The sequence below is a fragment of the Artibeus jamaicensis genome, unplaced genomic scaffold (genome assembly GCF_021234435.1).
Source record: "Artibeus jamaicensis isolate MK-2021 breed Jamaican fruit bat unplaced genomic scaffold, CSHL_Jam_final contig_233, whole genome shotgun sequence".
Lineage (NCBI taxonomy): Eukaryota > Metazoa > Chordata > Mammalia > Chiroptera > Phyllostomidae > Artibeus > Artibeus jamaicensis.
In genome coordinates, this window is record NW_026521486.1 from 65,722,743 (window position 1) to 65,844,638 (window position 121,896).

The window sequence follows — 121,896 nt, forward strand, 5'->3', positions numbered from 1 at the left end:
TCCACAAAGTTGAGAAAGCTAGGTAAAAAATATTTTGTTGAGTTTTTTACATGTGGGATAAAATAAACTATCATTGTATGAACTTAAATAGGTAAGAACACATTAATTTTGAGATGACTCAGATCATAGATAATTTAAAATAATTAGAAAGATGAGAATGTCAATGGCAGGTGATAAAAGGGGATATAAAAAATGTACTGGAAATGATTCTATTTCACTTTATTTTTATTTTTCCTTTGGTGCTGATTAAACTTTAGCATGGACTAGTTGACTATCAAAAGCCATACATTTCAACTCTTCTGCCTGAAATTTAAAATACTCCAAAATCCTGCCACCTTATTCCATGATAAATTCCACTAGCCCTCTCTGCTTATCTTAGGCTGGTTCTAGATGCTGGCTCATGCTTATTTCTGCTTTGGAGTTGACTGAATTGTACCCTCCCTACATTTATGAGGTTCTTATCCCCAGTTCCTTATTTGGAGATAGGACCTTTAAAAAGGTAATTAAGGTTAAATGAGGTCATATGGGTATGCTGTAACCCAGTATGACAGGTGTTCTCATAAAAAGGGGAAATTTGGAGACACACTGGCACATAGGGAGAACACCATGTGAATATGAAACAGCCATCTACAAGCCAAGGACAGAGGCCCTTGGAAGAAACCAACCCTGTTTTAGACTACTAGCTTCCAGAACTCTGAGGAAAAAAACTTGTTTAAGACATCCAGTCTGTGGTATGTTGTTATGGCAGCCTTAGCTGCCATTGCTCCTCTTCTTCCAGTGTCCCCTCATTTCATCTGGATCTACCCAAACTGTCATTTAATATGGAACTTAAACAGCCACTTAGTGAAGTTACCCCTGACACACTGGTCCTCTCAGTTCCCTTCTCGGATCTTGCATGTATATTCTGCACCATGGATTTTAGCAATTCCTAGCACATAAAGTAAACGTAAGAATTTCATGAGTTAATATAGGTAAAATGCTTAAAATAGTGCCTGACAGGTAGTGAGTCTTTAGTGTTTGCTATATCTGTTGCTGCTATTAATACTTCCTTGTTATATTTTTCTCTAATCAAATTATGTTACTGCTGACTCTTTTTGGTCTAATGCTGGTTGTGTTAAGTGCTAAAAACACTTGCTGATGTACAAAACATTTAGGAGAAAAATGAGACATAGTTCTTGCCCTTAAGAAGCTCATTGTGTAGCAGGAAAAAACCCAATTCTATAGGAAGCTTAAGTGAAAAAAAAAAATGGGTTCAGAAAAACTTCACAAAGATTAGTCCTGAAGGAAGATGTGTTGGTTATCTATCAGTGCATAGCAAATTAACCTAAATCACAGCAGCTTAAATCAAATATTCATTATCGCAGATTCAGGAGGGGGTTAGTTAGGTGGTTCTGGTCAGTCTCTCATGGGGTTAGTTAAGCTGTTGGCTGGGACTGGAGTCTTCTCAAGGGGGCCCAAGGATTTGCTTCTAAATGCACTCTTGTGGTTGTCGGCAAGTTTCAGTTCCTTATTGGCTGTTAGATTTCATTTCTTTGGCAAACAGGCTTCTTTATAGGGTGCATGAATGTTCTCTGACGTGACAGCTGGCTTCCCTCAGTGATTCGAGAGTTTGCAATAAGAAGTCCCAATACCTTTTATAAGCTAGTCTCAGAGTCCCAGTCACTTCCACCTTAATCTATTCATTATAAGAAAGTCATAAAAACCAAACCATTCAGCCAGCACTGGGTGGTTTGGGACCAGGAAAAAGTATATCCACCTCAGAAAAAAAGTGTATTAAGTTCCACCTCTTGACGAATGGAAAAATCACAGAATTTGTGCACAGAAGACTAAAAAGAAATTTGTTAAGACATTTTTGAGGGAACAAGAGGTCACTCAAAGCAGAGGGAAGAAAACTGCAAGGGCACGAAAATATAGAATATTGAGATATAACCACAAGTAGTACCTGAGGCTAAAAATATAGGAGGGTGTTACATCAAGAAGGTCTTTATACCTCATGAGTAGAAGTTTGCACTTTTATTCTGTAGGTGATGAGGCATCATTATCAAGATTTTATGCAGGGGAGTCTCCTAAGATTTGCACTGTAGAAACTGGTAGTAGTTTGAAGACTGGAGAGAGGTAAAACTTAATAAAGAAGACCAGTTAAATAATCTCTTTCAAAAGTTCAGAAATATTATGAGTAAATGATTAAGAGAATGGCTGAAAAACTGGAGAGGAAAGGACGGATCCTAGACATGTTTAGAAGGTAAAGTTATACAAAAATTAGCAGTTAGTTATGGGGTGCAAGGAGAAAAGAATTTCGGGCTGGGCTACTGAGTATGTGGTACTATTTCCCAAAATTATCCCTTATTTTTTTAAAGATAACTTTTTAAATTAGTACTGTAAAAAATTTATTCTATGAAAATTAAAAAAGTATGAAATGAAATAAAAATTGTCATAGTCACTTCTGCAAAGTTGAATTAACACCATGTACATATCCTGTTAGTCCTTTGTAAACTTACAAATTTTTACAAAATTCGAATTGTATTTTAAAATTTTCTTCACACTTAATATATCATGTCCATAAAATTTCCTCCACATCATTTTTAAAGGCCGAACACTGTTCTGTTGTATGGATGTAGCTTAATTAATTTAACCAATATTCCAGTAAACAATGCAGCAATGGACAGTCTTGAAATAAAGTGGTTACACATTATCTTTATGATACATTTCCATTAGAGGCATTGCTTTGTCAAATGATCATGCTCAAGGCTTTTGATACATACTGCTAAGCTGCACTGTAGAAATGCACCAATTTATACTCTCAGTACTGTAAGAAATCCTGTTTCTTTGAATACTTGCCAGCATTATCAAGATATAATTACTTGTTAGAATACCACCTGAAAACTAAATTAATGTGTAACATGTTACGTCACTCATAAGTCTATTAAACTTTTATAATTATTACCATTCAAAGCTTAGATTTGTGTATTTTAGCTGAAGAATCTGAAGTCCAGTAAGTTATGTAATAAATCAGACCACTATTTAGTGGGGATTTCTGCCCTAAATACTATACTATAATGCTCTGATTTGCCACTCTGCCTCAGTTTTTTCTATAAATAACCTTTTATAAATAACGTTTCCCAGGAAAACGGTACATATCTTCATCATCAAGGGCTAGGAGCTTGGCATATTCCATTACTTTGGCACCATTTTCTCTAGCTGCTTCCTAGCTGGTATTTTACATGTTATGTATTGAAGGAAACTTTTGAAGACATTTACTTTAAAAAAAAAAGTCTACCTAATTTTCGATAAGGATCTATTTCATTTATTCAATGGCTCATTTATTCAGTCTTGTACATTCAACAGTACTTATCTGAGTGTGGGAGCTAAAGCAGTGAACAGAACAAATGTAGTCTCTGTTCTCAAGAAACGTAGACTTTTAACAGGGTGAAGGGAAATAACAATAAATTAATTGTAGCTTTAATGACAGAAGTTCACTTTTTCTGTCAAAATCTGAACATAAGGAGTGCAGGGCTGGTATGGTGCTCCACAAATGTCTCAAGGTCCCAGGTTTCTACCAGCTTAAGCTTTTGCCATCCCTAGGATGGGGGAACTTGACATGGCCCAAACTGGCAACTAGAGTTACAGGCTATCATATCTGTACTCCAGAGTGTAGGGTACAAAAGGGATAGCAGCAAAAGACTAAAGCTGTGGAGTAGCTGTGTTTTAAGGATGGTTCTGAAAGGGTGCCACATGGCATACCTGCTGATTGGCCAGAACTACCCATGGCTATAGATAGGCTGGAAATATAGTCTTTATTCTGCAGTCATATGTCTGTGTCTATTACTATGAAAATACTGGAGAAATTTTAGAGGACAATAGTCTCTGCTACAGACTTGGAAAAGCTTGGTACCTAACAGACAGAAAGGAAGGGTAAGAACAAGATGAAGTTGGAGGTAGGCAGAAGCCCGATTATACAGTTTTAAAGGCCATGTTAAGGAGATTGAACTTTATTCTATTCTAAGGGAAGCTATTGGAGGTGTTAAACAAGGGAGTAACATAGCCTCATTAACATTTTAAAACGATCACTCTGGCTGGTATATACAGAATGGTTTGAAGAAGCAAAGGGAAAAGTGGAAGCAAAGATAATGTGGATATGGCTGTGTGAGATGGTAGTATCTTGGACAGGCTGGTGGCATGATTAAGTGGCTGAACTCAGAATACATATAAGGAAGAGCTAATGGCACTGGATGATGAGCTGGATCTAGAGTGTGAAGAATCACAGAAGATTCCTAGTTTATGCCTGAGCAAGTGGGTAACTACTGGTTGTACTGTTCATGGAAGGACAGTTTAGATCCAAACGTTGTTTCGGTACTTGTTAAATTTGGGATATTCATCTATCCTTTTGCAGTATTGTCTACTATACCTTCTAAAAACGTGAGGTCTCCCATTCTTACAACTAGTTATTTACAAACTCATTCTCTTCCCATAATGAGGATTTTTTTCCCCTTACTTTAAACCAGTAATTTTTTCTATAAGATATATAAGAAATTTACCTTACACACACTTCAACACACAAAACACATACAAGGTGTGGACTATTTTGCAGTAAAAGAAAAAATCCATCAAAGTAAATAGTTAAGACAAAAATTACTGACAAAATTTGATTATTAGCAATAATAATGAGCATTTAGATGCAAAAGGACAATTTAAAAAATGTACTGTTCACAGAGTTTACTAGAAAGCCATAAAGGTTAAGTCCTTAACAAGTCTTAGCTCAACTAATATACAGAACCAACACCCATGGTAGGTATTAAACAAGTTTTAAAAATTTATAACAGATTGGACACTAGTACTAGGTTGATTTAAAACTTGTCCAACAACACTTAAAATTTATTCTAAACAAATAATTTTCTCAAGAAAGAAATAGTATCTATGTATGTTTTTCCTAATGTTCCTATCTCATACATTTACCATGAAAATGTTTGTTTTATCTCTTCAGTAAAATACCCAAGGTAACAAAACCCTCAAATTAGACCTGTCCCTTTCTGGAAGTGATTTCTCCAATTTTACCAATGCTTATGCTATTTAAAACTTGTGCTTTTTTGAGTAAATATAAAAATTAATAATAAGGTCCACCGTCTGTTTTTTTTTTTAAATTTCTTTAGATGGGAAGGGAAGGAGAGAGGGAGAGAAATATCAATGTATGGTTGCCTCTCGTGTGTCCCCTGCTGGGAACTGGCCTGCAACCCAGGCATGTGCCCTGACTGGGAATTGAACCACGATACTCTGGTTTACAGGCCCGCGCTCAATCCCACCTTCTGTTCTTTAACAGAGTGCTACATATAAGTCAAACTACCAATAGATTAAGTGGTAATACACGATACAACTACCCACATATACACACATTTCATTTTTATTATTTCATCTTATGATTCCAAACAATTGCTATACTTTCAAGTTATTAATAGTATAAAGTGCTCAAAGACCATCAGAATGTTAACTGCAATTATCTCCCAATGGGGGGGGAGCTCAGTAATATGTGTATGTACACACATGTATTCTTATACCTGTGTTACATTTATTTATAGATTTATGCAATTGTTAACACACCATCTTACATAGCAGAGGATGCTGAAGAGGCAGGCAGGAAGAAGTGTTGGGAAAAAGGAAGAAAATAATACAAAGTGTTATTCCCCTTGAGCTTTCCTAACGTAATTAAAACATTTTCTAGTGGCTACATCAGCACCATTCAGAGTTTAGTTCACGCATTATCCAGTAATATTTCAAAATTCCTTGCATTCGGTAAACATGACAAAGCCACCTTTTATTTTATGTGACTTAGTATGTTTCTTTTTCTCGCTATTTATGAGTAACAAATACACTCTGCCCTTAAATGATAAATTTTAAACTAGATTACAATGAGTTTTTTTGGAAGGAAACAGTGATTTTACAAAAGAAACAAACAAGGGAAGCAGAAATTTTATTTACAGCAAATGGATTGCACTTTCATGAATTCTATTACTCGAATACAAGTAACAATTTTCACTTCATGAAACTACACAAACCGAAAACACGGCGGCTCTTTTTAAGTTAAAAAATGTCTCATAGTAAGAGAAAAGAGTTTACCAATACAAAAAGGGACAGAGATTTGTTATGCCAAAGAAAAATTTAATTTCACTCTGAAAGACAACCACTTTTCTGACAAGCAGAGGCTTTCAGTCATCTGAAGTTTCTACCGAAGCCACCAGAACTTCAAAAGGTCTTGCTGACAACAGCTCGCTTGGTCCTTCAGCCTCACGTGGGGACTGGGGAGCGGAGGCCAGAGACCAGGCCGCACAGCGCAGCCCGCGCGAGATCACCCACTAACGTGCTTTAAAAGCCTGCTCCCCGACCTGCTCCCTCTCACCGAGTCCAGAGAGTGAGTGTGGCGACTACAACGTACCAGTGGTTTCGGCAGAGGGGAACTCACCTCTCGGGCCGATGGTTTGGCGACTTGCTCTGGGTCCGTGGAAGCGCCTGCACCAGCACCAGAGGGTGCGGGGACCGAGACTGGAAAACGAGACGGCGATCCCTGGGCTGCAGGTGCCGGGTGGTGGGGCGGGGTGTCCAACGCAGACACAAACACAAACAGAAACACGCTCAGCGTCCCGGGGGAGGGCGGACCCATGCCACCTCACCACTCCCCGCCCCTGGACCCCGCGGCCCACCTCGCACCGGGGCCCGCGCCCTCTGGGAAGCAGCTCGCCTCAGAGGAACTGTAGCGGCCGCACAGGCCCAGCTCGCTGTAACGGCCACGGGAAAGCTACGAGCCTCCGGGTGAGCTGGTGGGAGACACGGTGGAGGGCGACGGAGGGACGAGGTGGAGTGGAACGCCTCTCCCCACTCACTCCCAAAGACTAGGAAAGAAGTCTACGCACACCCCCAACCTTCCCGGGTCCGCGATCTCGGCTCCCACCTTCCGCCGCTGCCTTGAGAAAAGCCGGAACGAAGGGGGTCACGGTGGGGGTCAGAGGGTAAAGGTCTTGCTCCCAGCAGCCTCCGCGGTGGATACGTCGCCATCTTGGATCCGCGGGACAAGAAAATTCATGCGGTGAGTTTTTGGCAAATTTTCGGAAGTCTGGCAGCGGGGCGCGCGGCTGGGGCAGCGGATTCGGGACCCCCGCAAGGCAGGGGAATGCCTCGGGGCCGGTCCGGTCGCACCTGGGGTCCGCGGGCAGCGTCCCGGCCCGCCGCTTCCCGTTGCTTTTGTCTCGGCTCCAATCGAGAGAGGGAGAGCGGAGCGGGCGGGGAGGGGGGGGTGGCGGCGGTGGAGGGAGGGGGTGTGTATGAGAGGGTGGTGGATAGGACGTAAGGCGTCGCGGCACTTGGGTAGCTGCAGCTGCAGCTCTGGATTCTAGGCCCGGTCCCTTCCGAGGGCGCTGGGGTTTTCCTCAGGCTGCGCTCCCACAGGCTCCCGCCTGCTCGTAGGAGCCTGCGCCGCACTGCTTCCTGAGGAAGAAGAGAAGGCAGCAGCGGCGGTGGCCAAGGAGCCCCGGCCCGCTTTCGACGGCGCTGCCGCGGTTCTAGACTGTTCACATTCTCTCAGTACACGCACATCACCTGCAACTTGTGTGTGTGTGTGTGTGTGTGTGTGTGTAAAAGATGAGGGACATCGGACTGGCTAACGGGTCTTAGGAGCCTCCAGGCGCTGGCATACCGAAGGCTTTGGGTCAGGAAGGAGTGCAACTGTGGTGCTGCTGCCACGGGCGAAGCTTCCGTGGTGCGGTAGACGCTGAGGCCGGATAGTCCTGGGGTGGCGGAGGAACCCGAGACGCTTCTGTCTGTGAAGTTGCTGGCCCAGGGTTTCTACTTCCGCCGGAGCCTCCCCACCTTTTGCTGGCTTGAGTCTAACTTAAAAGTTTTACGGAAGAAATGAGTGGGGTTAAAAGAGGCCCTCCTAGTTCTTAGGTGAGGCTCCAGGAAAGACCTTGTGACTCTTGGTGACTGAGATCGTTTTGGAATGCGTTTTGGAGTTGTAGTCTTTTGTAAAAACATTTTCAAGGTTTTAGAATTTGCAGTTATTCCAGGCCCAATGAGTACGGTAATTACCAGCATAAAAGTCGTACATACGGGTACCATACTCTCGGAAGGAACCTAAACATCAACTTCCTTTGAATCCTTGGAGGAGCCTTCACTTTTCAACATCCAAAAGACCGACTGAACACCTTTTGTTTCATTTTCGTAAAACTCTCGGTCAAAAGATCCTATCCATTCTTAATCCTCAGGCCGGTTTCTAGTAAGAAAATTAAGTATACACTGGTATCAACCCTTCAATTCTTGGCGAAATGTTCATGAGAGAGGCCATACTTGAATTTAGTTGAAAGTTGAACACATTTCCTGTCATGCTTAATATTAGGAATTTGTAGACCTCTGGAATAAGTGCAACTTTTGATTTGCTCTTTGAAACAACAGATTATTGGGCATGGGGTGGGGTAGAATTTTGAACGTATTTATGCATTTACATAATCACGTTTATGTTAAGTTGTTAGGGAATATGTGCTCTTTTTAGACATTTGTTTCCCAAATACCGATGAACACAGATCTTTTGCAATTATGGAGTATGACTTTATTCTAGATTTAAAGGGTGGATTGAAATGGTTGAATATCTACTACGTTCAGATGGTTAGATGTCTACATTCGTATTTCTATTTATTGAAATACTTACAAATAGACCAATATCTTTAGGAAGCTTTTTATGGTGAACTACTCTCTAGTTCGTTGTTCTTTTGTAATATTAAATCAGTAGGAAAAATACAAGATTTCACTGTGAAAAGGCAAAATTCTTGCTTCATTTTTGTTGACTTTTATATCCTCATTTAATTTAAAAAATTTCCTTTTCTATCATTTTTCCCTTGAGGGCTTGAATTACTGTGATTTCTGTGAATACTTTGTACATTTGAAAGGAACCAAAAAACTTTCACATTTTTTGCATCCTGAGTAATGCAGCAATAAAAATGAATTAATGTAGGTATCATTTGTCGGTAGAAACCTTTTATTCTAAGTATACTGTATGGAGATATCTGCAACCTAATCTGATACTCTTGGGGAATGAGAATTGCCTTTATGTTCAACCAAGCAACAAATACAACCTTTAAAAAATTTTCAGTTTCTATTACACTTTCGTTTTAAAGTAAACTTACATGGTGGAAAAATAAGGGCAAGATGTATGAGGATGAGTGACTTATGTGGCCTTTATTTGCAAAGTACTTGATCTTGAAGATAAAAATAAACTATTCCTCCTTAAGAGAACTAATTACCTATGTTTTTACTTAATTTTGGGTATTTAATTTACTTTTTGATTCTTGAGAGATACTTAACAGTTAGTTAAAACCTGGATATTTGTTTCTTCAAAAGTAAATAACTACTTCAGATTTATGAGTAGATTTTTTAGAAATGCTTCTAACACAGCTTTGTTTTTTATTTCTCCAATAAATATTAATATTAAAAGTACTTGTGTTTTGAAAGACCCTTACAGAATTTTTCACACTCTGTAGGGAGTTAACATTTTGTTTGCCCTTTTAGTGACAAATTTGCTTCCTAAGATTTTTTGTGTATGAAATAATGAGTATACATTAATAGACTGGTAAGTAAGTGAACAATTTTTTTTTTTGCTCTTTGCCTTAAAAATTTTAACTGTAGAAAGTTTATTCTGTTATGATTACATAAAAGCAAACCTTCCGTGTGCTTGCTTAAAATAGGCATTTGAGGACAACTTATGCAAACAGTGATAGTCCTAGAGGATAATACTAAGTAAGATTTTATTTGGTACATAGAGATCTAGTAGGTTTTGTAATACAAAGAAGCAAAAGAAACCAAGGTACTAGGCAGGGCAGTTTACTGGCAGAGTTAACCTGAGTACACTGTAATGTTTGAATAGAATTACATACAGTATTGATATCAAGGGATCTCGTGTTGTGATAGGAGCCATTCTGGTTGATTATACAGGTGACTGTTCTTACTGAGGATGATTTCTACTGGTGATACTCCAGTGAACTGAATTCCATTGTGACTTTCCCCAGTTATTTAAAGAAGAGCTGTATACTAAAATTACTGTCTGTTGTAGAAGTCTGCTTTTGAAAAGAAATAGAATAAGCATTAGGATTTTAAGTTTTTAAAGTTATTTTATCATTTTTACCTTGGTTTTGTTCATTGAACCTTTCCTTTCTCAATTTATATAGTAGATATATATATTTTTTGTTACTTTGGTTTTTCCATTTGGCTTCCTTTCTTAAAGTCTTAAAACATGCTGGTATGGTTTGTTCATTTATTTATTTAGTACTATTAAGATGACCTGAAAATAATTCCTAATATGTTTTCTAACAGCTTGCTCTCTGAAATACAGATGCAAATCTCCAGGTATATTATTTGGGAGTATACTGCGTTTTGAACTGATAAAATGGTTTACAATGTTATTGTTTGGTAAGACTCTTAGCTTATATAATATGGAAATGCAAAATGAATTATCCAGGGGGGAAAACCCAGAAAATTTCCACTTTCTAAATACACTTTAATATGTTGTATATGTTTAGACTCAGGATCCAGGTGTGTGTGTGTGTGTATTATACCTATTAGACATATTTGCCACCTATCCTGAAAGTTTTCCTTTCTTTTTTTTGCTTTGTGTGTATGTGAGGTGCGTATACTTTTACTATAATTTCTGTGTTTGATTAACTTACCATTCTTCAAAATTCTACTCTGTTCCATCACTTTTCTCATGAAAACTTATCCGGCTCTCAAAATCCTTTTGTCATACTGCTTTTATGTGTCCCACTGTACAGTAATTTATTGTCCAACTCCATTATCCACCATACCGTCACTGAACTGTAAGCACGTAAGAGGTAGGACTTTATCCTATTTATCTTGACATTACTAGTATTTTTTATAGTGTATAGTTTTTAGTAGGTTATCAATAAATATGCAGTAAATGGAACTGTTGCCAGATTGTCATTTGACACTCTGTTTCCCAATCCACAGATCAGAAATGGCAGATTGGAAAGGGAATGAGAAGAGCATCCTGCATTCCTTTACTTTGAGTCCTTACAGTTTTGCTTCTGAATTACCTAGAAAAAAACAGATAAATCAGCTTTTTAGAGAAAAGTGTGTAGAATGAATGTAGAACTAAGGGAAGGATGTTAGTAATAAAATGCTTCTGGCAAAGTGTTTAGATCTGTTATCTTACTGTATTTTGTGTGGCTAAGGTCACTAAGGTCATTGGCTGAAGGAGATATTTTGTATTTATAGTACATGGTGATGAATATTTACCATTGCTTAACCATGTTAGTTTATATATGATATATACACTATTTTAACTTTCTAAGATCTGAAAAATTCCAATTCTTACAAACATTTGGCCTTTTAGGGATTAAGAGATTTCGCACCTATTTTACCCCACCCCTTATTTTTTAAGATATAGAAACGAAAACTGGGCAAATGACTCCCAGTTGTATTTAATGGAGATACTAACATTTAACTTAGATTTTAGAAATCTTTTATGTTTTATTTGTCTATATACTTCCAGAGGCTTTTTAATGACTAAAAACTACTAATATAGAGAGGGTATATTTTTTAAAGAGAATTTAATCCGATACTCAGGACACCAATCCTTTCTCTGTTTTTACTGAATTGATGTCTTTCCTTATGTGAAAGTAGATAAAAATGCACACTTAGTAAATTTTTACTTTGCTGAGGAATGATAAATTAAGCAAGAGAAAAAATATGTGTTTTGTTAATTTAGGTAACAGTGAGTAGACTTGACTTGCTTTTTTTTTTCAAATATATTGATGTACTGTTTTTCCATTTATATATATGGATATTGAAACATAATTGCATTTTGGACCAGCATCTGGAGAAAATGTAATGACTGATTATGTAATACAATGTGTTTGGGAGAGGAACGCTTGGTTTTGTGTCATCTGGCAGAAGTATGTATTAGTGTTACTTTTTACATTATGAATTATAATGCTTGTCCTACATACAGTTTTGTATTTAATTTTCAGTTTGTAAAGGTCTCCTATAGACTGGTTAAATAATAATATTCTGTAAGCTTACCATACCATTCAAAGTACTTGATTCCTTTTGGCTTAATTTTATTAGTATTTTAAATTTTTTTCACAGCTTCAATTACTCATGGTTACCATTTTGGTGTTAACTTTTAAATACAGTTAGTTAAAAAAATTTTCTTGAGAGGTGGGGAGAAAGAGAGGGAAACATCAATGTGTGGTTGCCTTTCATGCGCCCCCTACTGGGAACCTGGCCCACCTGCAACCCAGGCATGTGCCCTGACTGGGAATCAACTGGTGACCCTTCGGTTGGCAGGCCAGTGCTCAATCCACTGAGCCACACCCACCAGAGCTAAATAAGGTTAAATTTTTAACATTAACATAAAGATAAAACAATCAAGATCTCTTGATTACTATGAAAATTCATAATTGAGGATTATAAAGACCATTTAAGCCTTAGACTGAATTCAGCATCTAAAACCTTCCTCACTTAATGCTACTCTATAGGAAAGATCCAGATTTATTATATTAAGTAGGTGTAAGTACAGGGTTTATTTTTGTTTTTAATTGGTCATCTTGCAGATTCAGGATAATGAAGGTAATAACAGGAGTTTGAAAGAGGAGTAGTAGGAAATTGTTGTTTAAAGCTTGATTTTTCTGGCAAAATACATCAATGGCTCATATTTTAAAAAATTATAAACATTTACCAAGAAATACCAAAACTTTAAGTCATAATACTGTTACAGTGAGAAAAGGTAATATATCACACTGATGCCACATTTTGCAAATTTACTTATTGCACAGTTATTTTGCAAGATTCATGCTAAGCAGATGCCTTGAGGTTTGCCTTGATTTAGTGCACAGAATACTGCTTTAGGATTGTAATTTTTATAATTTAATGTGTGTGACCATGTCTATTCTTCGATTAGAAAAAAATATCTAGAGCTGTTACCTTTCTAATTTGTCCATGTTTATGTGAAATTATAAATATATTCATAAACATCAGGCAAGATTTTATTTGAGGTTGATAGCAAAACCGTTTAACCTGGCATCAGAGATAGTAGTATTCAGAGCATTTAAATATGATATACAGTCATGGGCTGCTTAATGGTGTTTCTCTCAGTGACAGACTGCATGTGTAATGATGGTCCCACAAGATAATAATGGAACTGAAAATTTTCTATCAGTTAGTGACAAAGCACGAAAATCCTAAATTTGTAGCACAATGCATTTTATCACATGGTAATGCTGGTAGTCATATGAAAGTATGACTTTTATATGATGCTGGTGATGCCGGTAGTCATATAAAAGTATAGCATATACAGTTATAGGGGAGAGCAGAAGTTGGTTTATAGTTCATATGGAAAATAATAATTAAGCGATAATACAAGAATAAACTGTTTTGCTAACTCACAACTGTACACCTGTTTTTGCCAACCCCTGTATGCACAGTACATACTTGATGATGATAATAAATGTCTTACTGCTTTGTGTATGTACCGTATTACACGTTTTATCATTATTTCAGTGTACTCTTTTTCCTTACAAAAACGTTTGCTCTAAAACAGTGTGTTATGTTATGCCAGTAGTAGTTTCGTGTGCCTCATGTTTATTGCATCTCTTGATTGCATCATTTTCTCTTGTGCTTCATTTAATCTTGCTCTGTTTTGTACGGTAACATGCTATATAGGTTTTAGTCTAGGAGCAATAGTTGCATACCATATAGGCTAGGTTTATAGTAGCTATACCATCCAGGTTTGTATAATTATACTCTACAATCCCACAAAGAAAATAGACTAATGATGCACTTCTTATAATATATCCTCATTGTTAAGTGATGCATGACTGTATAATGCACTTTTGTTTTCTCTATGTATCTGAATCACACATTCTAAAATAAGTATGTATGTATAAAACAGTTCTAGTCAAGTGTTCGGGGAATTTGACCTGTCACTACTTTTAGGGTCTTCTAGAGCATATAGTTTGAAAATCACTGGGCTTAATCTCTTAAAGTCACTTCCAACCTAAAAATCTGTGTTTTTAAAAAGTTAAGAGTTGCCTTGGCAAAGTAGCTCAGTTGATTAGGGTGTTGTCCATATACACCAAGGTTGAGGATTTAATCTCCAGTTGGGGCTCAAAAAGAATCAAACAATGAATGTGTAAATAAGTGGATCAACAAAAATCTATGTCTCCCTCTTTCCCTTTCTCTCCCTCTAAAATCAAGTAAATAAAATGATAAAAAGTCAAGAGTTTTTCTCTCCATAGATACAAAATTCATAGAATTTACTTGTTTTTTAGTAGCATTGGGATAAAAACTGCATACGTTTAAATTCAGGTTCTCATGGTTGGATGTTAGCATTCTAGACATTTTCAACTAAATCCTTTGAGAATAATTTGTTTATTCTCTTTTAGACATTGTGGTACTACTGGGTATATATGATGGAGAATAAGACAAGTCTACCTTCATGGAGCTAACATCTTGGGGGGGCATAAAATAAACAAGTAAACAACTAAATAAACATAATTTCAGATAGCAGTAATTGTGATGGAGAAAGTAAAGGGGATAAGAGCACAACAATTAATTATGGTTGAAAGATGAGACTATTTTAAGTAGGATAATGAGGGAAGACCTTTCTGGAGGTAGCATTTGAGCAGATATCTAAAAAAGAGAAAGTTGTGCAGAAATCTGGGTGATTGTTTTCCAGGCAGAAAAACTAGAAGGCTCCAAGATGGGGTCAAGTTTTGTGTGTTGTTTTATAAAATTACTTAATGCTTTCTACCTAAATAGTAAATTCTGAAGTGAAGAAAAGGAGATGAATTAGACATAATACTTGTCTTTCACCTGCTGACAATGTTTTGGTGGTCCAAATAATTTGTAATAAATTTTATAAGAGGTATAGGGAGGAAGGAATTTTTTTAAAGATTTTATTTATTTATCTTTAGAGGGGAAGGGAAGGAGAGAGGGAGAGAAATATCAATGTATGGTTGCCTCTCATGTGTCCCCTGCCGGGAGCTGACCCTCAACCCAGGCATGTGGCCCTGACTGGGAATCGAGCCATGATACTCTGCTTCGCAGGCCCGTGCTCAACCCACTGAAGTACAACAGCCAGGGCTGAGGAGGGAATATTTTTTATTAAGAGGGTGTACAAATGTTTTCAGGATCAGGTAGAATTGGGGTCTGTACGAGTATAAAATTAGGAAGGAGAACAAACTTAAAACTTTGTGTTTGCGTAGACTCATCAAACTTTTAAGAGTTTTTAGTTTGGCAAGGTTTTAGATTGTAGTTTTTTCTTAGAAATTAATTATTAGTGATTTTCATGTTCCATCAGATTTCCTTGAACAGGTCAATAATTGTTACTGTGTGCCGTGCACTATGATAGGTGTGCTGAATAATTCTTCAAGTTTAGTTTTTAAGGTGCACGCTGTGGATATATATGGTAGAGTAGGACAGTCTTGTTTGAGGGAGTTAATGTGTTGATTTCAGGGTTTGAAAGGACCATTTGGAGTTCATTAGGTGGGTGAGTGTATGGAAATAACATTACAAGTACACAACTCCTTGGAGTATATACTGGACTTGGAGAATAGCAGAGTAATTTGCTGTCATGCTTAATGGAGTTCTGAGACCTCCTGAGAAGTTGGTTGAAGGCATGAATTTGTTATCGTGTGAGAGACTTTTTAATGTGATGAGAAATAAGCAAATTTTTATTTTAACAATGCAAGTGATAATCAGGTTGGTGCTTCTTGGGCAGATTTTAGATTCCACAGTTGACTTATAATTAAAATTACATGATTGATGATGTAGTACACAATGTGAAATCTTTGAAAAATTATTTTCTCTTCATTAGATTTTTTAAAATTTGTATTGGCAGAATTTCTTATTTAAGAACCGTGTTTGTTTTTTTTTTTCCTCCTGGACAAGATGGAGGCATAGGTATATACACTTTGTCTCTTTGTACAGCCAAAAGAAGGACAAAAACAAATTTAAAAGTAGAAAACAGCCAGAACTGCCCAAAATGGAACTGTATAGAAGTCCAACAACCAAGGAGTTAAAGAAGAAACACTCATCTAGACTGGTAGGAGGGGTGGAGACGTGCAGCTGGGGTAGAGAGGATTCACGGCAAGGTGCCAGATGGAGGACTAAGTGGGCCAGGCAGCAACTGGCAGACTAGGCAGTTCAACATTGCATGCGGATAAACCAGGAGGAACAACCGGGGAGTGAGATAGACTGCAGAACCCAGAGTTCCAGTGAGGGGAGATAAAGCCTCAAAACTTTTGACTATAAATATCTGTGGGGGTTGTGGAAGTGGGAGAAACTCCCAGCCTCACAGGAGAGTTTGTTGGAGAGATCCACAGGGTCTTAGAACGTACACAAACTCACCCACCTGGGAATCAGCATCAGAAAGGCCAAATTTGCTTGTAAGAAGTGGGGGAGGTGACTGAAGCCGGCTGAGAGCTGAACAAGCAGCCTCATTCCTTCTCTGACCTTCCCTCACATGCAGCACCATAATGCAATGATGTGGGTTGCCCTGTCATGGTGAATACCTAAGGCTCTACCCCTTAAAACGTAACAGGGGCTCTGAGACAAAAAGAAAAAAATGTGGCACAAACAAAAGAACAGATCAAAGCTCCAAAAATAGAACTTGAGTGTTGAAGAGATAGCCAACCTATCAGGCGCAAAGTTCAAAACACTAGTAATCAGGATGCTCACAGAATCAGTTGAGTATAGTTGCAAAATAGAGGAAAAAATGAAGGCTAAGAAAAGTGAAATAAAGGAAAATGTGTAGGGATCCAACAGTGAAGGGAAGGAAACCGGGACTCTAATCAACAATTTGGAGAAGGAAGAAATCAACATTCATCCCGAACAAAATGAAGAAACAAGAATTCAAAAAAATGAGGAGAGGCTTAGGAACCTCCAGGACAACTTTAAACATTCAAACATCTGAATCATCTGCCAGAAGGAGAGAAGAGGAAGAGCAAGTTGAAAACTTACTCAAAAAAATAATGATGGAGAACTTCCCCAACTGGTGAAGGATCCAGACTTCCAGGAAGTCCAGGAAGCTCAGAGAGTCCCAAAGAAGGTGGATCCAAAAAAACACACATCAAGGCACCCCATAACTACATTACCCAAGATTAAAGATGAGAGAATCTTAGAAGTAGCAAGAGAAATGGAAGCAAATTACCTACAGAGGAGTTCTCATGAGACTGTCACCAATTTCTCAAAAGAAACCTTGCAGGCAGGAAGGGGCTAGACAGAAGTATTCAAAGTCAGGAAAGGCAAGGACCAACATCCAAGATTACTCTATCCAGCAAAGCTATCATGGAAAGGCAGATAAAGTGCTTCCGAGATAAGGACAAGTTAAAGGAGTTCATCATCAGCAAGCCCTTAGTATATGAAATGTTAGAGGGATTTATCTAAGAAAAAGAAAATGATTTAAAAAATATGAACATTAAAATGATAACAAACTCACAACTATCAACAACTGAACCCAAAAACAAAAACTAAGCAAATAACTAGAGGAGTAACAGAAATTGAGATCACATGGAGGGTTATCAGCAGAAGAGGGGGGGAATGGGGGAAAAGGTACAGGGAATAAGAAGCATCAGTGGTATATACAAAATAGACAGGGAGGTTAAGAATACTATAGGAAATGGAGAAACCAAAGAACTTAATATATATACGACCCATGGATATAAACTAAGGTTGACAATGCTGGTTGGAGGTGGGGTTCTGGGTGGAGGGGAATAAAAGGAAGAATTGATGGGACAGCTATAATATACACTTAGTCAAATATTAAAATAAAGAACTATGTGACTTTTGAAACTCTAAATTCTGTTTTTCAGAGAAATATATATATATATATATATATATATATATATATATATATATAAACTGGTGCCCTTAGTTCAAAGTTTTACATTAATGGGTGAAATTTATTACCCATTAGGGCAGGGTGAGTTATAGGGCAGGCAAAGTTTAAATGTTATTTGGCATTATTTGCAGGCTTGAGATTTAACATTATTTGCATAAATTAAACTGATACCAAGAAAACCTAAATTAACATAATTCATAAGAGCCGATAAGTATATATCACTAAAAGTGTCTATTTTACAAGTGTGTACTAGTGTTAGGTAGTATTTAACACTAGTAATCCTTTTATTGTAGGTTGCTAGCATTATGTGTTAATTCTGACTTGCAAAAAAAAAGAAAAGCCCAAGTGTACATTTTTAAGTGAAAGGAATTGATTCTTTCTGGATGCAGTTTGAGCAGATTACTACTTTGATAGTATGCATTACATACCACTTTTTAATAGCAAAAGTTAATGATTTTACAATGATGATTTGGAGTTTCCCAGGTTGTCTGATTGTCCTTTAGTTCCATTTTGACTGAACAAAATGAGGCTGAATATATCTATTTCCCATTAAAGAGAGTTATATTGTGCTGAATTTTTTCATGAGGTTGTTGAAGTCTGTGTTACTAGTTATGGAATTGGTAATACCATTGTACTGCTTTTAATTAGCTGTGTGACTTATCCTTTCTAAACTTAACTTTTCTCATTCTAAAATATATGGATAAGTAAAAATACCTTATAGAGTTGACTTAAGGAATAAAAGGCTCTTGTGGATTGTTATGGGATTTTATGTTTTGTTTTTTTATTTGAATGGGATTTGCTACTTAAAGATAAGGCTTTGAGACAAATGAGAATTAGCCACAATTTATTTTATGAGTGTAAGGTGCTCTTTTTATTTTTTGTATCAAATTTGTAAATGTAAACAGGAAAGATGCAGTTTGTTCTTAAGAATCTAGACGTTTTCCTATCAGGAATTTTGCTTACATGACATTGTGTTTTGTGTCTAGTATTTTTTAAAAACCAGTTTTATTTTTCAATTACAGTTGACATACATTATTATATTAGTTTTAGGTATGCACTGCAGTGGTTAGACATTACATAACTTACTAAGTAGTCATCCTTGTATATCATGCTCCTATCTGACACCATATATAGTTTTTAGAATATTATTGACTATATTCTCTATGCTGTACTTTATATCCCCATGACTATTCTGTCATTACCGACTGTGCTTCTTAATCTCTCCAACTTTTCACTCATCCATCAGGATGACCTGCTCCCATCAGGTCATTATCAAAATGTTCTCTGTATCTACGAGTCTGTTTCTCTCTGCTTGTTTGTTTACTGAGTCTTACTGTTCTGTGTATTTGTTTATTCTGTGTATTTGTTTATTCAAATTCAGTTGTTGAGAGATGTGTATTTACGCCATTTTATTGCTCGTATTTTTTTCTTAAAGAAGACCCTTTAACATTTCATATAATACTAGTTTAGTAGTGATGAACTCCTTCAGTTTTTTCTTGTCTGGGAAGCTCTTTATATGTCCTTTGATTCTAAATGAGAGCTTTGCTGGATAGTGTAATCTTGTTCATCGGTCCTTGCTTTTTTCATCACTTTAGATATTTCTTGCCAATTCCTTCTAGCCTGAAAAGTTTCTGTTGAAATATTTGCTGAAAGTCCTAAGGGAGCTCCCTTGTAGGTAACTACTGCTTTTCTCTTGCTGCTTTTGAGTCTCTCTTTGTCTTTAACCTTTTGTATTTTAATTACAGTATGTCTTGGTATGGGCTTCTTTGGGTTCATCTTGTTTGGGACTCTGCTTCTGGACTTGAAAATCTACTTACTTCCCCAAGTTAGGGAAATTTTATGTCTTTATTTTTTCAAGTAGCTTTTCAATTTCTTGCTCTTTTACCTTCTGGCACTCCCATGATGCAAATGTAAGTGTACTTGAAGTGGTTCTGGAGGCTCTTTACGCTATCCTCAGTTCTTGTGTGTGTGTGTGTGTGTTTGTGTGTGTGTGTGTGTGTGTGTGTGTTTCTGTTCTGATTGGGTGTTTTTGCTTCCTTATATTCCAAATCACTGATTTGATTCTCAGCTTTATCTATTGTACTGTTGATTCCCTGCAAATTATTCATTTCAGTTAGGGTATGCTCTTTAGGTTTTTATTAAGTTCATTGAGCATCCTTATGACCAGTGTTTTGAACTCTACAATTAATAGAATGCTTGTCTCCATTTTATTTAGTTCTTTTTTTTTTTTTTTTCTTTTTAGACTTTATTTTTAGAGAGGAAGGGAAGGAGAGAAATATCAATGTATGGTTGCCTCTCGTGAGTCCCTTGCTGGGAACTGGCCTGCAACCCAGGCATGTGCCCTGACTGGGAATTGAACCACGGTTGTTTGGTTCACAGGCCCACACTCAATCCACCGAGCTACACCAGCCAGGGCGTATTTAGTTCTTTTTCAGGAGTTTTGTTCTGTTCTTTCATTTGTGATATATTTCTGTGTCTTCTTATTTTGGCAGCCTCTCTGTGTTTGTTTTTGTGTATTAGGTCAAGCCGCTATGTCTTCCAGGCTTGGTAGAGTGGACCTAATATGGTAGCTGTTCTGAGGGTCCATTTGCACTGCCTCCGCAATCAACCAACCTGGCACTAGAGTTGCAAACTCCTCCCTCCCCATTTCCCTCCATGGGCTGAGTATACATTCCTCTTGTAGTTGAGACTTGACATCTGTTGGCAATGCCCGTGGGAGATGTTTACCTCCAGGACAATCAGCTGCAAGGACTGGCATGAGACTGTTGACCTCCGTGGAGGATTGGCTGTGCAGTGGTACACCCCAAAGTAGCAAGCGTTACTTCAGCAGAGCTCTGATGCCCATTGAGTCTGCCCATTGAGTATGTTGCTGGAAGTGGTGTTTTCAACATTGTCTGAAGCAGTCCACTCAGTATGCTGGCTCTGGGCCCTCCCGGGAGGTGCAGACCGAGGTCATCTGCCGCCTGTGTTCTGCATGGGGCCACCAGGCATGAGCTACATTGTTATCTGCCAATGGTTGCTGCTACTGCTAGGCCTGTGGCCACTTAGCGAGAGATACAGGGAACATCGAGGCCAGATACTGCTTGTTTGAGGGATTTTAGGAAAATCTGAAGCGTAAGCCAAGACAGGTCATTAATATGAAAAATCCCCTGGAAACGGCTTGCATGGGCCTGAAAGTTGGGTGAAGTGGGGTTTCAGGGAATCACTGAGGCAGGGCAAACAGTGTGAGCCAGGTTGATAAGAGTCTCAGATGTGATGCACTGTCTGCTGGCTCTGTGGCAGAAGGGTTCAGAAAAGAAAAAATGGCCTTTGCCATCCCTTCTGTCTGATAGTATGCTGTACCTTCCAGTTCTTGCCCTGATGCCAAACAATTCACTTTTTCCATATATGTTATTGGTGCCTTTTGAGTTAATGCCCCAGCACTGGAGCTCAGAGGGAGTGAGTCTGAACAAGTCCACATGTGGGCCCTTTAAGAGGAACTTCCTGGGACTCCAGAGGACATCTGTTTCCCTCCTCTTTAATTCTTGTTTTTATAGTCAAAAGTTATGGGGATGTCTCTTCCTGTCACTGGAACCCTGGGCTGGGGAGCCTAGTGTGGGACTGGGACTCCTCGCTTCTCAGATGTGACCATCCCTCCCAATTTTTATCTGCCACACGTGAGTGTGAAAGCAGCCTGTTCCTTGTCTCTGCCCCTGCTAGCAGCCTTGATGTCACTTCCTCTTTTGTTTCCTAGTTGTATGACTTCCATTCACCCAAATTTCATGTGGTTCTGAATGATGGTTGTTTTGTAGTTTAGTTTTAATTTTGATGTAGTTTTGGGAGGAGGCGAGTATTGTGTGTTTATGCTGCCATCTTGCTCTTGATCTAGTTGGTGACCTTTCACTTCGCAGAACTGAGTTACACTGGATCAGGGCTGTGTGTAGTATATTTTCAGTACATAAATACATCTTAGCATTATTTTGTCTGAAGTACTTGGCATGGTGCATGACACATAAGAGGCATTTACGAATCCCTTCGTTAAATGGGATTAATCTAATGGGAAGAGCATTGGCTTAAGACTCAGATGTGTCAGCCAGTTACAACCTGAGTTGTGTTGCACTATCTACAGCAAGTTTTTCACTTTGTTTTCTTTTTCCTCCCTCCCTTCCTCCTCCTTTCTCTTTTCCTCCTCCAACCCCTCTCTCTCTCCTTCAAAATTTTACTTATTTTCAGAGATAGAGGAGAAGAGGGAGAGGAACATCAATCTGTTGCCTCTTGCATGCCCTCAACTAGGGGCCTGACCCACAACCCAGGGATGTGCCCTGCCCAGGAATCAAACCATTGACCTTTCGGTTTGCAGGATGATGCCCGCTACACAAGTCAGGGCTGGGGGGGGGAGGGGGTGGGTGTGTGTGTGTGTGTGTGTGTGTGTGTGTGTGTGTGTGTGTTTGTTTTTGTGCCTTTTTCTCCAGTTCCTTAAAACTGGGTGTCAACCTCATTTTCACCAGGGGCCGCATCAGCCTCACAGTTGCCTTCAAAGGGCCAAATGTAATTTTAGGACTCTGTAAATGTAACTACTCCTTAACTAGGAGCAAAGAGCTCTATATTCAGCCCTTCAAAGGCAACCATGAGGCAGATGTGGCCACTGGTGAAAATGAGTTTGACACTTCTGCCTTAAAATGAATAAAATATCTTCTCTTAGGTTTTTTAGAGAATTAAATATAATCATGTAAAACACCTGACAGTAGGTTCTTGCCTAGCAGTCTTGGTTCCCACTTCTTTTCCTTTATGCAGAGTAACTATTCCAGAATTGGGAGGTAGTTCAGAGGAAATACTTAACATAGCATCTATCATTTAAGTTTCGGAAATTGAGAAAGTCAGGTTTTATTTACCTGTGAGTATATGCTTATCATTAATGGAGAATATTATATTATTTTGGAAAAATTACCACACTTGGATTCCTAAGATGGGTTTTAGTTTGTCCCCCATGAATATATTACCTATGTCCCTAGGCAAATCAACTAGTGTTGAAGAGCCTCAGCTTTTTAGTCATTTATACCTTATAATGTTCCTGATGACAGTTGAGAAAATGAAAGTAAAAGTGTTTGGTTAAATGTAAAGTATGCGAGGGTGTTATGGTAATGAATCCTTATTATTAGTGGTTGTATCATGTGACTCATTTATTCATTTATTTTACCTTGTGGTACTGCTGCATTCATGTGGTTTATCCTTTATTAAGTTAGATATCTGGCTTATTTGACTTTGGAGAGGAGGAAGTGTGGAGAGGGAGAGAAAGATTTTGTTATGTTCATCATAATAGGCCAACTAATATTGAGTATTTTTGCTTGCTGAAGTCCTGATACTTTCTGTGTGTAAATATGTAGGTGTAGCAGGAAGTTGGCCTGATCATTCTATCATTAAGAATGAAAGATCGTGCCCTGGCTGGCATAGCTCAGTGGATCCAGTGCGGGCTGCGAACCAAAGTGTTGCTGGTTCGATTCCCAGTCAGGGCACATGCCTGGGTTGCAGGCCAAGTCTCCACTTGGGGGCACATAAGAGGCAACCACACATTGATGTTTCTCTCCTTTCCCTTCCTCTCTCTTTAAATATAAATTTTAAAAAAAAAGAACGAAAGATTGTGAATATTCCTTGGGTTCTTCCAATATGTGTAACTGAATTTTTATGTGCTCTCTCTTTATCATTGTTAGTCATACATTTTTGTAAATATCATGCCTATTTTTCCTTACAAATGAAATGCACTTATAATTTATTAGAGTGTTGAGAATGTCAGTGCAGTAGTATAAAACATTGTATGTTCTTTGTGTATGTTATGTGAATAACTTTTATTTATTTTTCTCACTTAAATCTGTAAGATCTCTTGGGTACTGAGCCTTTTGAAACATTAAAGTAAATACCATATAAGGAAAGCAGTCTGATACTAAGTAGCTGCAGTAGCAAAGGAAGGAAGGTAAATCACAGAGTAATGAATTTGAAAAGTGATCATTGTACCATGAAGTACAATGCAACTTGTAAAAGCTAGTTACTGATATTATGTGCTTGTGAGATCTAATTATTAATCTTATTGTTAAAATTGCTTTTGCATAAAATACTTCTTTTTAAAAACATAATAAAACTTTAGAAACTGGAATCATGCCACCTTAAATACTTAAGTTCCTCCATTTTTTCATGTTTTTAAAAATTATATTTAGTTATTTTTCAAGTACATTTTTTTTGGTCGATTTCTTCCATCCCAGCCCCCCCCCCCCCGCCCTGTACTCCCCACCTCCCTCCCATTTGCTCCCCTCCTAGTCCTCATCTCTGTGTCTTTCATACTTGTTCTTCAAAATCCCTCCCCTTTTTCCCCCTTAAATTTTCTTCCCTCTCCTCTCTGGTCACTGCTCACTTGTTCTCTATTTCAGTGTCTTTGTTTTTATTCTGCTTGCTTGTTTGTTTCATTTTTTCATATTAAGGCAAATGATTTATGTAACAAAGACAACTCACTCATATCTAGAACTTGTTTATAAAGCCTACATTTATAATATGAAACTTGTAAACTTCTTGGAGATCTGCAGATCCTGGTCAAGATATACCCCTTTATAATTTTTGATGTTTTTAATAATGATTGTTAGGCATCAGATAGTGATTTATGTTCATTATGCTTACTATTTCAAGGAAAAAGGTAATTTATTCACACATTTGGAAAAGTTCCAATACCAAAAGCTTTTTGCTGAATTTGCTGGAATTAACTAGGAGTAACTGGAGAACATTCTTCAGAATAGTCTACATCCTAAATTGTGTAGTTACATGGGTTTTATTTTTAATTATATATGCCAGCCTTGGGCAAATAATATACATGCTAAAACCTTAAGACATGGCAAGATATATGATTTTGCTCTTACAGATTGTCAGTTTCAACAGTTTCAGGTATAGTTTATTTGTATTTCTTTTTTTAATTATATTTTTTATTGACTATGCTATTATAGTTATCCCAGTTTTACTCCCTCTACCCAGCATCTCCCATCCCTCAGGCAATCCCCACATTATTGTTCATGTCCACGGGTCATAAGGCTTTGGCTACTCCATTTCCTATACTCTACATCCCCATGGCTTGTTTGTAACTTTTGTATTTCTTAATCCCCTCACCCCTTTACCTATTACTCCATATACCCTTCGATCCTGCAACCGTTAAAAGGGTCTGCCTATCCATGATTCTTTGTTCTTTTTGTTTGCTTAGTTTACTTTTCAGATTCAGTTGTTGATAGATATGTATTTTTTGCCATTTATTCATAGTTTGATCTTTTTCTTAACTAAATCCCTTTAACTATTCATATAATAATGGTATGGTGATGATGAAAGTTTTCTTGTCTGGGAAACTGTTTATCTGCCCTTCATTTCTAAATGATAGCTTTGCTGGGTAGAGCAGTTTTGGCTGTAGGGCCCTCCATTTCATGACTTTGAATATTTCTTGCCAGTCATTTATAGCCTGTAAAGTTCCTTTTGAGAAATCGGCTGACAGTCTTATGGAAACTCCCCCATAGATAACAAACTGCTTTTTTGTTGCTGCTTTTAAGCTTCTCTCTTTATCTTTAACCTTTGGCATTTTAATTATGATGTGTCTTGGAGTATGCCTCTTTGCATCCGTTTGTTGGGGACTTTCTGTGCTTCATGGACTTGCACATCTATTTTCTTCACCAAGTTAACGGAAGGTCTCTCCCCCATTATATTTTCAAGTAGATTTCCGATTTCTTGCTCTTTTTCTTCTTTTGGCACCCCTGTGATGCGAATGTTGGACCACTTGAAGTAGTTTTAGAGGCTACTTGCACTGTTCTCATTTGTTTTTTTGGTTTTTTTATTCTTTTTTCTTCTTGTTCTCTTTGGTTTTTTGCTTCCTTATGTTTCAAATCATTGATTTGATTTTTGGTTTCATCCACTTAACTGTTGTTTGCTTATAAATTGTTCTTATTTTATTTAGTGTATCTTTTATTTCCAACTGGGTAACTTTTATGCTATCGAGATCTTCACTTGGTTCCTTGAATATCCCTATAACCAGTGTTTTGAACTCTGCATCTGTTAGATTGCTTATCTCCATTTCATGTCATTCTTTTTCTGGAGTTTTGATTTGTTCTTTCATTTGGGCCATGTTTCTTTGTCTTCTCCTTTTGGGAACCTCCCTGTGTTTGTTTCTCTGTTTTTGATGGAGCTGCTATGATTCTTTGTCTTTGTAGCATAGCCTGATGTAGTAGGTGTCTGGTAGTGTCCACTGGCACAGCCTCTCCTATCAGCCAAGCTGGATACTCAAGGTGTACCTGTCTTGTGGGCTGAATACACTCTTGTAATGAAATCTTGATTATGTTGGCAGGTCATAGTGAAACATTTACCCAGGCCAGTCAAGCTGCAAGGACTAGCTTTGACCACTGACCACCAACCTCTCCCCTCTGTGGAGGATCATCTGTGCACTGGCAGGGTAGTTGCGCTTCAACGCCATCTGTAGTTTTCCACTGGTGCACGGGCTCTGGTGTTTCCTGAGTGATGCAGGCCAAGGGCAGCCCCGAGCTATGTTTTGCCTGGGGCCACCCTGCCTGAGGTACAAAGCAGTTTGAGATAGCTGCTACTTGTGCTGGGCTTGGAGATTCCCAGGCAAAGCAAGCTGTGAATCTAGGCTGGCTGCTGCTAGTGCTGATTCTGGGTCCCCTTAGCAAGAGGTAACCGGGGCTGGGGGCTCACTGAGCCTGGCTTTTGATGGGATTTAGGATGTTGTGAAGTTTGAGCCAAGACCAGCCATTCATACAGAAAAGCAGCCTGGGTGGGCCTGAAGGTTGGGTGGGTGGGAGGGAGTCTCTGGGAATCTCCAGGGCAGGGCAAATAGTTTAGCCAGGTTGATGGAGTCTCCGTTGTGGCACCAGCCTGCTAGTCTGTGGCTCTCTGTGGGGAGGTTTCATGAAAGGTACAATGGCTTGCCTTTCTGGTTGGTAAGAGGCTGTCTCCTAACTCTCTGACCTTGATGGCAGACACTTCACTTTCTCCCTGTGTGCCCCTGGTGCCTTTCAAGCTGCTATTCTGGTGCTGGAGCTCAGAGGGAGTGAGTCTGAGTTAGTTCGTGTGGGGGTTAAGAGGAAGTGCTTGGGATTCCAGAAGTGTCTTTTACTGACTCAATCCCCACTAGTTTTTGCAGCTAGAAGCATGGGAACTTTTTCTCTTGGCACTGGAACCCTGGGCTGGTGTGGAGCTGGGACTCCTCACTCCTGAGATACCCCTCCTCAATTTTTATGCACTACACATAATCATAATGTGAGACCAGCTCATTCCTTGTCTCTGCCCCTCCTACCAGTCTGTATGCATAGTTGTCAGACTTTCATTCAACTAGATATCTGATGGTTTTGAGTGATAGTTGTTCTATATTTAGTTGTAAATTTGATGTGTTTGTGCGAGGAGGTAAGCTGTATTTACCTATGCCTCCATCCTCACCGGGACTCTATTATATCTTTATTACTGATATGTCAGTTGGAACAGAAAAAGAAGTTCCTTTGATTTCTAACATTTTTTTATTCCTCATTCCATCACTAGATCATAAGTAGAGATTAAGTCAGTCTTGTTCACTAATGTGTGTTTAAAACCTCATATAAGATCTGACAAATTATTTGTTGAATGAAAGGTTATTGTCCAAAGCTTTTAATACTTACCTGCTTATTTTTTATGACAAGGCTGGCCAGTTGACCTCACCAGTTAATGTGTGAATTGTCTTTTTTACTTGTCAATTAATGACCCCAAATATGGTTATGTAAAAAAGCAGTCCTGTATTTTAAAGTGGTAAACTTACAACTTAAAAAATTTGTATTTCCTTGTTTTTTTGAAGAGTGGATATTTTTTCATTGTTTTTGAGTTCTGTGTTTTCTGTTTACATCCTTTGTTAAAAGTAATATTAATAAGAGTAGGATAATTTTTATCCTCTTTCTGGTCCCCTTCCAAAGATTCCATTTCCTGGGGAAAAAGGTAAGTATTTAGTATCACATAAATGCAAAGTGAGGTTAACATATAGAAGTACTATAAAACTCGACTACAAAGCAGTTCAAACTGCATAAACTAACAATGTAAAAGTTTAAAAGGATTTTTGCCTAATTATACTGTATCAAAACTAAAAATGTAGCTAAGATATTATGTTAAATGCTAAAATTGGATTTATTTTTACTGTTTTTTTAATCTTATGCCATCTAGAGGGCTTCAGTTTGATATTCATGGATGAATTTGAAAAGAATTAAGTTGTTATTTAGGGGGTAGGCAAAATAATGTTTAAGTACTGTATTTGGTACTTTCTGTATTATTTATTCATTGATTTGGGAAAAATTTAACTTGTTTTGTGTGCCAGGCACTGTTGTAAGAGAATGTAGAGTGTACAAAGTAAGAAATAAAACATGGTATGGCAGGTGGTAGTGAGGATATAGAGAAAGAGACCAAGGGAGTATGAAGAATATACAGGGTCTGGCAGAAATAATGCCCCATTTTTGTTATGAACTCTTTTATTACAAAATCATAAGCATGTAATCTTGTAACAGCAGTATCACTCTTCAGCACACCATCTGACATTTTAGGTGAAATGGTCAACTTAAAGGTATAAACTATTCACCCATATTATTACCCTACCAACCACACTCAAGCAGTCCTTACTTCTGCCTGCCCCTGTATATAGGATGCAGATTTAAATTGGCTCGTCATGGAATTCCTCCCTCGAAGGTGATTGTGTGCAACTGTGGTGAGGCAGCAATCCTGTGCATATCCAGAAGAAAGGGTTCCAGGAAGGGAAAACAACCAAGAGCAAATATCATATGGTTTGATATCCTGCGACTGGAAAATTTCGAGGAAGTCTATGTGGCTGGAGTATAGTCTGGGAAAGGAAGAGGATGACAGATGGGTACAGAAAAGGTTGGGTGCCAAAGGCAAGTCAGGAAAGGATTTTTGTAAGCCATCATATGGACTTGGGCTTTTGGTCTGAGTAGAATGGTATATATTCTATACACAACACTCTTCACAACTGTTACAACACTCTTCACAACTGTTACACAGTCAAATTCTTTCAGTTTTACAGTTGAATAAAAATGTTCTATGGAATAACTTGTGCAGTTAACTTCTCCAAAGTCATACAGCTAATGAGTAGCAGAACTAAGAGTTTTTTAGGTTTTGGCATTCATGTTTTTTTCCTCATTGTGCTATCATTCTTGCTGTGGCATAATTGTGGAGACTTTCACTTTTTTTTTTTCTTTTTAAATAGAATCCATAATGTGGAGCCAGGGTGAGTGTTCATGTACTTGTGGACTACTGAAGAAAAAAAAAAAAACTCAGAAAATAGTGCCCTTACTGCAAGATGCATTGAGATATTTTATATTATGTATCACATTTTCAAACATGCAAGTTTTGACCCACTGAGTTGATTTCATGCCCTGCTGTTGGAGACCACTGTTTGTTTGAACCACCTGTGTGTGTTTGTTTTTTAAAATCCCCTGTTCATTTTAGTGCCTGGTATTTAAATACAATGAAAATGTGTATTCATTGAATACATTTTTATTTGGCTTTGGAGCAAAAGAAAGTTAATGTGGTTTTTAGCAGATTAAATCAATAATGTGTGCTTGTGACCAGAAGATAGTTTTTAACTTACCTAAATAACTAAACGTCATTAAAGTATATTAGGATCATAAACATTGATATGGTTTAAGTTACTCCTAATTATGCTCCTGTCAAATTAGACTTACCTTTGGAAAAAAAATGCTGGGGGAACAATAGAAGGCTTTGTTGCTTATAAATGGCATATAGACATTTTAGAATAAAATACTAAATATTGGAGGGATTTTTTTTCCACTACAAAGTTTTACTGTTTGCCAATATGTCACTTTTTTTCTTAAATTTTACAGGTGTGCTAATTGATCTATTGTCTTACTGATAACTGGTTAAACCAAACATGTTGTAATTGCATATTCAGTTAAAAAAAGGTATTAGGTAAAAACAGGAAAAAGGATGGCTCAGTCTGAAAATGTAATGTAGAAGAAAAGAGTTAGTGGAAGAAGTACAAATGGGAAATTAAGTGGGGTTATAGGTGATAATGAAAGTGAATCAAATAATAGCCCAGTAAATTGTGCTTTTGAAAATACAAAAAATAACATTAAAAACCAATATTCAGCTTTAAGACATTTAGGTGAATGCCTACTAGAAATCCTTTCATTTAGGCTTGTGGTTCTCAATATTTGAGTCCCTTAGACCCCAGAAGGGAATGACCGTTCTTCAATAAAAGATAGGGATGCATCTATTATTTAAATACTTGAAAAAATTAAACCTAATGAAAATTGTAGACTTTAAGTGAGACTGAACAGGCTAATTAAGATTAGTATTCTTGACTTTTCATTAAAAAATCAATTTATTGTAATAGTGGACATCTGTAGATTAGATTCACTTGTTGGTAAGTTACATGTGTTCAGTAAAGATAGAGCCCATATAACCATCTTATCTTTCTAATGATATGTCCATTGTAATCTCAAAAAATTACTTCTGATTAGTTTTATCTAGTGTATCTCTTGCCATTCCTCACTGAAATATCATACCTTGTCTGGCCTAGCATTTTTTGCCATCAAAAATTATCCTGTTAATTATTTGTTAACTAGATGAAATTTTGTGAGAGCAGATACTTTGCCTTATTTTTATTTCCTATCTTGTATCTCTAGTGCTTAGAAGAGCATCTTACATTCCCACCAGCAGTGTAAGAGGGATACAGTTTTCCTATTTCCTCTTTAACACTTGTTACTGTTTTTGTGAATATAGCCATTCTAGTGAGTTTGATCTCACTATGGTTTTAATTTGGGTGTTTCTCATTATAAATACCATTGGGATTTTGATTTGCATTGTATTAATTGGTACACAGATTAGTTAGGGTCTCCCTAATTGACATCTTAATTGTAATTGAGTTTTCCAACCCTTGGACATGGTCTGTTCCATTTATGTAGTTGACTTGACTTATCTGTTTTGTTTTCAACATACAGATTCTGCATATTCTGTTAGATTTATAAATATGTATCTCATTTATACTTAAATACCTCATTTTAGAGAACTATGTTTGGAGCTATACTAGCTATCACTAGCATATAGAAGTAGGATTTCTTTTCAAATGTTGATCTTGCTTGTGACTGCGAAAGTCACAGTTCTGGGAGCTTTTTTTGTAGACTGTTTTGCATATTTTACTTAGACAATCCATGTCATTTTATATATAGGGAAGATTTGTTATTTCTTTCTTACCAATCTGCCCTGTCAGTCTGTCCTACCTTCTTTCCTCCCTTCCTCCTTTCTTTCTTCCCTCCCTTCCTCTCTTTTATTTTTGCATTATTGCACTGCCTGGGACATTTTTGCCTTAATTTGCCATCTTAAAGTGTGAAATAATTCACTCTTTACCATTAAGTGTAACGATAGATGTAAGTTTGCCAAATTAAGGAAATTTTGTTTTATTCCTAATTCACAGAAAGTTTTCATAATGAATAGATGTTGAATTTTACTAAATGATTTTTCTGTCAGTAGGCATGATCACTTTTGTTCTTTAGTCTGTTAATATAGTTGAGTACACCAATTGACACTTCCATATAACAGCTTGAGTTGTATAATTCACATATCATGCATTAACTAACTCATTTAAGGTGTGCAAGTCAGTGGTTTTTGGTATAGTCACAGAGCTTTGCAACCATCACCACAATCAGTTTTAGAGCCTGTTTTATCACCCTCCCCAAAGCAGTATTAAGCAGGACTTCTCCATTTCCTTCAACCTCCACCCCCACTTAACCTTAGGCAGCTGCAGATCTACTTTCTGTTTCTGTACATATACCTATGCTGTATACTTAATGTAACTGAAATATGTGGTCTGAAGTGACTACTGTGTCACTTAGCGTGATATTTTCAAAGACAGACATTGTTGCATTTATTAGTATCTTATTCCTTTTATTGGTGAAGAATATTGTGTGGCTATACCCAATTTTATTTATGCATTTAGCACTTAGTAACGGCCATGTGGGTTTCTAATAGTTGGCAATTATGAATAATGATGCTGTGAACATTTGTGACTGATACTTTGTGGGCATGATGTTTTCATTTCTCCTGGTTGCTTACGTAGTGGACTTGTTTGGTCATTTGGTAACACTATTTAAATTTAATGCTGACTTGGTTCCAGATACTGCGGAAGACATGCCTCACTGTGGGCTTTGGTGATAATTAACACTTAAAAAAAAATCCCCTGTTCAATTTAGTGCTTGGTACTTTACTTCTTGAATCACTAGACCGCTGTCCAAAGCAGCCATGTACCATTTTACATTTCACCAGCAGTAGATGTGAGTTTCAGTTTCTCCAAATTCTGGCCAATCTTGTTATTTTGTCTTTTTATTATAGCCATCTGTGTATGATGTGTTATCTCATTGTGGTTTTGATATATATTACCCTGGTGATTAATGACAGTAACACTTACATATGATTTTGTTTATTTATTTATTTACTTACCAATCCTAAACTGAGAATATGTTTTTATTAATTTAAGACAGAGGGACTGGGGAGAGAGAGAGAGAGAATCATCGATGTGAGAGAGAAACATCTATTGGTTGTTTCCTGTGTGCTCCCTGACCAGGGCTGGTACCTGCAGCCTTTTGGTGTACAGCGTGTTGCTCCAACCAACTGACCCACCCAGCCAGCATTCATTTTATTTTAAAGAAGATCAAGTATGTTCCCAGAATAAGCCTTATTTGTTCATCATTTATTAATCTTTGGGTATTTTGTTGAATTTGATTTTCTGATTTTTTGTTGAATTTGATTTTTTGATATTTTGGTGAGGACTTTTGCATGTTTGTTTATGAGGAATAGTGATCTTTGAGAGTTTTTTTCCTTGTATTGTCTTGATTTTGGTATCATTGTAATGCTAGTCCCATAAAGATGATTTAGGAAGTAATCCCTCCTGTCTGTTTTCTGGAAGTATTGTGTTGAATTAGTGTTACTTTGTCTTTCAGTGTTTGGGATAATTCACTGGTGAAACTATCTGGGCCTAATTGAGTTCTCCTTTTTTAAAAGGCTCTCCTTAAATAAAAGGCTACTCCTGTTATTTCTAGGTTCTGGAGCTTGCAAATTAGAAATTAAGGTATCAGTGGGGCTCTACTCCCTTCTAAAGGCTTTGGGGAAGAATCCTTCCTTCCTTCTTCTAGCTTCTGTGGTTATTAGCAATTTTTCTTGTTCCCTAGCTTACAGCTGCATCACTTCAATTTCTGCATGTCTTCACTTGGCTGTCTTTTGTGTGTTTGTCTCTATGTCTCCCACTCCTTTTTCTTATAAAGATACCAGTCATCAGATTTGGGCCCTCCCAAATCTGGTATGATCTCCTCTTAAACTTGATTACCTCTTCAAAGACTTTATTTACAAATATGGTTACATCAGAGATACCAGTGCTTAGGTCTTGCATATATCGTTATCAGGTACATAACTCAAACCACTACACTTACAATTTAGATTTACCACTTCAAGTGGAATGTGGAGGTCTTGTCATCATGTAGTTCCATTTTTCTCACTGTCCTGTATGTTGTGGTTGTGTGCATGGCTTGAATATCCACTCAGAAAATGCTTTAAATTTTGTTTTTAAATTATTACACGTATTTTAAAGAATTTAAGTAGAAAAGAATAAATAGTCACAGGGATTCACAAACTGACTGTAGGCCAGATTTGGCCTGCTGCCTTCTTTGGTAAAGTTTTATTGGAAATGCAGTTACACCTCACTTGTTAGTTTACATACTGTCTATGGATTCTCTTGCACTACAGTGCAGAATTGATTAGTTACAACAAACTATTTAGCTTGCAAAGTCCCAGAATATTTACTATTTGGCTGGCCACAGAAAAATGTGATCTATCATATGTATCCATATATTTGCCATTTTTTTATTTTCTGTTTTTGAAATTCTGAGTTTTCTACTGGCATTATTTCCCTTTGTCCAAAGCAATTTCCTTTAGAACAAGTCTGCTCATGATGAATTATCTGAGTTTTCTTTCATCTGAAAATGTGTTTATTTCACCTTCATTTTTGAAGAATACTTTTTGTTCCATTTAGAATTCTGAGTTGACAATTCTTTTCTTGGTAGCATCTAGCTAGCAATAAGTAGTAGCAACTCCCTTCGTTAGGTGGTTCACAGTCTCCAGTTTTTCACAGTTTCTGCTTTCTGTTTCCTTGACATTGATACCAGCTGTCATTTGATATCAACAACTTAATATTGTACTTGTGCTTTTGTACTTCTCATGTTAGATCAGGAGGGAAGTAAAATTTTCACTTTACCTATGTCTCTATAAAGTGGTAAAACAGACGAAGAAGTGCATATTTTAGGAAAAATGGGAGAGAGAATTTACTTTAATAACATTGGCAATATTCAGATGTTTAGTATGTTTCTAAGGGTTCAGCATGCAAAGAAGGTCTCACCTATTTTCTGGCTAGTCTTTTTCATGTCATGAATTGGCATGTCATGCTATAGAATTCATTTTTCAAAATGCTTCAACACCTTAACCCATCATTTTCTTTTTCAAACCAGTTCTTCCTGTATTTTTTTCTTCCTAATAAACTTTTGGCATCTATTTTCCACAGTTGTCTGCCCTGTCTTGCTTTCTTACAGCCTAATCACCTCAAAGTTGATTTAGATTTGGATTATGAGCCAGAAAACCTGGAATCTTTTTTTTTTTCTGGTTCTGTCACTAATTAGCTGTGTGAGTGACTTTGAACAAGGCACTTGCTTTCACCAGACCACAATTTTTTAATCTCTAAAATGAGGAGTTTGAACTAAATGCGATCTGAGGCTTTTTCCAGTTCTTAAAGTACTATGTTTTCTGTAACCCTCTACAGACAATCTGACCCATGCTCTGATATTCTGATCCAGGTGTTCTTATCCCTTTTTGGACCATGAACCTCTGTGGTTCTCCGGTGATGCATGTGGACCCCTTCTCAAAATAATATTCTAATTGTGCAAAGTTAAATACTAAATATGCCAATTACATTATAATATAGTCTTTAAAATACCAAGTAATTAATTCAGTATTGTGCATACCAACAGAGTCAGGTGGTATATAGTAATTTTTAAACTAGTAATGAGCATAAGTGAAAATTTGAAATTTAGCCACTAAAGCGATAGGAAAATATCTGTGGATTCTAATGGTAACAAAATCACAAATGCAGGTTCATATCACTATTACATCTTATGTACATTTTAGTTAAAGAAATACTGAGTTTCAGTTACAAGTTAGTAAAATAAAGATGTACTTTATTCCCCATCCAGGTTCATGCACTCTCTGCATTATCAGTAGACAGGATTTCTAGAATCCAGTTAAAGAACTGCTCTTACCAGTCTAATAACACATTCAATTTAGTGTTTTCTGTGTGTTAGGTAAACATAAATTACGCTTAATCAATGTTAAATACATTTTTAGTGAGTTAATAATACTATTAAAGATGTGAATAGCATTGCCATTTGTAACTTTGTGTTATTTAGGGCTTTATTACTATGGATATTAATTAGGATTTACAGGTAGTGAGTAACGTCAGTTTACTCTTATACCTTCCCCTAACCAAGTTAGCTATATGCCCAAGAATCAGTTGTTTTTACGCTGGTGTTAATGAAATTTTTAGTTTATATATGACCTAAACTAATGAAATATGAGTGTAGAAAAGAACTGTTTTAACAAAAAGCTTTGGAATAGTCTTAAATAAAGTGTTTAAAAATTACTCAGGATTGATTTTGGATAAGCCTAAGGTTTAGGAAACTTGGTCAACTGACTAAACAGTAAAGGAAATTTATTTATTTATTTTTCCACATATTTGGAGGAATGACAGTTTTTGTGTTTGTTAAAGCAGCAACTAAGTGATTATTAACACTCAGCCAAATTCTTTCCATCATTCTGTTCTGCTGTTGTTAGAGTGTTAGATTCTTTATAAACTGGCTTTCATCCCCTTTAGAAGATGGCTATGCGGGGAGAATAGAGGGACTCCTCCTGCCCCCTGCTAAAATCCTATCACCAGCTTTTTTTTCCCTTATGTCTCACTAACCAGAGTGGCTCAGATGCTCTTCCACAAACCAGTTACTGATAAGAGTGTGTATTTGTGTTAGCATTATCTTTTTGGCTTAGACTGATCAGTATTTTGCCTTAAGTCATGTAGGAAAGGTTGAACATCTCAACAACTGTGGTGGTCACAAGGGAGGACTGTTAGGGAGTCAACCAGGCGTCTTCTACTATAGTGAGATAATTCTTAAAAACTAGAAGCCCTGGCCTGGTGCTCAGTTGAAGCTTCATCAAAAGGTTGTACACCAAAAGGTTGTGAACTCTCTTCCTGGTCAGGGTACATAATCCCTAGGTTGCCAGTTCCATCCTTGATTGAAGAGACATACAGGAAACAAGTAGTTGATGTGTCTGTGTGTCTCTGTCTCTCTTCCTTTTCCTCCCTCTCTACTCCCCCTCCCTTCCCTGGCTCCCTCCCTCTCTTCCTTTCTCTTTAAAATCAAACATATTCTCAGGTGAGGATTTTTAAAAACCCTAGAAAACATTTGTAAAAATTCAGAAAAATTCTGTTGTTTAAACCCCTTTTAAGGTCTTGTTCAACTTAAACTAAATTAGAACTAGAACTCTTAAAAGTTGCATCATAGATGTGATTTATACAAAAAAAATCATGTAAAAACCCAGTTTGTAATCCTAAACTCAAAGGGGAGGGGGCTGGTCCTGCATCAAAATATCAAGGGAGGAGGGTAAACGTACATTTTATTTTAAAAGTACGTATTTTGGGGGGAATATTTGCTGAAGCCATCTTTTAATAAAATAAACCTGATTACTGGTCTTAGTCTTAGTAGACAAGATGCTTCTGGTGCAGTCCCTTTCAGGAAAATGTATTTTCATGAAATTAAAGTTAGTAAAAGATTTAGTATATTTTATGTGGTTCATTTATTCAGTAAATTGTGTCTATTGTGTGACACTATTTTAGATACTGGAGTTAATAGTGGTGAGCAGAATAGACACGGTTCCTCCTTTTTTTAGGAGCTTACACTCTAAGGGTGAGCGGGAGACAGACAAATGAGGACAAAATAGTGAAGTTCCAAATAGTGAAGTTTCAGGGAAGAAACTTCACTATTTTCTTCCCTGACACTTCAAAAAGTGTCAGGGGAAGACCTCTCTGAAGACAGATAGTTAAGCAGAGATTCTAATGTCAAGAAACTGCCTGGCATTTGATATGTGAGGGAAAGTCATTGAAAACGAGCAGGATCTGTAAAGACTGTACGTTGAGAACTGACTTGTGTTTGAGAATCACAAAGAAAGCCAGTGTGGCAGGCAGATGCTAAGATATGCCCACACTACTTCTCTTACCCATCAACTAAATCATTACTTTACCTATACCGTTCATATTGTTGCCTGTCTCATATTTCATTTTTGCACCATCAGCTTTGGTTAGTTAAGTTCATTTCCACCTAACACTTCCTGCTTCCCTAAAGTTGCATGTGGCTGGGGAAGAGCACAATGATGAACATTAGTCTCAAGTGAGCCCTAGTTCTCCCTTGTCAACTTTATTTCCTGTAATCTCTTCTCTTTCCCACTTTCTTAGACCATTTCACACCTTTCCTCCCTCCTCAAAACTTAACAGCTTTTTGTATTTTTTTACTCTCAGCTAATGACCTCATTTCTTATTTTACTAAGAAAATGGAAAATAGAAACAACCAGATGAGAACTTCCATACTAGTGAAGTTCTAGATATAGCCACTTAGCTAAATCTACATGCATTTACTATCTTTTCTCCATTTCTGTTGGTGTGTTTTTTTGTATATCTAAGGCCATTCTCTCATAAATTTCATCTCCATCTACACAAACTCATCATTCCAGTAATTATCCATCTTGTGTCATCAGCTTTCTCCTTTATGCCATACATTTTCTGGTCTTAAAAGGCTTCTCACTTCCACATTTTTCTTCAGCTGTTCCCCATTTTCCTCTTCAGTTTTGTGGCAAAATGCCTTGAAAAAGATGTCTATATTTTGTCTCCAGTTTTTCTCTTCCTTTTCTTTTGTCAAGCCAGTAGAATGAGTCCTTTTATTTTCTACATTCCACCAAAATTGCTGTTATTAAGATTAACCAGTGACTTCAATGCTGTTAAATCCAAAGATTAATTTTCATTTTAATCAACAGCATTTGAAACAAGTGATTACAGTCTTCCTTGAACCACTCTGTCTAGTTAGCTTTCAAGATGTTTACCACATTCTGTTCGGTTTTTGTCTCCCCCACTGCCTGTTCCTCTATTTACTTTTGCCTGTAATCTGACTCCTGGATGTCAAAATGCCTTGGTGCTTAGACCAAGTAGTCTGTTACATGGATCTTGTAGGAAAGAATAGTGGAAGGGAGACCAATTAGGCAAGAAATAATTGTGGCTTGGTGAGAGTGGTGGTAATAGAGATATTAGATTTGATCTAATAGAGAGTTGATTTCTGAAGGAATTTTGAAGCCACCTTCTTAAAGAGTTGCATAAAGATAATTAAAATACATTGAATTTATTTATTTTTGTGACTGAAATAGATACTAAAACCTCGATTGACAGTGTAATCTGCTAGCTTTAAACTAAACAAAACAACTTACCTATTGCCATGTGGCACAATGCCTGTTTTTTCTCTGTTTAGTTTCTAAAGTTGTGTCTTCAAAGAATACCGTGGTCAGTGTACTTTCTGATTGGGGTCTTCCAAACTTTGAATCTCCAGCTGATTAATATGTGTTAACTATCTCACTATTTTTTTTTCATAGCAGAATAATGAGACATTTAAATAGAAGTATTATTTAACAACTGGAATTTCTTGAAGGGATTTAATTTTTCAGGACAAAAAATTAGTTCAGAAAATTAATTCATAACATTTTTATAATTGCAGTTTACCTATTAACAAAAGAAAAATTGCTTGACATAGTTCTGGAATTTGGGGAACCCCACAATTTCAAACATCATAGCTAAGTACATTTACTTAGCTTTTATTAAGGACCATTGAAATTGGTCACTGGTCGTCTGTTCTAATTAATAGCCAACCTAGACTATATTGTCCTCTTTGTCGAGAAATAAAACCTGTTCAATTGGTTCAGCTGTCTTAACCTGACTAAATTCACATTGTAGCTTAAAGTTGAGTGTGGTAGTGACTACCAGATTATAGATATTTTAGATAACATTCCTGAACTCCAGATATTTGGGCAGTGTTAGAAATAATAGAGTAATAAAGTAGATGAAAAAATAAAACATGGGAGAGGGGTCAGCTGTAATTATTGTTCACTTTTCCTAAGTGGATCGTCTTGACACAATATTTAAATATGAAATTATAATATTCTTCATAAAATACAAAATGCAAATTGCTTACATTTAAAAATTTAATCTAAATAAGTCCTATTAATTTATACATTAGCAAACTGAGGCCAGACAGGAGAAACTGATCAAGCCAATACTAGAATTCAAATTATCTGGTTCTTGTTCCATTCAAGGCATACATTTTTGTATGATGATGTGGCACTCAAAATTTAATATGATTTGGAGAATAAAGTTAATAATTATTTCCATTCTCCAATGAAGCATTTTCTAGAGACTTTACTCATAATCAGCTGATTTCTTATTTTAAGAAATCTTTTTGAATGGAGAAAAATTAGAATTCGGTTATCATTTTTTAGTCCGGATAATATGTGCTTAATTTTTATTAGACTCTGACATAGGGAAACACCCCAGATAAATAAGGTTGCTTATTTTTTTCTTACACTAAAATTTGGTTGTTTTCCCTCTTACTGGCTTCTGGTTGGATTTTAAGCTGATAACATAACTAAATATATCTTAAGGGTTTTTTCCCTAACATAGTAAAGGTGGTGTAAAATGTTTATTCTTTACCATTTATACTGATGCATTAGAAATTTATTCTCAAAGTGTCTTGAATCTGAGGGAAATTATTGTGTATGTGTTACATGAATTACATTTTTGAAATTTTGTTGCTATTAGTTTGTTAATCTTAGAGACAAGACAAACTTATTTTTGATTGCAAATATTAAAGAAATAGATATTTTTTAAAATTAGCTTTGTTTGCAATGTAAAAATTTTTTAAATACCCTTGTATCAAGCTTATCTTTTAAAATAAAAATAATACCTTTTATATCTTTATATCTTTAAAATATAAAATTATCTTTTATATATTTTAAAATATCTTTTAATATATACTTTACATAAAATATAAAATATCTTTTATATCTTTAAAATGTAAAATAACTTTTAAATGTATAAAATATAAATCTAATTTTATATTTTATTAAATTATTTTATTAAATAATTTTATATTTTAAATAACATCGTTATATCTTTAATGTATAAAATCTTTTATATCTTTTAAGATATATTTTAAAATACATTTCATATAAAATAAAATATCTTTTATATCTTTTATATTTTTAAAATAAAAAAGAATTTTATATTAAAATTATCTTTTAAAATATAATTTCAACATACCTTAGTCACTTAGCATTTTATCAACTTTTAATTTATTTTCAACTGACATACAACACATCAGTGAAATTATTCTATAATAGTCTGAATGATATATAGTCTGTATTTAAAGTGATTTGTAGGTGAGAACAGTTAATCAGTAGAGATGTCTCTAAGTCTAATCCAGTGGTACATACAATCATGCTCCATGATTGAAGCATAACCATGTTTCAGTCAAGGACAGGCCACATATATGTATGTTGGTCCTATAAGATTATAATGGAGCTGAAAAATTCCTATCACTTAGTGACATTGTAGTTGTTCTAATGTCGTAGCACAATGGATTACTGATGTTTTTGTGGTGATGCTGGAGTAAACAAATGTACTGTACTACCAGTACTTCAAAAGTATAGGACAATCATGTAGAGTACATACTACTTAATAAAAAATGACTATGTTACTGGTTTATGTGTTTACTGTAGTATACTTGTTATATTGTTATAGAGTATACTCTTTCTACTTAATGAAAAATGTTTGCTGTAAAGCAGTATGTTCTGTTATGCCAGCAGCAGCCTCATATATCTCCTGTTTACTGTGTCTTTTGACTGTATCATTTTCTCTTGATTTAATCTCATATTGGTTAAGCTGTAGAGGCATGTAGCCTAGGAGGATTAGGCTATACCCATATAGCCTAGGGATGTAGGCTATACCCTTTAGGGTTGTGGAGGTGCAATCTGTGGTGTTCTTGTAAAGATAATCACTTGACAATTCATTTCTCAGAATGTATCCTGTCACTCAGTGGTGCATGACTAGTGCATTCTAGGCTTCCTCCTAGTTTATCATAACTTCTGTCTAGGACAGTGAGAAACCTGATTTGTACCAAGTACCATCTAGTTTAGTTATTGTTTATCTTCAGTACACATGCATTGTAGTTTAATTATTAACCCATAGTCTTGTGAGGAATTACTTCACCAACTAGAATACAGTGTTTATGTAGAGTTCTTTTTTTCCTCTCCATAGTCAAAACACCATTTTCCAAAGTTGCTTAGGTCAGCAATATTTCCCCTACCCTCCTTCAGTACAGCTATGTCATATATTTGTAATACATTGTCTTTTTTTCAGGTGTGCATTTCCAGCTTCCTGGTTGATTTAAAAAATTTGCATACATTTAAGTTCATTCTCTGTGTTGTGAAGCTCTATGGATTTTACAGATCACAGCATCATGTCCACCACTCCAGTACCACATGGAATTGTTCTGTCTCTTTAAAAGTTTTTTGTGTTTCCTCTTCACTTGCTCCCTGTATCCCTCTTCATTCTCCTGGCATCAGTGATCTACAGGGTCCCACACAAATAACACTCCTTTTTTATTACAAAATCTTTTATTACTAAATCAAGCATGTAATTCTGTAACATAATTATCACACTCAAGCACACCATATGACATTTTAGGTGAAGTGTTCAAATTAAAACTATGAAATATTACACCCATATTATTACCCTACCAGCCACACTCAAGCAGGCTTTCTGGTGGACCCTGTATTTTCTGTTCTGTAGTTTTTGTCTTTCCAGAATATTACATGAATGGAAACATTTAAGATTGGGTAATCCAAAAAGTCCATATGGTCTTTTCTGTAATGTAAAAAACACATTTTTCATTTTTAAAACTTCATTGATTTGGATATTTTGAGTATGCCAGCTATCTCCCGCGTGGTAGAACATCGATTGTTCTCAATGTCTCAATTTGATCGCTGTCAACTTCAAATGGTCTACTGGACCATGGAGCATTGTCCAGCAAGAAATATTCAGCACGAAACTTCACAAACCACTTTTGACATATTCGATCAGTCCCAGCACCTTCTCAGTAAATTGCACAAATCTTTTTTGTGTTTCAGTTGCACTTTTACCCTTCTTGAAATAATAAAATATAATATGCCAGAAATATTTTATATTGTCTTCCATCTTCAGTATTGAAATAGCTACACAAAAATTCAATTTTGATACTTTTTTAAAAATGTATGCTGATATGACAGCTGTCATAACACAGTTTAACAGAATTGTTTTGAATGAAGTTAAAGACAACTAAGTGCAACTAGAGCTATCTTATGGGAGAAATTAAATGAACTTTTTGGCCAGCCCAACGCATAGCCTTTTTATTTTAGTGTGGACTTTTTTATTTAGCAAAATGCATTTAAGTTTCATTCATGTTGCATGAATTAACAGCTTGTTCTTTTTTTATTGTTGAATAGAATTTTATTATATATATGTACTATTTTATCCATCTCTTGAAGGACATGTTCATTGGTATTACGAACATTTAGGTATAGATTTTGGTATGAATATAAGTTTTCAGTTCACTTTGTTAAATACCCCATGGCACAATTGCTGGGTTGTATGGTAAGTGTATGTTTAACTTACCCAGTTCCTTCAATAAAAACTGCCCAACTCTTCCAAAGTAGATGTATACCTTAATTTTTCGAAGATATTTCAGCTGGATTTAGAATTCTTGTTTAGTAGTTGATTTTCTTCCCTTGTAGTTTAAAAATGTTTGTCTACTCTCCTGATGTGCATGGTTTCTGATGAGAATTCGTCATTTCTGTTTCTTTGTGTAGCCTCTTACCCCCCCAGCCCCAGTTGTCTCAAGATTTCTCTATCGTAGTTTTTCAGCATTTGGACTCTAAAATTGTGAGAGGTTTTATTGTTCTGCCTTGAATGTTACTGAAGTTCTTGAATCTATGAGTTTATAATTCTCAAATTTGGGAAAAATTTGTCAGTTGTTTTCTATCCTTACTGCTCTACCACTCTTTGTGGGAACACTAGTTAACGTTGGACTGCTTGATATTGCCCAACAGTTAGTTCAGTGTCCCACTTGATATTGTCTCAGTTCCTTTATTTTCTAGTCCCTTCTCATTGTGTTTAATTTTGGATTTAATTTTTCTGTTGGTTTGTCCTCAAGTTCATTAAACTTTTCTTTTGAAGCATCTAATCTCCTGTCCTACCCAATGTATGTTCAGTCACAGATACTGAATTTTTATCTCAATCAATTTAAAAAATCTTTTAACTCAAATAATCATAAAATCATGAGGTACAAAAATAGTACAGAGAAATTCCATTGCGTATCACCTATCTTCCTCTATTGATGTCATCTTGTTTTATATAGTAATATGTAAGTCATTAACTATAATACATTATTAAAGCTAGAAATCAGCACAGTATAACTAACAAAAGTACAAATCTAACGTTATTTAATGCTGGAGTATTGTATTTTAAATATTGTTGAGCTTTGTTTTGGGGTCAGTTGTATTTAAAATAAGCTTGATCCTTTTGATGTTTGGTTTTAAGCTTTGATAGTGCTGGTCCAGAACACCCTTTAGTATAAAACTTACTTGGTTTCATTGCTAAGGCATTAATTACCTTCTGAACTCTATTCAATAGCCTATGTGTTAATAGGTCCTACTCTGATTGATGGAAGTATGAACTCTGGGGATTGTTCTAACTACTACTTTTCAGAAACTTTTCCTCCAGACTCAGTAGTCTTTTCATATGCAGGCACAGATCATTACTCAGCCAAAATCTTGAGGAGAATCTCTCTCTTGAGCTGGAGCTCTTTGTTTCTGCAGCTTCCTTTTCTTCCTTTGCTCTGCAAATTCTAGCTGCCCTGGTGTCTCCCCAACTCTGAACTGTTTCTTAATTCAGTGAGACCATTGGGCTCTGATTGGGTTCCACCTCTCCTTTGCCTGTTTCATTCAGCCTCATAACTTGACAGACAATAGCTCTTACTTCATTTATTATTTTCCTTTGAGAATCTTTGTCCTGAGAAGATGATGTCTGGTGTCTGAAAGTTACTGTTTATATGGTTTGTTTAGTTTTCTGGTTGTGTAAGGTAAGAGAGTAAATAGTACTTTGTTTTTTCCATCTTGGAAAGCATACCTGCCTTATAGAAAATGTCATTTTGGTTTTCTAAATATTCGTTTTTTTCTGGCTTTTTGAATATTTACAGGTCTTGTGGGAAAACCAGTGTATAAACTTTAATAAATTTAGGCAGATAGAGTGCATGTTCTCTCTTACACGTGCTCCTTTTCACATACTCTGCCTCACAGACATAATGAAACCCTCTTTCATCTATTGTGCATCCTTTCATTCATAGTAGAACGAGTATCAATATTTTGTTACTGAACATTTTTTTTACTTAATGCAAGATAGTAGGGACAAATGTTAGTGTTCATGTTTACCTGGAAGAAAATAGAGTGCTTTTATTTCTTTTTCTGTTTGTTTACTAAAAGAAGATAATGATTTTTAGTTGTTTTTCAATATAGAATATTGATTTCTGTATTGTTTAAAGCATATAGTTGATACTGATTGAAACCCTAAACCACAAAATATTTGAAGTTACCTGAGAGGGAAACAGACAAACAAAAACAAGATTTCCCTTTGTACTAAAATTCATAGTATTCCAAAGTTAATATTTTCCTTTTACCTTATAAACTTAAAGAATAAATATTAACTTTTATTTTTAACTAATGTAATTAGCATATAAAAGTCTTAATTGTCATTTTTATGTAGTTAGGTTTTACTGTTGAAAATTTTCTTGCCTGATTTTAGATTTGTAATATGTGTTATGATGAAAGTAGTATAATTTGAAGAAAATGCATAGACTTTAGAAATTTTAACTTATTTAAGAAGGAACACATTGTATTCTATAAGAAAAAACCTGAAATTTTAGCCTATTATACATTGAATTCAGAGTTTCCATGAATATATTAAAACAGGGTTAATGTTTCAGGGATGTATAATAAAATAGTTTTTTTCCTTTTGTGACAATTATGAAAATTTCAGTTGGGCCTGAATGTGTGTCACTTAACTATTCTTGGACATCCAATTTACTTGATATAATTTTTCTTTATGCATAACCTAATTCCTTCCTTGATGGTAAGGATTACATTTATATCAGTAAATATACTTATGGCTTAAAATCCTTTGTCCCTTGTTATTTTTGAGACAGACATACTTATTCCAGTGGTACATAAAATTTGGTAAGGAGCAGTTACATTTTGCCATTGAGTGAGGCATCTTTAAATATTTCACCAAACATGTACAATGTAAGATGGTCAAAATTAAGTGAAAGTATAGCACTCACTAACTCTAATCAAACATAAAACAAAACAAAGCACAGGTTTTCATTATGTGGATTCTTCTTAAAACGTTAATGATAAAGTTTAATGATGTTAATTCCTAGTGATTTGTTTTCTTTAAAAACATTTCTGCCCTTATTAGATTGGTTTTTAATCAGTATATATGTGTACATGCATTTGTTGGTTTTAATAAAATTCATTCATACCTTTTATGAATTTAAAAGAAAATGTTTTCATTATTTTCTGCCAAAGTATATTTCTTATGGTGCTAAATAATAGCCACAAATTTGAGTGTATTTTTAGTGTTTAGCAACCATTATTAGATCAATAGATAGATACACTTACTACTTCCCTGCAGTAAATGCTTTACTAAAGCTTTGGTGAGAGACATTTATCTTTAAAATGTGTACCTGTAAATTCTTTGTATATACTGTTTTTGAATTTTTGATCTCTCCTTTTCAGTTTACATTTTTTTTAGTAAGCATTTCTATCATCTCTGCTTCACTGAATTTTATGTATATGATATGCAAAGGGCCTAGTCATTTTGGACTTTAACTCTGTTCAGACTAAAATATGAACCCCGTTATTTTTCTGCCCTAGTGTACTAAAGCCAATTCTACTATGGTATGCATGAAATCAGAGGATTGAAAGACACAGGCTTCAGAAAGTTGACATTTGTTGCTGCTATTCACTGAAGTAAATTTTAATAGAGTATTAGGTTTCATTTATTAATCATCATAAGAGCATATATTTCATCTTACAGCATAGGAGTAAACATCATAAACTGAATGAATGCTATGTAAGGAAGCATTTGGAGGAAAGGGATATTAAACGACTGAAATCTGAATTAATTGGATATTTCTGAGACTAACAAGAATATTTATTTAAAAGAAAAAATGTCAGCTGAGGGCTGACACATTTTTGTCAATTCCATTTTTATTTATTTTAAGTTTCTTCCTTGTACATGAGGTCTGGCAGATAGCTTTAACTATGGAGAGTAAAAGTGGGAGGGAAGAGTTTCCATATTTAATAATTTCTATCTCAAATGGAGTATGTCTCCCAGTCTAGCCCTTCCCATGTAGTTAAGGGGAAGGTCAATTAGAATGTAAAAGAAGTACTTTTTGTTTTGTTATCTATGTATTATGTTGGATATTGTTGCTACTGTTCATATATTTACATGTTAGTAATTTTGATGGCTTTTGGATAATTCCACTCTAGAGGGAGAACTGGTGGGCGGTCCTTCCTGTGACACGACCCTTGAGTGACAGTTCTGTTTGATTGCCTCCAGTACTGTGAGGAAAGGACACGACTCTATGGTGAGGACTGATGGACATACATTATCTGAGAAAAGAAACTACCAGGTAAGATTTGTTTGTTTTTCTTTGTTGGTTATACAGCTACCCTGAACTGTTTAATATTTTGTATTTAACTGGAATCAGCAGGTTGAATATACCTCAATTTTAAAATTTGGGCAGTAATTTTTAATACATGTATATTGGGTTTGACAATTGAAATAGTCGGGAATACTTTTCAAAATAAAGCATACTTGTAATAAATGTATATTCTTTTAATGTAAAAACATAAGTTTTCTGGTGTATATATTATCAAAACTTAGATTATCTGATACATAGTGTATAACTTCATGGCTGGATTCAGAGCTAGTATTCCAGCAAACCAAGTGTTGAATGCCTTTATACATACTATTCCTGGAAAACTAAACCACTTTCAAGGTAATGGAGAAACACAGAAAAGTAGACAAAATTGGTTAAAATATAGAAGTAGAAATGAAAATTCTGGATGCTCAGATTCTCTAATTCTGTTGAATTTGTCATTCACTTGCTATCCTTACAATGCTAGAGTTTTGTTTCTCATTTATCGAGTTAATATCCATCCTCATATAGTGTGTAAGGATGCTGAAAGGATGATTGAAGGATAATATTGAAGGATACAGCTCTTTACAAGCTTTTAAAAGATGGTGAATTTTAAAGATAGTGCTATTAAATGGTGATTAAAAGAAAACATTTGATTTTAATTTTTCAAAGAAAATCTTTATTCATTGGTGATAATTCATTATCAAGTTATGTAATGATTCAGAATAAGAATAGTTCAAAGTTGAAGTAGGAATAAGCTTAAGGCTCACTACACAGATACATTTCCAACCTATCTCTCGCCCTTTCATTCACCAGTTTCATTTCCCATACCCTGTGACAGCAACTGCCGTGATTGTTAACAGCATTGGTTAATCTGCTAATCCTTCTTTTTTTAGCCTAGTTAATCTTTTCTTTCCTCAAGTTGGTAAAATGAACAGTGGAGGAAATTTGTATGTGGTTATTCATGCAGTTATCAGAGAGTCTTTGATTATAAGACTTACTTGTTTGGGTGCTGTCCCGAATTTTTTTTTAAAGGGGGGTTTCATATTTATCTAGAGTTTCACCTAACTTGATGTCTAAGGTTTCTTGCGAGGTCTTTATGATTTTAATAAACCAGAATAAGTGGTGGCTGTCAATTCTTCTTGTAACCTTTTTTGTTCTGAGTTGTTTTTATGTATTTGACCAACATGGCCTTTGGTAATTACTAATATTGGGTTGGCCCAAAAGTTCATATCATTTTTTTTCATAAAGTAAAAGATAACATTTTTTCATTTTCACCAATAACTTTTGTTGATTTGGCTATTTTGAGTATGCTGGCTATCTCCCATGTGATACAATGTTGATTGTTCTCAGTGTCTCGATTTGATTGCTGTCAACTTAAATGAGTCACAGCACCTTCTCCATATACCTGCACAAATCTTTTTTGTGTGTTTTGGTTGAGTTTTTACCTTTCTTGAAATATTAAAACCTAATAATATACCAAAAATATTGCATATTTTCCTCCACCTTCAGTATTAAAATGGTTGCACAAAAATTCACCAATTTCGATACATTTGTTTGTTTATTTGTTTATTTACTTATTTATTTTTAGAGGAGAAGGGAAGGAGAAAGAGTGAGAGAGAAACATCAATGTGTGGTTGCCTCTTACATGGCCAGCACTGGGGACCTGGTCTGCAACCCAGGCATGTGCCCTAACTAGGGATTGAACTGGTGACCCTTTGGTTCACAACCTGTGCTCAATCCACTGAGCTACACCAGCCAGGGCTGATACGTATTTTTTTAAATACATGCTGCTATGACAGCTGTCATAATACAATCTAACAAAATTAAATAACAGGTGGCAAACAAAAGGCCTGTGGGCCACATCTGATCCTCCACCTTGTTCTGTCTAGCCTGCACCTTGTTTCTACCTGGTAGCAGCACTGAGCTCCATGCCCCTAATTAAAGAGTACATTTATGCAGTCCTAAAATTACATTCAGCCCTTTGAAGACAACCACAAGGTGTGGCCTCCAGTGAAAATGAGTTTGGCACCCCTGTTTTAAATGAAGTTAAAGACAACAAAGCACTCCTAGAGCCATCTCATGGAAAAAAGCAAACGAACTTTTTGGCCAACCCAGTGTTTGCTGTACAGTTACTCCAGCCAAACAACCATTTTCAGCTACCTCGACTCATAAGATTTTGATTGTTCACGCCACTTGGGCTGTTGAATCTTTCTGTAGGTTCTTAAATTTGCACTTAAGAGGGGAATAAAATGATATATTTTACACATGAAGAGATTTCCTAATTCCTGCTCAGTCTAGTGTAAAAATAGTTTATTGTTCTGGTCACATGATTTAGAAGTAATCCAGATTTTGAGAAATTACTTGAAAAGTGTGTTCTTGGTTAGGGTTTTTGTGGCTGAAAAATTTTTTTTTCTCTTTTATTGTTACTTAGTGACACATACTGCATGCTGAAATATATCCTTGGAAAAAGTGGTTTCAATCTACATTGTAAAATTATTTTATTTTTGAAGCCTCTTCTGAAAAGCACATGTAAAGAAATAGAATATCCTGACTGATGTTATGATGGTTATGATGACTATAAAAGCATATGGGACATTCAAAGGAATATTGAATAAATCACTTATATTTGTATTGGTGTTACTAAGAGTTTGTATATGCTGAGGTGAATTGATTTAGATTTTTAAAAATTCCATTGTGGACCAACTTTATTTGCTGTTTGTCACAGAAAAAGGATTTCTTTGTTTCCGTGTTGATACTCAGTTTACCTTTAAGGACTTTCATTTTTGGAAAGCACTTGATTTCTTACAGTGATATTTAAGCATCCTGATAATAACAGGCTAATATTCCCAAGTTAAATAAGAATAATATTTCTTTAATTCTCATTGCATTATAGATCTGATTAAAGCCATGGGAATTCAGTTTAGGAAGGTGTATTTCCTCAGTTTTGTGCTAAGAGCTAGTGACTTTCAGATAGGTATTGTGTGAAGTACTGATTTGAGTACTGGTATCTACTTTGTGTATTTAATTTCTTACTATAAATTTAAGCCCAGTTATGTTTTTGGAGTATTAATAGAGTTGTTGAATTTTATTTGCATAGATAGACTGGCATAAGTTGAGGTCAGATAATTTAATCATTTAAATGATTTGTAGTTCATTCTTTTTGGAAAGGAATTGTCAAGCTTTTTTCAAGGAAATGGAACTCCAGTTTTTTCCCCAAATTTACTTATTTTCCTCTCATTTACACTAATTTACTTCAGCTATGAGCATGCATGAATCTAACTACGTTAATTACCAGTTTAACTCGTTGGTAGCTTTCTCTTACATAATAAAGTCAAGCTTCTAAACATTACATATTTCCACATTCTGACCCCGACATGTCTTTACACTTTCAGTGTCTCCTCTGACTCCCTATAGTGAGCTTATCCATTTAGTAATACAAAACTACTTTTAATTTCCCTACAGTGTACTTTGATATTTAAGCTTTTCTTTATTTTGTTTCTTTTTTATATAATGCCTCACCTTCACATAATTTAAAAATTAGGTGTCTATACTTACTAAAGCCATTCTTTAATGGGCTCATTGCTAGTTTATGTTGCTTTTATCGCCTTTGTGCATACTTCCAGTTTAGGGTTTTCTGTAATGAAGGACTCATATTGTAGTTACCTGTTTATTTGTACTTTTCTTCCTGTAGACCTGTGCTGCCCAATACTGCTGCAGACACTGGCAATAAGTGGCTATTTAAATTTAACTTTTTAAAATAAAATAAAGTAAAAATTAATTTTCTTGGCACAGTAGCCATATTTTAAATGCTCACTAGCTACCTGCTGTTAATGGCTGCCATATGAAACAGTGCAGATGTAGCATTTTTCACCTTTGTAGAAAATTATATTGTACAGTGCTTATTGTATAAGTTCCTTGAAAAACAGGAGCAGTGTCTATTTATTTTAGTACTACTAGTACCTAGCATGGTTTCAGATATATAATAGTTTTTCAGTGAACTTTTAACAAAATTAAATAATGAAAGCATTGAAAGGAAGAAATTGCAAAGTGTATTGGGTAACATACTACTGATATTTACAAGATTTTTAGATGTTACTGTAAATAGAACTTTTTAATATGAGCTCATTGATCCAGGTATATTGGCTATTTCAGTATGTTTTCTGTAACGTGGATCTAATGCATCCCACCCAGTTCTTAACGTTCCTAAAGAATAATACCTCATAATCTAAAATACTGCATTGACTTTGTAAAATACAGTAGAAGAGAATTACAGCGATGATTGTATTGCCATTTTCTCCTTGCTTTGCCTGCCATTAAATGTTTTATTTTCTCATTAGCTTTTTTAAACCACAGAAGTAATAGATGCTAATAATAAAAACTTTGAAGAAAAATGTGGCAATACATAGTAGAACTAGGAAGTTTACCTTCACAATATTAGCCTTATTTGGTGTATATCTTTTCAGATCTTTTTGAGTGACTAAGTAGGTACAGAGGTACAAACATGATTTTACATTTTTGACAAATGTGTTTTTCTGCAGCTTGCATGTTGCAGTAATCACTAGTTTGAATTTTGTGTTTTAGTCTTTTCCTTGTTTGTTTTGTTTGTTTTTTTATTATATGTGTGTTTCAGTACATACAGGTAACATCATTCTTTATGTACTGTGTGGAATTTTTTAGAAAGTAGTATTTTGTTTTCAGTTTTTTTGAATGGGAAAAATAGTGAATTTCTAGCCCCCCAAAATTGTAAACAATTTCCCAGATATTGCTGAAATATTCAACTGTTGACAGTTCACCAAAGATTTCTTTCTGCATAATATAAAGCATTTAGAACATGTGCTTTATATGTTTACCTAATTATTTAAGACATACAGATGCATCAGTATGTTTCCATTCAGTTTGTGTTACACAGTACTGTATACAAATTACGTTTGTTTCTTTTATACTGCAATAAAAATGTAATATAAATAAGCAGTGATGTACTTTGTTTCTTTTATTCTTAGTTATGTGATACTGAAAACTTTTATCTTCTGTCAGAAAGCACCTAACAACTGATGGTATCTTGCAATTCAGAGTTGTAACTTAGTAGCTTACCACCTTCTGATACCTCCTAGTATGAATAAAACAGCACCAGGATTAAAGCTGACTCTTAGAATCTGTGACACCTTAAAGTATGTTAAAGATACATAATGAGCCTTGGCTGGTGTAGCTCAGTGAATTGAGTGCAGGCCTGGGAACCAGAGGATCACGGTTTAATTCCCTGTCAGGGCACATGCCTGGGTTGCAGGCCAGTTCCCAGCGGGGGACACATGAGAGGCAACCATATACTGATATATCTCTCCCTCTCTCCTTCCCTTCCCCTCTAAAGATAAATAAATAAAATCTTTAAAAAAACAATGAATATAAAGAATACTTCAAATGAACATGAATTTTTAAAAAAATGAATACTTAACAATTCAAGAGTTGTCAGAATAGATGTTGCCTACAGCAGAAATGTGGGTTTAGTCATTGTTATTGTTTGGTGTTGCGTTAAGGTGAGCAAGAGTGAGCCGAGGAAGGAATTCAAAAATAAATTCTTGAAACTGACAAACTGCTTCACAGTTTCACTCTGCTCTTGAAACTCTTGGAAACAAATGGCCATGACCTGTTGTCTGTAGCCAGAGAGGAAGATAGAGATAGAAAAACTCAAGATGAATAAGTTGTCTTCACTTGCAGTTACAGAGCCCTTGTTAAAATGAGGTTGCTCTTATAATTGCACCTTTGATGTGATTGTCCTGCACATTATCAGCAATAGAAAGTCATTTTTGACTCCATGACCTGCATTTTTTAAAAGAGTAATTTTGACATTTTTATCATTCATTGCTCCTCTTATTCTTTTTCCTCTGGCCAACCAAGAATATCAAGTTAAATTAATCCCAAAGTTCCTCATTGTTTGGCTCATCATTACGTGATGTTAACAGTGTTACTCTTTCTTTGACATGTTCTGATGACATCCCCCCCCATCCTTTGAATTTATCAAATGGAGTTATATTTGCTTCCCAAAAAGCAACTTTCACCAAGATAACATGGTTTGTGGCACCCTCAGTGTTTTACTAATTTTTTTCACCTTACCTCTATGCCAAAAGAAATACTAACAGCTCTGTTAAATGATTAGATCCAAGTTATTTACAGCAGCAACTCACATGCTATGTTTTCCAAAGAAGATTTAAAGTATCAGACTGCACCCCTGTGTGTTCACTGTAGTGTTCTTTTGGGAACTGAGGCTCTAGGCTCTTACACATTAAATGTGTAGAAAGCTGTGTTCTCTTTCAGAAAAATATTTTACATTTAGGAAGTTTGCTTCAGTCATGACTCTGGAATGTATTCATCATTAAATAGAAAATTAAAACATTAGTGCAAATATTTCTCTGAATCAGGGAAAACAGAAGTAGGCAAAATTATCTTTTAAAATATAATTGAGGACCTTGCTTAGATTCTGGGATGATCAAGCCTGTCTGTGATGGCTGCTTAGGTTGTTTTTATTTTTGTTTTTAATCTTTCTGAATTTCTACATAAAAGTAGAACAACTAGATGGCAAAACCTTTGTAACAGAACTTGGTGATGAGGTATCCCCATGAACTTCAAATATAAGCAGGTGAGAACTAACAAAAAGATGTGCATTTATCACATTTGCATTGAAAAGTATAGGGATGCTTTAGGGGTTCTGGACCTGCAACTAGAAGCACCTCAAAGTTGTGCAGAGCCAGTTTGAAATTTGGGAAGGAGTTTTGCCCACTTTATTAATTAAAGCAGTATAAGGACCCATGGCGAGGCATGAAGTGACTTGAGCAACTTAGCTTTCTGAATTCCCACGACTGATCAGTTGATGTTCCCTTCCAGGACCCTGCTAGGAAGTTTCTGAGTGTGGAATCAAATGAGCAGAGGAAAACAGAGACAGAGGAAAGAGAAGGTTGAGATAAAAATGGGAGAGGGGAACAATTAGAAAGTCTCAGAAAACAAGCCATTGTATTTATAAATAGTACATGAAGACAACAGAGAAGGAAATTTTATGAAGTTGGAGAAGTTCTGAACCAAATCATATTTTCAAAATTTAGGACAATTAAGTTTACAAAAGGTCTTCCAGAAATATGGTTAAGAGTATATGTATTAATTTGGAATCCCATTAAAAGTTTTCATATTGATCTAACATTTTACAATGTCAATTTTTAATTTTTAAAAAATTTATTGAGCCCTGGCTGGTGTAGCTCAGTGGATTAATAAGCACAGGCCTGCAAACCAGAGTATCGCGGTTCGATTCCCAGTCAGGGCACATGCCTGGGTTGCAGGCCAGTTCCCAGCAGGGGGCGCATGAGAAGCAGCCATACATTGATATTTCTCTCCCTCTCTCCTTCCCTTCCCCTCTAAAGATAAATAAATAAAACATTTTTAAAAAATTTATTGAGCTTGTGTTCGGGACATATTTTCCTATGAAAATTAAGTAAATAAAGATTTTTTTCTGTGTCTTTTAAAATTTTTTTATTTTGTTTTTTGTATTTAATTTAATTCATTTGAAATTAATTTTTGTATTGTTATGAGTTAGGCATCCGATTTTCTTTCTTTGGTATTTAGATACTCAGTTATGTTAGCATCGTGTATTGATTTGTTCTGCCTTCCTCAATTAATCAGGAGTGCTGGTTCTGTTGTAAATCAGGGTTCTTTATATATGTGGGCCTGTTTCTTGCATCTCTTTTCTGTTACATTGATGTGTTTGTCTCTGTCTGTTTAGTATCACATTTTCTTAACCACTGTAGCTTTGCATTACATTTTCATGTCTGTCTCTCCATGTTAGTCTTCATGAGTGTCCTGACTTGCTTGGCCATTTACTCAATGACAAATTTTATTTTTTAAAACAATGGACACACAAATCTTTAGTCAGGTTTATGCATAAGCACTTTTCTGCTTTTTCTGTTGTTTTTGGGAGGACTAAATGGTATTTTTTTATATTCTATAGATGTTACAGTTATAGTGACATACGATTTGACTTTTTGGATTTATATTGTGTCATTGATGTTGCCAAACTTTGAAAATGTATCTGTAGGGTTTTTTTTGAAATTACAGTTTCATACTTCCTTTATAATTTTTTAAATAAAGTTTTTTTTAAACCCTCATCCAAGGATATGTTTTACTGATGAGAGAGAGAGGGGGGGAGAGAGAGAGGGAGAGATGTGATAGAGAAACATCAATCACTTGCCTCCTGTCTGTGCTCTGACTAGGGGGATCGAACCCACAACCTAGATATATACCCTGACAACAAACCTGCAATCTTTTGGTGCACTGGATGATGTTCTACCAACTGAACTGCCTGTCAGGGCCCTTTGTAATAACTTTAACATTTTTTTTCTGAACTCACTAGTAATTTTGATATAATGTTAAATAGAAATAATAGGTATCTTTATCTTTTTTAAAAATTGTTGTTCAAGTACAGTGTTCTGCCTCCCCCCCAGCCCTCCCCACCTCCTTTCTCCCTCCTGTTCCCCCCCCCCCGCCCCCCTGTTAATGTCCATGTGTCCTTTATATTTGTTCCTGCAAACCCTTCACCCTTTTCCCCTGAAATTCCCTCACCTCTCCCCTCTGATCACTGTCAGCCTCTTCTCAATTTCAGTGTCTTTGGTTATATTTTGCTTGCTTATTTGTTTTGTTGTTTAGGTTCCTGTTAAAGGTGAGATGATATGGTATTCATCTTTCACTGCCTGGCTTATTTTGCTTAGTATAACGCTTTCCGGTTCCATGCTTACTGTTGCAAAGGGTAGGAGCTCCTTCTGGTATCTTTATCTTGTTACTTGTCTTACAAGCTTTAAGTTATCAAACTAGCAAATATGATATTTGATACTGTAGAATTTTTTTGGTAGATATACTTTATAGGGATAAAGAAATTCTTTACAGTGCTGCTGTTTTACATATTTTTTTCACTGCAGCACCCTTTTCATTGTGTGCCTTTTTCTGTTATTTGTTGGTTTTGCTAAAGATTTGTCAGTTTTTTTAGCAGCCAACTTTTAACTTCTTTTAGTTATCTTTTTTCTTTACTTCTTAGATTTTTGTAACTATTCTTTACTCTCAAGTGTTTTTAATGTTCCAAATTTAGGAGGTTTGTCTAGTTATTTTTCTTTTGCTATTTTCTCATATAATTCCACTGTAGCTAGAGAATGTGGTTACTAAACAATTGTTTATGTACTTGAACAAAATGCATGTCTTCTGTACCCATATATTTATCATTATTATCCAGATATTAGCATTCATTCGTTTATATCTGGAATCTAGTATATCCTCTTCTCTTTCTTTGATAGTTTTATAAATTCTTGTGTTGAATGTGTAATTGAACATAAGTCCAGCAATTGGAAGTTGGCACTGATCATCATTCTTCCCCTTATTCTCTTCCTCCCCCTCTTCCTTCCTCTTCTTTCTCCTCCTCCTCCCTCCTTTCCCTCCTCCTTCCTCTTTTTTTGTGGGAGGGCTGGTTCTTCACTTATGGTACCTTGTTTCCTTGTGTTTGTGTTATCATTACATGTTTCGTAGAAATTTGTGGGAAAGTTTTGAGGACCAGATGGAAGGACATTTTTCTCAGGGAAGTTTGTGTTTGCTTTCACCCAGCACCTAAGACACTACTAATCCAGGACCAATTAAAAAAATAATGTTGGGTTATGATACAAGTTCATACATATATGTGAGTTAGGGCTGCTTGTGACTGTAGATTATCAGAAGAGTTGTAGATTGCCTTCATCTCCTTGTGTCTGGAATCAATATCAAGACCATTCAGAATTTTGGTGACTCTTCCACTAAGGGGTTATTACAATTATGAATATGCTTTTGAGGTACCTGCTTTATGTGAAGATCTTTTAGTAGCTCTTACCGTGGGCAGATTTTCTTTCTGGAGATACAAGCTTGTGACTTCTCTCAATTTCAGCTTTTACTTTGTGGGTTTTTTGTTGTGTTTTTTTTTTTAATTTTGAAGTTCTCTCCTTCCCTTCCTTCTTCTACTTTCCAAATGCACAAGTTTATTTAAAAATAAAAAGATGATCTATGTGTTACTTATTACTGATATTTTGTTCACACTGTATCCCATCTTGGAATAAGCCTGGTATATGCTCAGTAAATATTTATTGATTGGCTGAATCAGTGGAGCATTTTTAGTTGATTTTGAGTAGAGCATTTTGTTTTTGTAATAGTGTTCCATACTACCAGAAACATGTATCTTACTCATAGACCTCTGTTATATATTTCTAATTTTTCATTGTACTTGGTGGGGGGGAATATTATTTTTTCTTTCTTTTGTCATCCAAAATTAAAAATGTTTTGTGGTTCTTTCTCTTTCTTTCATTTTTCTGTCCATCCCTCCCCCTCCCCTTTTTTTCTTTCATTCCCCCTTACCTGCTTCCTTCCTTCCTTTACCCCCTCTTTGTTTCTTTCCTTCCCTTCTTCCCTATGGTAAAATATCATTTGCCATCTCCTTAAAGGACTTAAAATTTTTTGTGTGTGTGCAACATAGACGAAATTTTTTAAAGTCAATTTTTATTTGAGGAATTTAACATGTGATTCTCTCCTATTGCTTATCACCTTAGTTTCTCCAAAGTTTGAATCATAATATTTGAGATAGGCCTTTTATTTTATTTTATTTTATTTTATTTTAATATATTTTATTAATTATGCCATTACAGTTGTTCTATGCCCCCTTCATTCCCCTCCACCCTGCACACCCCTCCCCCACCATTCCCCCCTTTAGTTTATGACCACGTGTCTCAAGTTCTTTAGATTCTATATTTCCCATGCTATTCTTGCCCTCCCCCCTATCTATTTTCTATCTACCATATATGCTACTTATTTTCTGTACTTTCTCCCCCCTTCTCCTCCCACTCCCCTCTTGCTAACCTTCCATGTGATCTTCCTTTCTATGGTTCTGCTCCTGATCTAGCTGTCCTCTTAGTTTGCTTTTGTTTTAGGTGTAGTTGTTAATAACTGTGAATTTGCTGTCCTTTCACTGTTCATCTTTTTTATCTTCTTTTTCTAAGGTAAGTCCCTTTAACATTTCATATAATAAGGGCTTGGTGATGATGAACTCCTTGAATTTGATCTTATCTGAGAAGCACTTTATCTGTCCTTCCATTCTAAATGAAAACTTTGCTGGATAGAGCAATCTTGGGTATAGGTCTTTGTATTTCATGACTTGGAATACTTCTTTCCAGCCCCTTCTTGCCTCTAAGGTCTCTCTTGAGAAATCAGCTGACAGTCTGATGGGAACTCCTTTGTAGGTGACTATCCCCTTATCTCTTGCTGCTTCTAGGATTCTCTCCTTCATTTTAATCTTGGCTAATGTAATGATGATGTGCCTTGGTGTGTTCCTTCTTGGGTCCAACTTCTTTGGGACTCTCTGAGCTTCCTGGATTTCCTGGAAGTCTATTTCCTTTGCCAGAATGGGGAAATTCTCCTTTATTATTTGTTCAAATAAGTTTTCCACTGGTGGCTGTGCCTTTCCCCCTTCTGGTACCCCTATAATTCGGATGTTGGAGCGTTTAAAGATTTCCTGGAGGTTCCTAAAACTCTCCTCATTTCTTTGAATTCTTGCTTCTTGACTCTTTTCTGTTTGGCCATTATTTGATTTCTTCTGGTCCACTCCATTGATTTGAGTCCCAGTTTCCTTTTCATTGCTATTGGTTTCCTGTGCAATTCCATTCATTTCAATTAGTTTCGCTTTCATATATTTGTCTAATTTGTGGCTATAATCAACCAGTTCTGTGAGGATCCTGATGACCAGTGTTTTAAACTGTGCGTCTGAGAGTTTTGCTATTTCTTCATTGCTTAGAGTTATTCTCTCTGGGGCTCTGAGTTGTTTTTGAGCCATGTTTTGATCTGTTCATGCCTGTTAGGTATGAGGAGCGGAGCCTTAGTTGTTCACCAGGGTAGGGCCACCCAGGTCGCTGGTTTGTGGTGCTGTATGTGGGGCCGGGGTCAGAGAGGGACAATGGTGGTCCCCTCTGCTGCTTCCTGCCACTGGGGCCTGTGCGGTCTGTCTCACTGCTAGCTCCTTCACCAGTTTTTCTGCGTGCGAATGTGTGACTGCAGTCAGCTCTCAGTGGGTCCGCTTTCTTCTCCACACCTGGGATCTACCCATGGCTGCTGGCACACCTGGGTTGCGTGCCTCGTTTGGTCTGGTGGATCTTTCCTGCCAACCCCGCTCTGCTGCTGGCTCTGCCCTCTTACCGGTTTGGCTGAAGGGTTCGTTGTTGTCAGACTTCTGTGTAGTTCAATTTTCTGTGGTTTGGCTGCGTTTTTGTTGCTAAAACTTTGTTGTTTTTAAACTTAGTTGTGCGAGAAGGTTCAGTGCTTCCACCTACGCCTCCATCTTGGCGGAAGTCTCCTGAGATAGCCCTTTTAAAAAGAATTTTTGGTTAACTCACAATTGTCATGTCAGTCCACAGTTGTTATAGTTGAACTTTCTTGATCTGGGCTTGAATATGGGCAACTGATGACACACTTTAAAAATGTTTCACCTGTAATCTTTGGGATCCAATTTCTATATGCAGATTATTTTTAGGGCCACTTTTAGGCTTAGAGTAGATGGATCTGCATGGTTCTCAGTTTCAGACAACCTCCGAACATGAATAAACATTCATCTATAAATAAGCACCCTAGAATAGTACAGGTCTTTGGAATATAGCAATACCCAACATTAAAAATTTTGTCTATTAGATCTTTCCTACTTTTAGCATGTCTGTCTTATAGTTATTTCCCACAGATCTAACAGATAGTTCTGAGTAAAGCAAACCACGTACTTAACTCTGAATGGCATTTGCAATGATGTGGGTTTACAGAAAAAGCCCCATTATAGTGGGTCTAAACTAAAAAAAAAAAAGTTTTTTATGGTGATAAATTCTTTGAGGATTGTATGTCTGAAATCTTTCATTTTTGACTTAGACCTGTCTTCTGGCTTTGATTATTTCTGACAAAAATCTGCTGTCATTCTTATCTTTAGTTCTCTTTACATAATATACTTTTTCTTTCTGGCTACTATTAAGGTTTTTTTTGTCATTGTTACATATTTTGGTTTGATGTATCTTGGTATAATTTTCTTCATGACTCTCGCACTTGAGATTTCTTGAGCCTCTTAAATATGTGTTTATAGATTTTATCAAACTGGAAATTTTTAATGAGTTATTTCCTTAAATATTTATTTCGTCCTTATTCTACTTTGGAAACTCCAGTTACACATAGGTTAGGTCACCTGAACTTGTCCTACAGCTTACTGATACTCTGTTCATTTTTTTTTTAATTTCTTTTTTTTCCTCTATGTTTTATTTAGGATAGTTTTTAAGTTCACTCACTTCATCATGCTAATTTTTCAATCTTTTCCAATCAAGATGTAGTTATATTAACTGTTTTTAAGCCATTGTCTATTAATACTATTGTGTGCAATTTCTAGGTCTGTTTCTGTTGCTTGTTGGTTTTTTACCCTCTGTATTGGGTTCTGTTTTACTTCTTTGCATGCCTGGTAACTTTTACTTGGATGCCATTCCTTGAAAATTTTAACTGTTCATTGGTATGTATTTTTTGTATTTCTGTTAATATTCTGGACTATTCTTGGGGATACAGTTATATTACTTAGAAACTGACACTTTTCTTTTTTTATTTTTTAATTATATTTTATTGATTATGCTATGATAGTTGTCCAGATTTTCCCGTCTGTTGTCCCCTTCCACAGAATACCTCCATTCCCTCAGGCAATCCCCACACCATTGTTCATGTCCATGGGTCATTCATATAAGTTCTTTGGCTACTCCATTTCCTATACTGTACTTTACATCCTTGTGGCTCTTCTGTAACTACCTATTTATACTTCTTAATCTCTTCACTTCTTCATCCACACTCCCCTACATGGCCCTCCCATCTGACAACCATCAAAACGCTCTCTTCCACAATTCTGTCTGTGCTCATCCTGTTTGCTTAGTTTATTTTTTTAGATTGAATTGTTGATATGTATTTTTTTTCTCTTTTATTGTTCATAGTTTTGATCTTTTTCTTGAATAAGTTTCCTTTACAATTCAGATAATAATAGTTTCGTAATGATGAAGTCCTTCAGTTTTTTCTTGCTTGGGAAGCTCTTTATCTGCCCTTCAAATCTAAAATAATATCTTTTGCTGGGTAGAGCAATCTTGGCTGCTTTTCAGACTGAATGTTTCTTGCCAGTCCCTTGTATCCTGCAAAGTTTCTTTTGAGAAATCAGCTGGCAGTCTTATGGAAAACTTCCCTGTAGGTAACTAACTGCTTTTACTGCTTTTAAGATTCCTCTTTATTTTTAAACTTTGGCATTTTAATTATGATGTGTCTTGGAATGGGCCTCTTTGCATCCATCTTGTTTGGGACTCTGTGCTTCCTGGACTTGCACAACTATTTCCTTCACCAAATTAGGGAAGGTTTTTGAAAATTACTTATTTGATAAATTTTCAATTTCTTGTTCATTCTTCTCTTCTGGCACTCCTATGATACAAGTATTGAAACACTTAAAGTTGTTCCAGGGTTGGCTTACACTATCCTGATTTTTTTAGATTCATTTTTCTTCGTGTTGCCCTGATTGTTTTGCTTTTTGCTTTTTTTTGTGGGGTGTTTTTTGTTGTTGTTGGTTTTTTTGTTTTGTTTTGTTTTTTTGCTTCCTTATGTTCCAAATCATTGATTTGATTCTTGGCTTCATCCACGCTACTATTGTTTCCATGTAAATTGTTATTTATTTTAATTAGTGTATCCTTCGTTTCTGACTGGATATTTTATATACTGCTGAGGTCCTCACTAAATTCCTTGAGCATCCTTATAACCAGTGTTTTGAACTCTTCATCTGATAGATCACTTATCTCCATTTCATGTAGCTCTTTTCCTGGAATTTTGATCTGTTCTTTCATTTGGGCAAGTTTCTTTGTCTCCTTGTTTCAGCAGCCTCTGTGTGTTGGTTTCTTTGTATTAGGGAGAGCTGCTTTGACTGTGTTGTCTTGGTAGTGTGGCCTAATGTAGTAAGGGCCTGTAGGGTCCAGTGGCACAGCCCCCCTTATCGCCCAAGCTGGGTACTCAAGGTGCATCCTTACTGTGGGCTGAGTACACCCTCCTCTTTAGCTGTGCCTTGGTTGCTTGCTGTTGGCAGGTACCATATTTTACTACATATAACATGTGCCTGTGTATAGTGTGCACCCATGTTTTTGTGCACATTACACATGGGATTATTATGGCCATTATTACACCCATGTTATGTAATCCTTATTCCCATGTATAATGCACATCCTTATTTTTCCTCAAAAATTTGAGCAAGGAAGTTCTCATTGTACATGGCAAAATACAGTATTGGGAGAGATTTGCCTAGGCCAGTCAGCTGCAAGGATTGGCAGCGACCATGGACCACCAACCTCCACCATTCATGGAGGATCAGCTGTGCAGGGGAAGGATGGTTGTACTTTGATGTGGTCTATAGCCTTCCACTGGTGCACTGGTCTTGGAGTTTCCCAGGTAGGCATGCCAAGGTCAGCCCTCACCTGTGTTTTGCCTGGGGCTGCCCTCTCTGAGCTATAAAGTAATCTGAGATGGCTGCTATTTGTGCTGGGCTTGGAGGTTCCCAGGCAAAGCCAAGCAGTGAATCTAGGATGGTTACTGTCAAAGGGGTGCCTGGGCCTCACTGAGGGCAGCTATTGTTCATTTGATAGGATTTAGGAATTTGTGAAGCAGGAGCCAAGACCAGCCATTCATATGGAAAAGCAGCTTGGGTGGGCCCATAAGTTGGGTGAGGCAGAGTCCCAGGAGATCTTCAAGGCCAATCAAACAGTGTTAGCCACGTTGATGGAATCTCAGATATGGCACCAGTTTGCAGGCTGTGTGGCTTTTGAGGGGAAAGGGTTTAGAAAAGGGACAAGGGCCTCTGTTCACCTTGATGCCAGACACTTTAGTTTCTCCCTGTATGCCACTTCAAGTTGCTACTCTGGTGCAGGAGCTCAGAGGGAGTGTTTATGAGGTGAGTCCATGTACGGTTTTTTTTAAGAGGAACTGCTTGGTGGTTCAGAAGTTTCTTCCACCAACTCAATTCCCATGGCTTTTGCAGCTTGATGTTTTGGGGACTTACCTTCCTGGCACTGGAAACCTGGGCTGGGGGGATCTGGTGTGAAGCTGGGATTCCTTGTTCTCTAGATATCCCTCCTGGATTTTTACCTACCACACATAGGTGAGGGACCAGCCCATTCTGCAACTGCACCCTTTTTAACAATCTGGACAGATGTGGTTTCTTTAATTCCGTAGTTGTCAGACTTCCATTCACCTTAATTTCTGATGGTTCTGAGTGGTGTTTTTTTTATATTTTAGTTGTAATCATTAGCCTTTAGTCTAGTATTAATTTTTCTAAACTACTGGGGCTGTACTTTCCTAAGTACTGCTACCTGATGCCCTGTCAATTACATTGTTTTTCTATTCTGGTATTTGGAAATAGCCCTGTGTTGAGTTGTGGAGATTGTTTCTACTCCCCACCCCCACCCCCCCACCTCTCAGACTCTGGTAGTTTTTTCACATGCCTGTGCTAATCAGTATTTAGCAGAAGACTAGAGGGATCCTTTCCCAATCTTTAGAACTCTTATCTCTTTGCAACTCTTCCTGTCTGTTATTCTAACCTCACTCCAGCTGCCTTGGCCTATCTAAACTCTCAGCTACATTTCCTCAAATCACAGAGATTCTGGGCTCCACTAAAACTCCCTTCCCTGCATTACAACCTGGAAATTCATTCGTCTGTTAGTAAGGGCAGTTGTAGGGCTCACATCAGTTCTTCATATTCTCTCAGGGATTCTACTGCCTTATGTCCTGTGCCTGAAAAGCATCATTTAATATATTTTGTTCATTTTTAAGTTTTTTTAGGTAAGGTGAAAGGGGAGTGAATCCCTACTGTTCCATCTTGGTTGGAAACAAAATTCCAAAAATTTCATTTTTTCCAAATTAATATGTAAATGTTGAAGCTAATTAGTTTTCAAAGATGTAAAACGAGGTGATGTTTATTTTATAAAAATTTGCAAAATTTAATGAGTATATTGAGTTAACCTTTTCATTAAAAGGGCCTCACTTTTGTAGTATGTGACATTCGTTTCTTAGGAGCAATTAGTTTATCCACAGAAAACATACAGTTGACCCTTGAGTAGTGCTGGGATTAGGGATATTGAGCCCTTTGCAGTCAGAAATCCATATAAAACTTTTGAGTTGCCCCAAACATGACTACTAATAGCCTATTGTTAACTGGAAGCCTTATTGGTAACATAAACAGACAATTAACATGCTTTGTATGTTATGTGTATTACATATAGTATTCTTACAATAAAGTAAGCTAGAGAAAAAAATGTTAAGGAAATCATAAGGAAGGCAAAATACATTTTTAGTATTTATTGGGAAAAAAAAACAGCAGTCAAGTATAAGTAGACCAGTAAGTTCAAACCCATTTTGTTCAAGGGTCAACAGTAGTTTTAAGGTGGAGTACAATGGTAGTTCTTAATCTGATTGGTACCATTCTGTGAACAGGTTAAGGAAAAGAAAGTTGAGGGTCCCACAGTTCCGAATGGAGGCCTTTACTCAATTCCTCAGTTTTCACCCCTAACACTTTGGCTAATTTTCAAAATTTGGAGTCTGTTGACGGGTTTTGTCTGGAGAATAAACCCTTGGTATCTACTGGAACTGCAGGGGCTGAGTTTTCTGCATGTTAGATAACTGTTAAATTTGAGTAGAACCTGCAGACTCTACCCATCTGTGCCTGAGTCTGAGGGCAAAAGTAACCAACTTATAGAGGTTTTGTTAATGATCGAGATTTTATATATATATATATATATAAAACGCTTTGAGCAGTACTTCCATTTGGCAAACAGTCAGTATTTATTACTGCTTACATGCAGCCCTCTCTGTTAGACTGTTCAGTCTGTGTGCTGTTCAGCTAACTTGAAGTACATATTTCCATGGACTACAGTGCAACCCAGTGGCTCTAAGTAGTATAATTCTTGTAGTGGGATTTCATGATAGAAAAGAGATATGTATTATCTCATCATATTAAATTATAAGTTTGAAATACTCTCAAACCACTTTTTATAAAAAATGAAAATGTAATCTACCTTGAGAAAAAAATGCAAATGGGAAAAAAGACTGTTTTACTCTCCATATCCTCATCTGGTACTTCTCATAGTTAGAATGAAGGTTTCTGGTAGTCTATTAGGTATTTTGGAAGTGGTTATCAATTTCAGTGGGAAAAGGCCTAAAACAATTTTTATTGATAATGTTTCAGAACTACAAAATGTAAATCAACTTTTGACATAATTCTAATGTTTTTATTTTTTAATTTTATTTATTTTATCCTCACCTGAGGACGTTTTTTCATTGCTTTTGGAGAGAGAGAAAGGGCGAGAAACATTGATGCAAAGGAAAAGCATCGATTGATTGCCTCCCATATGCTCCTGGATGGCAAGGGTGGGGGGAGGGGGGAATCACAGGTGCCCAGACCAGGGATTGAGCCCGCAATCTAGGTATGTGTCCTGAACCAGGAATCAAACCTCCAACCCTTTGGTTACGGGACAATGTTCCAAACAACTGGGACACATTGGCCAGGGCTCTAATATTTTTAAAAATAATTCTTATGTTCATAAAGTTTTTTATATGCTGTATTGGTCAGTTAGTGTCAAGTAACTTCATTCAGGTGTGTGTGCCCTTTTCTTTCTAATTTTAAGCCCATTTCTTTTTTAATGTTTTTCTGTAATGAAATAAAAATATGATTATGTATAACGGTTGTGTTAGCATGATTGGTAGCTCAGAATCCTAATACTAAAAAATACTACCAAAACAAATTCCTTAGGTTATAAATATTTCTAGGATATAGTATTTAATATTTGAAATAGAAATATACTAGTTTCAAGGATTGTGGGCAGTCTCTCAGTGAGATGACCTATCATCCTTTCCCTCTAACGGGCAATAGATTATTTTTTGATATGGCTTCTCATGATATGTCTCAAATGCTGATTGACTACATATTGATAAAAGCAGATAAATATTAATGGCAGTTGGCTGTGATTTTTATTAATTGGTTTCTGTCAGTTTTGCAGACAACAGAATGTGTGTGTGTGAAGTGTTTGCTGATAGTTAATGTGGAATTGGTAGAGAAAAATAAGCAGAAAGTCAAATTCTATATTCAACAAACAGAATAAAGTCTCCATTAGAAAAGAATAAAAAAGGAAGGAACCCGGTAGCCTTTCTCCCTTCCCACACTATATGTTTCCACTTTGTCCTTGTAACACCAGGAAAGTACAGACTGCTGTTGGAAGTGAGTGAATAATTTGTCTATCCAAAAGTCTTGATCTTTTAAAGTTGTGAACTAGTGGATTTTATTATGCTTCACATGTATCAACATTGCTTACGGTAAAACTCCTGGCTACATTATAGACTACATAAGAAAAAGTTACCATTAGGGAGTTGTTCTTTAACCCAGTTTTTAGATGTAGCCTACATATTTAATGCTACAGTATCTATTTCAGTAATGGAATTTTTAGTTTTGTTATAATCATCCTAATTCCTTGAAGGATTAAAAAAATAAAAATATTAGTTCATGAGGAATATGGAAACAGTAATTACTTTTTAATGTTCTAATAGTGTTCTTTTAAGCACAATTAAAAAAACTGTAACTGTTTCTAAAATACAGTCAGTCTGATAGAGACTAGCTTTTGTTTCACGTACTTTTAACCAGTCCATTCTCATTCTTCTGCTGTAAAGATCATTTCATCATACACAGCTATTTAATTGTGCCATCCTCTACTTAACCAATGTTCACCACAAAATAAGCCCCGCCCTCTTTTTGACCCTTACTGCTTCTCCCATCTTGAAGCTTACAGTTTGGGCAGAATGCAAACGTTAAACTATTAGTTGCATATGTGGGAGTCAGTGCACTGTAGTGGCTAAAGAGGGGGAACTGCTGCAGATTGTCTGGGTTCACATCCCATCTCTTACTTACCAGGTGTGGAACCTTGGGCACATTAGATTTGTGACCTTGGACAATTTATCCAACTTACTTGGTTCTCAGTTTTCTCATCTAAAAACGAGGACTACATAAGAAGTCAATGAAGATTACATAAGTAGATTATGTAGTCATATTAGTCCCTCCTTATCAACAGTTTTGTTTTCTGTGGTTTCAGTTATCTGTAGTCAACCGTGGTCAAGAAATATTAAATTCCAAAAATAAACAGTTTGTAAATTTAGTACAGTTGTCTACATTTCCCCACCACCACCACAACCCCCACCCCAACTGTCTCTACCTTCCACCCTCGATTTTACTCCCTTTGGGCTTTGTTCATGTGTCCTTTATACTTGTTCCTTGATGACCCATCCCCCTCATTGTCCCCTCCCACCTCCCATCTGGTTACTGTCAGTTTGATTTTTATTTCAGCATCTCTGGTTATATTTTGCTTGCTTACTTGTTTTATTGATTAATTTCCACTTACAGGTAAGATCATATGGTATTTGTCTTTCACCGCCTGGCTTATTTCACTTAGCGTAATACTCTCCAGATCTATCTGTGCTGTTGTGAAGGGTAGGAGTTCCTTCTTTCTGCTGTGTAATATTCCATTGTGTAAATGTACCATAGTTTTTTGATACACTCATTTACTGATGGACACTTAGATTGCTTCTAGCCCTTGGCTTTTATAAATTGTGCTGCTATGAACATTGGGGTGAATAGGTTCTTTTGAATTGGTATTTCAGGATTCTTAGGGTATAATCCCAGCAGTGGAATTGGCAGGTTAGAGTTAGGGTTTGCTCACCCTAACATTACTTCTTTTGTAATAAAATCTTTCAATTTGTTTCTCTCAGAGAAAGTTAGATATTAGATATTCCCTTGTTCCTGTTCCCAAAGTACTTACATAGATTTTCATTTTGTAATTATTTATAGGTCTGTCCCCTAGCTAGACTAAACTGTTCAAGATGTGGGGCTGTTACCGGTTCAGTTTTGCTCTTCGGATATAATTCAGTTAGTTTCTGGCATAATTCATATACTAAATCCTCAGCATGTTTGTTGACACTCGAAGGGAGACCAGTCAGGAGGCTAAAAACATATAGTCCAGAGTTTTTAAGACAATGATAGAATGGCAAAAATGGATGTGAAAGCCACTTGGAAGAAAGGATAGAACTTGATGGGTATGCAGGAGAAAGTAACTCAGGAAATCAATTTTAAGTATTACTGATTTAGGTTATTAAATTATACTTCTGAGATAGAAATGCCTAGCAGCACTTTAAAATATGCTTCCAGAACCTTGACAGAGATAGATTTTGAAATCAGACTGCATTGTTTGCTATCAGGAAAATTACCACTCCACCATGAGATATGTTTGTGTCCCCTGGAAATAGAATTCCAGCTTTTACCAGTATTACAAACAACAAATGGATTTCAGATAAGGTCCTCTCCAGAGGCCTTGCTGAAAGAAATTTGTATAGGATTAAATATTATTCTGCCTTGTATATGATCTGAGTCTTTTTAAACCTTTCATATTTATCTCTATACACATAGACACATACATATGTATTTTCAAATTTTATTTATGAAGTGTCCTAGTGTGTTTCCCTGGGCATTTAAAAAGCTCCAGACCTTGCCTCCTATTTCTTCTCTCTGTAATTGCCATTCATCCCGCCTGGATCAGGGGCCATTTTACTGGTCTGAAATTGTTGGTTAAGATTATCACAAGTTTGGGGGTTTCTAAATTCTTGTTCTGTGATTCTGATTTACTGCATTTGGCTTTAAGAGTTTCTAGCTAGTCCAAGTTAAATAATGAAGTACACATACATACTTTCTGGTTAGCTCCTCTGGAGTCAGAGGAAAGATAAAATGTCTTGATTAAATGTTTTGGATCTGTGTTCCAAAAATTTTTAACAAACATTTTGGTATATACATATTCCTGTTCTTTCTTGTTAAAAAACCTTAATTTTTATTTCTCCATTGTTACAACATTTGGTGTGAGAGTTGTGAGAGAAGGTGGTAAGTTCACAAAATAGATATAAACCCTTAATATGTTTGCTTGAAAAAAGCTGACAGATTATACATAACAAAGATTGTAACATTTTATATGTAATAAAAAGTGAAGTATGATTTATTTTTAAATCAGTTTTTCAAATTTCTACTTTCTTAGTTGACTTTGAATAGCATAACCAGTAATTTCAATATATTTTAAAATAGTGTTGACATATCTCTTTGAAATCAGTGAAAATTGATATCTAGGTTCCTTTGATTTTTGCCTACCCTTCTAGGATATAATGCTACCATTTTGTATTATCATATATCCATCCATCTATTTATTAGTGTCAGCTCTCCTTCAAAATAATATCCATTTCTTATTACTTCTACCACTGCCACCACAGTCTGAGCTACCATCTTCTCTTACCATCCTGTTTCCCTGCTTCCATTCTTGTCCCCTCTCTTATTCAGTCTTTACAGAGTAACTCTAATCCTTTAAAAGCCTATGTGTCAAATTGCATCAGTCTTTTTTTCATGTGATTCCATTTGTTTTTTAATATATTTTATTGATTATGCTATTACAGTTGTCCCATTTCGCCCCCTTCATTCCCCTCCACCTTGCACACCCTCTCCCACCTACATTCTCCCCCTTTATTTCATGTCCATGTGTCATAAGTTCTTTGGCTTCTACATTTCCCTTACTATTCTTGCCCTCCCCCTGTCTATTTTCTACCTACCATCTATGCTACTTTTATTCTCTGTACCTTCTCCCCCTTCTCCTCCTCCCACTCCCCTGTTGCTAACCCTCCATGTGATCTCCATTTCTGTGTTTCTGTTCCTGTTCTAGTTTCCTTTGTTTTGTTTTAGGTGTGGTTGTTAATAACTGTGAGTTTGCTGACATTTTACTGTTTATGTTTTTTATCTTTTTCTTAGATAAGTCCCTTTAACATTTTATATAATAATTATATCAATCTTAAACTGCCCCACAACTCTCTTGACCCCTCCCCACCTCACATAGAATAAAATTCAATGCAAGGCACAACGTGATCTGGCCCTTAGCAGTATCTCTGACTTCATTTCCTATCACTTTTCACTCAGTTCACGCTGCTTGAGCCACATCACTCAGGATCTTGCCGTTTCCTCTATATTGAATGCTCTTCCTATAGATCTTTGCCTAGTTGGTTCCCTTACATCTCTGCTTATCTTCCTAGTTTCACCCTTGATGGCTATTCTAAAAAAGTTTTTGTCTCATTTTATTTTTCTATGTGGAATAATGGACAGGCCATTTAAAATTAAACTAGCTTTTATGGAAAATTTACTATATTGTCTTTTTTTCCTTTCTTTCTGATTTAACAATGGATCAGAAAAATTTGGGGTTCATCCCAAAATTTGGGGGTGAACTGGACTGGGGCCTGCATTTGGAGAGCAGGGTATTAACACTTTACCTTTCTCATATTACACTTACTTTCTCTCTCTCTTCTTAAGTCACTTAACAATAATTAGTGTTTTCGCTGATGTGTGAGTTCTGTGCTGAAGCATGTAAAACGAAAAGGAATTTTTGTGTATTTTTTTATTTTTGGTGTGTGTGCACACATACACAGTGAGTCTGAAAACATCTGGCATTGATAGAAAAGGAACATTTTTGTTTTCCTTTGGAGCACTTCATATATTCAGTTTTGTTTTCAAAATACTAAAATTCTTTGCACAGTAATAGCATGAAGTTTTATTCTGAACGATTAACTTTAGTTTTGGAATTCTAGGAGTCTATAATTGGTTAAGAGTTTGCTTTGTGTCCATTTGGACACAAAATTTATGGGTGTTAGATTTAATGAGAGCTACTCTGGTACTCTCTTGGAATTTTACTGACTTGTAGAGTTTCATGTCATTTTCTCACATATGCTTTCTTAGAAGAACTCAATAGTTATGGTCCTTTAAAGAGAATTAAATGTATCATTAACTTTTAGAAAAACAAACATTTAAAATCTTATATGTAAAAATTCTTATTTTGTAGATTATAAAGTGCTTTATTCCCTGTTACTTTTTCTGAAATTAAACTCATGAAGAAAATACTCTTTTCCTGTTAATGACTACCTAGGGGGTTGATGGATAGGCATGTGGGATCCTAGGCCCTGAAATTATATTCAGAATTACAGAAGAGCTTTTATGAGGTTCACTAAGGCACTCCACTGCCCAAAGAAGGTTAACTATATTCTAACAAATCGATAGACCCTTTAAAAATATCTTTCTGTATTTCACATCTAAAGAAATTAATAACCCAAAACATTAGCAAAGTGGTGATTAAGCTGTTCTTTGTTATTTATATTTAATTGAATAGCTTTTTTCCAGACATCAGCTGGAAGAATACTTAAATATTTGAGTTTTCTACAATTTTAACAGGGAATTTAGGATATAAAGCAGTTATTAAATAGCATGGGTGCTTTCAATAACTTGCACATCCAACTTGCCTTTAAAATCTTTGACATATCAGTTCACCATATCTACCAATAAATAATAGGAATAACTATAGTGTTTCATTTTAAAATGAAAAGGAAAGGAATTGTTCATTACTTTTTTGCAGTAGAAGAAAATATTCTTAATATTCTTATTCATAATCAGTGTACAAGACACATGTCAAATTTGATGTTTATCCTCAAAATTTTTCTGGAAAGATACAGTCACTGTGTATTCAGGTTTATATAAATCTCTCCTATTATGACATTTCACTTTGCACATTCACCTTAAATAACCTCAGTCGATAGTTTTGGAAACTTTATAAAGGTCACCTTAAAAAATAAGTAAAAATTAGCACAAATTTTGTAAACTTTTTCGCGTGGGCTCAAAATTACTAGTGTTGGATGTGATAAAGGCTTAAAAGCAAAAAAGTATGCAGATTATATAATGGAAATGATAAATTTACACCAGGATGGTGAATGAAGAATTATATTACTGTTATGTCAGTGGGTACTGTGGCTTGAGATAAAATTCCCAGTGTGCCATTATATTAATAAATTCAGATTGTAAGTAAAGATCATATGCTCTGGAAAACAGATAATAAGTAGATATATTGTTGACAAATACTCCGCTACTGAAATTGCATGTGAAGATTTTGAATAATTAAACCCAAACTTGATTTCAAAAAAATTTTTGTATGAGAAAATTATACTTGCGGTTGCTGTGTTTTCAAGAATAAGTGATATTTACTTCTTTTAAGTGCAATTGTATAAGACGGGCTTTACATTTTTTCCTCTTTTAGATCCTGGAAGTGAGCATTTAATGCTCTATTGTTATAGTCAGATTTTTGACTTTCTAATATGTCCCAATAACCCTTAGGTTATCTGTTTCTTTATCTTAGCAATGCTGCCTTCATTTTCTAGTTTCACATACAAGTAAAGTAAAGCTCGAAATTTTACAAAATATTTTTTGTGATAAAAGCAATATTTTTGTTTAGGTGACAAACAGCATGTTTGGTGCTTCAAGAAAGAAGTTTGTAGAGGGGGTCGACAGTGACTACCATGATGAAAATATGTACTACAGCCAGTCTTCTATGTTTCCACATCGATCAGAAAAAGATGTAAGTTAATCAGTTATATTGTGTGTACTCAGTGGTGTATGACAATCTCTTTCTGGTTCCTGAAAAGCAGTATGTAAACTTCACTGTACTGTTTTTGGTGAATGACTATGTTTTAGGCACACTTATAGGCCCTCAAGTACAAAGATGATGAGCTACATTGTAATGGGAGACAAAATGTTGTATGATTCACAAATTGGGATATGGTAATACTGTGGTAAGAAGTACTCAGAAGACATGGAGTAAACATGGTATTGCTTCTAGATCATCAGTTTTTTTAAATTTGTGAAGTAACTTATGTTAAAATACATATAGAAAGAAGATTTGCACAGATTTAAAGATACAATGGCAGGCTTCAGTGAAATGTAACCTTTGCTTTGCAATCTTCTGGCTACAATCCTAGGTTTCAAACAATATTTCTTCGAAGTTCAGTTGTAAGGATGCTCTAATAGAAAATTGTTCTGAAGACCTGTATTCAAAACATGGAAGGTGATATGTAGGTATGAATTGAGTGCTTTAGAAGGCTAGTTCAGCATTTTCATGTAAAATGAAAGGATTTAGAAAATAGCCAAGTGATAATTAGCCAATTGGTAAAATATTTTAAATGAATTCAATTGTTATTTTCAAATTCTGGTAAGCTGCTTTAGGTTATGCACTGTACAGTAAATATTCACTTGTCATTGATAGGTTCTTGGAAACTTCAACTTTAAGCAAAATGACATGTAACAAAACCAATTTTACCATAGGATAATTGATATAAACAGAGTTAAGCTCCTCCTCAAGTATATTTGGTCACAAAAATATCACTAGACTTCCAAATAAAGACCCAAAACATTTCTAATATTAAATACTGAAATAAATGTGAGCTATATATACATTTCAGAAATATTAATAAAACAAGAGAATTATTTTTCAACTTGTTTATTCTAGGTCAGGGTCACAAGTAGCCAGAACCTATCCCAGCAGCTCAGGGTACAAGGTGGGGCCCACCCCTGGGCAAGAGGATGCTACTGCATTCATTGTAGGGTGCGCACACACACTTGCACTCACTCAGATTGGAACAGCTTAGACACGCCGGGGAACCTAATGTTAACATCTTTGGGTCATGGGAGAAAGCTGGAGTACCTCAGGAAAAAGTTACACAATGGGCAAACTCCATATGGTCAGTGGCCCTCCACCCCAATCAGTGTTCAATGAAACAAACAACCTTTGAAGAGGACATGTTCTATACTTAGTCAAACCAGTTGCATTCTTGTACTTTGCGTTTTTTCCCTTTATAACCTTGTTTTTCCTAATTTTCCTGTCTATATAATAATCTCTAGTTCTTAACCTAATCAGATTTTTAGTGGTATTTAAAGATCTGTAAAATTCTGAGATACGTAACAGATGCTCTCCTTTTCATTAAAAGTTTATCATTAGTAAAGCACTTCCTGTGTCTTTGAGAATTTCACCAATTGGCTTAACCTAGATTTAGGTTCGGATTTCTGTAGGCCTTTAAATATCCACCCCCCACCCTCACCACCACTGTTTTGGTGTTACTCCTCTTTATTTGTATTTAAAAATAATGTCATTTGGCAGCAAACTATCAGTTGCATTATCAGGGCTCTTTTTAAATTATGTATTTGGTAGTTAATTAGTGTGCAGTTTAATAGCTCGTAGAATAATGAATGGCACCTAGTTAGTTTTCTGTTATATTACCATCCTACCTATTTGCTGTAAACTAGAATTGAATTACTTTTTTACCTAAGTTGCTATATTTAAGTATTGATCTTACAATTAAAGAATTTGAGATATCTTTCTGGTAGCATCACTGCAGAAAGAAACTATACAAGTAATCCATGGGTGTGTTACTGTGATTGTAGTACAAGTTAAGCATGAAAGAATGGCAGTACTTACTGATGAAAACCGTTTATTCCACTTAGGAAGTTGTGAAACTTGCAAACTGAATCTGAAATAAAGTCGCTGAAGAGAATAATGATAAGATGTCTGTTTTTAGAGAGCAGAAATACCAAACATTAGAATTTTTTAGTCAGAATTATTTATATCCACTCACATACTGGTTAGAATTCCAACCTAGTTGTTTGTCATAGAACTAATACAGAATGATTGAATTCACAAAACTTTTTGATTGATTAATTAAATAAAAAGATAATAAAACACAGGGATTAACATTTTGGGCTCTAAAGTAGTACAGATATATGTTTGGATGTTAGCAAGAATTTTTCCAAGCCTCTATTTTTTAATTTGTAAAATGGGACTAATTGTGTGTGTGTATGTGTGTGTGTATGAGAGAGAGAAATATTTGCTGTTGCTGATACTTTTTTTATTGCAGTATAGTAGAACAGTATTACACAAATTTTAGAAAATATGCATGAGGGCAAGAAAAGTTCCCTATAATGTTGACAGGAATACTTTATTGATAAAATTTTAATTTTATACTTTAAATTTTTATTTTAAAAATATTATTTCAATCTCTGTGACACATTGACATATTTTTCATTAGAAGGCTTGTAGCAATGTCAAGAATACCAGCTATTACTGTAAGTCTTTGTCAATAGAGGAAAGAAGCTTACTGTGTTTTTGTTTTCTCAATTCTCACCTGAGGACATGCTCACTGATTTTAGAGAGAGGGGAAGGGAGGAAGAGAGAGAGAGGGAGAGAAACACGGATGTGAGAGAGAAACATCAATCGCTTGCCTCTCACATGTGCCCCTACTGGGGACCAAACCCACAACCTAGGTATGTGCCCTAACTGGAAATCAAACCTGTGACCTTCAGTTTACAGGATGACACGCCAACCAACTGAGCCACACTGGCCAGGGCAGAAGCATACTGTTCTAATGTACGGTGAAGTGTTGCTAAGTTTATATACATGCACACATACAGAATGGCATGTCTTTTCCATATAGTTATTAGCCATTTGTATTTCTTGCTTTGTGGATTACTAATTTTTTTTTCCATTTTTTATTTCTGTATTGAGGCGATATCTTTTTTGGTAGGTGTTTTCCATATATTAAAATGAATACCGTTGTCATTTGTTACAAATATTTTCTCATTATTTTGCTTTCAGTTTAGTTTATGCTTTTTTAAATTAAAAATATTTATCTTTTTTGTTAAATTTGACTCATCAATCTTTTTTTATTGTTTCTGTTATTTTGAGGTCATACTTAGACCACTTCTAGCATTTTTGTGCTTCATCACATATAACTTACATTCATTAGAAATGTATTATGGATTAAGGTGTGAGTTTTATAGTGCCAAATTCCCCCTTGCTCTGAATATCCAGTTGTTTGTTCCTGTACCATGTACAGTTAGATCACCAGTCAGAAAATGTTTCTATAAATCACCAGATAGTAAATATTTCAGATTTTTGCATGCCAAGAGACTAAAAAAAAATAATAAGTACTTATTTATATAACTATTTAAAATGTTAAAAAAATTTTTGGTTCATGTACCCTGCACTTATAAGTGGTATGCTGGATTTGGCCTGTGTGTAGTAATCCCCCGCTGGATTAAGACCATTCATTTATGGCTAATTGAAATTTCTTCTTTATTCTAATGTATTGTTATGCCTGTTACTAACTCTCTTGTTTTATTTATCATACTGATTCTGTGGCAGAACTACAACGTAGTTGTAGTTTATAGACAATTTTCACATCTTAGTGTCAGGTAAGGTCTTTCCCATCCTTTATAAAAATGTTTTTGACTATTGCACATTTATACTGATTTTTATCTTCTTTCTGAAGAATGTTTTTTTATTCCCGTTCCTTATGCCTTTTAATAAGCAGGGTTTTATGGTTGACATTTTCATTATATTTTTCTATTGGTTTTTACTGATATATAGAATACTTTATACAATAGTTTTTTTAATATATTTATAACTACCATTCAAAACTCTTTTATTAGTTTTTATTGATTGGGAATATGGGCAAATTGGGATTATGGGCTCTGCAAATCCTACTACATGAGTTTATATCTTAGCCACATGATTAACTAGCTGTGTGTTCTTGGACAGGTTACTTAGTCTTTGCATGTCTCTGTATTTTCATCTATAAAATAGAAATAATAGTTTATGACTCATAGGTGGTTATAAGGATTGAATGAATAACTGTATGTAAAACTTTTAGAAGACTAGATTGTATTAAATAAATTTTTCCACTGATATACACATAATAATAGCATTATTATTCTAATTCTTTTGGGTATTTAGGTAATTATGTATATCATCTGCAAATAAAGATTATTTGTCCTTTAGAAAACTTCTGAAGAGGACAGATTTAAAAATACTAGATAAGCGACAGGTAATTTTGTCATTTTTTTCTCTCTGGGAACAGTGAAAAATAATTTTAAATTGTAACTTATGATAAGGAAAACTGAGTAATGGTTGAGGTAAACTGTAAACCAATTACCAAAAAAACAAAACAAAAAAACCTCCAACCAGTCACTGATTTACCCTATTCATAGAGCAGAAAATGCGACTGTTTCTTTGTCAAATGCATGATTATAGAATAATATAGGAAACTTCTTTATGACATTGCGTGCTAATTAATTGCCATGTAGTTCTTTAGGCTTGCTTCTTATTTTCGAAGACCTTTTATTTCAAGATATGCCTGTACAGTATTTGTTTTTCTATAGAATATTGAATTTGCTGTTTTGAAATATAAAAATCGTTTTGTAAATATTACAGATTTGTTACTTAAATGTTTCAAAGATTAAATCATAGTCAGATATGAACTTGATTTCTTTTTTATTATACTTATTTTCTTAATGGACACCTTATTGAAAATGGTAAGCACTCACATAAGTTGTAATAGACAACTCTGAGTGTAATAAAGCATAGGCAACTTAGAATTTTTTAAAAATACGTTTGTGTTTTAATTACTAACATCCTTCCTAGTCTACTGAGTCTGTGCACTAAGATGATTCTTAAGCATAATCATTTTAGAAGACAGACTTGTAAGAACCTCTTTTTCCTTTTTTAATATATGCTGTAAATACATGAACTGTTTTAACACCTATTCATTACTTGTAAAAACTTTTTTTTTTCTTTTTTAAATATTTTCTTTATTTGTTTTTCGAGAGAGGGGACGGGAAGGAGAAAGAGTGGGAGAGAAACATCAATGTGTGGTCGCCTCTCATGCATCCCCTGCCGGGAACTGGCCTGCAACCCAGGCATGTGCCCTGACTGGGAATTGAACCGCGATACTCTGGTTCGCAGGCCCGCGCTCGATCCACTGAGCTACGCCAGCCAGGGCTTTGTAAAAACTCTTAAAGGTGATAAAAGTAGGCTACTTCCTTATTTTGACAAAGAACAACCATTTTGAACTCATACTAGATTTCGTACTTGTGTTAGCCTGTAGTAATTATGGCAAGCAGGGTTTCTCTCAGGCCAATTAATAATTAGCAGTTCATTAAATGTAGTATAAATTAAGGATGCCTTCTATGACCATTATTGTTTTCATATTCATGATTAGTATTTAATTACATACTGAAGTGATGTTGTCTGTTCCATTTGGATTCTTTCTATCTCAGGATCTTAGCACTTTGATTTTTCAAATCTTCACATACCTTTCTCTCCTTCCGTCTCCATATAACCAGTTCTTTCTTTTTTTAAAAAAGATTTTATTCATTTATCTTTAGAGGGGAAGGGAAGGAGAGAAATATCAAAGTATGGTTGTCTCTCGTGCGAACTGGCCTGCAACCCAGGCATGTGCCCTGACTGGTAATCGAATTTCAATCCTTTGGTTCACAAGCCCACGCTCAATCCACTGAGTTACACCAGCCAGGGCACCAGTTATTTCTAAGGAACTGGAAATAACAGTATGATCCAAGGAACCTCTCTAATCACTCTTCCTATGTAGCCTTGTGTATACTATCATTACAACTTCTATAGCCTTCTAAATTGTTTCCTGCATTTTAATAAATCATAGCACCTATCTCTTCCTGAAAGTACTTATTTATTAATTATTGTCCAGTTTACTCCACTAGATTTTAAGGGTAAAGGCAAGAGCAAGGACTTTGCCTTACTAGTTTACTGTTATGTTCTTATAACATAAAAATGCATAGACTGTAGTAGGCTCTCAGTGAGTCTTTGTTAAAGAAAGGGAAGGAAAGTCGATACTGAAAAATAACAATTAACTTTATTTGCAGGTGATAGTATTATGTAAAAAAAACTGAAAAATCACTTTTAAACCTTTTAATAGGAAATATGAATGCATATAAATGTGTCATTTTTATATAAAAGGAATAACCTTATAGGGTTAAATGTAAATAAATTGGACTATATGCTAAAGAAGTTGGAAATGTCAAATTATTTGAAGGGAATGTTCTCAAATCTCTTATATTCATTGACATACACATAATTTTCAAACTAAATGTTTAAAGATAAAAACTTATTAATCAAAGGGAGTTAAATGGTATAAGATATGTTAAAATTTGATATTTCTATAAAAATGATTACAAATTATTTTATCTCAAAAGCATATTACTACTACCAATAATTTATATTCAGAAAATACCATTTTATTCCTACCATACTAGTTTGTTTCTCTTTTAGTGAATGAATAACCAGTATTTATGAGGGAGCATTGAAGTAACTGCTGTGGAAATACAACTAATACAGTCTTTGTAGAAAACATTTTATCAGTGCATATTAAGAGCCTTTAAAAATGTGAAGGCTCTACCTGGCTGGTGTAGCTCAGTGGATTGAGCACAGGCCTGCGAACCAGAGGATCGAGGTTTGATTCCCAGTCAGGGCATATTCTTGGGGCAGACCAGTTCCCTGCAGGCCAGTTCCAGCAGGGGATGCACGAAAGGCAACCATACCATTGATGTTTCTCTCCCTCTCTCCTTCCCCTCTAAAGATAAATAAATAAATGAAATCTTTAAAAAAAAATGTGAAGGTTCCTTGAATTCATTGTATGCCTTTCTGTAAATTTGTACTATGGTGGTTCTAACCTAACATTTAGACAGTGTAAAGATGTTTATTTCCATACTTAGTAAAAAATTTGAATGTTAAATGTTTAATAGGAATTAATATTGATGATTAATTATTATTGACTCAGTAGTCTTTTAATAAGTGTTCTTTTTGAAAATAAAATGTTTTAATCAAAATTACTAGAAATACCTAGTAAACTCATCATTAGTTTTGAGTTATTTGATTCATAAGATACCAGGTCCTATGACTTACTCTTCTCCCTGCTACTTTCTTTCCTTGTTCTTGTCTTTTGGTTTTTTCTAATGTTATCTGTTTGCCACATTTCATTCTGATTTCAGAGGTTTTGTTTTTTCTTTAACAATACTATTTTTAATTTTAAAATGTTCTTAAGATTCTATTTATATTCAGAACTTCCTTTTCCTTTGTTTCTTTTTCTGTTATATGCTATAGTGAAAGTCATATTTCTTTACTGTTTTTCTCCTGGGATAATAACAATCTAGGTATTATCACCATGCCTTTAAGGATATTGTACTAAGGATTTTTAAAAGTTTATTTGTTAATTGCTTTTATGTTCAAGAAAGTTTTATTTAACAAAACTTCATTGTATTTTGAAGTCATTACTTATGTAGACAACAGTTTCTTGACCAAACTGATTTTAATGTTCCTTGAAATAGGTTTTATAATTGAAAGTACATTTATTGGAGGGATAATTATGAGAGATGGTCACTATTGGGAAACACAAGTGGGATAGAACAATTAGTACTTTGTTGTTATAGATTGCTGCAGGAGCCACATTTACCTACTAAGTTTTCAAATATATATTTTTTAAATAAGCCTTTTTAGATTTCTTTTTTGGTCATAGATTTCAGAGGTTTATCCAGTAACGAAATAATTTTTAAAATAATTCCTAATCTGTTGATTTCTTTGACATTCTGTATATTAAAGGATCAAGGGGCTTTTGTTGGGTCAAGGAAATACCTTCAATCACATTACTAGTTCTGGCCACTTTCTTGTTTTTCTTGTTGGTTTGACTATAGTGTATATTATAGACTGAGAAATGATGAATATAATTGTTAAGACAGTTATAGACTGGGAACACAGTAACCTTGTTGGTTTCAGCTTTCTACTGATTTTATGACATTTGATCTTTTCTACCATTTCCCACTCTAAGAATACAAGTTCTCCTTATTTTACTTGGATTCTGTAATGATAAACTTCTTCTTTTAGATTGTTAGGCAAAATTAATGTAAATTTAGGGTACTATTCAAAAAATTCTCCAAAGGTCAGGTGCCCTCTGACTGCTATTTAATGACATTTCTGCCTTGGGAGGAAGACTAGATTACTAGCAGCTGCTGCTACTATTTCGTGAACTTTCTATATTATGTGCCATATCTTATCTTCTTTCATCTTCACTTCAACTTTATGAGGTAGGTAGTGTTATTTTCATCCTACAGGAAGGGAACAGAGACTTGACTCTCCTGTGGGTAAGTGGCAGAACCAGGATGCAATCCCAGGTTTTTTTTTCAGATTCCAAAGCTGGTCTCTTTCTACTTAATGCTGCACTCCTTACTGTTGTGTCTTTTGATCTAAAGTTCTTTATTTTTCTCAAAAGTTTATATTATATTAACTTCTAGCAATTTAAAATATGTAAATTTTCTAGGGGTTTTTTGTTGTTGTTAATTGTAGTTATTGCTGTCCTAGAGTATATTGATAATGTATTTTCTTTGCCCACAGAAATACCATTTCTATCCCATTTACATTCCTTCATGTGTTAAATCTATTTTTAGCACAGATATATTTCAAGAAGCATTCGTTGAGGGTTTAAAAACGCATATTTGGGATTGATTTTTATAAGAAATTATATATTTACACTTTTGACACATTTTGAGGCAGTCATTTTACCAATGATTTATATGTATAGTTGACCAATGCTTTACGTGGATATTTTGAAAAATTAACAAACTGTTTTTATATTCCTTTAAAGCAGTTTTCTAACCTTCTTCATGTACTCACACATAGAGAAAATGATAATATTTAATATGTCTGCTAATTGGCTTTAAGTTCTTGGCCCAAGAAGCCATGCTGCCTCTACCTTTATGCTGTGCCTCGCAATGGTGAGAGGGCCGATAGCACTGCATGTCTAACTCACTTGTGGCTATATATAATCTTTGTGAGAGTGTAGACTAAATTGTCTGTTCTTAGGATTTACGTGTTCATTAAACATAAATTTCTGGGAAAAGTAAAATTTTAAGTGGTCCATTCTAAAATGTTTACATTGGCAGATCATTCTAAGTCATGCATTCATGTTGGCCAGCAGCTTATATTTGAAACCAGTTGTGCTTTTTTACTTTCATTTATAGCTTGTAACGATAACAGAAAATCATAACTCTTAAGTATTTCATATAAATCTTTTGCCGTCTGTCACCAACTAAAATTTCACTATATATTATTCATTTTTTATCTTGTTGTTATCACTTGGAAATTAACCTTTAGTGTGCTTAAATTTTTTCCACTTTTGTGGTAACGTCATGACCATCGTACCTAACAAAAGACTTGATCAGACGTAAAATGCTTGTTTTTTTTTTTTTTTTTTGCCAGTTTGTTTAGTTTGCATACCCTCTGGATTTAAGAAGGAATATTTGTAAGATTTGATGCCTTTTTTAAAGAAAATTTGTTACTAAATTTAAATACTTCTGTTTTAGAGTAGTATGTAACTTAGCTCTACATCAGAAGAGTCTTATGTGTATTATTAATTTGAAACTAAAGTTGTACAAAAACTATTGAATTTTAGAATAATTAAAATAACTAAAAATTTTGACATAAAAATAACATAAAATATGTACTGTTAAAACCTCTGTTGTGTAACTCTCCTCCCGTTTTTCCTAATGTGCTCAGTGTCACCCCAGTTCTTCACTGGAAACCAGAGTGACCTCTGATAGTTCTCCGTCCGGTGATTCTTCACCAACCTCCTTTACCCTATACCTCAACCATTTCAGTAGAACATCGAGTACTGTTGCTTCTTCAACCAGAATGCCTCTGTTTTGTAGTCCTACTTCTGCTTCTGCAGTGTAGTGTTTCCTTTTCCATCAATTTTTGCTGTTGGGATTATCTTTCTAAAGCACAGTTCGATTATTTCATGTCTTTGCTTAATATTTTTTCTTTTTATTGCCATATTTGGTAGCCATTTTTTGTATGCCATTCAAGAAGATCCTTTACAGAAGGCCCAACATACTCTTTTATTCCCCACCCTTTTGTGCCTCATGAGGGTGACCCAATCTTCTTTCCTTAATTACTGTATTATCCAGTCATTAATATCTCGTTTTGTTTGTATTCTAATCATGTCACTAACTTTTATCACACTTACCCCCACTGTGTATTCTCAGCCTGGAAGACCACACATCTGTATTCACATAAGATGTTCTCATTCTACAAAGTATTTCTGTTACCTCACCCTTGTTTAGTATTATTTTCCTCTGGTAATACTTTTTACTTCTTTTAGAGCATTTGCCACAGTGTGCCTTATAATATAATTAATTGTATGATTCATTTTCTTCCTTCATGATACTCTCCATTTGATGATATAGCCCGTATCTCATTTACTTAAGATATTTTGATGGTTGCTTGATATAAGACACATAAACATGCACTTACCTGTACACATTTTTATTTATTTAGTTTAAGTATCTACTTTGTGTATAGCCCTGGCACATACAATGGTATTCTATGAGGAAATAAAAATTAAACATAGCATGTTTGATGAGTGTAATATGCCTTAACAGAATTTATATTGTACTAGGGAAAAAAGATGATGATGTAATAGACTGAGACTCATTATATTGTATATAAATGTCAAGAAATTCATGTCACTCACTAATGGACAGTATACATTTATATACTATACATATAGTGTGTGTGTGTGTGTGTGTGTATAAATGTTTTGACTTATTGGTATTGTGTCATTTCTACTTATATGGTTGTATGTATGCTAGATTTTTTTTTTTTTAGTTAATTTGATACACATCAGTTTGTATATACAAGTCATGAATTATTCTTACAAAATACAAAACTCTTCAATTTAGGTAATACCAATTTAAACTTTAATAAACTCAATTTAGAATTTAGCTTAATATATTATCTAAGACAAGGAATTTTGCTTATGAAGGTAGAGGCTGACTTTTAGATACTGTCATGTTTTTGCTAGCCTAGTTTGTTTTAAAGTGAAATAGCGATTCTGCTATAGTTTCACTTAGAATAACTTAGAAAAAAACTTTTGTAGTAATAAAATTTCATTGTATTTGCATAGAGTTCATCCAATTATAACTTTATTATGTAGAATTTATGTTTTTCTGAAGAATAAGAAATGTGGGTTCAACTTGCATATTATGATGTATTGCACAGATTTGTAATGTGTAAATGCAATGTTCTGTGTACTTTCTTTATGCTCTAATATAATTAATTTGTTTCTAGATGCTGGCATCACCGTCTACATCAGGTCAGCTGTCTCAGTTTGGGGCAAGTTTATACGGGCAACAAAGTAAGAATTTTGTATTTATTCTGGAATACTTAATTTTAAGAGAAAAAATAACTGAGAGCAACCAGTGCTGCCCTTGTGGATTTGTTCTAGGGTTTAAAAGGAAAGATTTAATTTTTAGTTTTTCTTATTTCACTTATATAGCAAAATCTCATTTCACACCTTTCTAATTCAAAATTTGTTATTATTTGGATACAGGATAGATTAAAATTTATTTCTGCATTTTTGTAGCTGTGTGTTTCTCTGCAGTAATTTTGAAGAAGAATTTGCTAAACAAATTAAAAATAGACATCTCTGTTTTCAAGTAGAGGAAGTTAAAGGGTTTTTTTAATTTGTTGGTTAGTTGACTAGGTTGTTTCTGGATTTTGGCGTTTTTAATAATGTGAGCCCATGTACTTAGCAGTTTGTCACAGGTCCTCTTTGTTTAGCAAATATTTCTTCTTTTACTTTAGTTCTGACTAGGTATTGAATCCATGTGTGTGACTTGCAGTTTAATACTTTTTCTGTATACAAGATTTTATTTTTTAAGTACTGTAATACTTTTACAGCGCTTAGCACAGTGCCTGGCGCATAGTAAGCGCTCAATAAATGCTACTAGCTCTATCACATAAAAGTTTTATAAATCTCAACTATAAAATCTTCCTATTTTTTAAAATTAATTTTCCACACTGTTATATATTAATAATACTTTATCTCTATTAGTATCAGACATTGCTCATCTCTTACTTGTTAATGGGTGTGTTAAAATGACTATAAGTTTCAGCATAGATTACAGAATAATAGAGAAGACAATCGTATGACTGAATTATCCTAACTAGCTTCAAATAAAAATTATTTCTTTAATTTGAAACTCTTTCCTAGTATAATAAAAAGCAAAGTTTTGTTAGGTATCGGAATAGTTATCAGAAAACTTTTGAAGTTTAGTGGGGGGAAGAAAGTGTTTCTGTTAGAAATAGTGGCTTTTCTCTTTTGCTTATGAAACACAGTTGTTAATAGGTAATTAGTAAATGTAATTATTAATTGCTTATAGATATTAGCAGTGTTCCTCTAAGTGGAGAACATATTTTTGAAAAGCTTTTTTCGTATATTAGAAAAGGTGTTGCTTATTCACAAATGTTCATCCTAGTTGTTGGAGGAATATTAGTAGGTAGTAATTTGTTTCTTTTAGCCTGTATTTTAGTATGAAACGTACCACTTTCACCTTTCTAGTAACCCTTTCACTGGCAATACCTAGTTATTTTTAAAGCTACCCTTTGTGTCTGTAGAGTAATTTAGAAAAACTTACTTTTGTTCATTTTTTTGAAGTCCACAGTTTTTCACAGCAGTAAGTAGATATAGATTGAGGGCAATTATATTTGAGAAGCTAAGTTCATTTTATGAAGAATGGCAGTTATTTTATAATATAATCAGTTATATGGACTTTAAAAATCTGATCTAATTTTTTAACCTGTAAATGTAAAATTGTAATTAGGATAAGATATAGAATGGGTTAGGTTTTAAATGTAGTTATTTATAGGTAATGATAGACATTTATTGAATTCTTAATTTGTGTAAATGATTATGCTGATTGTTAAGGATATACAAAGATTGATAAATGAGCAAAGTTATTTTCATCAGAAAATATATTTTAAGGCAGTGGTCCCTAACCTTTTCAACACCAGGGACCAGTTTTGTGGAAGACAATTTTTCCTTGGACTAGGGTGGGGGGGTGGTCTCTGGATGATTCAGGTGCATTATATTTAAGCTCTCCTCCTGCTGAGCCTGGTTCCTAACAGTCTCAGACCAGTATTGGTCCGCATCTCGGAGGTTAGGGTTCCCTTTTTTAAGGTACTTAATTAGTTCAAAAAGAAGTTGTACATAACAAGTATTTCTCATTGGAGATTAGTGTATTAAATGGCTGTATTACCATAGTATTGCCAAAGCAGCATTTTTTTAGTGCATGGCTCACTCTTTTGACACTGTGGGTATTAGCCTGCAGAAAAATTGAACCTTAGATTAACAATACTAAAGTATTTTAAGTCAGGGTATAATTATTCCTTGCCAGCATATAGATTTAGAAGTTACAAGTAGTGAAAGAGGACAGAGCCTGGATTCACAGTCTCTGTCAGTTAAGATACACCCAAAAGGGCAAAATAAATGATTTATTAGCTAGTAAGTAGTCTGAACGTGTACCTCGTTAGCAAGTGGTGCAGAGGCTACTGTATGGGGCTTGAAGACTAAGGTTTTAATAGTATAAGTCAGGATAATAAAACTTGAGGGGCTGACCTAAAAAAAAGGATAGGGAGATAAAATAAGTAGGTGGGAGGAGTATATTAGTGATGCTAGTCTCTTGTCAATTAATTGTAATTTGCATTGGTCTTGATAGAACTAAGAATTCTCTTGCCTCCCAAGTGTATTGAGTACCACCATTAACTCTGTATTCAGACTGGCAAAATTCAGTAGGAATTTGTGCCCTTAAATGGAGGTCTACTATCTGTTATTGTGTTCTCAATGATTAGAGAGAGGTTATAGGTAAAGAAAGAATGCTCACTCTAAAGTGAGCTTCACTGAGATTAAACAAAGGAAGGAATTCTTCTTGGAGTGGATACAGAACTGCTTAAACTTACAATTTGGCAGATTTGTGTGGAAGTGATTACATAGTACAAAGGGTACCCAGAAGATTCTGGATCACAGGTTCTTGGATGATCACAATATGAGTGTATCCAAGCATGTAAGTCACTTTTTATCCTGGAATTCATGTGAATATTGTACAACAAATGATAACTATAGAAGCCAGTAAACGGAATCTTGTATTCAAGTTGCATGATGCTCTGTATGTTCTTTGAGTGTATGTGTGAGATTCTAGGTACACCTTAACAGGTTTGGGGATGCCTGGTGTCCCTGAAGCTGTCTACTAGATTGGAATTAATTTCTTCTGGATATTCAGCACATTGAAATTAGTGTTAGTATAGCTGAAGTGACTTTTCCTTACTTAGCAACATGAGAACTTTGGAGGATTGGAGAAAAAGGAAACTACTGTTTACTGAGTGTTTCCTATATGCCTGTTACCATAGACACATAGGTAAACTAGCTATCTGGATGAATCCATTATTACATATTAGTATCTGAATTAGGACCTAGGCCTCTTGCTGGAAAAGGAAATAAACTGGTCTTTCCAGGATGTGAGAGCAGTGGCAGTCTCATGCTTTCAACAACATCCTTTTGGTCCTCTGCTTTGAGCACATCTATGTGGAAGCTACTTTGTAGAGAACCAGAACATAGTTGGGGTGGTCCAGATGATGTTATTGATAATGTAATTAGACAACTGGTACATTTTGGTAGCTTCAGGAAATTAGAAGACTGTCTAATAAGTACTTGAATTAACACTGAATGCTGTGAGAGTTCATGCTCTCAAGAAGCACACATTACAGTTGGGGAAGTCTAGACATTTGTATATAAAATATTAAATAACAGCCTATAATGCTAATACATAGGTTAAAAGATATGTTGAATCATAAACGTTTTTTTTTATTTTTTATAAACCCCCCCCCCCCACAATACCCCTTTTTTTTTTTTTTTTTTTAATTATTTATGGACAGACTTAGAATCTTGTATTCAAGAGCTTGGAGAGAAAATCACAGTAAGCTGCAATGATACAGGAAAGCTTCAAATAGGATGTAGCAATGATCAGAGGAGATCGGGCGCGTTCGGGGTGGTATGGCCGTAGACAGGATGTAGGAATGAGTTTAATAAGGTACCTACTGTGTGCCTATCATATATATTATACCATACTAGGTACTGTAGATGCATGGTAGAAGAGATCATTCTCTTTTATGCCATCTCCATGTAGTATACATACTGTTGTGGTGTTACTGCATTTATTTATTGTATGTCTTCATTGCTTTTGTATTCTTAGTTCTCAACATGGCAGACACTCAGTAAATGTTTGATGAATTGTGAGGAAGATACAGTTCCTACATATAATATAGTAGGATAAGTACACGTTACATTAAAACAAAATAGAGGAAGAGGTACAAAATTCAGTGGATATTCCAAAGTCAGGAGTAATATCATATCTTGGAGAATGATCAGGAAAGGATTTACAGTTGGGGTCATTTTTGACATTGGCTCTCTGTGAAACAGTGGGTAAGGTTATTTTAGTAGTGTGAACAACATCCATGGAATGAGATATATATGTCCGCACAAATAATGCCCCTTTTTTATTACAAAATCAGAAGCACGTAATTCCATAACGTAACAATATCACCCTCAAGCACACCATATGACATTTTAGGTGAAATGTTCAAATTAAAGCTATAAATTACTACACCCATATTATTACCCTCCCAATGACACTCAAGCAGACATTACTTCTGCCGGACCCTGTATTTGGGAGTATTCTAGTTTATTAAGGAAACCTATCTCACATTGGTCTCAGTTAAGAAGTACAGTCTTCATACTTCAAGACCTTTGCTACTTTCCAGGTTCAAAAACACAGCTCTAGCCTATACTTTTCTCTCAGAAAACAACTATTTTCTGATGAAGACTGTCACTTTATTAGACTTTATTTTATCTTTACCTTTAGGGACAACCTCTTGACTTCCTAGCCATATACCTGTTTCATTTTCCTGCCCCCATCCTCAAGCTAATAGTTACGAGTATTTACTGAGTGTCAGGTACTATTTTAAGTATGTTAAAAGAATTAACTCATTTAATCTTCACAACAGAGCACCGAGAGAATAAGGTACTTGCTCAAGGTTATATAGATAGTAAACAGTAGACCCTGCAATATACTAGGTTGTAAGTGTAACTGTGTGAACATGAATTGAGGACAGCAGTTTACTTAAGTTTATTTGAAATGTGTATGCTACATAGTACTTACTGAATGTCATGATTCTAGAAGGCCATTTGTATGTAGTAGAAACTATATGTGTTAAATCCACAGATTCCAAGAAGCTGCTGACTAAGGCATTGCAATAGGATTTACTGTGCTATTTATTGAATGCCTACTGCGAGTGAAGTATTATTCTGAGATTTAAAAAAGGTGTGGCAGATAACAAAGTTCCCGCTGGCATGGATTTTTTTTTTTTAAACAATTTTTTTAAAGATTTTATTTATCTTTAGAGGGGAAGGGAAGGAGAGAGGGAGAGAAACATCAATGTATGGTTGCCTTTTGTGTGTCCCCTGCTGGGAACTGGCCTGCAGGGAACCAGCCTGCAACCCAGGCATGTGCCCTGACTGGGACTCGAACCGCGATCGTGTGGTTCGCAGGCCCGCGCTCAATCCACTGAGCTACACCAGCCAGGGCTGGCATGGATTTTATAGTTAAATGGAGAAAGACAGAATAAGCATATAGACAACTAATATGATTCTGGTAGTAAGTACTAATAAAAATTAAGTCAGGTTAATGTACGAGTGGGTGGGATTAGTATTTTATATAGAGCAGGCAAAGAGACAGTCTCTGCGGAGGTAATATTTGAGTGGAAACCTGCATGCTGAAAAGGGGAAGTCCTGGGAAAGATCTAAGAGGGAGCTTTTTAGGTGCAGACAATGGTAAATGCAAAAGTTCTTACTCATGAGAATGTAAAAATGAACTTAATGTGTTAAAGGAAGTGTGAGAGGCCCAGTATAATGAACAAAGTCAGTAGAAGGTTAATGTAGTAGCAGGCGACAGATAATAGGCTCTTGTAAAGATTTGGTAAAGAATTTGAAAATAGTCTAAGTGTGATAGGAAAGATTTTAGGATCAGTTTCAGTTTTAAAAGATGACTTGGCTATGGACTGAGAAAATGGACTGAGTAGAGGAGAAGGAACAAGTGACGAGAGGAGACAAGGCTATTGCTGTAGTAGTTCAAGCAATAAAAATAGAACGGTGTGGATGAGTGGTGGAGGTGTTGAGAAGTGGTTGGATTTGGAGTATTTTGGTGATAGATCTAATATGATGTTGTGGTGTGGAATGTGAAAGAAAGGTATCAAAGAAGATGATTTCTAAGGTTTGAGACCTGTATTACTTTGTGAATGGGTGACATCAATCCATGTGGACACTTAGTTTGAGGAGGGTTACAAAGTATGTATACAAAGGAGTTTCACACATCTGTTCCACAGGTAGAGTGATGGCTGCTGTAAAGATCAGCTGAATGCTAAGACTTGGCTAGTGCTAACATAGCAACTTCTTATAGTTGGTTATAAGTTATAGAGGATGTTGAAGCCATTTAGTTCCATCCTTGGTTCTTGTCTCATACATCTTGAGACACAGAAGTCATGTTACTTATCCTCATTTTCATATATCCTGCTGTTCTCTGAGACTGACCTGTTGCAGCCTGTTTTTCCATCTGACACCTCATCACCACCACGAAATACCTGGCTAGGTCTCCTGCATTATTTAACTTATGTATTATCTCCTCCAGGAAACATTTTCTTTTTTTTAAATTCTCACTTGATATGTTTGTTGATTCCGGAGGAAGGAAAGAAGGGGGAGTGGGAGAGAGAGAAACATTGATCAGTTTCCTCTCCTATGCCTTCTGACCAGGAATCCAACCTGCAACCTTTCGATATTCAGGACAGTGCTACAACCAAATGAGCCAACATTTTCTGATCTACATATCCATTTTACTTTCCTTGAATTAGTCTGAGTTCATGATCCTTCGTGTATAAATCTAAGCATATCATATATATATACTGCATGTAAACACCTCGATTATAGCAGTTTTAATTTTTTAAATATTCTTTTGCGTCTCTGTAGTATAAGAGAAGGGAAAATATTCTAGGTGGGGAGAAGGATGTGATAAAAGTTTCAGGAGCAGAGCTGGGGAAGGGATTGAGAAGGAAGGAGATTGTGTCATGTGGTATGTAAAGAATGTATATATTGGGATGAGTGTATTAACTAAGATTCGAAGACTTAGGTTATATGACTTAGGTCAGTTATATCTCATTAAAGCTGGGGCGGGGGAATGAAATAAAGATTAGAAGAATCTTTTTGAACTTGACAGAATTTCCAAGACTAAACCGTGATGGTATTTAATACTATAGAAGAGGTGTTCTCATCCCTGGCTGCACCTTCAGAAACTCCTGGAGAGTTTTTAAAATCCCACTGTCTGAATTTCTCAGACCCAGACTCAGTCACAGTTTCTGCGCATGGGACCCAGACATTGAAGTTACCCAGTTTGTGCAAAAGTTAGCAACTGCTATATTTAAGAAGTAGAAAGTGATTGGTTGAAAAAAGATTGAAATAGGAGTCAAGAAATTGTATCATTATTTTTATTCTTCATTATTTTTGGTCTTGGGCATGTCACTTAGTGCTTGGTGTTAGTTTTTTATCTATAACTTTTTTGGATGATCTCCAGCTATAACTTAGTTGAATGATGATAACTGGAATTTCTTCTGTCTCTAAACTCTTTTTATTTTAATGAAGAAAATTGCATAATGAAATAATATTAGAGGGAAGCTTAATTGGCTAAGTGAAAGACAGGTTGGAGGTAAGAAGAAGATTGTTATCATCCTTTGTTAGTGTGGGTAGGACAAGTGAGTTCCTACGGGAAGTAGTTGTCTTTGAGAATGGGAAGGAGGACCCTGAGGCCCTCTTGCATCAATTAGGGATTTTCCTGCCTCCTTTAAGACAGATTTCAGGAGACTTAAAGTATGAATATTCAAGGATTTGGTTGCAGTAATTGAATTTTTTCTTATAATTTGTATTCTATTATATCGTTTATCTTTAGCAAAATCTTGAATAAAAGCATGGCCTATCTTGCCATAAGTATTTAAGAGGTGTTTTTAATCAGTTTGTGCAGTAGAAATAATTCATGGAAATATTTCTGAGATCATATACTTTTGGAGTTCTGAAAAGTGATTAATAAAGAATTCATTTAGTGCTCACTTTGGCAGCACGTATACTAAAATCGGAATGATACAGAGAAGATTAGCACGGCCCCTTTGCAAAGATGACACGCAGATTTATGAAGCATTCTCTGTTTTTAAAACCTAGCGGGGGAGGGTGGAGGCAAGGGAGAGAGGTGGATTTGGAAGGGGTGAGGGGGAGGGGTGGGAAGAAAATTCGGACAACTGTAATTGAACAACAATAAAATAGTTTAAATTAAATAAATAAGTAAATAAATAAAAGTATTTAAAAATTTATTTAGTTCATTCTTTGATTTTTCTAGCAGTCTGCCAAATAAGTAGCATTGTATTTAGAATATGTTCATATATGCTTCCTAATACTGTATTACTGTTTATTATCAATTTGTCAAAATGAAAGAAAAATTTGATTCAAAACAGTTTTAGGACTTTTCAAACTGCTTTTTAACAGTTTTGTTGTTGTTATTTTTCATGCTTTTATCCCTGTCCTGTGAAAAGTGGTTAACTACTTTATAGGATTGTTACAAGGAAGAAAGGAGTTGAAGTAGCATAGTGCTTGACACATGGGTATTAGGTGCTTGGTAAAGTTTAATTCTACTGCCCCCCAGTATTATAGAAGCTCATGTATACATATTTATATTTATCCTCTGTAGTTACATTATACAAAAAAATTATGAGCCATTTTTTTCAGCTTACATGTCTTCTTGACATAATTATTTTAGAGATGATTTTTTTTTGGATTTTTCTAACTAAAATAGTAAAAGTGAATTTTCCCTCCCCTGACCATCCATATCCAATTATAATTTGACTCAAGTGTATTAAATGACTTGGTATATTTTGTCTTCTGGAAGTAAATCTTTGTATATTCCTGTTCAGTGACATTAACTGTTTATGTTTTAAAGGAATTTGACTTTTAAGTTGAAATTAACATTACTCAAGTATTCAAGGGTTGATGATCCACTTTGAAATCAATACACTCCTTTCTGCTCTTGATTTTTTGTACCTATCGAGTTTGAAGTGCAAGTCAGACATTGTTATTAGCTGTTTTTATTAAATTAACTATGTCGAAGGAAAAATAAAAGTAAATGCTAATCTTTCAGTTTATTTCATAGTCTTTCTCCACTCTCAGCACTGTAAATTAACTCATTTGCTAATCCCTAATTGACTGCATAACCTTACTCATTATTTCCTTCTCTAAAGTTTTTTTGCTAATGTTCACATAATCTCCAATCTAAAATGTTTCTGAAGTTACAAATTTTCATAATGCAACATAGAATAATTTGTGAAGCCTAAGGGTACTAGATATTTGGAAAGTGCATATTTATAGTGAAGAAGGTGTAAAGAGTGAAAAGGAAAGGTAAAGTAAAACTAGAGGAAAGAAAATTTAACAGGTATAGAGAAGAGAAAGAAAATGGAGGGAAGTAAACAGGAGGTGAAGGTTTTGAAAAAGTTTGAAGAAAACTAAACGCTCAAAAAATGAAAGCAAGAGGAAAAAAATAATAGTAAGAGGTGTTAAAATTACTAGGCACTCAAAAGGGTGCTAATTTAACGTTATATTGGGCTTCTCAAAGGGCTGTAAGTTTTAGTCTTGGTTCTTTTTGTTACCTCAGAGAAGTTTACTTCTCTGAGGCTTATATTCCTCATCTATAAGATGTAAACTTTGGGCTAAGTGATCTTACAGGTCCCTTCTGGCTCTAAAATTGTATATTTCTTGGTGGTTGGTCACTGTGAGGAAAAAATTCCTGTGTGAAATTTGCAGCTGTGACTGACTTCAGGACAACACAAGCTCCCCAAAGATAGAAGGTTTTTTTTCTATCTTGTTCACTGCTATATCCCCAGTAGCTAGCTAGCATTCTGCTTAACACATAACAGGCACTCAGTAAATGTTTTTTTGAGTGAGTGATGTGGTTCATTACCCAGAACATCTAGTGGTTATAGGGAAAAACTCTGCGCTTGAAAGAATGGAAAGACTGATTTCTTCTGAAGATATATAAATCAATTTTTAATCTCTTGTTCTTTCTTATTTTGTCCCAGATTCAGAGAAAGTGGCTACAGCCAGTGATGTAATCATGATCACAAAACTTGTAGTGAGCAGACATACATACATAGTGACTAAACCAACATATGATCTAGGCCACTTCTCTTCATGTGACTTACAGAAATGCAGAACCAAAGTTGGGTCTTCATGGAACAAGAGTGAAAAGAGTACATACACACAAACTATGGTAGCTATATTGAGTACATTGGCTTTACTCAGTTGAGAAGCAAAGTTAGGCTGCTAGCTGAGTACTGAGGCCAGCAGGTTCCACTGAAATCTTTGTAATCCACTGGTATTGTTACATTAGAAAGTGGTACATAGTTATGTATGAAGGTAAAATTTGCAAAGATACCTGACGGAAACATTCAGAACATTATATATACATTATATAAATATATGCACGCATATATGTATATTCCCATTTTTTTTTTGAAGGTCACAGTTTCCAAATATGCAGGTTGTTGTGATTTTTTGATGTGAAATTAGACCAAAAGCAGGGAAGGGGAAAGTCACTTGAAATTCCTAGCACTAAAGTTATCTGCGCACTCATTGGCTCTAACTCCATCTTAACACTTTGATTTAACTTGCAGTTTAGAATAAGCATGGTTGACTGATGTGCCATTCATAGTAAACAGAAAACATCAAAAAGTGTGGGACAGGAGGATGGAGGCAAGGAGGCATTCATTCATAGAAAGATACAATGACAACATAAGTTACATCCGAACAGTCCTACTTTAAGGTATAAAAGAGGGGAAATAGACGTCTGGCTCATAAGATATCCATGGTAATTAATCTGAATCATTAAGACAATAATTATTTATATTTTATATTAATAAAAGGTAGGAAATATGTCATACATTTTAAAAATAAGTTTATCCCAATTGGTTAATTTTTTTAAATGTTTTTATAACTGAATAGTAAACCCTCAGTAGTAGTCTTTAAAAATACACCTATCTAAACACATTTATCCTTTCATCTGGCCCAAGGAATAATAGAAGGTGATTATACTTTGAATTTTTTTTAATATTTAAAATTTTTATCTCATAGCTATATCAGGTTGAGTTTTTAGTTACATTGTATGTTGTGCTTGTAAAAACTGTAATGTTGAGATGTATCAATATGTATGTATAAATAGTGGTAAAGAGATTTTTTCTTAAATGCATTTTAACAGGATCATATAAAAAGTTAAACTTCAGCAAAGTGGGGTTAAATGCCTATACTTCAGTTAAGATTTAAAACAAAAACACATGATTGCAAATTTCTTAGGCATATTTGTATAAATTGTTTTATTGAACATAAGTCACCTAATTTGTTAGTCATTGACATAGTTTATTGTAAAATAGGAATATGAAAAGATAGCAGTATGAAAGCAATCTCCATTTATAATACTAAATTTCAGATTAGAACATTATTTTTGTTCAAATCAGAATCCATTTGGAATGAATCGAATATACCCATTTAAAATTAGCATATAACATGTTAGGTAATTTTTAAATGTTTTACATTACCAACTCCAGAAGATGGGTAACAATTTCATTCCTGATGGCAGTGAATTTCCTTCTTCTGAATTTTTTTAATAGGTGCACTAGGCCTTCCAATGAGGGGGATGAGCAACAATACCCCTCAGTTAAATCGCAGCTTATCACAAGGCACTCAGTTACCGAGCCACGTCACGCCAACAACAGGGGTACCAACAATGTCACTTCACACGCCTCCTTCTCCAAGCAGGTATTTATTGATGGACCAGAATATTTCTTAAAATGTATCTTTGTAGAGTAAGCAGGCTTTTTAGCTTTTTCATAAGGTAACTGAATGGTTCAGAGCCTTTCACTGAGGAAAAGTTGATACCCTGTGCTCATTTTATTTCATTGCAAATTTTTAAGTCTAGTGTAAGATGTTTTATTCTACACCTAGCATACTGGTTGTCAATTGGTTGGTATCGAAGGTTAACCTGCAGGAAGGTGGGGTGGGGGCAGTTGGGGCTTATTCACAAGCCATCTCTCTTCTTCAAAGGAGGATGTGGAATTTAGAATCAATCCTCAGATAATTCTGATCATTGCTCCCTTGCCACACATCCATTGCTCTAGTGAGAATAAAATAAAAGTAGATTACCAAAATGACTCATTAGTATGAAGAATGTAGAATGACATACATTTGGAATGAAATTATTTTAGTATATGTGTGAAATACATCTGTATTGTTTTATGTCATAGCCACAGTAGTACTTCTTTCATCTTAGATATCGCCATATATTAGTTCCATTATAATTTGCTCTTTCTTGTTGGTTTTACTTTGGCTTTTATTTTTAAGAGCTAGAATGACTGGACAAAAGAATTAAATTAATAAAAATCACCAATGCAATTTGAAGCTGTACTTGAAGTTCTAGGATTAGGTCAATTGATTTTTTTACAGACTTTTAATGGTAATTGTAGAGAGCTTATTTAGCATAATGGACTTCTTTTTCAGGGGTATTTTGCCTATGAATCCTAGGAATATGATGAACCACTCCCAGGTTGGTCAGGGCATTGGAATTCCTAGCAGGACAAATAGCATGAGCAGTTCAGGGTTAGGTAGCCCCAACAGAAGCTCGCCAAGCATAATATGTATGCCAAAGCAGCAGCCTTCTCGACAGCCTTTTACTGTGAACAGGTAAGATGTTTATTGATACTGTGTATAATTGTCTTTCTCCGTATTTTCAAATTTGCCTTTTCATATTTAACGTTCTGTTCTTGAGTTGTGGCTTCTGTCTCATAAGTGTGTTTCATCATATATTTATGACCAGAGATTCTCTTTCTCTAAACACTTCACAACTTTGATCTCCCCAAACTAAAGACCCATTCTTTTGAAAACCAGTTTGATTTTAGAAAGCACATTAAGCCTTTTGTTGTTGCTATGAGAAGATTGTTCTTAGGTTGCCACCAGGCAAATTTTTGTTGGTATGTTTTTTCTCTTATTAAATGAGGCTGGTCACCTGTGCACTAAGAATTCCAGACTTATGAATAGGACATGTTTGACTATTACTGCCTTATTTCATTTATGCTTTGGTTAAGTACCTTTTTAACAAAATTCAGTTTTGTACTTACTTTGGAGACTTAGTGACCAAAGGCTTTTTAAGACTAATTCTAAGTATTTAAAAATTGTTGTGTCCTGAGATTTAAAACAAAAAGGTGAGCTTGTACCTATTCATATCTTCTTTGCACTATCCATTGCATGTACTATTACACGATAATAATAACAATGTGAAGACCATTTATCCATTATATTGATATTTTTTAGCTGTTTAGATAATTTATATGAGAGTTATATCTGTAATATAAAGCTTTTTTTCTTGCAAAAGTAGCATTTAAGTTTGCTACTTTTCAAAAATGGGGAATTTCAGGGGAAAAGAGGGCCTAGTTGTAGTTGTTATCATTATATCCAGTTACGTTACTTTTATCTGGTACTTGTAAAATCTGAATTTAACTATGTTATTAGCGCATTTTCTGTTTAATCTTCATCTCATAAGCTTAAATTCTTTTATTCTTACTTAAGAGCATTTCTTTTATAATTTTACTGCTCTTCTAATTTTTAAAAGTTATTATTTGTAAAGGACTATCAAAATTCTCATATATAGCTTGATGGCCTCCTTGATAGCTTCCTAATCATATAATACTTCCTGGGCTCTGTCACATCACATCTTTCTACATTCTTGTAGTATTGTTCATGGAATGTGTATTTAAATTCTTGCCATATTTTTTCACATTTAAATTTTTTAAATACTTTGTAAATTGTCATCGAAACTTGGTTCTGTAAAACCCTGCTTATTGCTACTGATAAATTGTGTTTATTATAGCATGTTTTCATCTCTTAGTGCTTACTTAGTATTTGAGGATTCCTATATCATCAGCAGTTTCAACATGCTATTAAACAAAAATGTCTATTGGCTTTTCTATTCATCTCTAAAGTGTCATTGCACAGTTGTATGTTTTCTGAAAATATTGTTTGGTCACAATTTTATAGATACAGGAAGAAGAAAACCCAAATCTTCAAATATTTTAATCCTGCTCAGAATGCTGATACACTTTTATCAGACTATTTGATGACAAAAATTTATACTTTCATTGTAAAATTGACATTAATTCTTTTGAAATTCTTAATTACTTCTGGCCTTGCTTTAAGTTCAGTCTTATTTTTTTCCCTCATGTTTATTAGGCATATGCAAAAATAGGAGGCATTTGTAACTGTTCACCAAGAAACCAATTGTACATTGAGGACACAACAAAGTTTTTTTTTTTTTTTTAAGTAACTGAAAGGTAAACACATTTAGATAAGAAGGATATGTTTTAGAACACTGGATTCAGTTAAAGAAAAAGCACCATTTAACTCAGGTCAACTAAACATTTATTGAGTGCCTATTATATCCTCCTGAACACTAAGGGCAGAGGATACATAGTTGAAAATGACATGGACTCAGTTCATGAGAAGTATCTGTTCTAAGTGGAAAACAGACTATATGATAAAAAAGATCTTTTATGGACAGTAACAATAGTGTACTTTACCAGTCATGAAAGAAACACAAGTATTCAGGAACAGTGGTCTTACACTAAACTGCATAGTTTTGAAGTTAGTTTTGCCAGTATATCCAGTAAGTTGGCTTTCTAAGAAGACTAAATAGTACCCTTAACCTCTGTTTTCCTCAAGGCTTAGATGTAAATTCTTTGTTTTTTGTATTTTAATTTACCTGTATAAAATGTTTGGTTCTCTGTTCATGGAAGGACTTAGTGAAATTTTTAAATAAAATAAAGACATAAACTCAGAAAAACAAAATTAATACTTGTTTTAAAACATATTGTTGTTTTATATGAGGAGATCAAAAGTATACACTTTTGTTTATCTTCATCTGAAAGTTAGTGTTCTTACTGTATATCTAAAATTATTTTCTATGTGCCCAGTATGTCTGGATTTGGAATGAACAGGAATCAGGCATTTGGAATGAATAACTCCTTATCAAGTAACATTTTTAATGGAACAGGTAAGCTTATTCTGGAGCTAGTACCCTATAAAAATATGGTAGATCTTTGAAATATAAAGCAATTCAACATACTGGTCTTAAGATATTACAGGATTTTTTTTATGTGTTAGTTTGGTGGAATTTAGTGAGAATTTGACAGGAATAGGATTTAATTCAATGAATAGTTAAGAGATATTTACATATATTTTTCACTTGGCATGGTAATAGCATAATGTTATAACATCAATATTATTTCCTTAATACCTGGAGGAGCCTAAACATTAACTTGGTCTTTGTTTATGCCCCAGAATCTTTCTGCTTCACGAGCTTGTCTTATCCTCAGTGCTGTCGCCACAGCCTAAACTAGATGGGGTGGTTTGGTATTCTGGCTAGAGAGATCCAGATTGTAGAAATCTTTAAAATTACATGGAGCACTTACAGTTTTTTCTTAATAGTTAATACTAATTTTGGCACTTAACTTTTATGAATTTTAATCCAGTTTTATATGTAAAATTTAAAAAATTAATTACATGGAAAACCAATTCTGATTTTGACAGCAAAGAATTCCTGTAGTCTGTTGGTTTATTTCTCTTTATTAACTGCTTTAGCCCAGACAGGAGGCTTTGTTGCTCTTCTGCTTCAGGTTTGCCCTCTTCCACCCTTGCCTCCTATGAAAGGAAATAAAGGATGTTGTTACAGTCACAGGAGCACAAGTGAATACAATTGTTGAGAGAGAAATGTATGTAAAGGAAGTAAAAGGTGAAAGAATGATCAGTGAAATGGAGCCTATGTGGAAGCATGAGAGATGATTTAGCAATGAAATGTCATTTGTGACTCGGGGCTTTTAATTTTTTAAAGTTATTGTCTGTTTAGCAACATGGATTGATCAAATGAGATGTTAAAATTGCAAGTTTTAGCATTTGAAAGTTAGAGTTTTGTGTTCAAGGTGTAAAAATAATATAAAGTACCATATCCCATTGTTTCTAAAATGTACATTTTTTCATATTTTGATATCTCTGGAATCAGGCTGCATTTCATAGTTTAAGGTGACTTTTTTAATGGCCAATAAAGTAACTGACAATACCAACTTATATTCTGAATTATGGTTTTACACACTTACATAAATTTTAGAATAATTTTTAAATTTCAGTTTTAACTAAGTTTATGTCACAATAGAAAAATTGTTTCTAAGTTTTTCCCTAAAAATACAAATTTGGGGGTTTATTAACTGTCTTTTTCTTAGTAAAAACTATCCTCAAATAACACATAGCAATTTAAATTTCATCTCTGAGAACCTGAAGATGTGTTTTAAAAGTTAATACATACGGATTTTGTAGATTACTGTGTAGATTGAAACTGTAACTTGTTAGTTTTTATTATCTTACTAAAATTTAAAATTCATAAACTAATTTTTAAAAAACCGATGGGCATGAATGACTTTATCTTTCATAACTTTAAATTCTATCTTGGAATGTTAATAGAGTGTATTGTTTTTCTATCAACAAAGCAGTCTTGAGATAAATAGGATTTTCCCTGAGAATCTTCTAATTATGAACCTTGGAGAAAAAATTGTTTTTCTATCAACAAAGTAATCTGGAGATAATAGGGGTTATTTTTTTCCTGAGAGTCCTAATTATGAAAAAAAGAGAAAAATTGAAATTAACTGGAAAAAAGACAAAATAAAGTGAAAATGATCATGAAAATTATATGAAAGGCTTTAAAAAGCTGTAGTGCAGGCTAAAAACTAAGGTAGAAAATAAAATTCTTTAAAAATTAGGAATACAGGATTATAAGAATTATAGAATAATAAAAGTTAAGAAATTAAAAGGATGATTAAAATAGGCAAAGAGTAAATGTTGGGTTAAATTTTAATTTGTAAAAGGAAGCAGTGATTTTTTTTTAATTTAAAATGAACAAAAGTAAATTTTATTCTATTAATATATATTTATTGAGCGCCTACTGTGTAATAGGTAATGTAAACTCTTGGTCTTTATATCATATTCCCGTGTTTCTTAGGCATTCAGCAGATAGACATGGGAACCCTACTTACACCCTACTTACGCTACCCTGCTTATACCCCAACTGTAAAATGTCCATGCACACACATGTGCATACACAGTTGTGTATGGGACCAATAGACCACAGGAGAGAAGTCCTTAGGGCTTCTGATTCCACTGCCTGTGCCTCAGATACAGTTCTGATCATTTGCAGGAGGCACTGTCATTTTCACACCTATGAGGCTCCAAGCATTTCAGGTGTAAGCTCTGCTTTTGAATGTAATGAAAAGAGGAATTATATCACAACACTCTTTCTCTTGCTAGCTAACAAGCTCTAAGTTTAGAGTACCATCTTTCACAGGGAAAATAATGTACCACCATACTCCTTCTCTCTACCTTCAGTCTCTAAGATTGGAATTTTTACTGTGTCAGTTATATTTGGCTTTGCTAAATTGTTCATGAAATTCTTTTATGTGAAATCAGTACACAAGTATTTATTGTGCACCTGCATATACCTAGTACCATGCTGTGCATTATTTAGGAAGAAGCCACTGTCATCTCAAATTATATTATGATTAGTCTTTAATAATCTCTTTAACATATTTGTTGAATCAGTAACTAGTTTTCCCTCTTATTATTTAGATGGGAGCGAAAATGTGACAGGATTGGACCTTTCAGATTTTCCAGCATTAGCAGACCGAAACAGAAGGGAAGGAAGTGGTAACCCAACTCCATTAATAAACCCTTTGGCTGGAAGAGCTCCTTATGGTAACTAAGCTTTTTAATGATGGCCAATGGAAACTTTCCATTGCATACACATTACACATATACATGTGCATGTACATTTCCTAGTCAGAGTATTGTAATTTGTCAAGAGTTGATATATCCAAAGTGCTTTTTCTCCCAGAACACCATAATAGCAAAGTTAAATAGGAAAACTTAGTTTGTACAGAAACCCCAAAAGGAAGTCCTCATCAGTATTCAGAAGTTATTTTCTTCTGGTAGTTCTGCCTTAATATACCTTAATAATTATTTTATGATCTGCTTCTCATTAATTCATCACATGTTTTTTAAAGGAAAACATTCCTAGTGATTAATCACTGACCATACAGTAAAGATTTTTCCTGAGTTTCTTAACCTCTACACTATTGACATTTGGGTCAGATAATTCTTTGTAAATGAGGGGCTGTCCTATGCATTATAGAATAGTTAGCAACATCCCTGCCCTCTGCCTACTTCATGCCAGTAGCAACCTCTACCTCTTATCTTTCCCCATTGTGACAACCACAGATGTCTCCATAATTGATACGTTTGTGGGAGAAAAAATTGCCTCATGTTGAGAACTACTGCTCATGGGTCATGTGTAGTGTATGTAGACTCTCAGTCACCAGTAAAGTACCCCGTTTTACTGTATCTAGTAAGAACTTTGACTAATAGAGGTTAAATGACAAGAAGAGAGGGCTTGAAATGTGTACAGTAACAATTTAGACATGAAAATTGTGTGATTGCAGTGTAGCCATAGTCTTTTTATCTTTTACACCTTGTTTTCCTTTTGGGAGAACCTGATAGAGACCAGCAGCAGATAACAGTGAACTTGAATCAATGAACAGTTGAATCAGTTCATCACTGTTATGACTTTTTTTCATTTTCAACCTAGAATGATTTCCATGCCTTCTAGAATGAGTACAAATAACAATATATGAAGAGAAAATTTTATTGTTCATATTCTAAAGTTTCCGAATCACTCTTCCAAAAATAACAAAAAATGATCTGCCCTGAAAGTTAAGTACCTAGCTACTTGATTCTCAGTTCAGACTCTAATGTGTTTAACCTTTCCTCATAGGTCCATTTTTTCATCCCTTTAATCATTCCCGTTGCTCTCCTTGGACCATCTCTAGTTTCTCCATATTGTCCTTGAATTGTGGAGTCCCAAACTGGATATTGTTCTCCAATAAGGGCCTGACTAATGCCAAGTATAGTGGGAGGATTACTTCCCAGTTCTTGCATGTTTTGCATCTATTACATGGAGTCCAAGAAAATCTGAACTAATACGGAGTTGTTTAATAATTGATTGCAATTTGCTCACTCTGTAAGTCACTTTCAGGTAGAATACTGACATGTTCTTTTAAATGTTATTTTGTTCATTTGTATTTAGCAGTTAACTGGTATTTATAATAGCTAGTCAAGTATTTAAATAAAGCAAGTTTTTTTAACGAAAAATGTTAATAATTATTACTAATATCAAATTATGTTTTAAGCATCTGTATAAGACATTAGATTACAATTACAGGATTGCCACTTATTTCCCTTTATTTTATATATTGAGTTATTAGTCAGTATATAAAAATTTAGTTTCTGAATACTAATGTTTTGAAGTATGCTTTCAGGGGAAAATAAAAATTCTTTTAGTATATCATGATGAGGCAAGTTAACTTTTTATAATTTTTAGCAAAATATAAATATCAATTGCAATTCTCTGGATTATTTTCATTACATAGTTGGAATGGTAACAAAACCAGCAAATGAGCAATCCCAGGACTTCTCAATACACAATGAAGATTTTCCAGCCTTACCTGGTTCCAGCTATAAAGATCCAACATCAAGTAATGATGACAGTAAATCTGTAAGTAAACTGAGTATTATGAATGTGAGTGATGTAGTTTCCCTTTCAGATTTCTCTTATATTATAGAATGTGTTAAGGATTTAGTAAATAATATTACAAAATTGTTTTTCTTGAATATTTGTAATCTACGTAACTTCTGAAGAATGTGGAAACCTTTATAACTTAGAAGATAGCCTATTTTTTTCCTATTTCATATAGGTTTGCAAATTTCTGTTGAACTTCTCAGAGTTAATTTAGACTTTTATTGTAGTCCCTGTCAGCTGGATCCCATGAAGTTTGATATTATAGCCTCCTAAGGAGCTGTGTTTTTCTTGAGTAAGTTTTCTCCTTGAAGAATCTTTATACACATTTTTATTCCTGTGTTGATTCAGCCAACTCAGCTTCTTCTTTCTGACTTAACAAATACATTTATTTCTTCCACATTTCACTGAAAATAGCTTTTTTTGTGATGGGAGTTTTTATATTGTTAAAATAATTGATGAAGAATATTGGGTAAGAATTTAAATAAATACCAGTTTTAAAAGTGTGTATGTTCTAACTTATCTTGGAAATTTTCATGGTTATATTTTAGGTATTTAGTTTCACTTCTAAATGAAAGTATTGAAGAGTTACAATTTCAAGTGTATCTGAAAACATAAAGTTCTGAGATAGTTAATATATATTATCTGTGACTGAAAATCTGAGATACAAATGAATATTTTCCCATACATTCCTTGTCCTTTAAATGTTCCAATATATAACCTAGGATTTATTTGTATAGCATGGGGCAGTTGTAGAAATAAAAAAATTTCGTGTAGAACTTGAAAAACAGGTAATAATTTACTACCAATTTTATTATAACAAAGAATAGGTACTGATAATGTGATTTGAAATTTTTACACTTAACAAATTTTAATGTCATGTTTGTTTTTTGTTGTTGTTTTTATGTTAGAATTTGAATACATCTGGCAAGACAACTTCAAGTACAGATGGACCCAAATTTCCTGGAGATAAAAGTTCAACAACACAAAATAATAACCAGCAGAAAAAAGGGATCCAGGTGTTACCTGATGGTGGGACTCCATAAAATATGTCAGTGATATTATAGAATTCATTTTCTTCACTTTTTCATCAAAAATAAAAATGCCTGTTTTCTTCTTATCCAGGTCGGGTTACTAACATTCCTCAAGGGATGGTAACGGACCAATTTGGAATGATTGGCCTGTTAACATTTATCAGGGCAGCAGAGACAGACCCAGGGATGGTACATCTTGCATTAGGAAGTGACTTAACAACATTAGGCCTCAATCTGAACTCTCCTGAGTAAGTGTTTTTTTAATTTCTTTTACATTTATATGTAAAAACTCCTTACAGACTTTCAGTTTTTAATTCCACGTCATCAAATTGTATCATCAGTTGCCACTGATTATTGATTGCTGTTATCTATTGATTCTTGGGTTGTTCCTTCATATTAGTTCCTGTATCACTGTCACTTTATAATATTATTCCACTTATAACTTGGGAGTTTCAATACATATATGATCCTTCCAAATCCTGAAATCTCGGCTCTTTGAATTTTTCTACACCAGAAATCTTACCCTCTATTATACCTCATCTACTCCTCTTTCAGTCATCCTTTTGACTTTGCCATTACTGGTGACTAGTTCCTCTATAATTTTAAGTCTGTGCTCCAATGCCGCTTTCTGTTTTCTATCTCTCTTCCCTTAGTGCTGGCTCCTTTAATCATTTGACTTTATTGGGACTTGGAATCCATTCTTTTACCTCGTCATTGTTCCTCAATATCCCTGTTTCTCTTTCCCTGCAATGAACTAACTTCTTATCCAGTTACATTCTACGGTCAGTCATACTGCTCATCTACATAAACCCTTGGCAGCTTTGGCCCTCTCCTGCTTTGTCGTACTTGTATGGCAAAACCTACAACCCTGATTATATCTCTGCCTATTCTATTTTTTGACTTGTGCTACTGAGCCTGACTAAAGAAAAACACAATTTCATTGCCTGGTTACACTTTAAATTTATGGCCAGAAACCGCAAAAGTAGGACCTTAATTCTGCCAACCATTATCAGAACTGGTATGCCTAGTCCTTTCATTCTTTTTTCTCTCCTGTTCTACACTCACCTATTCAAATTCTGATACTTTGTCCCCTGTTGTTACTCTCTAATGATGACCTTGGTTTTTTTTTGTTTTTTAATTTCTGCTTTCTTAAGAAAGGTGGAAGTAATCAGAAGAGAATGTCAGCGTGGTCCTTTCACCAGCTCTTAACTGTTTACTACCATCCGTATCCCCTTTACTCTTATTTTCCACACATTGTAATGGATCAATTCCCTCAGAATTTTTTTGAGGGATTATTTCTGTCAGAATACAGATATGCTGTTACTTCTCTCATGTTACTTTTGATATTTTTTCTTGATCTGACTAATGCTCCCCCCCCATTTTTATATTTCCCTTTGAAGCAAAATTCTTCAGAAGAGCCATCTCTGTAAATCCCATTTGTCTTTTTCTATTCTCTGTTAAAACCTTTCCAATTAGGATTTTGTTACCAGTACACTAAAACTACTCTTGTTAAGGTCATCAAATGACCATTATGTTATTAAATTCAGTAGTCAATTCTAGGAACTTACCCTTTTTGTCCTGTCAGCAACATATGACATTGTGGAATCATTGCTGCATTGCTTCTCACTATTTAACTGCTACCACCTGGTTTGAATCACTGCCTTTTCTTGCTTGGAATACTCACTCTACTAACCAGTCATTATGTATCTCATTCTCCCTGTGTCCCTTTCTTCTTCCTATAGCAGCTAGGACAATTTCTTTTTGATTAAGGTAACCTTCTGCTCAATACCCAATGAGAGTTTAGTTTCATTATGATTAAAAACCCCAAATCTTTACAGGCCTGATTTGTGTCTGTCTCCAACAGCTTCTTCTTTGTTTACTCTATCCCAGCTTCACCCACCTTCTTGCCATACCTCAGACACGTCAGTCATATCACTGCTTTGGTGACTGCAGCAGTTTGCTTAGATTAGTCTTTGCTAGATAAATAACATGGTTAATTATGTTATGTTCTTTAAATTTTTGTCAAATCTGACCTTGTGAGACCTAATCTCACTACCCTATTTAATTATGCAACTAGTCTCCCCTCCATACCCCTCCTCTAGAGTGGAATATTTATTATGCAAATTGTTTTTGTCTGCCTCCACCAATCCACCATCCTGAACCAGAAAATAAGTTTCATTTTGTCAGTGATCTTTGCTTTGGTCACTGATGTATCCCAAGTACCTATAATGGTTCCAGGCATATAATATGCACTCAGCAAATACTTGATGAATTTGAACTTTTGCATTTAATAAGTACTAATTTTTTTCTGTCCATATAAATGGGAAAGTAATTTTACTTGGGGACAAGGTATTAATGAAATTGATGCAGAGATGTAGAGATTTATAGGTACCCATAGAAACAGGGGTGGACAAAAGTAGGTTTACAGTTCTTCCTATGGGAAAAAACAATAAGGGTATTGTTATTACATTAGCTTTATTAATTTAAAAGAATGTCACAATACAACTGTAAACCTACTTTTGCCCTTCCTTGTATATATTGTGTAAAGCTCGGGTTTAGTTTGTTGTGTATATAAGTCATAGTAAACCCAAGAAAGGAAATTAGAAGTAAAAAGTTACTGGTTTTGAAGTTACTGTTTTTCCTGATTTCCTGAACTAAAATTAGAAATCTTTTTTTCTGCCCTGGATTTCAGAGTGTTTTTTTTCCCCCCCTTTATTCAGAAATCTCTACCCCAAATTTGCATCACCCTGGGCATCTTCACCTTGTCGACCTCAAGACATAGGTAGGAGACTATATTTGTGTTCAGACCTTTTGAAAATATATTTGTAACTGAGATTCAGTTAATAAGGCTTTTTTTATTTTATTATCTAGACTTCCATGTTCCATCTGAGTACTTAACGAACATTCACATTAGGGATAAGGTGAGTGTAGTTTATTATTCTACTCAGTCAGCATGAATTTATTTTTCAGGCTCTGTTTTTCAGTTTAGACAGTATAATATTTTGAAATAATTAGCAGTGGTCTCAGGGGTATGCTTTTGTAAGTTTATTCAGTTATACATAACAATTTTATTTCTATATTTGTTAGTACTCTTCAATGTTTTAATGAGATTCTAGTTTATATTTTCTAAATATTTTAAAAAGAAAACAATGTTAGGACTGATAAAATATTTCTTGCAGTTATTAATAACAGGGTGCAACTATAACCATAGTTGATGGGAATAAAGTAACTTGGAAAACTTAAGTGAAGTATTTTTTTTACAAATATTACAGATACAGTGTTTTTAATGGAACCATGTGTTATAATATTTAAAAACTGTTTATGACTTTTGGCTTTCTTCTGTACATTTTTCTGTTTTTGAATATCTAAAATTTTAGTTATAAAGTAACTATTAACAGCTCGTAGCTTTAATCTTCATTTTTTTCTAATTAAAGGAATAAAGTAGTAAATGCTTATTACTTCAGGGAGTATAAGTAAGACCATGTTTTTGTTAGAAATGCTATCTAGATTTTGGCCTTGTGAAAGGATTTAATGTATTAAAATCAAATATTTGTGTTATTCACATGTGCATAAATGTCTGACTGACAATGTTCTGCATCTCTACCATGTAGTAGTGTAGTCAAATTGATGTTGATGTGTAGATCAGCAATTAAAGATCTATTTCTCAACATGTCTTAATTTGAATAGGTGAAAGATAAATATGAGATAGAGCCCACTTTTTATTTTTGGGTTGTGTGATTTCCTGTCATTTCCACTATAGGGCAAGTGTTCCAGAACCATTTCTGATGTTTGGAGAGAAAAAATAGATTCAGAGAATGTGTAACAGTTAAATAAACATTTAGATACAGGATTAAGTAAAGAGATAAAAGTATTTACATTTTGGTGAGAATTTAATGTATTAATGTGAGAATTTGAGACTATTGAACTCACTTGTGCTTTATAATTCGATAAGTAATTATCATGCTTGTACTTTGTGGAGGGACATGTAAAGCAGCCATTTTTAGTAATCCATTTAAACAAAATAAAGAGCAGTCTCTTTATGAAATTTGTACTTACTAACATGAATGATTTGCCAAAAATATATAACCAGCTGATTTGTGAATCACTGTCAGATATAGAGTCAGTAACATTTCCTGTAAGTCTTCTGTGTATCAGACATTACAAGGTGTGTTCACTTACAGTCACTAATTTGATTTCATTTTCATTCTCAGTAACCTTATAAATGAAGTTTAGAGGCATAAATAACTTAGACATGGTATATTAGTAAGTAATGGAACTGGGCCTTGAATATAAGTCCTGCATCTTGGAGCACAATGTTTCACTATCACTCTCATATTGGGTAATAAATATCTCAAGTAAGATGTTCTGCATTTGAACTTGCTTGAAAGTTTTTATTTAGTTTTTTTCCCCTATTACCACATAAAATAGATATACCAGAAAAAAATGGTTAAATAATTTCAGTCATTTCAGTGATGAAATTACCTTAAATGATGAAATTCCCTTTTAGAATTATAATTACTTGTTTAATCATGTAATAACAGTTACCTGCTATAAAGTTTCTGTTTCTCTTTCTATTTTTACTTTAGTGGTAGCAATTATATGTTAGTATTTTCATACTTGTTTTACATTTCAGAATAATTTATTTTTCTTTTCCAGCTGGCTGCAATAAAACTTGGCCGATATGGAGAAGACCTTCTCTTCTATCTCTATTACATGAATGGAGGAGATGTATTACAACTTTTAGCTGCAGTAGAGCTGTATGTTCAAAGTATTTTTAGACACTTTTATGTTATAGTGGATCTTGTTTATTCTGAAAGCTACTTTCTTTAAAAAAAAACCGCTGATGGCTATAATTTTCATCTTTTATTTTTAAATTGGAAATATTTATCAAGAAATTTAAGATATTTTTACATTTAGTAAAATAAAATTAATTTAGATTGAAACCTTAAATAACCATGGCTTCATAATCACTGTATACATAAAAGAAGAATTTTAAACTTAACCCTAAATTTGTAAGAAGACAGAATCAACTTGAATCATGGATTTGATGAATCTAATTTTTATAAATATGTCAAGTATAAGACATGATTCATAACTATGGCTTATCTTGCTCCTTGTGGAAAGTATGCTAATGACAGTGAATTTCAAAATTTAATAAACATCTGTTAATTATTATATGGGCAGTTCACTGTATATCTGTATACGTTCTCAGGACCCTGCTGGCCAATTTAAATTAGTGTTTAGAAGCTAATTTAAACACTTCTAATTTAAACACATCCATTGCATGCGTTTTTTTCCTGATGTCCTAAGAATAAAAATATTGTGTCATTTCTCATATGTCCAATTGGTAACATACCTTATTACCAATAGACTATTCTACTAATTGTGTTTACTTGTAGAGTGAGTTGCTAAAAATTTCTGGTGTTAGGATTAGGAGACCTTTCTACATATTTAAATATTTTTATAGTATTCCTTATACTATTTCTATAACTGGCCTTGGATCAGATATTCAAATATTTAAATTCTCTGTGTTCATAATAAGTTGTTTTTTATTTTTCAGTTGAAAATTTGTTTTTTCTCATGTTCTTTTTACAATTTTGTAAGGTAGTAACTGCTACCTATTTTTAATTTACTTATAATAAATTTATTCATCTATCCATCACTGGCAGTTTGGTCTCATACCTTATTTATACAATCTAAAAATTGCCTCATGGTATCGGTATGAAGGTATATGTTTACATGGAGGTTTTGTGTGATTTAAATAGTTAATTCAAGTAGATACTGTATTTAATTCAATACAAAGTAATGTGACTAGTTGGGGCTTTGTTTGTTTTAATAGATATCTCATTTTCTATTGATTATGAAGGACAACAAGAAAGAAGTAAAGTTTTTGGAACACAGTGTACCTTTATTTGGTCTCCCTACATTTTTACCACATCATTGCTCATAGGGATAGGGCTTTTAAGATCTTGTTCTGTTTACATAAAAAATTTCTTAAGTAAAGGTGTGTGTATTAATTAAAGTGGGTTTTAGACAAGTTAAGAAATTATTTTCCTATATTTATTTCACTAGGGTTGTATTTAATAACAATAAAAGTCAGGATGAAGAAGCATTTATATCCATGTGTTTTATGTGTAATTATTATCTGAGAAAAGTTTTATAAAATGTGAGGGTACAGGAAAAAATTAATTTTTCTTTTTCTCTTAAAAATTGAAGTTTTAACCGTGATTGGAGATACCACAAAGAAGAACGAGTATGGATTACCAGGGCACCAGGCATGGAGCCAACAATGAAAACCAATACATACGAGAGGGGAACTTACTACTTCTTTGACTGTCTTAACTGGAGGAAAGTAGCTAAGGTATATTTTTTTCCATGTGCAAATGTGTAAATCTGGATTTTAAAAAGAAGTGACCTCTTTTATCTCTTTATGTACCAATGCATTCATTCAGATAATGTGCCATATATTTGCTCAGTCTTTTGTCTCTGCCTCCTTAGCTTGATTTAACTCTAGGAGAGTATGCAGAAACAGTTCATGTTATCCTCAGAAAAATGATTGACTTGGAAAGAAATTTTCTAATTTTTCAAAAGCTTTGGTAACATTTTAAATATTTTTGTTTCTACTCAGTTGTAAAATAAAGATACCCATGTATAATCCCAGACATGTCTTACATTATTATTACTTTCAATTAAGCAAGTATGAGATGTTCCTAAAATCAGTATATAAGCAGATATAGGCTATTTTTAAGTTTTATTTATTTTTTTTTGTTTTACATTTTGTAAATGAATATATTACTTTATAATTGAATTTATTGGGGTGATATTAATAAAATTGTATAGGTTTTAGGGATATAATTCTATAATACATCATATATATTGTGTGTTTGCAGATAATAGGCTTTTTAAAACAGTTGCACTCATTGAAGAAAAGATGCCTGAGTTTTGAAATAGAAGAAAAATATTTCTTGACAGTTCAGTGGATGATTTTATAGTTGTTGATTTGGGGCTTTTTTTTCCCTCTTAAGTCAGCTTTAGTAAACTGATTAAAAAAAAAGGTAAAACATTGTAAAAGGACAGTGTAAAATGCTTATCACAGATATTTATCACAAAAAAGTTTCTAATATTTCATATAAAATTGAAAAATAGAAGAGATTACAATTTTTTAATTATTATTTTTGGGCATTTCTCAGTGGTAGATGTCATTACATTTCACATCAAGTCCATATACTACTGTACACTGTATTTGAGTTATTTCAGCAAATCTATTATGCGTATCTTGATTTCAAAAGGTAGGTCCATGCCCTCACCATTTAGTTAAGTAGAAATAATTCTGTTCATTACAAATAGTACATGAGACATCGTGTATGTTACCTGTTCTTTAAGAAATATAGTGTAATAGAAAGCCATAGTCTTTTTGTGTCATGGGTTTGAATTTAACTCCTGTTTCTATTATTTATATTTTCACCTTGTGCAAGTTTCCTTATCTTTTAAATCGAAATACTTGCTTCTGTATTGTCATGAAATTTAAATGAGATTAAAGTCATTCACATTTGTACTAGTTACAGTGCTTGGCAAATATTAGGTACTTGATATATGAGAGTAATTGTAGTTTGTTGCTGCTGTTTCAAATCATTATTGTTGTTACAGCTTATTACTCTTTTTCTAAAGATGGAAAAATTGTAATTGATTGTTGTTAAGTCAGTGGTTCTGAAATTTTACCTTACATCAGAATTACCTGGAAACCTTTATACAAATTACTTGGCCATACCTCTGTTGTTTCTGATTAAATAAGTCTGTAATGGGACCTGAGAATTTGCATTTCTAACAAGTTTCCAGGTAATGCCAGTGATGATAACTGGTCCTAGTTGGGAGCCATACTTCAAGAAACTTGAAGTTTAATTGATTCTACAAGAGAGAAAAAGTATCCTTAGAGGAAGAAAAACGCTATTGGGAAGTAACTGAAGTTTTTTTCATTCATTTGATATATTTTGTTCAATATCATTGCAAATTATTCCAAATTTAGTATATGCAAAAAGGGATGGATGTTTGTAAAGGAGACATAGTTTTAGATAAATTTTAGTTTAATGTATGTAAAGATACCAACTTACACAAAAATCAGCTTTTTTAAAATTAGAACTAAGTTCTCCCCATAAAGTCAAATATTCAGAAACCAACCTACACATTTATAGGGCCCTTCCTTTATTCTCTCTCAAAAGCAATTCCCTAGTCAGGTAAATGTCATTTTAAAGAGAGAGAGAGAGAGTGTGTGTGTGTGCGCGCGTGTGCAACACACACAAAAATAATTTTACCTAATTTTATTTCATCTCTCCAGTATAGCTGAGGTTTTATTTTAACCTGTACCTTTACAGTTGTTAGCAATGAAGTAAGAAAATGAAATTTGGGAAATATCATTAAACTATTTCCTAAGTAATCTCTGGAGGTAATTGCTGGACACTTGCACTCATATTCTTAAAATTATTTTTATAATGATGAAAGCAAGCAGAATAATTGGTTTCCATCAAATAGTAATACAGATTCATAAACTTAAAGCTTTTACGTTGTATTCACAGAATAAACTTTTTATACTGACACTTTTATTACGGCTGTTTTCAATGTTTTTCTAGAAACTGGATTAGGAACTAAGAAATTTTATTTTATTTATAGTATTATTAATATATTTCATTATACTACAGAAAATCCATTAAAATGCCATGTCCCAAACTAATTTCAAAGTCCTCATCTGTAAAGTAGGTTTGGCTTACAGGTAAAGAACAGGCATTAAATGGCTGCAACTAACTTGTTTTAAGAAGCCTGCCGTATGAATTACTATTATAAATAAAGCTTGATGTTACCATGGTATCATGAGAAGTAGTTGTTGGACCATAATCAGGTCCCTGTTCAGAATATCTTGTATTTGAGGTTCTTCTTTTCTCTTTTGCAAATCACTGAGTATTTTTAGAGAGATGAAGAGTTGTAAAATTAAGTGAGGGATTAGATGACTTACATCAGAAGTATTTCTTATCCCCTAAAAATTCCGACTCTGAATTCTAGGATGCGACCCATTATTTATTTAAAGAATTTGCTATATGTCTAGAGTATATGTACAGAAAAATTTTGTCACTGTGCCTGCTTATTCTCCCCTTTTTCATATTTTTTGACTTGTCAGTAGGGAATGTGGTCTGTCCTTGTGAATTGGCTGGAATTAGTATCCCACTAATTTAAAATTTGTAGTAATTTAGATGGTATATGTAATCTTTTTCAAATTTTTAATTTTTAATTGACTTTAGAGAGAGAGAAACATTGATTTGTTGTTCCACTTATTTATGCATTCATTGATTGCTTCTTTTATGTGCCCTGATCTGGGATCGAACCTGCAGCTGTGGCATATTGGGACAGTGCTCCAACCAGCTGAGCTACCTGGCCAGGGCTGATAATGTATATAATCTTAATGAGTAAAAATTTTTAAATAATTTCATCCATGGAGAATTTTTAGGTGGTGGAGGCTTCCCAATTATCAATAGCTTCCTCAAACTAAAGACTTACAAGTTTAAGTATTCTTTCTGCCTGACTTCACCTTTTAGGTTCAACACTGAATAGGATTTTCAATGCCTAGGATTTTTTATCATTTCATACCCTGATATAAATGTGGGTTTTTCCCCCCATTAACTGTACTGGTCTGGTACACTTTAGTGCTTTTTTTTCCAAAATAAAAAATTTCTAATAACTGGATTTAAGATAGTGCTACTTTCTAAAGTTTAATGAAGATTGATCATAATTAAGAAAAGGCTGGTGTTTTTGAGGATTTTAGAAAACATTCCTGTAATTTATGTTTTCCTGTGAAATTTGATCAGTGATAACTTGATCACCTGAGTCAAGGGCATATATTCCAATTCTGCTTCATAGTAACCTTTTGAGAATATGTAACTTAATTATATTAATAGAAAAACTAAGACTTATTTTTTAACAAGTACGTAGAATTCTTTCTGCCCTTTTAAATCATTATATTGTAATCCAAAAATCTTTTCCCCACTCTGATAAGTGTGGTTCACTCTGTTGAAGCTTTGTCCCATAAGCCAAAAGATTTGTTTTGGGGGTTCCATTACCAGTCAGTGCATATACCTAGGTTGCAGGTTCAGTTCCTGTTTAGGGTGCATATGGAAGACAACCACGTGATGCTTCTCTCTCATATTGATGTTTCTTTCCGTCTCTCCCTTCCTCTGTCTATAAAATTAGTAAGCATTTAAAAAATCTTTTTTTTCATTGAAGCATATATATACATAGATCTTCTAATACTTATCTTGTAATACTTCAAAAATTAAATGTTCTGTTCCTAAGAGCATTGAAGAAATCTGGTGTTTATTAATTCATCAGCCATTAATGACACACCTGCTAGGGGTTTGGTACCTATTCTAGACAGTAGGTAATGGTACACAAAATAAGATACCCTTCTTGCCCCTACAGATTATAATTATAAAAGGTATTACATATGTGTTGTGTGTATAACATAAACATGTAAAAGAGATGTAAACAACCATCAAAGTTAGGGAACAAAGAGATACCAATGTATTTTAAGCTTTATGTATTTTAAGAATAAAAGTACATAGAAAAAAAAGGATTTTAAAAATGGAAGACAAAATTTGACCTATTTAATTCCTAAATCTGATATATAAGCTCTTTGAGACTTTCTTAATTATCATACAAAAATATTTATGTTTCTTAGGTTTAAACTGATCTCTTTATTTTAACACATAGGGAAATATATGTTCATTGATGAAGTTATTGTAGCTTAAATTCTAGTAATTGTAGTTCACCAATATACAATGACAAGGACAGAATAATTGAACAGAATTTTAATTTTTATACCTTAGGTAGTAGATTGAATGTTATGATTGGTCACAGTTACAAATAGACTTTTTATCCTATAACTACACTTAATGTAAAGCTAAAATGTTAATTTTCATTTCTAAAGAATGATAGATACAACAAGATACTTTCTTCCTTAACTTGGCACTACATTTCTTTAAAGCCTGGACAGGTAGGAAGAGAGTGGTGTTTCCATAGTGCATTGGGGGGAGCTGTGGTGATTATGATGGTTTGTGATTCTGGCATTTGCTAGTTTTTACTGATAAGCAAATAATCACTGCTTTAGTTACTCAACCAACCCTGTAAAATAACACCTTTTTAGATAAGTCATCACAGGCACTTTCTTTTTTTTAATATATATTTTATTGATTATTCCATTACAGTTGTTCTATTTCCCCCCTTCATTCCCCACCGCCCTGCATGCCCCTCCCCCACCCCCCCTTTACTTTATGACCACGTGTCTCAAGTTCTTTAGATTCTATATTTCCCACACTATTCTTGCCCTCCCCCCTATCTATTTTCTGCCAACTGTCTATGCTACTTATTTTCTGTACCTTCTCCCCCCTTCTCCTTCTCCCACTCCCCTGATGCTACCCCTCCATGTGATCTTCATTTCTATGGTTCTGCTCCTGATCTAGCTGTCCTCTTAGTTTGCTTTTGTTTTAGGTGTGGTTGTTAGTAACTGTGAGTTTGCTGTCCTTTCACTGTTCATATTTTTTATCTCCTTTTTCTTAGATAAGTCCCTTTAACATTTCATATGATAAGGGCTTGGTGATGATGAACTCCTTGAATTTGATCTTATCTGAGAAGCACTTTATCTGCCCTTCCATTCTAAATGAAAGCTTTGCTGGATAGAGCAATCTTGGTTGTAGGTCTTTGGATTTCATGACTTGGAATACTGCTTTCCAGCCCCTTCTTGCCTGTAAGGTCTCTTTTGAGAAATCCACTGACAGTCTGATGGGAACTCCTTTGTAGGTGACTGTCCCCTTATCTCTTGCTGTTTCTAGGATTCTCTCCTTCATTTTAATCTTGGCTAATGTAATTATGATGTGCCTTGGTGTGTTCCTTCTTGGGTCCAACTTCTTTGGGACTCTCTGAGCTTCCTGCATTTCCTAGAAGTCTATTTCCTTTGCCCAGTTAGGGAAGTTCTCTTTTATTATTTGTTCAAATAAGATTTCCACTTGCTCTTTCTCTTCCCCTTCTGGTACCTCTATAATTTCTGTTGGAGTGTTTAAAGATGTCTTGGAGGTTCCTTAGCCTCTCCTCATTTTTTTTGAAATCTTGTTTTCTCATATTTTTCTGTTTGGTCATTTTTTTCTTCCTTCTGGTCCACTCCCTTGATTTGAGTTCCAGTTTTTTTCCCATCACTATTGCTTTCCTGTGCATTTCCCTTCGTTTCAATTAGTTTAGCCTTCATATGTTCTTCTAATTTGTGGCTAAAATCAATCAGTTCTGTGAGCGTCCTGATCACCAGTGTTTTGAACTGTGCCTCTCATAGGTTGGCATTTTATTGTTCGCTTAGATTTATGGGCTCTGGGACTCTGAGTTCTTCTTGATCTGTTGTTTTGATCTGTTCTCTGATGTTTTGATCTGTTCGCACCTGTTACGTATGAGGAGCGAAGCCTTAAGTGTTCACTGGGGCGGGGCCACCCAGGTCACTGGGTTGTGACGTTCTATGTGGGGGCGGGGTCAATAGCGGTCTCCTCTGCTGCTTTCCACTGGGGCCTGCGTGGTCTGTCTCACTGCTAGCTCCTTTGCCTGGTTTATCTGCACGCGAATGTGTGACCGAGATCAGCCTGCCGCCCTGTGCCCTCAGTGGGTCCACCCACTGCTACTCCACACCTGGGATGCATCCTCGGCTGCCTGCATGCCTGGGTCAGTCCGGTGGATGTTTCCTACCGGACCCAGCTCTGCTGCTGCCTCTGCCCCTCTTACCGGTCTTGCTGAAGGGTTTGTTGTTTTTGGACTTAAGTATAGTTCAATTTCCTGTGGTTTGGCTGCATTTTTGTTGCTAAAACTGTTTTTAAACTTGGTTGTGCGAGAAGGCAGAGTGTTTCCACCTATGCCTCCATCTTGGCGGAAGTCCCCAGGCACCTTCTTTATAAATATCAGTGAACTGAATTTTTTCCACATTTTTTCAGAATAAGGGGATGTAATAAAGTGATTATAGTTTGGCTATTGGGCTACAAATATTAAAAATAATGTGTTGTACTTGAAAAGTTACAGACTTTGGTGTTACATGGGTCTGAATTCTAATCCTAGACCTGATACTCACTGAATGACTTGGGTTAGTAACTTGTGAGCTTCATTTTCCTCAGGTGCACAATGAAGGGTAATGACACCAACAGTGTTGTCATGAGTTAGAGTAAAATCAGCTGTGTCTTTAGTTTTGACAAATAATAGGCTTTCAGTAAGTTACACCTGCTATTTTTGTAATTGTTCATGTAACTCCTTGAATTTTAAATACTTGGTTTGGTATCTCAAAATTTAATCATATCCTAGGTTTTCATTTTAAATTATTTGTGAAATTTCCCCTTAATAATGGAAACATTCATTATGGAATCAGTTCAGAACAAAATAGATGAGGAAAAATATGGTGACCCGTAGCACTAACGTTACTTAATTGGCTTTCTTTGATACATATTAAGGTTCGTAATTTTTTAAATGGGATTGGTTGAGTTTGTGCTCATTGAATTCAGGTTGTAGAAGTAGTGATTTTTATCTAGAACCTCTTGCTCTTTGGCTTTGCAAAGGTATGTCTTTTAATATACAAAATTATATTCTGTATCTCTTTTGATCTTGAGGAAGTATGAAAAATGGCTTCAAAATTCTTAAATGATAAAATTCATGAGGTTAATGTAGTATTTTGAAAACTTTATTGAAATGGACTATGCAATTCGCTGTCAGATGTGCTGCCTACATCCACCATTGTCTAGTTTTGGATAGCAGTTGCATCTTTTCAGGGTTTTGGGTTCGTGAAATGGGAAATCTAAAGACATGTGAGTTTTAATATCATTGTTTTCCTGAAATTTTAAGGAGGTTAGAAGAACTTTGTATTTTTTAATAAGACAAATTGGAAAATTACTTTTCAGCTTTTCATGAAAAAATTAATCTTTAGGTTTTTATAGTTTGTTGAAGGAAGCTTTACTTTGAAATATTCTATAATTTGCCCTGGCTGGTGTAGCTCAGTGGATTGAGCACGGGCCTGCAAACCAAAGGATTGCAGTTAGATTCCCAGTCAGGGCACATGCCTGGGTTGCAGGCCAGTTCCCAGCAGGGGACGCATGACAGGCAACTATACATTAGTATTTCCCTCTCTCCTTCCTTTCCCCTTTAAAAGATAAATGAGTAAAATCTTTAAAAAATTCTGTAATTTTCAGTGGTTTCCATTAGGTATATAGTGATTGTCCTGTTAAGTTTCTATTCTACAAAAAATGCATAGAATTTGTTCCATAAAATATTCATTAGATGTCTCGGACTGTTATCCAGAAAGTCTCTTATTTTGTATTTATCAAGTAGAAACTACAGCACATTATTTTTATTTAAGCTTTTACTTAAGGGAAAATGTTGATATATCTGTATCTGTGATCACTCTCATAGATGCAGTTATTTTGTTTATATAGTAATACATGTTTTGACAAAACTTTGAGAACAAAGGGAAGAGAAGTCATCTAAATTTTTAAATTTGGTTTTATAGGAGTTCCATCTGGAATATGACAAGTTAGAAGAACGGCCTCACCTGCCATCCACCTTCAACTACAACCCTGCTCAGCAAGCCTTCTAAAAAAAAAAAAAAAGACTTCCCTTTTCTTGGGGTATGGCTGTCTCAGCACAATACTCAACATAACTGCAGAACTGATGTGGCTCAGGCACCCTGGTTTTAATTCCTTGAGGATCTGGCAATTGGCTTATGCAAACGGTCACCATTTGAGATCCTGCCTTACTAATTATGTGCTGCCCAACAACTAAATTTGTAATTTTTTTTTCTCTAGTTTGAGCAGGGTCTGGATTTTTTTTCATTTATTTTCTTTTTTGCCAGCAGACAGACTTGGGTCTATAAAGACAAGCAAATACACTGACAGAGGTTTACCATTCAGTTTCTAAAATGTAAAAAAGAAAACCCACAAAAGACTCAACAGAATTAGACCACAAAATTTACATTGTTCATTGTAGCACTATTGGTAATAAAATAACAAATGTTTGTGCATTTTTATGTGAAGATCCTTCTCGTATTTCATTTGGAAAGATGAGCAAGGTCTGCTTTCCTTGTTTTACTTCCCCTCCTGTTTTTGAAAGGCAGTTTCGCCAACCTTAATGCAAGAATATCTGACTGTCCTAGGAGAAAGATATTGCCACAATCTCTGGATGGTTTCCAGGGTTGTGTTATTACTGAGCTTCATCTTTCCAGAATGAGCAAAACACTGTCCAGTCTTTGTTACGATTTTGTAATAAATGTGTACATTTTTTTTAAATTTTTGGACATCACATGAATAAAGGTATGTATGTACGAATGTGTATATATTATATATATGACATCTATTTTGGAAAATGTTTGCCCTGCTGTACCTCATTTTTAGGAGGTGTGCATGGATGCAATATATGAAAATGGGACATTCTGGAACTGCTGGTCAGGGGACTTTGTCGCCCTGTGCACTAAAGGGCCAGATTTTCAGCAGCCAAGGACATCCATACCCAAGTGAATGTGATGGGACTTAAAGAAGTGAACTGAGACAATTCACTCTGGCTGTTTGAACAGCAGCGTTTCATAGGAAGAGAAAAAAAGATCAATCTTGTATTTTCTGACCACATAAAGGCTTCTTCTCTTTGTAATAAAGTAGAAAAGCTCTCCTCACGGCAGTGTTGGCTTTGATTTCAAACTGTGAAATTATTTCTTCAACATGTGAAAGATGGAGGGGGGAAATACCTGGAGTTTTACAAATATCAAAATGAATGGTGTGACTAAACAATTTAAAATGTGGTTTTCTTTCAGCTTTCAACAAGTAGTTTAATGAAACCATATATCATTTCACTTATAGGTTAAAATGTAGACATTCTTAGTATTAACCAAGTTCAAAACAGAAAACTATTAAGTAGAGTATAACACTATCAGAAATAAAACTTTCTGATTACTCTTGGGACCCAGTCAGAATACTTCTGTGTGGAATTTGTGAGAAGTTTCTTGATAGACCTTTGATATTTATGAAGTAATACTCAAATTCAGGTGAGCCAAAAGCCGTGGCAGGGCAGACTTTATCTTCAGTTTGCTGACCCGGGTATTTCACATTTACAAGATGATGGATTCTTTTCCATCTAAAGACAAGCACTGTATTTAAAAATGTCTGAAGACTGAAGCTATGAAAGCAGAACTAAAAAATAGTAAAAAGGGGGAAGCATGTGAGTTTGATTTTTTTAATTTTTATTTTTTAAACTTTTTCTATAAAGAGTGAAAGTTTGTTGACATTGACCAAATAATGTTTGAAAATGAAACATTTATGACATTGCTAAGTTTGTGTATCAGGAATATAAAACAAGATTTACCTTTTTCTATGTATTTTGAAATATGAGGAGCTGACACAAAAATAACAGGATTTTTTAACCTTTCAGATTTAAACCAAATCATCTCTTCTATAGGAAAGAGGGCATTTATAACATTGTAATTTTATTGTTTTGAAAAAAACCTTCACAGAATATACACCATATTTGACACAAACCAGTGTCAAATCCTAGAAATCACCATCTTTAAAAAGAATTAACATTTTTCCACAATAAATTTACTGTTTAAAATGTAACTTTTCCGCCCTGGCTGGTGTAGCTCAGTGGATTGAGTGCGGGCCTGTGAACCAGACAATCTCGGTTCAATTCCCAGTCAGGGCACATGCCTGGGTTGCAGGCCAGTTCCCTGCAGGCCAGTACCCAGCAGGGGATGCACAAAAGGCAACCATACATTGATGTTTCTCTCCCTCTCTCCTTCCCTTCCCCTCTAAAGATAAATAAATAAAATATTTTTTAAAAATGTAACTTTTCCTACATAACCATGAGAGGTAGGAGAAAAAAGTAGAGGGGGATCTTTATTCTTATGAGTACAAACATAACAATATAAAATGTCGCCATAATCATGATTGGTACTGTGTGATGATTCAGGAAATCAAAATACCTAATATCAAACGGTTTGTTCCCTTGGCTTGAATTAATTGGCATATACAAATTTTAAGAGCACCTTTTTTGGTTTTCTGAGTTCCTTTTACCCTGAATCATTAATATGAGAAAACTCTTGCATGTAAACCAACTTTTTATAACTTGCTTATATCAGAAATTACCATGCTTTTGACTTTTTTCCCTATATAACTAGTGACATAAGTGTGTACATTATGTTAAATAATTTTTGTGACTATATTGTAATTGGATTTCTGGAACCACAAGCTATTTAGTTGCAAAGGGAAATCCTTTCAGTTGCTTAGTTTCAAATATATATTCTATGCTTCTTGTGGTGTTACTGTAATTAATATGAAAAAACTCCATTTCAGGGATCCTTCACATATAATTTTCTTTTGATACAACATTTTAATTAAGAACTGAAAGTTTATTTAAATTTTTTAC

At 34.8% G+C, this 121,896-nt stretch overlaps 1 protein-coding gene and 1 non-coding gene across 4 annotated transcripts; both read left to right on the forward strand.

Moving 5' to 3' along the window:
• Positions 1 to 6,984: 6,984 nt before the first annotated feature.
• Positions 6,985 to 120,151, forward strand: CNOT2 (CCR4-NOT transcription complex subunit 2). 3 transcript variants are annotated; one of them, XM_037132148.2, is made up of 16 exons: positions 6,985 to 7,072; positions 46,712 to 46,854; positions 72,318 to 72,440; positions 83,841 to 83,907; positions 95,352 to 95,499; positions 96,238 to 96,420; positions 98,703 to 98,782; positions 101,401 to 101,526; positions 103,257 to 103,381; positions 104,314 to 104,434; positions 104,528 to 104,684; positions 107,157 to 107,218; positions 107,308 to 107,357; positions 109,093 to 109,193; positions 110,653 to 110,797; positions 118,997 to 120,151. In XM_037132148.2, exons 2-16 carry the CDS (start codon positions 46,807 to 46,809, stop codon positions 119,081 to 119,083), a joined length of 1,623 nt encoding a protein of 540 aa, XP_036988043.1. In that variant the 5' UTR covers positions 6,985 to 7,072; positions 46,712 to 46,806; the 3' UTR covers positions 119,084 to 120,151. The 3 variants fall into 3 exon arrangements, with proteins under 3 accessions (XP_036988043.1, XP_036988042.1, XP_036988044.1); XM_037132147.2 differs by having other exon boundaries at positions 6,988 to 7,072; positions 46,782 to 46,854; XM_037132149.2 differs by lacking the exon at positions 96,238 to 96,420 and having other exon boundaries at positions 6,988 to 7,072; positions 46,782 to 46,854.
• Positions 91,748 to 91,854, forward strand: LOC119039432 (U6 spliceosomal RNA). The gene has a single exon (XR_005080609.2). It is a non-coding gene; the product is annotated as a U6 spliceosomal RNA (small nuclear RNA).
• Positions 120,152 to 121,896: the final 1,745 nt, after the last annotated feature.

Coding starts and splice junctions, on each gene's coding strand:
- CNOT2 (XM_037132147.2), top strand. Junction 109,194..110,652: donor CTTTTAGCTGCAGTAGAGCT/GTATGTTCAAAG, acceptor TAAAAATTGAAG/TTTTAACCGTGATTGGAGAT. Junction 110,798..118,996: donor ACTGGAGGAAAGTAGCTAAG/GTATATTTTTTT, acceptor TTGGTTTTATAG/GAGTTCCATCTGGAATATGA.